The following is a 127,932-nucleotide window of genomic DNA, read 5'->3' on the forward strand; positions in this document are numbered from 1 at the left end:
ACCAAGAACTACAACACCCTTTCATTGAGAAACCAACTACCGAGCCCTCAATTTCATTTAATTCTTACAGTGACATTCACCCAGTGTTGTGCCAGTAAGCCAGGTCAAGGGAAGAGAAAAAGAAAGCATTCTGACTTGTAGTGTTGGCTGATTGCTGTGGTATACATGCTCTCATTATGGCCAAGCACAAACCAGCAACATGATGTCACCAAACAAGGACTGAGAAGAGATGCATGTGATCAATTCAGGAGTCGGAACAAGATGGCTCTGGATGAACGTAATCAGAGGCACAAAAAGATGGGAGGTTGAACTGACCAGCTGCGTGAGAACATCTGTTCCTGCCTTCGTATCTTCCATCTGCAGATATGTGGATCCCCAAAAGGAAACACTTTCAAGTCACTTTTCCTGAGTGGGTGCAGAAAGTCGTATCACTGCCGGTGTGAGGATTTGTTAAGTACATTGAATGCACTGAGCCCATCTTTGTCTAACATAGGAATAAAGCTCCTTAAAAACTAGGTCTATGTGTTATTCAATTCTGTGTGACTCCTATGCCTAGCACAGTACTTTTCCCATGGTCCGTGGATTTCCCTAAAATATCCTTGCTCTGTCCTCTCAATTATTTAGTTCCCTAATCCATTTTCTTGGGTCCTTGAGCCATCATTGTCAATCCACTCTGTATGAGTGAATACTATTCATTTGAGTCATGTTTTTGTTTTGCTGAATCTTGGTGTGTGTGTGTGTGTGTGTGTGTGTGTGTGTGTGTGTGTGTGTTTTCCAAGAGAAGTCAGAGCCTTACTTCCTTCTGGATCCCACTCACCATCTTTTTTTTAAATATATATTTTATTGATTTTTTCCAGAGAGGAAGGGAGAGAGATAGAGAGTTAGAAACATTGATGAGAGAGAAACATTGATCAGCCACCTCCTGCACACCTCCTACTGGGTATGTGCCCACAACCAAGGTACATGCCCTTGACCGGAATTGAACCTGGGACCTTTCAGTTCACAGGCCGACACTCTATCCACTGAGCCAAACCACTCACCATCTTTAAGCAAACACAACCAGGAATCCATTTTTACCATAATGAATTCCAATAGTTCTGCAGTGACAATGGGTCTTTTAAGCTCCGTGATTATTCCCACAGCTCCAATTGATTCTTTCCTATCTTTTACAGGAAAGTCTAGATGACTTCCCCCAGGACATTTTTCTCACTTCTGCGATATGCTCTTACTGTCGTTATTGCTTATTTATAACCTTCTTTTGCTTGCCTAGCAGATGAGCAACAGAATGACTGTGGAAGATCTTCTGGCCATGAAATATCTTAAAACATATTCAAAGGGATCTGAGAATTATGACTTGAAGGAGAGATTATGACAGTTACAGTGAGAAACGAATTGAAGAGGGCAGCCTCACTTACTAAGTTAGGCAAATGTTACTGGACTAATCCCAGTTTAGGAATAATTCTATCCCCATCCCCTAACACCAAATGAGTACTTACTATGGCTGGGCATCCCACTCTGTATTTTATGCGCACTACCTCATTCTAGCCTCACAAAAACTAAATTTAAAAACGTTCATTAATATATCAGTTCTACAAATAAGGAAACTGAAGTTTTAATAGGCAGAATAATTTGCAGTATCACAGAGCTAGTAAATGAAGGATCTAGGATTCAAATCTAGATCAATCTGACTCCAAAACTCAAGCCCAATGCCTTTATGTACCCTCTTTAACCCAAACCCTTTTATAATAATATTCAGGAATCTCATGGAAACCTGTTTAACATTGTAGTTATTAAACTACAAGCCTCTCACTTGTAGAGGAAACAAATTATCTGTCTTTAGTTTATTATGTTCAAGTCTACAAAGCAATTTTAGGGGCCTGGAAATGAATTATAGGCTGCCCTCAGAAGAGAGTGATTGAGTTATGAAATGTGAACGCTCCATTTGATGTGTTGAAACTAATGCAAAGATCTAACAGACGACACTTTAGCAGCATAAGCCAAAAAATTCTTTTCATTACTTTTTTAAATGCCCCTTCCAAAAAAAAACTATAGGTTTGTGATCCAGACCAAAAGAAATGCTATATGAAAAATATCATGAGTTTTTCTCCAGGCAATGTAAAGTCCTAAGGCAAAAACAACAACAACTTTCTGCCAAATACACAATATTTTTTATTCATCTGAGAGAAGGCAAGTTTGGGCCAGGAGGCACTGGTCCCTCCTCCACCAGGAATTCCAAAGGACAAAAAAAGAGGGTAAAGACAGAGTCACAGACAGCATTAAAATCAAAGGTAGGTCACAATCGACCCACTGGGAAATTCTTTGCGTCAAGCTGTCATCAGGGGCATGGAAATGAAGGCACACTAGCAGCTTCGCGCTTATCTTTTCTGTCTCTCTCCAAACCAAAAGTTTCCTTGGAAATGGTAGTAAATGTAGGACAAATGTCTCCTGGCCCACCTTGCAATAAAGTTTCTGCTTTGTAATAAAGTTCCTCAAGTGTTCTTCATGAAAAATTTCCTTTGTTCTGTTGCTTTTATTTTGTCTTCATACTCTCAGTGGTGACATGTTATGAAAGGGCTGGTTGCACTGCTAATAAAAGCATTGCTTCTCCCGTGTTTGAGTGACTGCCGTTGTCTCCAGGCTGCTGGTGGGTTAATGCAGCGCAGTTCCCACACAGCCTTGAAAAATAACAATAATGTGATTTAGGTCTAGTGTCATTAAACTTGATTAGCTGAGTGAGCTCATGAAAAATCCATAATTAACTAGCAAAACAAGAAGACAGATGTTTTTGCCAGGAAATCAAGAGAACCTGGTCTTCTGTTTGACTGCTTTTCTTCCCACCCAAGTCCCTAAGCAAATGCACACCTCTCGCCCTATTCATAGTCAGCTGAAACAATATCCCCAAATAGGACTCATCTCTAATTATCTCCACTTTTAATAAGGAGGTGGGTGAAAAGGGACTATCATTCCTTCAGATATATTGAAGCTCATCAGACAATTTGGTAAATGCCCTAAAATATATTACTATCAGCCCAACCCAGAAAAGCTTGTCACTCCCATTCCGAAGTTCCTGGCACCAGATAGTTCTCAATGGGGGCGGGGGTGGGAGGTGATTTTGACCCATGGGAAACACTTGACAATGTTTGGAGACATTTTGAGTTGTTACAACTGGAGAGTGTGCTACTGGCATCTAGTGGGTAGAGGCCAGGGATGCTGCTTACCATCCTACAATGCCCAGGACAGCTCCCCACCACAAAGAATCTGACCCCAAATGTACACAGTGCTGATGTTGAGAAAGCCCACCTGTGCTCCAGGTAAGCTCAGAGTGGGTACCTCTCTGATGCAGGCTAGCTAAGCCCTCTCACTGGAGATTCAGCTCCTCAAATCCCCGGGTCAGCCCTGAGCTGTGCCTGTTAATAGACAAGAAGCACAAGTAACCAGTCTGCAGTGGCCCAACAGAAGTGCACTCAGACCCTGAAAGGGGCACCATTGTGGGAGAGCCGGTGTAGCTCAAGAAAACATGCCGAACATGAGGACCACTCCTTATACTGCTATTTGTTACAGAGGCTGTGACCTCTCATGTCACACTCTGCTCAACTCCTCCCTTCTCATTTTCAGCTCAGGCCCTTAAAGAGCAGGGCAAGGGCAAGAAAACACAGACTGAGTTATGGGAGACTGGGTTCCACTCGTGGGTTTTCTACAACTTGATGCAAGTAAAATTGAAACCTTGATTTCCCTGGGCACCAAGATGAGGTTGCTTATAATCTTTCTGTCTCACAGGGATGATTCAGAGATGTGAAGAGAGACTTTCCAAAACCTCATATTAATATATTAGGTTGACCACATGGGATGGCCTTGTTTATAGGACAAAATTGGTTGACTAGTGGCATTTTCATTCGGTGCAACCTAGTTATGTCAGTCAGGGTTCTCCAGAACAGATCCTATAGGAGATCGATGGAAAGAGATTTATTATGAGGAATTGGCTCACATGATTATGGAGGCTGAAAAGTCCCAGGAACTGCCTGCCACCAGAGCTAGGGGCCCCAGAAAGTCAGTGATTTAGCTCCAGTCCAAGCACAAAAGCCTGAGGAACAGGTGACCCGATGATGTAATCCCAGTCCTAGTCTAAAGGCTTGAGAATCAGGAACTTGGATGTCCAAGGAGAAGATACATGCCCCAGTTCCAGCAGAGTGAGTGAGCCTGCCCTGCCCCACTTTTTTGTTCTATTCCGACCATCTAAGGATTGGATGGTGCCAGCCCACATCAGTGAGGCTGATAGACCTTTACTCAGTCGACCCATTCGAACGCTCATCTCTACCAGAAATACCCTCACAGACACACCCAGAAATAAGGTTTACCAGCTATGTAAACCCATTAAGTTGACACATAACCATCACATTAATACTACAGATATTTGGGGAAATATAATGGGTCTTCGTATTTCCCTAAACACTCAATTCTATCTCATCTGAATTCCAACTCTCCATGTGAGAGAGATATTAATGTCAATTAATGTTCTTATTTTATAAAATGGGGAAACTGAGGCTGGAGGAGGTTCGATAACTAGTCCAATACAGCCCAGTTAACAGGTAGTAGAACTACAACTCAAACACAGAAGTTAAGACTTCAAATCCTACATGTTTCCCACCAGCTGCTTAGCCCTAAGCAAGTATGACATGCTGCCGTCCACTACTTGATGAGACCATCATACCCTGTGCAAGAAAAAAATTTAACTGTTCCTGGGATTAAAGTCAATAAAGACTTGACTTTACTCTCAGCTAAGAACTCTTGCCAAGAGGAAAGACAGGTCCAGTCCAGGCTCACACAAGAGCTGCGTTAACTCAGACAAAAAGGGAGCCTAGGCCTGTAAGAAAAGACCTCTGTGGATGTCAACAGCATCCTCGCTTCCTTGAGCCCTCAGGCCTAACTCACTCCTGTCTCCGGCCTCTCCAGCCCACAGACACACAAACATGTTCTTAATGAGCTTGGTGTCCCGGGAGTCGGGCTTGGATTCTGATCAATGTGAGCAATATTTAGCCGTCCCCCAGCCCTGCCGGTCGCCCTCACCCACTCAGCAGTTCTGCAGGGTTATTTTTAGTGTGTTAAGTTTAATAGAGATCCCTGGAGTGGTGTGGCGAGAGGAAAGTCACTGGAGGAGCGCTGCTAAATTCCTAACCTGCAGCTACAGGGCCTCACGAAGGAGAGCTTCGGGAACCGTGCCCCACCGGTTCACATCCTCACTGAGGACTCCTGGTGAAGGCTTGTCTGGGTGGGAGGAAGGGAGACCAGCACAATTCCCTTACTGCCTCAGGGATAAAATAAAGAGCATAAACGACAAAATAAAATAAAAATAATGATCGTATTCAGAGAGGAGAACAGGCCAGAAAGTTTAGGTTACATTAACATATATGTTAGGAAATAACAATCACTCACTCTTAACTGATGTCAAACTTTGTTTCATATTTAAATAACCTCTACTCTAACATTCCCTGTGAAAAGCTGTCGGTGTAATTAGAGCTGTAACAAAGGACATCCAGACTTACCCAGGGAAGAAAATTATGACAAGCTTGAGCAAAATTACCCTATAAATATCACTTCGCTGTTTTAACTACCACGGTGTCACGCTAGGGCCGTGAAAGTGAGTCAGATGCTACCAAAACCAGGCCGAGAGCTGAAATTTGATCCATTTCTTTTATGGCAGCTCCCAGCTCCTGTACAGATGAGCTCACTAAAAGACCACCCTGTGATTAATGTATGCAAGGGCCCTAGCGGGCATGGTCCATACTAGTAAATGGGAAAGTGAAACTAACAGGAAGCCAGAGGAAATAAAAATAGAAATCAAGAACTTTTTCTCCACCTCCCACCTCTAACCCATGCGCAACCAAGGTGAGGTTTCCCCAGCCAAAGGGATAACAAAGAATGGAATAACTCTTTTTTAAAAAAAATATTTTTATTGCTTTCAGAGAGGAAGGAAGAGGGAGAGAGAGATAGAAACAATGATGAGAGCAAATCATTGATTGGCTGCCTCCTGCATGCCCCACACTGGGGATCCAGCCCGCAACCCGGTCATATGCCCTGACCAGGAATCGAACTGTGACCTCCTGGTTCATAGGTCGATGCTCAACCACAGAGCCACACCAGCCGGGCATGGAATAACTCTTGAATGAGGGAAGTGTAACCGGCACAACCATCCTACTGCTCAACCTTGTACTTCATTCTGGCTTTTTATTCTGTGAAAATTTTAGAAGGTAACGGGAGTTCACCAAATTTGGATCCTACACCAAGAAACACAAAGGCAATGTTGGAGGGAGAAAAAGGGAGAGAGAGAAGAAACTTAGTTGCCCCTGTGTTCTTGGAACAATAGGGTAACTAATGAAACTTTTCAAATGATGATGTTTTTCTCCCATATTTTTTTACATTGTTTACTAAACGTCTCTATTGAAGATTGGGGTTACAATGGAAAATGTCTTGTGAAGGGGAGAAAAATGACTTATTTACATCATAAAACAAGATGAAGAAAGCATCCAGGCCATTCACTAGATTGTTTCAAGTAAACATGAACCGTTTCATGTTGTTCCTGAACAAGGACACTGTCATAGATCACTTCCTCTTTAAGTGGGAATCAGAGACCAGGGAACCTGTTCTTTGATGCAGGATTTGATATTGACTAACTTGCCAGAGGAAAACATGAAATTCTTCTTCCTCTGGGTCCAGGGAGGTGGAAATTAGCTAGACTCTCTTTCATAAAGGCCTTTGTTTAAAATGTTAAATATTGATAACTACGTTGAATAAGATGATTATATTAAAAGAACTATTTAGTTTTCAGGATGTCTGGTTCAAAAAATTTGGAACATTCCAAAAGGTCAATCCAGGTAATGTGCTTTGAAACAGTATTTTCCAAATTTGTTTTGATCCTACAGAGACCCACTCACCATCTACTCTATTTTCTTGGAATTGTATAGAATTTGGGAAGCTAGAAGGAACAGGTGAGCAGGAAATGTCCCAGGATGCTTTTTCCAAGTATCTTCAGCCTCATCATCTCGAGGGACGGCTGCTATTCCCAGAGGCTCCTCAGTGTAAGGAGCACTGAGCTGGGGAACCCTCACCTTGGATGCTCATGGGTTAGTGGCAGAAGGCGGAGAACAAGAGGCAGGAAGGGACAAGAGGACATGCAGTGGGGATGGCGTGAGAACACTTCCAGGGGCAAACAGATTGAGTTTGGGCAGTCTCACCCAAACTCCATCAGAGACTACAGGGAGTAGGACTTGCAATCAACAGGCCACCAGCAGCTGGAATCACCTTCATCATCATTGGACATCCAGCTATTTTCCAAGAGTAATCAGGACAGCTGTTGACTGGTCCTACTGAGGAATTACTGGTTTTGCCCCCAGACTGTCTATGTTTCCATCATAAACTGCATTTTGGTTTAATATCTAATGAAAACCAAACATGAATTTTTTAAAAGCAGCCATTATCTCATGAATGTCTCATCAGAAGCCATGTCATAAGCCCTACATCTAATGAGCACTCTTTTTGACAGGAAAAAAAAAGTTGGAGATTATTATTACCCCTGAGGACCCAGTGGAGGTTTTTGTCCCCCCTTCCTCTGTCCCCCCCCCCCCCCTACAAAGCCACCCGAAAAGAGAATAAGACTGAGAACTGTCGTAGGCTCTTTCCAGCTTCTTGACCTCCACTATCTCAGCATGGCAGTGGACTAACCTATTCTAAAAATCCACCAGCATAAGTTTCAAACCTTCTGGGTTCCATTCATATAATGGGAAGGTCCTTTTGAACAGATGGCTTGAATTCCCCTGACTACAATTTAAACGTATTCCCTCCTGTCCTCACAAAACTGGCAAGTACAACCTGAGCTGGCCCAACTATTATCTGACCTTCGGCATTTCATTTTCCCATTTCTGTCGGAATCTCAAACCTAACGGAGGGTGGGGGGAAGCAAGCATTAGATTAATAAGATTCGCAGGGAAATAATGATTACCTAATTTAGCAGCGAAAGAGAGAATAGGAACAACCTTCAAATGTCATCATCGGAGGCAGTGTTGAAATGCCTCCTTTTTCTGACACAATTCTGTCAATTAGCTGAGCAGAGCAATTACCATCCTTTTCTCTTTCTTATTTGCAGAGAATCAAAACTTTCTAAGGATGATAAATGACTCCCTGGAAAATTCAATGCTGGCTGTGCTAAATTTGCACTTTCCATATTGTAAGGGTTTGGGTGGACTTTTTTCCCCAGTTATTTCTCATAATCAATGAGGTGAGCAGCTAAAACACACACACACACACACACACACACACACACACTCACACACCACCTTGTGTAGAATTCAGAGATGGGGGCCTTCCAGGAAATCAGACACACTCACATCTGTGCAAATGACCAGCAAATGAATACATATCTCAGTATAATTAGTACAGTCGAGGATGTTGTTAGCCAAATGATGAAGTAAATTTCATTTTAATTGTTTTGAATCCTATCCCCACTCCCCTAAAAAAAGAGAAAAAGGAAATGTATTCAGATTATGACCTTTGAGAATTCTGGACTCATTAGCATTTCATATAACACAGCACAGAATTAAAATGGGAAATGGATCCGCAATGTTCCCCTAACTACAGCATGTACATCATTAATGGCACATAATTAAGGAGGTGTCAGTGTTGGTCCCAGGTCTGGGTTGACAATGGCTCACAAACAGCATTTTCAGCCCAATATAATAGCCAGCTTACAGTGGCTAAACCTGTTCATTAAAAAGAGACAAAGGAGACCTAATTTTGCTCCAGTGCTAGGATAGGAGACAAAGAAATAGAGGGTGGGCACTGATGCATATTCTGAACCAGGCTTCAGAAGTTTCTGTAGCCTTGAGGGCTCCCCACAGCTATGAAGAGGAAGAAGCGGGAAGCAAGGAAAACCAGGCATAGATACAGGCCATGGAAGGGATGGTAGAGGGGAAAATGGGACAGAAGAGAGACAAGGAGAAAGAAGGCCACCTTATCAGTCATTGCTCTCTAGTCCTGCCTGCATCCCCGAGACACACTGCCCTCGACAAGGCCATAACTGAAATCAAAGTAAAGGGAGAGGTGACAAAAGAAACCTTGTAGGCAGAGGGGGCTAACAGATGTCTGTTTTGGAGACTCTACCCAGAAGAACCCAACAATAGTGCAATTCCCTCGTTGTGAGCTGTCTGAAAGGATCTATTTCAATTAATGAGTGCTGCATCACAAACCACCCAACACCAAAGGTTTAAAACAACACTCTAGCCCTAGCTGGTTTGACTCAGAGGATAGAGTGTGGCCTGGGGACTGAAGGGTCCCAGGTTTGATTCCAGTCAAGGGCACATGCCTGGGTTGCGGGCTTGATCCCCAATAAGGGGCATGCAGGAGGCAGCCAATCAATGATTCTCTCTCTCATCATTGGCGTTTTTATCTCTTTCTTCCTCTCCCTTCCTCTCTGAAATCAATAAAAATATATTTTTAAAATAAATAAAACAACACTCTGTTCTTCCTCATGGTTCTGAGGCTGGACTGGGCTCTGCTCCGTGTGGTGTAGCTGTGGTCACTCGAGAGGCTGCATTCAGGTGAGAGCTCCACGGGGGCTGGAACCTCCAAGATGGTCACTCATCGCACAGTGTCTCATCACTCGGTGTTCTGCCTGAGCCTCTGGACAGCATTGCAGCAGCTTCCCAGAAAGGCTTCCCAGAGGACAAGCCCTGAAGTGCAAGCCCTTATCTAGCCTCTGCTTGCTTCATATTTGCCAGTATCCCATTGGCCAGGTCCAATTCCAGGGCCAGTGTGGGAGGGGCTGCACAAGGGCATGCATTCCAAGACTCACAGTTCATTGGACAACACCAATCTACCACAAGGGCACAGGCCTTCTCAGAACCAAAGCTCTTTCAGAGGCTTCATTTTCATTTGCACTAAAGCTGCTGGAAGGCACCTAACACAGCAATGCTGCAGAAATTTCCATGGACACAAGATTTTCTCCACACACACACACACCCCCTCCAGCATTCCTTTACTCTGTGAATGGTACCATAATTCATTCCAATGTGCATGTCAGAAACCTGAGATTCCCCCCTTGCTATAACCCTCTCCTCCTCACACACTAACCAGAACTCATTACCAAATCCTCTCCATTTTGTATCCTGAATAGCTCTTTAATGTGGCCACTTACCCCCGTATCTAGACAGCCCTCCAGTCAACTACAGCAATCTCCTCATTGGTCATCCCCAAGGCATTCACTGTGCTGTAGCCAGAATGAATTTTGCAAAACATAAATCCGGTCATATTACGCCCTCCCGCCTCTCTCCAGTCTTTACGCCTCCAAAGTCTTCCCATCACGCAAGACAAGGACCAGAGTCCTTTCAAGACCTATAGGGCCCTGGATGTTCTGGCTTCTCTGCCCCTCATTCACTCTCCCCTCACTCTCCCCCACACCAGCCTTCTCACTCTCTCAAACACACCCCTACTCCCTACAACCAGACGACCTTTGCCCCCTCCCTGCCTCCAATTCTACAGTCAAATCTCAAGCATCCCTTGCTCAGGAAATCCTTCCTGGCCTCCCAAACCAGGTAAAATCCCACTTACATGTACTCGCCTTCCCTTAAGCCCAGATGTTCTTTATGTCTCTGTATGTCAGTTACTAGAATACGAGCCCCGTGAGCACAGGAACTGGATTTGGCTTTGGTTACCTAGCATAGGGTAATATTAACAATAAATATTTATGGAGGACTTACCATTTGCCAATCTCTGTTGACGTACGTAGAAGCAAGTAACAAAGTCCCTGCCCTCAGAGAGCTTACAAATACACATCCATACATTGTGATGTCTACTGCTGAGTGATCCCAACAGAGAGAAAATGAAAGCCGTGTAAGGAGACAGAGAGTGACAGAAGAGAGGCTGTTTTAGATGAGAAATTCAGAGCAGGTCTCTCTGAAGAGGTCACCTTTGAGCAGAGAATGGGGTCAATAGAAGAGCAAGTCCTGGGACTATCTAGGAAGAAAGTTCCAGGCAAAGGGGACAAGTGCAAAGGCCCTGAGAGCCCAGTGTGTTCTACATGTGTGATGAGCAGTCAGTCAGGAGGCCAGAGGAGCGGAGGGGAGAGTGGTGAGGAATGAGGCTGGAGAAAGTGCCAGAAGCCTCCCCAGCCGAGATGAGTGTGATGATGGTTCCCTAGAGCCACCATAACAGAGCACCTCACACTGGGAGGCTTAAAAACATGAGAACTTGATTTTTTTCAGTTTGGGAGGCCAGGAGTCCAAACTTTAGGTTCTGCAGGGTTGACTCCTTCTTGAGGGCCCAGAAGGAGAATCTGTTCCATGGCTCTGCCCTCGCTCCTGGGGGTGGCCAGCATCCCTGGCATTCTCGGGCTTACAGATGCATCACTCCAGCCTCAGCCTCTGTCATCACATGGCTGTCTTTCCTCTGAATGTGTCCCTCTGTGAGTCCCTCCTCTCCTTATAAGAACATCAGTTATACTGGATGAGGGCCCACCCTACCCCAGGATGACCTCATCTTCACTTTACTAATTAGAACTGCAATGACCTTCGTTCCAAATAAGGTCACTTTCTGAGGGTCAGGGAAGGACGCCAATTTGGGAAGGACACTATTGAATCCAGTACAATGAGGACATGGGGTTTAGTCTAAGTGAGTGAACAAATGACCAAATAAACAGACACATGCAGGAGAGGATGGCCACCCCGGTGAAACAAGCAGCCCTCGCTGGCCAAGACCACCAGATGGGCCTTTGTGAGTCACTGCTCTGTGGAGGGGAAAGGCTTTGGCTACCTTGGGTTTCTGGCCTCTCTCTCTCTCTCTGAATGGATAGTCCAAATACAGTGTTTTTCATAACTTTCCAGCAAACATGGAGACACCTCTCAAAGTGAAAAAGCCACAACACCCACAGTCGTGAGCTTCCAGATTCCACGGAGAGGGGTTTTCAAGAGGACACACTATTTCAAACAGGGGACCACCCCTCTTTGTCTCTGGCACCCCCAAACTCAGTTCTCCCAGGCTAGCATTTCTTTGTAATGAGGTCTGAATTTGGGTCCATCCAACATAACGACAAGTGCCCAGAGAGGGCCAGTCTCATTTCCCTGCTCAGCGTCATTGGAAGTCTCAGCTGAGAAGCTGCTGAGGACTGACACTGCACATTTATTTAGAATTGCAAACACCTGTGCACTAGAAAACCAGGCCAGCAGAGAGCCGTGCCTCCTCCCTCCCGCTCCAGCCGCACCGCCCCCACCCCCTACCCCCAGCAGCCTCTATTCTCCAGGGCAGTCTGTCCTCCTGTCCCACTCACAGCTGGAAGCCAGAGGTAAGGGTGATTCATGCACCTAATGAAGGCAACCCTCCCCAACCTGAGCGCCTGGGACGGCCTCATTAAGCGTCCCTGACAGTGCAGTTCCACCCCGTGCAGAGGGGCTGTCCCACCAAGGGTTAATTAAAGAACCCCTGTGGGGCTGGGAGACAAGCTAAATAGCATGAGCCTAAGGAGGAAGCAGATTTCCCGAGCCCAGCTGAGAAATACAATTAAGCTGTAATATTTTGTCAGGACTTTCTCCTCCTCCTTGCTGTTTATCAGTGTTAAGAGACAATTCTCTGGGATGGTGCGTGTACCTCGCAGCAGGCAGGTAAGGTTAAGCTGTCTGTCATGAGGCGCTGGCCTTCCTTCCGTGTTGCTACATACACACAGCTGGGGAGAGGAGAGCCTTGGGCCCTGGGAAATCTGCTGACTTTGAACTCCTACTACTGGGAGCAGGGAGCACATACATCCCTTCCTTACCTTCACTGTTGCTCAGAAACTGGAATCAGGGCCAATAGGAGAAGTCGAGCCCCCCCTTACACACCAGGAGTGGGTAGCCTGTGGTCCCCGTCTTCGACATGGAAGATGAAATATCTTAACTTCACTCCCAGGGGTCTCTGGTTCCCCAACAAATCAAAAGTGGAGTCCATTGGGAGCCCCCCTTCCTGCAGGGAACTCTGTGACTGAGCTGAAGGCACCATGATTAATTTATTTCCTCACACATCCTCATCGGATGAACACATTCAAATGAGATCACGCATCTCAGAGGGGACACATTTAGCCTGTCTCAAAATCCAGGCAGGCTCAGATTTCTCTCCGTCATAAAGGGTTTTATCGCATCAAATAACTGAAAATCTGTTGACTCTCTTTGTCTTCCTATGTCTCATCCATTTTAAAATGAGTTCTTGTAGCCACAAAAAGACTTGTACACGAATGCTCATTGCAGCTTTATTCTAAGTAGCTCAAAACTAGAAACAGCCCAAGTGTCCGCCAACAGGAGAAGGGATCCACAAGCTGTGGCACACTCACACAATGGAATACTGCTTCTCAATAAAGCAGGACAAGCCACTGACGTATGAAACAACGTGGATGACTCTCACAGGCGTTATGTTGAGATTCTGTGTGATACCCTTTCTATGAAGTACAAGGTGGGCAAAACTGAATTTGGTACCAAGGAGGAATTGTGGTTACCTCCAGAAGTGGTTATTGACTGGGAGGGTATTTTCTGGGATGACAGAAATATCCTGGTGAGCACACGGGTGTGTGCACTTGTAAAAAGTCATCAAGCTTGCATTTCAGATTTCACTTTACGGTATATAAGTTAAACCTCAAATCTGTGCCTAGTCAACCACTCACTCTCACCTGATCCCCCAGGTGTCAACACGCGCAGCTGGGGGATGACCAGCCAGAGTTAGGCTGTGTGATCAGAGGATGCACTTAAGTTAATGGGTCCACAAAGTGACAAAACCATAACTTGTTCCATTCATCTGAGTAGAAAGCCATGTTTATAAACTGTGATCAACGGAAAGCACTAACTTGGATAATCCAAAGTTAATCCAAAAATGATTTGTACATTGCTTGAAAATTGTTACTGCTGCCTAATGGTTTAGTTCAAGATTTTCTTATTTGCTAAATGGCTACAATGGGCAGGAAGTACACCAAATTAGCTAAGGAGATGGCCGACTGGGGAAAAAACTTTATAGGCAATTAACATCTGAAAATCTAGTTCCAGAGTAAATGCAGTTAATCTTTGGGTCCCCATTATTGGGAGTATCTTGTTTAGGCTGAACATTGCCCACACCAGGATTCATGTCTCTGCATTGTACCAGATTTCAGAGTCTTTATCCTTTTAACTTCAAATAGATGCAAAGTATTCTTTCCTCAGAGGGACAAGAAAAAATCTTAGCTATAAAATGCATTCTTAATTACTTCACAGAGAGGAAGGGCTCAGGGACCTCAGATCCTAAGGGAAGGTACCAACTGGGAGAGGGCAGTACTGCCTTGCTGGAAGGAGATGTTCTTTTAACCCTTTGGGGTGAAGTTGAAGCAAACCTTTGAGCAGAAACAAAACAGGTTATAGGCATGGACATTTTAAAAGATAAATGTTAAGAAGTGTTGAAGTAATAAGGGTATTTGTTTTTTCAAGATAATTACTGAACCAAATGCGCCACCCATTTGCTGTAAGTACTGGTTCTATGATATTTAGGAGACAGCGAGGCTTTCAAAAATGAAGATGTTCTTTAAGCCAACAGACCATGAAGTTATAATGGATTATGCAGCCTCCAGAACCCTGATCCTGCTGAGCCACTGCCTGGATTTGCAAAGCTACCCTAGGCAGGGTACTATCTGCAAACACACAGGGACTCACAGCCTGCAGGCACTGACATCAGTTAGGTAACTAGCTTTAGCCATGCCCCCTGCCCCAGACAAAAGCAGATGCTCGTATGTACACGTACACACACACACACACACACACACACACCATCACATCACAGGGAACCTGAAAGCGCCCACCTGCAGCAGGTCCCCTAGACCTGGATAGCCCACAGAGAGTTTAGGTAAGGACCTCGGAAGCTTGCACCCCAGAGCTCCAATTTGCAAACCATTTCCCACAAAGCCTCCGGATCTGGAAAAGCCCCGCCTCTGGTTTGTCCTGAGCACACCCTGGAGCTATCAGTGAGAGGGTGGCCTCAAGTGCCATGGGCCTCCCCCACTCCTTGCTGACTTTCACAGCTTCTGAGGAGCACAGCTACAGAATGCCTGCACAGCATGCTCCACACTTGTTTCCTTAAAAAAGTCCCACCTTCCCCCATTCGTCATATTCCCACAGGGGATCTGAGGACGCGATCCACAACGTGTGGCTGATGCAAGCACACTTTTGCCTACACAAGCCGGTGAGATGAAGGGACAGAGCCAAACGGAAATATGGGGCCAGCCACTCTGGTCCGAGAGACTCCAGGAAGAGATGCTCACCTCCAGAATGAACTGAGGAATCGGGGGACCACAGGAGAACTGACCCTGTCCAGAGCAGGGACACAGGAAAGAGAAAATAAAACAGGAGGCCAAGCACACATCATTAGAGTTGACCCTCAGCATTAATCCCAGCTTCCAGCCTATTCTTGGCCCAGCTCAGGGTTCAAACAGGGGTAGTGCCAAGAGCTGCTCCAGATCATGGACCCAGATGCTAGAATCTCAGCTCTGGCACTCACAATGCTGAACTGCTGGGTAACACTTAGGAGATAGCACGGCTCTGGGCCTCAGCTTACCCATCTATAAAGTACCCATTATAATGGTCCCTACAATAGGCTTGTTTTGAGGAATCAATGTCTCTAAGGCCCAGAGCGCCATGCCTAGCCCATGATAAGTACTCAAAAGTACATTACAGATTAACACAATGATAAATAAGAAGTTCAACAGGATCTGGAGGACAGCTCTTAGCCCAGCACCACCACCAATAAGATCACTTCTAGGAGATAAGGTATCTTTCCCATCTATGAGCTCTTTTGTTATCACCTTCTAAGGGCAGCACAAAGACCCTCCTTGGTCTCGGGCTGGCTCAGCAGGTTCCCTGGGTCTTCATTATCAACATCTACCTTTTCCTTCATGTGAGAGGATTAAGAACAGGAAAGAGAGAGAAAAGGAGGTATTGCTGTGACCACAGAACTTTGTGTCTTTACCACATTCTCACTCAGAGATGCCTACCGGCCCATCATTGGGGGCCAAGACTCACTCTCCTTCCCAGGGGAAGCCCCAAGTTCAAGGCCTGCTCTCAGACATTGGGTCAGCTCCCTCAGGGGCATTCCCTGCCCACCCACCAGCACCCACCCATCCTTGGGGTCTCATGCACACACACAGCCTCTGGAAAGTGATGCCTCTGTAGTCGGACACCTGGTGGCTTCCAGGCCCTCAGTCAGCACCTTTGATAAGATCAATTCCATTTTAGTCAAGACAGAGAGCAAGAAGCCAAGGTTCACCTCTTTGTCCAGCACAAGGCCCCAACCTGGGGGTGGGGGAGAGGAACCTTCTTCTCAACCTGAAAAAACATAGTGTTGGAACCTGAAGGTTTAGGGATCTGAGAGATCTGAAGATGGAAAGAGGGAGACAGGAAGCTGAGTCCAGCGTGGGAAGTGGAAGTCTGGATAGTGATAGTAAAGGGAAAGGGAATGGGGGAGGGGGACACAAAATATAAGTCTGGGGGCCCAGGGTAGCCCAAGGAAGGGAGCACAAATGTAAGTAGTAAAATGGGAAAAGCACAGGCCAGACTTCTGAATCTCTACCTCGCATTCCTTGTCTGCAGAATAGGGCGCCGACTTGCCACCCCCGTGCCAATCTTGGAGCGCACTCACCATCATGCCATTCTATGGAGGTGCTTGTTGCAGTACTCACCCCCTTCGCCAGGCCTCCTCCTCACCTCGCTCCTTTCTTCATGAACTGCAGCTAATTACATAAAACAAGGGCGGCATTTTGAGCACTCTCAGTGTTCAAGGAGTGATGGCATGCCTTCGGGATTTCATCCTGAAGGACATGTTTTTGCCAAACATTTGTGAAAGGCAGATAACATAAAAAATGGAAACCGCTGAAGGCAGAGATTAAGAGGGAATAAAAAAGAGAAAGTAGGCGAATTCAACAGCTTCTAAATCAGTGGTTCTCAACCTTCCTAATGCCTCGACCCTTTAATACAGTTCCTCGTGTTGTGGTGACCCCCAACCATAAAATTATTTTCGTTGCTACTTCATAACTGTAATTTTGCTACTGTTATGAATCGTAATGTAAATATCTGATATGCAGGATGTATTTTCATTGTTACAAATTGGACATAATTAAAGCATAGTGATTAATCACAAAAACAATATGTAATTATATATGTGTTTTCCGATGGTCTTAGGCGACCCCTGTGAAAGGGTCGTTTGACCCCCAAAGGGGTCGAGACCCATAGGTTGAGAACCATTGTTCTAAATCCTACTTTCTTCCATTGAGGTTGAGATGCTGGAAACCTCCCCAACATGCCTGGAATGCCTGCTCCTTAGGATGCACATGCTTAACCTCCGTAACTTCCAGGGAGTGACACCTCATGCAGAGGGTGCTGGAAAGTGCTAGAAAGTGCTGGAAGGTAGGGGGGGCTCCTGTTGACTATAAGGTACTGAGCATTCCTGGGGGACCCTCAAGCTTTTCCCTTCTCATCTTCATGATTCCCCTTCCACAACTACCCCACCACACCCCAGCTGTATCCATCTTGCCTGCACCTTTGTCCTCGGAGCCTGTCACTGGGCACGCCCATCCGAGCTCAGAGAAGTCTCAGCACTTTTGTAGAAAACAGGGGTTTAGGGATTCCATCTCACACACACTGATAGGAACGGGCCTGGTTATCTGGTTGACCCAGCTACCTACAGTGCCTCCCTTTGTCATCTCCAACAGCTGAGACAGTGAACAACCAAGGAATCAGGAAAGATAGCAAATAGCGAGCAAAAGATGGGAAAAACCATGACAGTCTGGAGGCATTTGGTGCAAAACTGAGTGTGATTCCTCAAAGGGGCCCCTGAGTGAAGCTACAGGAGGTGATGCTGAACCTCAAACAAGACAGACGCCATCATTTTCATACAACAAATGATGTATTGGGTATACTCAAAATTTCTCATTCATGTCTCAAAATATTTCCCAAAAAAAATGAATATTTTCCCATTTCTTTGCATCAATTACTAATGACTTTATTTTCAAGAGGAGAGAGAGAGAGAGAGGGGCCACAGCAAAATAAAACACTCCCATCATTAAGACATGAAAAGTCCTCAACCTCAGAAACAGCCTGTAAGTGCCCAAGATAAACCCAGGATTCCAATCCAGGTAGGAAAGCCTCACTCAAATCCTATGTGCTCCTACTTAACACAGAATTTCACCTACCTTAGCTATCTCCCTTCCCAGACTAGATTATAGGAAACAAAGAGAGTCCTCCTAAAGCCAAGGATACAGAAATACACGGAAGGGGGGCATGTACCACGTGTACCAACCACACAAATACTGTCACAGTGATGACTTGAGGTCAGCATAAACAGAGTGAATTTAAATAACCTGGGGCACAGGGAAGTGAGGAATACAGATGAAACAAGGTTGATCATGACTTGATCATTGTTGAGGCTGGCTGTGGGGATCACAGGGTTTATTACACGGTTCTCCCATTTTTGTAAATGCTTGAAATTTTCCATAATAAAAAAGATATTTAAGGCTGAATTGATCTTAGGGTATTCTGCTTTCAAAAGGTGGAAATCACATCATACATTTTAAAACCATTTCTTTCAACTAAAATAGAAGGCACTTTTAAGACTATACTCTAAAAAAATACACATTTATCTACAAATAGTTCACTTCTTGGTAGTCATTTCTTTACATGGAGGGAGAGAAGTGTGTGTATGTCAATCCCTCTCTCTCTCTCTCTCTCTCCCAGGACCCAAGTCTGCCAAGTCTGTTCTTTCTGCACTGATAACCTCGCTCTCCATGTCCACCAGGCAGCCCTGAGAAGTGCCGTCCAAGGCACCGGTACCTGTGGCCACGGAAGGTGAAGATGCTGGGCTTCTGCCAGATCCTGCCTATGGAGAGGTGGCCTCCCAGGCTGCCCACGGGTGCCTGGAACCTGGCTTTCTATCTGCTGCTGGCTGTGTAGGTAGCCTGGTGAGGGGCTGACCTGGATTCAGGTGCTGAGATTTGGACTCAAGCACACATGGGTCATCATTGGTCTCTTCCTGGAGCCTGAGGGTTGCACCTCACCCCCTGGGTGTCGGCCATTGGAGAAGATTGGTGCTGTAGGGCAACGTACTCTCTCAGACTAAAAATAAATTAAGTTTTCAGGAAACACAAGCAATCGAGTCAGAAGGGGATCCAATCATTCATTCCAAAGCATGTTAATTTGTTTTTCATTTATTCGCATCAAGGATGTCTCCATGGTTTGAGCTCAACATCCGGAGGCTGGCAACAGCAGCCAGCCTTGGCGCTCCAGGGGTGTCCTTTGGAGGCAGCAAATGACTTCCTGTTCGTGAGCACTTAGAGCTGCCAGCCTTCCCTGTATGTTCCTGTCAAGAACCATTTGAGGTGATTATTCTTGAGGAAACAGTGCATCCAGATCGTTAACGACTTATGGACAGTCACTCTAGGCAGTCGTGGCCACCCACTATTGTTACGCCATCTCACAAAACGATACCACCACCCACCTTCATACCCAAAACAAGCCTGGGAACTAGCCCAGAAAGTACCCTCTCCATCACCCCCACATCCAATACAGTCCATTTTAATTCCTAAATATCTCTCAAATCCATCCAGCATTCCATTTCCACCTCCAACACCCTCATTCATTCTAATTTCCTTGAGCTTATTGACATCTGTGAGAAAGTTGAAATGAGGCCAAGGAAGGGAGGAGGCACCTCTGCACCCCAGGAAGACCGCTCAACCAAAAGGGACAAGCAGCGAGCCCTGAAAGCGGACTGGTGAAAAGCAGGGTGTGTAGCAAGTTTCCAAAGTAAAGTGCGAGTGGGAGTCAGAGCCGTCACCCAGCTGAGGAGCTGCTCTCTGGGGCTAGTTCCTGCGTCAGCCTCCCTCTCAAGGACTGGAACTTGGTCACATCCGGCACATTCTACTGGCCAAAGCAGGTCATAGGCCAAGCCAAGATTCAAGGGATGGAGAAACAGACCCCACCTCCTGATGGGAGAAGCTTCAAGGTCACAGAGCAAAGAGGAATGCTTATCACTGTGGATAGAGGGAGGGAGAGGAACTGTGACCATTATTGTAATCTCTCATTTTATCTCTGCTTTCCTCTAAGGAGGCCTCTGAGAAATCTCCCAGGAGTAACGCATGAACTTTTCCTTATATGCCTTCTTATCCTTTATGGCTTTTAGGCCCTTTTAACACTAAATTAAATGTGTAGTAAGGAAGATGATGAAAATTTTAGCTAAACAAAATGATGCCTATAGGAGTTCAGATGGATAACCACAGTTTGGCAGGGTCTGCATTTCCAACAGTCCAGTTTGTTAACTTTTTTTGTATTTTGGTTCTTTCTAAAATTCTGTCTGTCCTTAACATATGAGGTAGCTGAAGTGTCATTCCAGAGGGGCGGTATCATGTGATAGTACATGTGCTCTGAGGTCACACTTCATGGGTTCAAATCCTAGTTGTGCCATTTCCTGTCCAGAGACTTTCCAGCAACTCATTCATCCTATTTAAGTCCCAGTTTCCTTCCCTGTAAAATGGAGATCATAACATCTATTCTGTAGAATGTGGGTAAGAACCAGAGGAAATACACGCAGAACACCGAGAAAAATATGTAGTCCCTAACAGATGCAACAAATGATGTTATTCAGAAGGTAGAAACTTGTATCCCATTCCCACAAACCATTTCCTACGTTACTTCCAAAATAAAATTTTCAGATCAGATAACTGGCCAGTGCTCCCATAGGAAGCCTTGCTAGGCAACCCTTAAAAAAAGATATGACAATCTTCTTATTGGTTATGATTTTCAAAACCCAGGCTTATTTAAGGTAGACAAGACCAGTGTTAATCACTGTCACTCAGAAAGCAAACCTATCCCTCGGTCAATTAACTACACCATCCCAAGACACTGGGCACTTTTGATACCTAGAGATGAGTCAGGGCTCCAGAAACCCACAGAGAAGTAACCTCTTTCCCAATAAAGTGTGGGGTTTGGAGGAAATGAGAGTGTAATTCGGAATTTCAATGGCTGATAAAAAAACAGTGTGAGGCCGTGTGCTCCAGGAGGTGCTCCTGTAAAGCCCAGAGAAATGAGCCTCGGGTCGACAAGATGCCTCCTAGGATTTGGAAGGATAGCTAGGATGGATCAAGCGGATTATCAAGGCTTTAACTAGGCTGATTGCATCCTTGCCAGCTTAATCACAAAGGCACTTCTCTGGAAGGGTAGGGCTCCACATTGGCTAGGAGCTTAGAAACAAAGCTTCATGGCATCCTACCCATCCTACCGGTGGGGTCAACACTGCCTGGGAAGCTAAAATGTGGCGCAGCTACACACGGGGTGCCTGCCAGAGGCTGAAGACTGAAGACAATTGCTTACCCAAGACGAGCACCAGCTCACACTTGCTCACACTTACAGATTTATTACCCAAACACTGTCTGAGAGGCAAAATTTTATGTCTTTGACAGAGAGAGAGCATTTGGAAGGAGCGATTTACAACGATCAAGAAACAAGAGAAAGATACTGCATCCAAGCAGTGCAGCAGTCCGAGGAATGATTATCACTGCGTTCCTTGAGGGCATTCATCAGAATTACAATGAGAAACTGGAAACTTCCACTGAGCAAGGGCCCCGGCTGGCAGAAGTGCCAAGAGAACCAATGTGTTCCTCTAGATTTCCCCCACTGTCTTCTCCTTAGCCTGGCCAGCACTATACCCTCTCTCTGTCCTCCATCCCACTCCTCCCAAATTCAAAAGTAACCCTAGCCCTGGCCAGTGTTTCCCAGTGGTTACAATGTCGGCCCACACACTGAAGAGTCAAGGGTTTGATTCCCAGTCAAGGGCACATACCCAGGTTGCAGGTTTGATCCCTGCCCCCATCAGGGTGCATGCAGGAGACAATCTATGTGTCTCTCTCACATCATTTTCTCTCCCTCTCTCTCTCTCTCTCTCTCTCTCTCTCACACCTTCCCCTGTCCCTTCCAGTCTCTCTAAAAGCAAAAATCAATGAGAAAAAAATATCCTGAGGTGAGGATTAACAACAAAAACAAAAAAGCTAACCCTAGGCAATGACCTAATAGAGGGCCAGGTAATTTTTTCTGCAAAGGGCCGGGTAGTAAAATTTTAGATTTTATAGGTCATGTCATCTCTGTGGGCAAAGACTCAGTTCTGCCACTGTAGTGTAAAAGTAACCAAAGACAATATGCAAATTAATGAAATAATTGTGTTCCACTAACATGTTTACTTATGGACACACACATTTGGGTTTCATGTCATTTTCATGTGTCATCAAATATTCTTATTTTGAATTTGTCCCCAACTATTTCAAAGTGTGAAAACCATACTTAGCTCACAGGCCACACAAACACAGGTTGGCAGGCAGAATTTGGCCCTGGAGTAGTAGTTTGCTGAGTCTTGACCTAATCAATTCACACACATTGGGTATTAAATGACCCCTACAGTTGAAAGTAGCACCTCTCCCAGGGTGACTTGCATGTCAGGGAGTCAAAGGAATCCATTCTTTCAATACCTAGTTCCTGAGTACCTTCCAAGAGCCAGGCTGGACACTGAAGATATACTGAGTGACATAAAAAAAAGACCTGGTCCCTGAACTGCTGTAGCTGAAGGGTTAGCAGGGAACTTCCTTAACTGCATCATGTGGAGACCTATCTGAGCAGGAGGAGAAGCCATCATAGTATGACAAGGAGGCTCCCAGGATGCCAAACCCACACTCCTGAGCTCCCTGCGAAACTCTGTCTAGCCCAAAGGCTGACCTGGCCACCACCCAGCCCTGCCATGCCACACAGGTGTCTTCTGGCTTTAGGATCCCTGAGGAAGCCACGTCTGCTTTCTCCCTGCAGCACTGTTAGAGCTCAGGACGGCTTTGTCGGTTAGACAATTGGGAAGATGGATCTTTCTGTTTGGAGGTTGGAGTGCAGTACAGAGGTGAGGGGACCAAGACAGGGAAATAATTGAATGACAGTAAAGCTCAAACCACAGACTCATGATGGGATTAACATCTGTTCCCAGGCAAATTTACCCATGATAATTCAGAACTTTACATTTTCTGGGCACCCAGACTCATTTATGCAGAGCATTTGAAAATTCCCTTGTTCCGTCTCCCCAGCCGGCGAAGGGCGCAGAACGCAATCTGCACTTGCTTATTTTGTATCTAAGCAACTGTCAGATTCCATATCTACCAATAAGAAAGGGTATAATTATACCCTGATACTTTAATTAGTAGCAGATGCCTTTGTTTGTGAATAAAATGTAAGGTTTTTGGAGACCTGGAAGCTCAATTACATGCAAACTTCAGGTGCCTGACGTTCAGGCATCTAATTCTTCCTGTTGGTCAGCGAGGACACGGAGGCGCAGACAGTGGCCTTGAACAGATTTGGCTACAGTGAGGAGGGCTAGGGGCCTATTTGCATGAGATTTTAATATCATTGAGAATAATATATGCAGACAGTCTCTAGCACTTTTCCAGTTATGGTTGATAACATCTTTTTTTGTTGTTGTTGATTCTCACCTTAGAATATTTTCCCATTGATTTTTAGAGAGTGGACGGAAAGAAGGGAGGAAGAGAGAAAGAGAGAGAGAGAGAGAGAGAGAGAGAGAGAGACATCAATTGGTTGCCTCCTGCATGCACCCCAACTGGGGCCAGGGATTGAACCTGCAACCCAGGTACATGTCCTTGACTGAGAATTGAACCCTCAATCCTTCAGTGTGAGGGCTGACACTCTGACCACTGAGCAACACCAGCCAGGGAGGTAACATCTTTATTTTTAATTCAGCATTTCTTTATACCATAAAATCTATCAAGTAATATAACCTTAAGAGGAGAGGTGAGAACTTGGAGAAATAGGGCAGCCTACCGTAACCTGTGGTTGGATTCCAGTCTGGACAGCATTGTCCAGAGAATATTTTTGAGTTTAGCTATCACGGAAGGTGTTCCCTGAGGCAACAACAACAACAACAACAAAAAGCCTTTAACTTTACTAGCCTGGTTTCTTTTCCCCTCTCAGAATTCAAGGCAAGTTCCTACAAATGAAAAAAATAAAATTTGCTTCCTCAGGTCTGTCTGAAAGCACATCTTGTATGCGGCCTTTAGGGAAGGACAAAGTGATCAAACGTGTCCTTGGAATTGCTAATATTGCTGCTTACTCAGGTCTACCTGGTAAATATATAGCCCCTAGGGCTTAAAAATCATCAGAATTTAAAAACAGAGGGAAAATAGGAAGAAAAGGAAGGGGGAAACTAATGCCATATTTTAAAAAAGGAAGGAAGGAAGGAAGGAAAAAAAGGGAGGGAGGGAGAGAGGGAGGAAGAAGAAAGCCATCCTTCTGTAGTACCTTATAGGGGAACTCACTTTAGAGATGCAATATGGCTCCCACAGCAAAGGTGTCTGGGAAGTGCTGCGTTCTCTGTGACTCTGCAGCCTCACGCTAAGCTGACGGCCCTGAAAGCTGAAAAGCTGCCCAAAGACAAATGCCAAGCCCCAGGAGAGGGGTTAACGAACATGCAGAGTGCAACAACTGCCTCATGTTATTTTTAAGTTAGGAATGCGTGTTCTTCCTGGTGGTCTGGTCATATGGTGACTATCCTCCATATGGTTTGCTATTAACCCTTTTGAAAAGGAACCTGTCCTGGGAGAGGTGGGGGGTTTTCCCAGCCCACCACCACGGGAAGCAGCTGCTTTGCCCGGGTATGTAAGTTTCTCCTATTAAAGCTCGTATGAATTTGAATAAGGCTACGGATTGATCCTGAATTTGGACCTTTGGAGCTATACACACACACACACATACACACACACACACACACACACACCATACTTGTCTTCACCACTCACCAGCAGGGTGGCCTGGGCTACAGCAGATCCACAAACTGGACGAATAAGCTGAGCACTGATCCCTAAACTGATGGAGCCTGTGGCATGCTCCTGTGTGGCCTCTGCTTCTGGCACAGCGCTGGCACAGAGTGGGCACTCTTTGGTGGTTTGCTACAATAAACCAAATGGCACTCTCTTGGCCTCAGTTTTCCCATCTGAACAAGATAGGAGAGGGACAGGACAATCTCCAACATCCATTCTATAATTCTACAGCCTTCTCACCAAGAGACATGCAGACTATCCAACCAAGCCTACATTTTGGTTAGAGATAGATAATAACTTGAAAAAGTCCACACTCTCAACTTAAACACTGAAATGTCTAAGAATAATATATCTCCATCACCTGACACAACTCCAAGATATTGGCAGATGGCACTCCCAGCAAAGAGTCGGGAAAACATGACTGTTCCTTGAATGGATTCCCAACAAAGTTCTCCAGGTTTGGGGTCCACTGACCAAATGAGAGAGTCCTGTTAGGACCAACCACTATAGGATAAAAGAGACCAGGCTTTCCCAGGTGACCTCATAATCTGGGGGATTTTAGGAAACCTCCCTTTACCTTATTTTTCCTTAGAAGCCCAGATCCTCAAGCCTGTCCAATATCAGTGTTGCAGGGCTCCATCCTAGAGCTTAGACCAGCCATGGGCAAACTACGGCCCGAAGGCCGGATCCAACCCGTTTGAAATGAATAAAACTGAAAAAAAAAAAAAGACTGTACCCTTTTATGTAATGATGTTTACTTTGAATTTATATTAGTTCACACAAACACTCCATCCATGCTTTTGTTCCGGCCCTCCGGTCCAGTTTAAGAACCCATTGTGGCCCTCGAGTCAAAAAGTTTGCCCACCGACCCTAGGAGCCTATGGAGAATGAAGAGAGAACCTTAGGAGCCAAGATAAGTCTGCATTTTCTCTTCCCAGTCTGGATTCAGCCAAATAGCTGGACACAGGAGGGAAGCAGAGCAGTTCTCCGAGCCCAGCTCTGTCCCCTTCAGAGCGGAGTGTCTGGGCATTGTGGGCACATCCTGTGAGCGAGCCCACTGCATGGTGGGAAAGTATACTCCCTCGAGGGCTGGCTGGGACTACCACGTGCTGCAGACTGGCTGCCGCTGACTCCCCTAACCTCCGAGAGCAGAACGAAGTGGATTGGGAACTTTTTACCCACACTTAATTCCCTTCAGCTTCACCATACCCAGCTGCTGACATCCCTCCCTGTGGGAAGATTGTGTGTGTTTAACATAGCTGGAGGCAAAAAAAGAAGCAATTACTCTTGCCCAAATCTCTCATTCCACAAAACAGCCTTCCCAGACTTGCTGGTGAAGTCTCAGTGTCTTTAATATCATCCCAACAATCTCTTTTCACGACCCAACTGTGCTCAGGGCCGCCACCCCCCACCCCCCCACTCCTACGCCTTTATCATTTCAACTTGACCCTTGGCGGTGACAGAGCTGCACATGTTTTCTGCCATGCCTGTCCATCCATTGCCATCTAGCGTTCGCACGCTGTCAGGTCTGCCTGCCTCAGGAGGTGGCTGAGAGCCTTTTCTTGAGCTATTTTTATCATTCCCCTGGAAATAAAGACTAGGAGTGGCTTTGGCTTTGGCCAGCATTTGCAGGGAGATTTCTGACCCTGGGGGCACACTACCATGGAGCGTCTCAGTATCAGGACTGCCCTGGGCATAATTCTGAAGGAAGCCCCCTGAACTCGCTTCCCTGAGCTTTTCATCTGGGAAAGACACCCCTAGAGCAGGGCTTCTCACATGTTCAAGTGCATTCAAATCCCAAGAGGATCTTGTTAAAATGCAGATTCTGGTGCTGTGGTTTGGAGTGGGCCGCGAGACTCTGCATTTCTAATGAGCTCCCAGCCAAGGCAGAGGCTGCTGGCCCAGAGCCCACACTGAGTATCAGGGAGCCAGAGGGGCACTGAGTCTCATCCGTCATTCATCAGCAGGCGGATACTTAGAGGCAGCCTTGGCTCTGGCTCTACCCTGCACACCGGTCCCCCCACACCACAGTCCACAGCAACCCCTGCTTCAGCCTGCTCTGCTCCGAGTGCGAGGGAAGCTGGCCCTGTGGGCAGTGTAGGCAGTGGTTACGTGCTTGAGCTTGGGGCTTCAAATCTGACTCGACCACTTAATAGTGTGGCCCTGGGAAAGATGCTGAGCCACTTTTGTCCCAGTCTTCTTCTCTATAAAATGAGGACAACAGCCTGGCTGGCATGGCTCGGTGGTTGAGCGTTGACCTATGAACTAGGACAGTGATGGCAAACTTATGACACACGTGTCAGAGGTGACACGCGAACTCATTTTTTTGGTTGATTTTTCTTTGTTAAATGGCATTTAAATATATAAAATAAATATCAAAAATATAAGTCTTTGTTTTACTATGGTTGCTAATATCAAAAAATTTCTATATGTGACACGGCACCAGAGTTAAGTTAGGGTTTTTCAAAATGCTGACACGCCGAGCTCAAAAGGTTCGCCATCACTGAATGAGGAGGTCACAGTTCGATTCCCCGTCAGGCACATGCCTGGGTTGCAGGTTCGGTCCCCAGTAGGGGGCATGCAAGAGGTAGGCAATCAATGAGAGCAAGGTTTCTATCTCTATCTCTCTCTCTCTCTCTCTCTCTCTCTCTCTCCCTCTCCCTTCCCCTCTCTCTAAAAACAATAAAAACATTTTTTTTTTAATGAGGACAATAATACCACTGAGGGATAATACATACAAAGCAATAATTAGCCCCACAGGCAGCGCTGAGTGGCTCAATATTGTTCTCATTCATTGTTAGGAAAGCGCCAACTTCCCTCTCCTGCTGCCCCTTAACTGTTACTTTGTCTCTGAGAGATGATGAGTCTTCTACTAGACAGGGGCTTCTGGGGGCCAGAAAAGCAGACCTTAGATTAAGAAAAGCTGGGAGGTGGAGAGGAGGGATGTGCGGAGCAGACAGGTTATAGCTACGGCTGCCTCTGGATTTCGGCTGAAGCCTCAGAACCTGCTTTGTCGGTGGCAAGTGGCTCTCCGAGGGAACCCAACAACGATAGCCCGGCTCAGGGGCTGTCATCAGGCCTTGCACACATAGCCCGCTCCCATCCTTCTATTCCGTGGCGATGGCTTTTACTTCTGCACACCCCTTTTTGCTTCCACCCCACTGGACACGAGGCACAGGGCGAAGCAGGTCGTCAGCCCCGGCCCTGGGAGCTTTGTGCCCTTGAACACCTCGGGTGAACCGCAGCAGGTGGGCACCGTGGGGAGTGGGTGCTGCCAGGACAGAGGTGGGTGATGGGAAAGCCTGCTCAGTTCCCAAGCTGAGGCCCCAAAGAGCTGACAGCGTGAGGAGTCAGGGAGGACAGTGACTATTTTGTTTATTCAAGATGCTCAATTTGACCAGCCTCACCTGCATTAAAATTCCCACATAAAGGAATAAAAATTACAAACATTTTCCCCACAAAGTTTACTTCTAAATTCCCAATCTCATAGCTGGAAAGTGTTTTCTGTCCCTTTAACAAACCCCTTTGTTATCTGGAGCCATAATCAGTCCTGAGAAGCAGCCATAGGCGGGAGCTTTAGAAGTACTGAGAGGTGAATGCATTTGCATTGTTCTAATTCTAATTCTAATTCTAATTCTTCTCAAGGCTCTTTCCATTCTTATTTCTACACTTGCATAGATAAAAAATGATTTTTTTTAATGCAGTAAATCTGTAGAGAGCCAGGAGCATTCTATAATGTCTCCAGGAAAGCCTTGGGACACGTGGCTTCAGGGTTACAGAGGAGACACTGAAGCAAGTCCTTCCCTGCATGGTGTCAGAACTTCTAGCTGAGTGAGCTCAGAGCAGGCATCTTATCCCATGACAAGAAGTGGCCAATAGGTGGTCTCCTACTGATGAGCTTCTGAGATGCCTAGAGCCTCCCCTACCTTTCCTCTGCCTTCTCTCCTGTCACTGAACTTATGCTCTATTCCTACCATGTTCTAATATATCTTCTTCCACCACTCACAGCCTCTGAAGACACTGTACTGGAGGACACTGCCCACTGTCCCACCAAAAGCGGCCCCTTCCTGAGGCTTGAGGAGCAAGAGCCAGCCCAAGCTCTAAGCAATGAAGGGCTAGGTCCCAGGAGCCTACCGCCTTCCTCTCAGCCCTTCTGCTGAGAGGGAAAGAAAAGGAGTCGCAGAGTTAGACCCTTTCCCACGTGGAGGAGGCCAGTGTGGCTGGTGTGGAGAGAACAGGGTGGGTAGTGAGGAGAGATGAGGTCATAGAAACCAGATCATCCAGGTCCTGGTAGGCCAGAGCAGGGACAATTGAACAGGCCAGGCACACCCCTGCCTTGGGCCTTTCTGCTCTGAAAGTTCTTTCCTCAAATATCCATAAGGCTTACTCCTTCACTTTTTTGGTCTCACTCAAAGTCTTCTTCTCAATGAGGCCTTCCCTGACCACCACCAACCGTTTTAGCTACCTTTCCTTCTTTATTGTTCCTTCTTAGCATTTATCATTACCTACTGTACTATATGTTTTACTGATTTGCCTTGTTTTTGTCTGTCTCCCCTACTTAAATATGATCTCCATAAGGACAGGGATTGTTGGATCCAAGTCCTAGAACAGTGCCCAGCACATAGCAGATGCTCAATAAATCTGTGTGGAATGAATGAATGAATGAATGAATGAATCAGTGAGCCTGGGCTCATGATGGAACCTAAACCCTCTGATCATATCAAGTAGTCATGGAGCCTTCACTGTCAGCAAAGTCCTGTGTTGGGTGCTACGAGGAATTCAATGAGTAGTAACGCATCATCCCTGTTTCAAAATGCATTACAATCCTATTTGGAAGACAAGTCAAAAATTTCCAGAAATTTAAATAAAGGGTTTCATCCTCTATGACATATTGGGATTTTTTGGTCTCTCTAAGACAAAATCCTTATGGTCTTGGATGCTGAACTTCTAGTTTAACGAAATTAGTGATCCCTTACTCGCTGAAGAGTCCTCTATGCTCACCAAATGTCGAAAGCCTCTTAGTACACATCTGAGGCAGCCTCATAGATATGATAGGACTAGTGCATCAGTCAAGCTACCAAAACAGCAAAAGGAAGCTGCACAGAAGTTCGATGCAGTATGAGTTTAATAAGAATTTTAAATCATCATGAAAAGTATACCACAAGCAGGTATGTTTAAAGTGACCCTGTGAACTCTAGAAAAGATTATTCCCAAGAGTCAAGGGCAGCAGGGCAGGTTGGGGGGAAATATATTTGAGCCAGAGTCTCGGTTTATCAAGCCCAGTTGAATACTGCCTATGGGGAGAGCTGGGCTCCCTCAGAAGAAATGGAGAGGGATTTTCCAGAAATGAAAGGAACCCTCTGACCCCTTAGGGACATCACTAAACCCCAGAACATGATGCTCGGGAAGACCCTTCTCTCTCAAGAGTGTCCCGCTGACGCATTCTGAGAATTTCAATCCACTTGGAACACCTACGCCAGGGTTGGTTTCAGGATATCAGCCTTCACTTCCCAGATTTCCCTCTAGTCCAGCGGTTCTCAACCTGTGGGTCGCAACCCCTTTGGGGGTCAAACGACCCTTTCACAGGGGTCGCCTAAGACCATCGGAAAACACATATATAATTACATATTGTTTTTGTGATTAATCACTATGCTTTAATTATGTTCAATTTGTAACAATGCAAATACATCCTGCATATCAGATATTTACATGACGATTCATAACAGTAGCAAAATTATAGTTATGAAGTAGCAACGAAAATAATTTTATGGTTGGGGGTCACCACTGCTCTAGTCCTAGTGTCGAAGAAAAGTTGAGCCCTGGATGGCTTTTAGGACTAACTTACAGCTCATTCCTGGTGGAGCAGGCCCATCTTTTCACCCACTGCTTCACTTACCACTTTTCATTCATAAGTAACTCGCACCCGCATTTCTAGGCTCAATGAGTCGCTACTTGGCAAGGCTCTGTTGTGTTGGAAATCTCCAGATTTGGGCAGGTGTCATGCTCAGGGGGGAGGGAGAAGATAATTATCTACTACAGTATACAGCTACCAAAATAGCACAGTGGTGAGTCACCAAAAAGTGCCATGAGGATTGTGACAGTGATATCACAAAAGGAGGAGGACTTAAAAACATATTCTCAAAGTCATCTTCTTAAAAGAGTTGGAATATGAAACGGGGGTGAGAGAGCAAGAAATTGCTCTCAGAAATGAAGGTTATTCAGTAAAACATGACAGCCTTTCAGCACACCCTTCTGGGGAAAAGGGGTCCTTGCTTCCCTCGAGGAAATTCTTGAGATGATTCATCTGGCAGCCATTTTCTGCGCACCTATTATGTGCCCAACACTTTGCAAGGTATACAAGTCTGACTTCAAAATTTCTACTCAGAATCTCATCTCTTGACCATTTTTATCTGAAACCTGACTGAGAAAGAGCTGCCATCTAAAAATCAATTCTACTCAACTTAGTTTCCAAAGAGAACAGCCTCATTCACCCCTTGGAAAAATCTATTACATGGCAACACAGAACTGTGAGATGAAGAGAATTCCTTAAAATCCAACAACACAAAAGCTGTGCACTGTGGCAGGTCTTCGCATTCTGGGGAGGTAGAGATTCCACCTCCATCTAGGTGCCTTCTCCTCAGGGGGTCAAGACAGCAAAAGACAAAAGCTGTGGCCACACTGTGGGGCCTAGTAGAGCCAAGGAGGGTCCTTTCTGAGGAAGAGTTCGACTTCAAGGTCACCAGCCCCTCTGCGGAACAGCCTTAACATCCTGTTGATTCCCTCATTAATGAGTTAAATAAATATTTGACACAAATCCATTTTATATTTGTATGAGTGGTGTTTTTAGCGTTTTGAAAATTATATGTTGACAAATCCAATAACATTAGATGGCATGTAAGTTCCACTTTGGGTTGGGACCCATTTGTTTGAAGGTTTGGGAACGTTTTGTGGGGGAGCGTGCAGTGGTGATGCAGCTGAAATGTTTGGTTGGGGGTAAAGGTAACCTGATAGTAGCAACTACTCATTATGGTTTGAGATTCATGCTCAGGTCCTGACGAGCTCCTTGTGTTTACATTCCTTCCCTTTATTTCTTCCTACTCTGCAAACATTACAATTCATTCTCTCTCACAAGGAGAACTTACTGGAAGGTCTTGCCCTCTTTTCACTGAGGAGAAAGAAAAAATAATAGTCTTTCCTGTTTGGAGATTTATCAGGAAATCCCAGGAGACAAAATTAAATCTGAGATCAATCAAAACCTTGAACAAAGAACCAGATTTCTTTGTTAAGAAATCTGGAGAGAGCCCTAACCAGTTTGGCTCAGTGGATAGAGCATCGGCCTGCAGACTCAAGAGTCCCAGGTTCAATTCCGGCCAAGGGCATGTACCTTGGTTGCGGGCATATCCCCAGTAGGGGGTGTGCAGGAGGCAGCTGATCAATGTTTCTCTCTCATCGATGTTTCTAACTCTCTATCCCTCTCCCTTCCTCTCTGTAAAAAAAAAAAAACCAATAAAATATATATTTTTTAAAAAAGAGAAATCTGGAGAGAGCCCTGCCACCCTTCTTCAGAAAAGGGACATTAGGCAGAGGGCACCCCAAAGGTCAGGAAGTCCCACCAGGTGACCTCATCCCTGGCCCTAAAAGGGGTACCCTATGCTGCCCTTTCTGTCCCAGGACCTTCTCTTCATAATAATGTTAATACTCTTAAACTTGCTCTGATTCATGGCTCCTGATGGGTTTTCCTGGTCTCCTCTCACCCCCTGTCCCTGGGCATTGATGTCAGTGAGGAGAAGTGAGGAGTTAAGAATGCGTTTACTTTCAATAAGCTGAGGCTATCTTCATGGGTTGTCCAAGAACGGCAATTAGCAGCGAAGTGTTGTGTCCTTCCTCTGTTATTTTCCTTAACCCAGTAACAAATAAGTTAGATTGATTTGGGATTTTCTTTTTTCATTTTTAATTGCAAATAGCTGAAGCCTAAAATGTCACAGATACAAAAATAACATCTCTTTCCATTTTGCAGCTCAAAGGCATTTCACAGGGCGAGCTATAAGTTCTGCTTCTCTACATTTGCTTAGCTTACATCATTCTTTCCCTTTCCTTGTTCTGCTGATAAAGGGACTTCTTTCCTGTCCCTCTGGTTTTGCTGGCTCTCTGCTCTTCTGCAGGACTCTTCATCTCTCACCGTCCCTCCCTCCTCCAGGTTCTAAACCTATCCAGCAGCCCTGTCTCCAGCACAGCCTTTAGCCCAAGAATACCCACCACCTTGTACACAGGAGCCAGTTTCCTTAGATCATGGCACCTTTCTTCCTGCTCTGAGACGTCTCTCTGAGCTAATGCCTGGTGGTACAGTGGTTAGAGCTAGGGCTCAGGTGACTAAAGACCTGAGGCCAGCTCCAATGCCATCCTTTATCAATTAGGTGATAGGAACAAATATATATATATATAATTGATTTCAAATATATATATATATATGTATAATCTTTTTATTGATTTCAGAGAGGAAGGTAGAGGGAGAGAGAGATAGAAACATCAATAATGAGAGAGAATCATTGATCAGCTGCCTCCTGCATGACCCACACTGGGGATTGGGTCTGCAACCTGGGCATGTGCTCTGACCGGGAATAGAAGCGTGACCTCCTGGTTCATAGGTCGATGCTCAACCACTGAGCCACGCCGGCCAGGCCAAACCAATGTCTTTGATTCTCTCGCCTTGTCCATGCAATATGAGTGATGATAGCAACAACATCTCAGGGGTACAGTGGAGACCAATAAGATGATAGATGAGAAGCCACAGCAAAGGGTCTGAAAAACACTTAACAAGTGCTAACTCTGTTTTCTTTGACCGGATGCCTGACCGTGATTTCTCACTCAGAGATTTTCTGCAAGGTTTTCCAAAGACAATCCAACAGGACAGCTGCCCCAGAATCAGGAGGACAACTCTGGCTGAGCTAGAGAACTTGAGTCCTGGCCTCTTAGCAGCTGTGTGGCCTAGAGCAAGGGTTTCAGTCCCCCAGGGCCTCCGCTTTTCTCATCCATGAAGTAGGGTGACAAACACCTGCCCAGCCTTTCTCCCAAATTATCAGGAGGATCAAATGGACCCTTTTTTGTAATCATATATCTTATAAAAATAAAAGGCATTATTTCCTAATTTGAAGAAGGGAGAACAGTGCTTGGCTTCTGTTCAAATTTTTCCCACGACCTCCTGTCACTTTTTCCAGGACAATTTGACTCTCAGAAGATTTCTCCTAAGAAATCTCATTCCTTCATCCACTCATTTAATCCATCAGCAAGAATTTCCTAGGCGCCTGCAATGTGACAAGACCCTCTGCCAGGTACTGGGCATCGAAGTTGAATAAGACAGAGTCCCTGCTATCAAGACAGTCACAGACTAGTGGGAGAAAAAAGCACCCGTGAGATGGGCTGCGCTGGAGTGGGACAGAAGCTGCAGAAACACAGAGGAAGGAGGGCGGTCAACTCCGTCAGGAGATGAGAGAAGTCTGTCCCCACTTCATTGGCTGCCAGAGGCATGGCCACTCACCTTCCTGCTCTGGGCCTCACAGGGCCCCTCACACGAAAAATGAGGAGCTCAAAGTAGACAAGCCCTGAGGCTCATAAATGAGTCTACCATGTCCTGCTACCCAAAATCCTAATACTCACAGAAAAAAATATTGAAGATGTTTAAAAGGATTCTAAGCCTTAGGAGGCCTACATGCTCAAATCAAATTGAGATACCACACAGAAATATCTCTCTCTTCTCTCTCTCTCTCTCTCTCTTTCTCTCTCTCTCTCTCTCTCTCTCTCTCTCTCTCTCTCTGTCACACACACACACACACACACACACACACACACACACAGCCCCTTCACCACTCGCTCCAAGGGGATCTGGCTCACAATTCCTAACCAGTCAGCATTCCATCTATTTCCCTCGACTCTTTGGTCATGGCTGAAAGGTATTGAAGGGGTTCTCTGGATGCCACTGGAATACGTTCCAGCTGTATCCAAGCCCAGCACAAAGCCACTAAAGTTAATCTGGATGATATCACAGCTTCGGGAGATGGTTCAGGACTTTGAGCTATTTATAGACTTCTCAATATGCAGAGCTACTGCTCTGCAATTTCCGTTAACCCCTCAGAGGTTTTAGCCATCAGATTAATTTCCCAGTTCCCCCAGCAATGCTGGCCTTTATTAACCCCATTGGACCATTTCCTTTTGGGTTTCATTTCCCTGGACGTGTAAAACGCTTGACATCTTCATAGGCCTGCTCAATTTACCTTGTACTTCTTAAACCAGAAAAGTGAAACGAGTCTTTGAATTCTAAGGATCTTGAGCACCCTTCTCCAGGAACCATTCAGAGCAAACAAACTCACATACAATTAGAGAAAAGTATCCATGATCCATGTATAAGTATGGCTATATGTATATATTTGCTTAATCAAACTATTTTTAAAAGTACATATATATGTCGAGTTCTATATACAGCTTTCTATCTCTTTAGCCTCTTCCGTAAACTAAAGAAAGTGGACTAAATCAATGATTTTTAAAATTTTGATCCCCATAATTCTTGCTTCAAATGATATTGTAGAGGTACTTGATATATAAAAGAAATGCTCCAATATGTAATGGAAATGCCCCCAGTTGTCCCTCTGGGTCCCAAGTCCCACTTGATTGGCCCCTCTCATGCCCGTCATGGAGTCCCCAGGGCATCTCATGAAAGCCTTTGAGATCCCTGGATCCCAGGTTGAAACCCCATGAACTGAGTGAGTTTTGAGCCCTTGCTAAATTCCAGGCTTTGTTATTCTCATTGCCAAGTCCTTGCCTCTATTAGCCCAGTCATGACCGTAAGCTGTCCTACTATTGTAAGCAGTTCAAACTTATAACAGAGAAACTTTTATGACAAAAACTCAAAATGGTCACTTCACTTGGAGTAACCACACATGATCCAGTTCCCTCGCCCCACAGCCCTAGTGCATGGGCAAGAGACAACCAAGAAAAGAGACCCCACTTCACAGGGGGATGCTGTAGAGTGAGGAGATTGGACAAATGGCTCGGGATCTACCAGGAAGGAACTGAGAAAATTCTAATCCAGATCTCCCAGCATGTAACCGAGCACTTCTCAAGTACATGGGTCCGCCCACCTGCTGCCAGCCCCTGGAAGAGAATGCAAGATCCCCAGGGAAAGTCGCTTCCACTGGAAGATATTCAGGTCTTAAGTATGAGTAAACCAATAGGAAAACCCTACAGCTGGATAGGGAGGGATCGCTTCGACTTCCATCCTACGGGCACAGCACACAAACAAGCACCTCTAAAGCTCTGGGGGTTCATTAATCTTTACAGTCTCTACAGTTTCCACAGCCCTCAGTCAAGAAATCAATTTAAGAAGAGTCTGCAGGCTCCATTGACTGTTCTACCAGGCAATCTCCCACTGGATCTGATGGGGAAAGATAACAATTTGTCCCAGATACTGGATGCTGACCATGTGCCTGAAATGCATCAGAAATTAAGCAATATACAAGACAAATAAGTTCCCTGTAAAATCACTAAATCCAACGAACATTTATCAGCCTTCCTATTGTGGAACTTTGCAGCATTTGACACAACTGACCATCTCTTTCTTGGATCACTTGCTTCCCGTGGTTTTTATGAACAAAACTCTCCTTTTCCTACCTACCTCTCACATTTTTCTTCTGTCCTTTTATCGCCTTATCCTCCTCTGCTGGGTTCAAGACACAATGCTAGAATCCTAAGCATTCTTTTCCTCTCACCCAAGCAAGACTAAGGGTCTCAAACAAGGACCCCCCCAGGCCTTTTGGGGGCCAATAAACTTGGATGTGAAAAAACTGCATCTTTATTTTCACTCACCTCGTACTGAAATTTAGCAATTCCTTCCATTATGAATGCAAGCAACAACCCACACCAGTATTAGCAGGACCTGTAACCTTGTCCCCAATAAAAATACCCGGTATCTGAATCCCACAGGTCTCAAAATCTATGTTTATCACTACTTTGAAATTATAGTCATTATTAGAACTGCCCCTGGGTATTGTTATTCAAAGAGTTAATAAAGAAGCAAAAGCATTGTTATCTTATGCATTTTATTTCACACATTTAAAAACATAGGCATTCCCAAAAACGTTCAAAGCACACACAACAAATGAAGAGCTGCCTCCCTAGTTGGTTTTACCTATGACTGCTGTCACCAGCTCACACATAGGTATCTTCAGCTTAGACACCTGCTCTCAACTCCAAACCTCATATCTAACTGCCTACTCAAGAGCAGCCTTTGAATATCTCAAAAGTTATCTCAAACTTAGTATATTCAAAGACAAATTCATGATAGCCTCCCCCTCAAGCTGCTCCGCCTGACAGAGAATGCGCTGCATGATCTATCCCTAACTCCTCAGCCTCATGCTGTTCATCTCATCACTCTAGGCCTTCCAGCCTCCCCCTTTCAGTCCTTTGTACCCCACATTCTCCCTCCCAACAGGGGGTCTGGTCACAGCTGCCTTGCTCCACCCACTCCACCCTCAGCCTTTGCCTAATTAACATTTGCTCTCCACATCTCAGCTCTCAACCAAGCCTTCCCTGACCCAATTTCTCTGTCAAATCGCCCCACTAGAGAGACTCCCTGGTGAGAATACCTCTGCTGCAATTTTACTTTTGTTTTGGTCACGATTTCTTAATGTCGGTGTTCCCATCTGATTCTATATCCTCTGAGGAAAGGAACTGGGTCTACGTTTATCACCACCACATCCCCAGCACCTCGGGACAATGCCAAGCACATAACTGGCATTCCATAAACATTTTTTAAATAGATGACTTAATTACTTAAAGTCCATGGAGTCTGCAGACTAGAAGCAGACAGATATTAAACTAATATTCAAAATAATGATTGAATTACAACTGTTATAAGTGCTATTCAAAAAAGAACGATGTGCACTGAGAAGTTACAGCTGGAGAATCTGATCTAGTTCATCTAGATTAGGCAACAAAGATTTCCCCAGAGAAGCAACTTTTATGCTGAGACCTGAAAGATGAGGAGCAATTGTCCAGCTGAATAAGGAACCAGCATTTTAGGAAAATGAATCCGTGTATGTGAAGTCTCCAGTGCAGGAAAAGCTTGGAAGTTTCAAGGGATGGAAAGAAGGCTTTGGGGGCAAGAATGCCAAGAATGCAAGGGCAGGTAGCACAAGATGAGACTGAAGAGGAAGCCAGGAACCAAATCACAAAGAATTTTATAGGCCAGGGTAAGATTTTGAGACTGTGGTAGATTATTCCTCCTACCTGGATCTAGCCCCCTTTGCAATGTGACTTCGAAGCCCCTCCCATCAAGAGATGGAGTCCTGCTGTAACCGGTTTGGCTCAGTGGATAGAGCGTCGGCCTACGGACTGAAAGGTCCCAGGTTCGATTCTGGTCAAGGGCATGTACCTTGGTTGCGGGCACATCCCCAGTAGGGGTGTGCAGGAGGCAGCTGATCGATGTTTCTCTCTCATCAATGTTTCTAACTCTCTATCCCTTCCCTTCCTCTCTGTAAAAAAATCAATAAAATATATTTTTTAAAAAAAAGAGATGGAGTCCATTTCCCCATCTCTTGAATCTGAGCTGAACTTTTTTCTTGCTTGCAAAGGAAGTGAAGTGTCCGTTGTGATCTAGTTACTTGGCAGCCTCTCCTCTCTCTTAGCACCCTTCCCAGATTCTGGAGCATGAGAGACTATGTGGAGCAGAGCCCAGCCAGTCAAGCTCAGTCCCTCCTCATCCAGCCAGTTCCCAGATGACCCCAGACCCATGAGTGAGCCCAGATAAGTCCACAAGAACCACCCAGTTGAGTCCAGACCAAGTGACCAATCATAAGCAGTAAGTGCTTCTTGGTTTAGGCCACTAAGTTTGGTCTGGTTTGTGATGCAGCAAAAACTAACGGATACCATGGCTTTATCCTGAGATGCATGGGAAGCTATTGAAGGGATTTAAACAACAGAGTAACATGCGGAGACCTGTCTTTGTAAAAGTTGCTCTGGCTGCTGTGTGAACGATGTGTGGAGAAGAGACAAGATTAGCTCAGAGACCAGTTAGTGAGTATACCTGTCATGCGGGGGGGAGTGACGGCCACCTGGCCCAGGAGGTGGCTGTGGGTGTGATAAGAAGTGGGTGGACATGGGAGTGCTTCGGGAAGTGACGCCCGAAAAACTTGGTGACCGATTCAGTGCTGGGGGCAAGGAGAAGGAGATGTCAGTAATGACTCCTCAGTTTCTACTTGAGCAACTGAGAGGATGATTGTATTAGTCGGGGTTCTCCAGAAAAACCGAACCAACTGGATGTGAAGAGATTTAGAAGGAATTCGCTCACATGATTATTGAGGCTGGCGAGTTCAAATCTACAGTGTGGGCTACAGGCTCTAGACCCAGACAGCTGACACTGCATGTGAAGTCCAAAGACGTCTGCTAGAGAATTGTGTACTTGGGGCAGGGTCCATCATTTTAGTCTTGTCAGACCTTCAGCTGGTTGGATGAGGCCCATCCACAATCCACATTATGGAGGGCAATCTGCTTTACGCTACCAATTAAGATGTTAATCTCATCCAAAAACACCCTTGCAGAAACTCCCAGGATAATGTTTGACCAAATATCTGGGCACCGAATGGCCCAGTCAAGTTGGCACATAAAATTAACCATCACGCCCTAGCTGGTTTGGCTCAATGGATAAAGCGTCAGCCTGTGGACTGAAGGGTCCCAGGTTCGATTCTGGCCAAGGGCACATGCCTGGGTTGTGGGCTCAATCCCCAGTAGGGGGTGGGCAGGAGATAGCCAATGATTCTCTTTCATCATTGATGTTTCTATCTCTCTCTCCCTCTCCCTTCCTCTCTAAAAATCAATAAAATATATATTTTTTTAAAAATCAACCATCACAATGGTGCTGCCAGTTACTGAAATTGGGAGGCAGGCTTGTGGGCAAGGTGATGAGCTGAGAGAAGCACAAGGCTCAGTGGATAGAGGGTGCTATGGCCATGCCCTAGGCATCCCCGGGAATCCTGAGCAGTGAGGGCTGGTTCTTCCATCCTAGCAGTCATTCCATCACCAGCTCATGTGTAAGCCTAACACCAGGGCAGCCACTGATGGGACCCAGGAGAAGCAGATGGATGGCACAGCCCCCACCTCAATAGACCATGAGAGTTTCATTAGAGAAGAATGGAATTCAAGGGAAAAGGACCCCACTGGACCCATGAAGGAGACCCTGGAACTGCCCCTTCAAAGCAGCCTCCCACTGTGGCAGCCACAGGAGCTTTGCAGTGGGAGGCCAACCCCAAGACTGGCCGGCGAAATAGCCCCTGGACCTGTGTGCCACATACAAGGCCCTTCAGGATCTGCTTGCCTCTCCAGAGTCACCTTCTCTTACTCCACCTTCTAGGAAAGGACAGCAGGATAAGGAAAATGGTTAAGAGCCTGGGCTGTGTCATAGGCTGCCTGGGAGCAAATCTTTGCCCTACCAGTTATGAGCCTCTCTCCCTGGCTAAGTCACTTCACCATTCCCCAGCCCTCTCATCTGTGACGTGGGGGTGATCAAACAAGACAGACTTACGTGTGGTGAGAATTAACTGAAACAAAGCTTCCTACAGTGCCTGGTGAGTATGCAGCTAAGTGATAACGACTATTATGAAATTATTGCTATTACTTTTATCCTGACTATAGGCTTTAATGTCCAGCAAACCTTGTCCATGCCTTAATGACTACTTAAGTTCTACGAATTAATCTTCCCTCCACCTTCTCTCTTCCCTCCAGCCCAGCAGTTCTCAACCTGTGGGTCGCGACCATCGGAAAACACATATAGCATATCAGATATTTACATTACAATTCATAACAGTAGCAAAATTACAGTTATGAAGTAACAACGAAAATAATTTTATGGTTGGGGGTCACCACAGCATGAGGAACTGTATTAGGAAGGTTGAGAACCACTGCTCCAGCCTCTCCTGTCGCCCTCCCCAAGAGAGCATGAATGAGGAAGTGAGAGGGCCTTCTGGCGAGGCAATGCCTTTGGGACCTCTCTCCTGCTAAGTGGCCTTGTTTGCAGGTTTCCTGAGGCTCCGGCCCAATCCTTAATGAGTTGGCAAGAAAAGGTTTCTCAGCTCAGTTTGCTGCTCTTGCCAGAGTCCAAAAAAAAAAAAATGCTAAGCGGCATCTCCCTGCTCCAAAGGAAGGAGGGTCACGCTGGGCCTGCCGTGTTAGATAACACCCAGCAGGCTGGGACCCGGGTGGACCTGAGCGCACCTTCCTGCCACCTGCACTGCTGGTAATTGGTCAGGTCTCTCCAAGCAGGCCCTGTTCCCGGTGCTAATGGCCCCACTGCCTGGCACTGCCAACGGCTCTGTGCCCTTCACCCGGTGCTGTCTGCAAGGCTCCCAGAGCTCCCCTCCATCATTTATTCAAAGTTCCTCACGTCCACAGACCCCAGGAGGTAGGCTGGAAGCGTCAGGCTGCACGCCAGAAGCCACCCACCTGCCCTGTTAACTGTCTGGTCTTATCAGAACTGCTGCATGCGGGAGGGAGGGATGGGCTTGGTGGGGGAGGGCAGAAAGTGGGTCACTATTTTCCTCACACGAAATGGGAGCTGCTCATTCATTCCTCTATTCTTTAGAAGTTTACCGAGCGCCCACTAGATACCGAGTTCTGCATTACTGGCAGACTCACAGCTGAGAGCAAGAGAGACAGGGTTTCCGTGCTGGTAGTGGGGCCAGATTTGAATCCAGGAATCACATACTAGTAAGTGAAAGCTTTATTATGCTCTGCAATCGCTGACACAAAATTCAGAGTGACAGCGTATGTCCCACACTATAAGACAAGAGGCCCAGACTGAGTCAGAGGCTGGGATTGGCCTCTTCAGGATTCCTGGGGAGTCCTTCTGCACATTCAACAATGGAATGCACTTCATGCAGACACAAAAAGTAACAACTGGCAAAATGGGAGGGTACCGAGAAGGGGAGGGTTGGGAGCATTTTACAGGAAACAGCATAAGCAAAGGCCCTGTGTCGCAGACATCATGAGTGCCCAAGGAGGACAGTGGTAGACTCAAGCTGAGCCTGGAAAGGTAGATGGAGTCCCAGAGTCCCAGGGGAGCAGCAGCTCTCAGTGCATGAGGACAACAACAAACATAAAGATGAGCGTAGGACGCAGCTCACTGCCATCACTGTCGTGACACCCTGCGCTCTATCTAGCATGAGCCTTTGACACTGTCACACAAAGGCTGAGGGATGTGGTGGTTTCAGGCAGGGATGCAGGGTCCCCACAGGCCATGCTCTAGGGGTCAGGAACCTTTCCCGGTACCCCTGAGCATAACCGTGTACACACGTGTGAATGCATGTGTGCATGCATGCCAGTCTCCACCTTCATAGACCTAAGTCAGCTGAAAGGGAAGCTGAGAACTCTGAGGCTGGTTGTAGGCCAACCCCCTGAGAAAGGAGCTAGTGGCAAGGCCAGTCAGGCTCTGAGCAGTCACCCCTTCTATGGGACCTGCCATTGTGTCCGATAAGTTTAAGGAACAGGCCTTGCGAATGTAGAAAGGGCTCACAAGAATGTGCCTGATGACAACTCCGGGAAAGCCCGGGCCCTGAGAGGCAGGATTCTAATCAGGCTGAGCCAGCAGAGGACCCCAGAAAAACTCAAGTCTCCTGAAAGAGCTGGGTGCCATAAAGAGTGACATCTCCATCAATTTCACCTCTGCAAGTGGCAATGGTACAAATAATAGTCACAGAAAATGTTTCCTTCAAAACAACAGCCATGGATATGGATAAAGTCCCAGTGACAAAAGCTTCTTTCAAAGGGGATCGGTAGAGATTTCATTCATTCCTTCAGCTCGTCTTTATTAGGTGTTTATAATATCGAGGTCACTAGCATTGTATTCGCATTTCAGAGTCCACATTAGATCATACAGCAATATAAACGTGCAAACTGGAGAAAATAAAACAACATGGTTGACTTTCACAGACAGCATGAGTGAAAAAGACAGACACAAAAGAAAACACACTGTATGAGTCTATTTATAGGAAACTCAAGAACAAGCAAAACGAGTCCAATGTGATGGGAGTTAAAACAGTGCGGGGAAGGGCAGGAGAGACTTCCGGGAGCTGGAAATGATCTACATCTTGACATGGGTGGTGATGGCACTGGGTATAAAGTTCACCTGAGCTGTACATGTAAGATTGTTGCACTGTACACACTTTATGTATATTGCACCACAATAAAAAAAGAAAAATATAAGTTAAATCAGACTCCGGTTCAGACTTCAAATCTGATCATATCTTTTTTTTTTTTTGTAATTGATTTCAGAGAGAAAGCGAGAGGGGGCGGGGGGTGGGGGGAAAAAGAGAGAGAGAGAGAGAGATCAATGATAAGAGAGATTCACTGATCGGCGGCCTCCTGCCCACCCCCGACTGGGGATCAAGGCCACAACCTAGACATGTTCTCTGACTGGGAATTGAACTGTGACCTTCTGGTTCATAGATCGATGCTCAACCACTGAGCCATGCCAGCCAGGCTGGTCATATCTTAAAGAGAGACATCTGGTCACTCCTTGCAGTCCTCAGGCTGGAACCTACACTCTACACCCGAAGTCTCTAGCTTTTCAGCTTCATTCCCCTCCATCCCACTCTCTGTGTTCCAACCACACAGAAGACCTCACTGTGCCCTGAACATCGGGCCCTTCATCCATTTCTTCTCACATCCTGCTCCTTCTCCGCCTTGTCTACCTAGCAAATGTCTTCAGTTAGTCACTTAACAAATTATTTGTTGAGCACTGAATGGCTATCTGCCAGGCACTGTACTAGCCTCACTCCCCGAACCTGCTTCAAGCTTCAACTTTATTCATAAACACCTCAGAGAAGCATCTCCAAGGCCCCTGAGCCCCAACACTTTGTGGATTCCTTCATGACACCCATTCTCATGTTATCACACACATCTGTAACCATGGAGACCCTCTCCCCCTCCATACTAGGAATGGCACTGGGCTCTTCCCTCCCTGTATCTCTAGTTTCTGGCACTGAAGGAGTGGTCACGCTGGGTATAATGAAGAAATGACTGGACACATGAAGACTACAGCCTATCACAAGTAGAGAAGAAAAGACAGACATGAGGCTAACACAAGGCTGAAGGTGACAGACTCCACAAGAGGTGCCAATGGAGGTGAAGCATTAGGAAAAATTCCAAGTTTTGGTGGGCATTCGCTACCTTTTTATTTTCTTTCACTCAGTATTACAAGAGAGAGGAACTCAGTTGGGGCCAGCCAGCCACAAAGGGAGATGGAAGGGGAGATCATTCTGCTGGGAGCGGTATTTTCTGTCCATGGCCAACAATCTAACTTGACTGGGAGTCTGATACTTTTATGGCCTTGGAGATAAAAGACAAGGAGGAAAGTTCCCACAGGCAGAGCTGGGACTCCAGCGGACAATGCACACAGGCATTGTCCCCAGACAGTAAAAGCCGGGATCCGAATGCACTAAGCATGGAATGTGTCCTACAGCAGGAAAAGGGAATGTTTGCCACCCCAGCCCAGTGTGACCTCTCTCGTGGACCAGAGTCCACCGCATTTTCCATTTTCTCTTTTCAGCATGGATTTCCTGCTGGGATTATCCTGTGTCCACAGAGCCACTATGTTGCAATTAGATCACTTTACTTTTAGTCTAAAGACCATCAGATCAAGGGAAGCCTATCTTGATCTGATGGACAGAACTGCGCATCACCAGAGACCCTGGTCTCTGACCCAGATGCAGGACCCAGTGGGACTCTGTGCCCTTGCGGGGAGGGATGCGTGTGCTGTACGGAGGGGAAAGGCACACACAGCTGTTTGGCTCGCCAAAGGAGTTAGCGATAGCAGAGGTTGCCAATAATGGATGCTTCCCTAATGTGATAAGTATATTGATTTCAATTTTTTTAACCTGCCTCAGAGTTAACAGGAAAACACAAGAAGCACTGCCATTAGAGTCTGGAACAAAACAAGAATATCTACCATCACCTTGTTTATTGAACGTGGTCCTGAAAATAACTAGCCAACGCAATCAACAATAAACAGAAATATATATATAGTACAAAAAAAATAAAAGTGGAGGTAAAGTGTTCTGTGTTTGTAGTTGGTGAGATTAAAAACCAAGAAAAGTCCAAGAGAACTCAATGAAACTCCATTGCAAACAATAAAAAATACTGTAGGTTGAATGGAAACAAAATTAATATAAAGAATTTAACAGTAAGTTAGAAGGTATCACGGAAGAAAATAACTCATTTGTAATAACAAAAAAAGGATAAAACATATAACATGCAAAATCTACACAAAGAAAATTCAAATTGCCCCTGATGCACACAAAAAGGCTTTACAGTGATGGGAAAGTATACAATATTCTTAAGTAGGAAATCCCTCATATGGAAAAAAACAGCAAGCAAAAATTTTTTTTAAAAAAATATTGTTTTAAAGCAATGTGAGAGGACTGCCAGATAATAAGATATTACAATATTATAGTAATTAAAATAATATGGTACTGGCACAGGAAAGGGCAAAAAGATCAGAGGAACAAAATTTAAAGCCCCAAAAAAAGATCTATGAGTAAATGTGAGTGTATATAAATAGATACACATGTATCATAGTATCATATGATAAAAATGATAGTTTGAATAAGTAAAATATTTTTTTCAACAAAATAATATTGGAAAAACTAAATAACCAGATAGACAGGCCTGCCAATTCCATTTTTTTTTTTCTAATTTGTTGTGACAGTTTTGTTTTGTTTTTTACTTTACATATGATGGTGTGTGTGTGTGTGTTGCAATGCAGGTGTTTTTTATTTCTGTTTTTGTTTTATGTAGTCAAATATATTGATCTCTTGTACTATGACTTCTGAGTTTGTGTCATTCTTAGAAGTCTTGCCCATCTTGAGATTAAAACAATTCTCGCATTTTCTCCTGATACTTTATAACTTTACTTTTTTCAGACTTAAACCTTTGATCCATCTGGACCTTATTTCGGTGAAAGATGTGGGGGAAGGCCAAGTTGATTTCTACCATCGTGATTTTACATAGAACCGAGGGGTGTTCAGACAAGAAAAGTGATTCTTCCTTTAGTTCTAGAACAAGGTCCTGCTCCCAACTGCAGAGAATCAAGCAGCCTGCACTGGTCAAAGCCTTGCTCTTCAGGACCAATAAAACATGCAGGCCCCGCATGGCCTCCACAGTGAAGGTCAAAGGCAGGCTAAAGGTATGTAGGACCCTGCTGTGCTTTTCACCCCAATCTCCCTCTGGCTTGTTCCCTTCTCAGAGCACGCTCATGATCTGGGATGAAATACCTGTGCTACCTGGGATTCACCCTTTACCACGTTCATTGCCTGGCTAACGCACTTTTCAAATTACCCCTGGGCTGCCTTGCCTTACACAATACACACACACACACACACACACACACACACACACACATTCCCCACCCACATCCCTCCCTCTGGGCCACCGTACATGTCCTCAGACCCCTCCACACAACCACTGCCGAAGCAGAAACCACATTCCCCATTGTGCTGTTCGCTGGTGTGTATCTTCCCTGCTGGACTCCAAGCAAATGTGCCTGCTGCTGCTGCGACCCCCCACCTAGAGCAGAAGGATGCTGACAGAAATGACCCCCCACTGCGTGGAGGTCTTCCAACCCGCTCCATTAGTATTTTTCTAAGGCCAAGAATGGGGAAATCATCAAGAATTGTTCCTATCAGCAGTATACGTCCAAAGAAAATGCAAATTACTGATGCTTAATTACTAACAGAGCGGATCATTTTAGCCAGCCATTCTGGCAGACATTAACATGGTAGTCTTTTGCAAAAATGGTCCAAATTATTCTCATCTCTACATTCGTACTCTTTTCGATATGATTTTGCAGTACCTCCCATCCTTGTCCCTGAGTCTGACCTTGAGACTTGCTTCAGCCAAGTGTAGCAGAAGAGATATTGATCCTGTCCCAAGGTCAGGTCTTAAGGGTCCTTACATGTTTTTTGCTTGTTTTCTCGGAATTACATCCACCCATGTGAAAAGCCTGGGCTGGCTTTCCGGAGGATGACAGATACACAGTCAAGTCACCCCCATCATGCCAGGTAGCTTTCCTCTTTGGCTTTGATGGCAATATATGGTGTGGAAGAGAGAAGAGTGTATAAGGAAAAGGAAGTCCATCCCAAGTCAACAAACATCTGTGGCTCAGATGCTCTAAGTTGAGCACTCCGCTGAAGATGGCCAAGGGATATAGTCTGTGCTCCTTGGCCAGACCCATGAGCCCTCCTTGTCTGGCCCTGTCTGAGTCCCTGGCCTTTTCCCCCTTTATTCCCCCTACCCACTCTCACTTCTGGCATCTTGAGCTACTCACGGTGTCCTCGGCCTCTAGTCATCTTCGATGCCTCCCTCTCTCCACGCCAGCTAGCCCTTCATCCCGTCAGGGATGCCTTCCCTTTTAGATCCGGAAAACTCCTACTCAGCCTTCAGTGCCCAAACCAAGCATTTTGAGAAAACAAAAGCATCCCTGAGGACTTTCAGCTAAGAGTTGGCCTGGTTGCTACCAGCGAGGCATTGATGTTCCCCTGATGAAAGAAACAATTTCAGTGGAGAACTCCAACGAGACAACAGCACCACTCCAAAGCCATCCCTGCACAGAGATACACACAGAGACACTGCGCAGCCACAGGAATGACCAAGCATGCAGTCCCTCGGCTCAAATGAGTCTCTGTGGCTTCTTTCCTAATGACATCTCCAACCCCACGCCATCCCTCCCACCTCCTAAACTAACAGCATTCAGAGACCCAGTTACCCAAGTGCCCCACTTTCCAACAACACTGATCCAGAAGAGACCCCCACTGCCTTGTACTCAAACCATGAAACAGCCCGCATCCTCCATGAAGCCCTCAGAAGTGCCTCTCACCCGGACCATCCGAGCATTCCCCTTTCCTGCAGCAAGTTGCAAACCCAAGTGTAACGACCTGCACGTTCCTGGTGGCCTTGGGCGGGTGGTCCTTGGAGGTTTCTTTCGCTCTGACGTTCTCCAATCCAGCAGAGCAAAACTTCTCTCTCGCATGTTTCCACGTTCCCTGGGCAACCGTCCAGCCTCCTTGAATCCCATTGGGAACAACACTCTGGGGCCACCCTGCTTCCTCTCTATTGTCCCTCTCCATAAAACGGCCCCCTCCGTCTCCCCATAAGACCGTTTATTCCCTGGTGGCAGGGCTCATGCCATCCCCAGCAGCAAGTCCGGCCCTAGGGTGTCTGTGGAATGAATACCCCAAAGGCCACACCACCAAGCAGCCAGCTAGGCCTCCGAGCGGCTCCATAGCAAGCACCACTCCCCCCGCCCTCGCAGCCCAGGCCTCGCGGGGCCACAGGAAGAGACTATTAGAAAGTGGCTTTTCATCAGCACTTCCCACACCACTCCTCCTTGTTGCCTGATGAGCTGTTCGGAAACCGGCTCGGTTGCCATCACTGCGGATCATCCAGGAGGCCTCCTCGGTGGCACTGGTGTCCTGACAGTGCTCAGCCACTTGATGGAGCGGATGCCTGCACCTGCAGGCAAATAACGGGGCACCAGGTAATGAGTTGATAACATCGGAACCCTCCACCGCAGGGGTGGGGGTGGGGGAGTCCTCAGGCCTCAATCGCCTCCATAAAACACCTGCGAGCAGGAGCTGAGCGGGTTCCTGTTTCACCTGCGCTGGGAGCAGCTTTGGGAGCAGCCCCGATGGAGACAAGCGGCCTGCAGGGTCCCCTCTGTTCCTGGTCCAGGTTAGAGGCATCGGCATCCGCTGGCATCCACTCCGCCAGGACGGGCCCCAGCAGCCCAGCCTCAAAGGGTCTGGAAGAACCTGCGGGGCTCCAACCCGGGAACGTGTGGTTTCTCGCAGCCTCGCTGAACGTGGAGCGCATCGTTTTCTAAGAGGTTGGTTTTCCCCCCTCTCTCTAAAATGGCTCCCTGGATGACAAGGGCGGTGCACATACCATTCACTCACCAGTTTGAAATGCAAACTTCCCCCTGGCCGGGTAGCTCCGTGGGTTAGAGCATCGTCGTGATACACCAAGGTGATGGGTTCGATACCCGGTCACTGAGCGTATAAGCAACCAATGAATGAATGCCTAAGTGAAACAATAAATCTCTCTCTCTCTCATCAATAAAAAGTGTTTAAAAATACAAACTGCACCTTCTACTCCCGTCCCCTGGCTCACTCCTGCAGCACCGGCCCCACCCAGCACCTGGCTCCCCTCAGAGAGGAATTAGGGCCACAGACAACCCACAGGAGACAGCGCCCCGCCCGGCCCCCTGAAAGGAGAAGACAGAGCTTTCCTTGCCGTCTCTTTTTCCATAGTTGAGGCTGAGGTTGAAATATAACAAAATGGCCCCTCTTTTCATCAAAAATTATTTCTGCCAGCCACAGGGAGGGTTTCAAGCCAGACGCCGCCTCTCAATAGTTTAAGAAACATGTGACCCGAAGCATCACCTCAATGTTGTCGCCCAGAACTCGGGGTGCTTTTATCTGACCCCAACATCAAAGGGACGGTATGAGAGACATTCGTACCATATCTTTAAGGTACTTGTGGTTTCTCGGGGGGGGGGGGGGCGGGGGAATGTCCTGTGAGGGGAGATTCTATAGGAAGTGTCCGCATGTCCAGAAATGAATGAGACCAGTTCCCAGACCACAGGCTGAAGCCAACCTTGCAGCGTCAGTCCCAGGACCGGCCCGGCTGCAGGGCGCAGTCAGGAGTCCTGCCGAGCTCTGCGCCCCGACCCACCCCGCACTCGGGGGCACACCTCATCCTGAAGCTGGTCCCCGCACGGTGGCCTCCCAGGCGTCAGAGAGGAGGGCCAGTCCTCCTGCCCCACCCACTGCCGCCGCCTCCCTGGGTCCATCATCATCTCCAACGACTCCATCGCCATTCCTGCACCCAGACTGCCAGCAACTACCCGCCATCACTCCACCAGCACCCATCGCCATCTCCAACGACCCCTTCCATCCCCCCCGTCACAACCCCACCACCCCCTCCGACCCATGCTGGTTGGAAAACTGGGCCCATACACGGAGGTCAGGGAGCGGCCACTCCAGGTTGGCAGGTGGCAGGTCTCACCAGCAAGGGAACCTACTCAAGAGGGTTGTCCGGGGCCGTCACAAGGTGAGTGGATCCACACTGTCCACCAGGATCTTAAAGCTCAGATAGAGGCTTGAACCGGGCCTGGTCACGTATTCCGCACAGAGGTCTCACCAGCACGGGACTCCCTCAAGGCTGCATCCTTGAACCTGACTCCCACTGTGGGCACGGTGGGCAGAAAGTACATTCGAGCACAAGGTGGGGGAAGGGGGGAGGAGCCTACAGCTGCCAGGCCCAGCTCCTCGAGGACTAACCAGCAGGCACATGCTCTCAGTGACCTCCCCCAGCACCCCATCACCACCACTGCCCCCCATCCCACCACTGCCCCCCGTCACCACACTGCCCCCCATCCCTTTCTCACCACGGCATGCTGAGGGGACAGGGTCCAGGGACATGAGCCCGCTGGTCCAGCCGGACTAGCACACTTAGGTTTGTCATCAGAGAACACTTCACAAGCTGCCTCGGGCAATCACAACAGCCATCCAAGCTCAGCCTTTTGAGAGCTTCCTCTGTGCCGGGGGCCATGCTAAATGCACTTCCTGTGTTAACTCATAACCTTCTGCAGAAAGTGCCATCCTGCACCTTTTTCAAATACGGGGACAGGGACGCTGAAGCACAGAGGGGCCGAGTAATTAGCTGCAGGTCTTGTGGTCATTAGGTGTCAGATCTGGGACTTCGCCCAGGCCATCCCGACTTTGTCACACCATCACCTCACGAAATAAATCTGCGGCACTTTAATGAAGAGCATGAAGTTCACCGGGGTATCGGGGGTGCTTGGCTGCTGATAACTGCCTGCCCCGTGGACACCACAGGCCCAAGGAGCAAAGCAAGGACCCTCAACAGCAATAGCCAGGAATGGTGCTGACTGTACACGCTTTGCTTTCTGAATCCCCACAGTAATTTCATGAGGTAGGGAGTATGACGCCCATTTTATAGATGAGGAAACTGGGACTCAACTTGCTTGATCAACAACCTGCCTGATGCTCATGCAGTAGACATACCCCAAAAGACCCTATGCAGAGTAGTCATGTTTATCCAACATGTGCCAAGCGTTCTGTGAGGCATTCATACATGAGTGAAGGAATGAGTGAATGAAAGAAAGAGAGGCAGGGAGGGCGGGAGGGAGGGAGGGAAGAAAAGAAAAAAGAAAGGACAGTGTTACTCATAATTAAAATTGCAGAAACAACAGCAACGATTATTAAAGGTCAGAGAAGCAGACAGGGTAACAGATGTTAATTTGAGAGTCAGTGGGTGGGGCTGCACCCAGCACTGGATACCAGCACCCAGCAGTGGAAGTGACCCCTCCCACACAGCATTTCCCTGCCCCTCCTTCCGCCTGACCTACTTCAGGGCGAGCAGCAAGGTTTGCAGATCTGGGCCTGGGTTGGATGCTGACTTGTTAAAATGGCTGCTGCCTTTAGCAATTAGACACTCTAAGACCTCTATTCTGAGTCCTTAAATATATACAGTGACCTGTGTGCTGATGTGGCCAAAGGACAAGGAACGTGTGAAATTGTTCCCATTAAAATCAGCCCTGGGGGCAAACACTGCAGAACCAAGTGCAGGCCTGGCTGGGTCCTGGGTTTTTATTATAGGATCACATCCTTTCTCTGCCTGTAAAGTTCTACTCTCCCGCCCTCCTCCCCTCTCCCACTCCCAAACACACCTTCTTCTAACCGCCTTTAGTTAAGGGAAAACCTTCAGCTAGGTTTCCACCCTAAAGGAGGGTCTGTTCCTATCAGAATATCAAATCGAGTGTACTCTCTGCTTCACAAGGTATGCTTTTGTTTGGGGGTTTGGGGGGACAGGAAATGCGCTGTGGGCCCTAAGAGTTCTCTCGCGCCTGGGAGACTCACTGTTTTGTTTCACAGCTTCCTCGATTCACAATGCAAAGATGCTTCAGCTCTTGGCAGGGAAGCAGATACAGAGCCCCTTCACAGGGCCCCCATGACATTGCTAAAGGTAAAAAAGAAAACTTGAACCAATTTTAGAACAAGAGTTGAGAGGGAATAAGAAAAAGTCCTGCTGTGACCTTGGAAAACATTCGTTGGGAAATAGTGCCCTCTTGTGGTCTAACTGGAAATTGCCACTCTTCCCCAGAAAGTTTTCATGAATAAAACTGGAGGTTAATAAAACTTTTTGTGCCGTGAACCACATTGGCGGTCAGGTAGAGCCTGTGTATTTTACGGAGAGCCAATTCTATTCGTGTTTAAGCACCCAGAGGGGCCAGTCCTTCAGGCAGTGCCCCATCCTGAGGAAGGATTGTTACCTGTTTCACCAACGAGGATATGGAGGTGGACAGCGGGCATGTCTTGCTCAGAATCACACAGCTGCTGGGGGACGAGGCCAGAACTGGGGCCCAGGTCAGGCTGCCTCTAACAACCCACTAAAGATGAGTAGGTCTCGGCACCGCTTGCCAGAATCTGAAAAGTTTATGCCGAGGCCTTAACGTGGTTCTGTCACGATTCCGGTCCAGAGAGTCTCAACACCTACTTTTTAAGGTTCCGACCTTGAAACTGGTTCCTAGTGAGAATGGTGGGCCGCGAGACATTCCAAGGACAGGAGAGTGGGAGTAGAAGTGGGTGTGGAAGTGGGGGGGGGGGGGGGCTCCAATTCCCTGGATGGAGTCCCTGGTGTGTAAGTGGTCAGGTCCTCTCACTGCCCTTCCTCCAGCAGGCCATCCCTTGTGAGTGGCTCTTACGATCTCAGCCCCCGTCTTCCACAACATGCACTAAAACATTACTCAGCAAGAGGTTTCATTTGCAGGAAGGCAGATACCACAGAACTACAGGCACATGGAAGAGAAGGCACAGATTAAAGGAACATGAATGCAGCGCTGCCATCAGACCACGCGTGCAGATGTGCACAGCATGAACATTGCGCTATCCCAGACAGCCCAGTGCAGCAGGTGGCTGCAAATTGAAGCTGGCCAACCCACGCACACAAGCAATATCCATTTCTTTACTTATTGAGGTCATTTGTTTCTGACGCTAAAGCCCATCCCACGCAGGGTGATAAAAAAAACTCAGACTCGCCTGGCCGGAGTGGTTGATTCCCAGGTCAGAGCACATGCCCAGGCTTCAGGCTCGATCCCCAGTGGGGACATGCAGGAGGCAGCCAATCAATGGATCTCTCATCACTGATGTTTCTCTCGCTCTCCCTCTCTCAAATCAATAGAAATATATTTTAAAAAAAAAAAAAACCTCAAGACTCACACATTGCTGGCTCCCCAAGCCAGGTCCTGAGTCAGTTTCATGCTGCCCACCTAGTGGTCCCTTCAGCTATGGAAGCCCCGCCTTGCTGGGAGCGTGCCACCATCCCTCTATACCGAATAGCTATCCCCTCCGAGATTTTGTCAGTCCTTCAAACCCTGGCCCCAGACTCCAGCTTCTGCTCCCCAACCTAGCACCACCACCTGAGGCAGGAACAAGCAAAGGGTCTCGAGCCGGAGCTGAAAAAGGGAGAAAAACATGGAGAACTCCCTGCCACAAATCCACATCTTAATATACTATCACCTTCAAACCAACTGTCAGTTCAATTGTTTTCTTTCCTGGAATATAAATCCTTGAGAGCGCATGTGGGGGCAGGTTGGAGGGGGGGTGACAGCTGGGAGCAACTAATCAATGTTGCTCTCTCACACCAATGTTTCTCTCTCTCTCTCTCTCCCTCTCTCTAATCAGTAAAAACATATTCTTGGGTGAGGATTTTTTTTTTAATGGTTTAACTATGCCCAACTTTTCTATATTTAAAATATACATAAGAATTCGGACTTCATTCTTGGAGTTAGCTTATTCACCCTGAACTATTGAAAGGGATACAAAATCAACAATTTAGGACAAATTGTGCATTCTGAGCTACATAATAAAACAGTTGCAGCTGACCTTAGCACATGGGAGAACGAGGAAGAAAATGTTTTAAAAGATAAACTCGTTTCACCATCCCCTCCACTGCTCAATTAACATAAACTTGTCAAACATTTTCAAAAAATCAACCCAGAAAATGACACTTGAAATTAGTCATCTGTAAAAACTGAGGGAAAATCATAATGAAAAACATGGTCCATCCATGATAAATCATAGGGTGGACAGCTATTAGGAAAACATTTAAACATTGTCTGCATTTTATAGTCTCATGCATTTAGTCAAAGTGGCTATTATTTTTTTATTCCCAACCCACCATTTGTTAAAGAAATTACAGAAACTATAGAGCTGAAGAATAAGGACTTTAAATAAGAATTCATACTCCAAAGAAATAAGAATCTTTCAACTTTTATTTCCAGGATACATTCATCTGGAACCTCTTTGTTTCTTTACAATTTTCCCCCTAAGAGAAATGAATACAATAAAAATATAATCCAACTACCAGCAATGTTTGTAACCAGAAAAGAATCTAAAATCTCTGGTGTGATAATATAGGATTTTTTAAAAATATAAACTTCATACCAGAAATAAAGCCTGAATATTCTCTTTTTCTTTAAAAATAGAATTTTTCCTTCTTTGCTCTTCCATGTAAATCTTATAATCACCATTTAGTTTTAAAGTCTACATTTAAACTAGTAATAACAATACTATAGCAGTTTTTTCCTACTTTGTATCCTGTTCCGTGAATCAACTAAGAATTGCAGTTGTTTAAAAAAAAAAAAAAAAAAAGATGCCACTAGGTTAATAGCAAGATTCTTCAAGATATACTGATTAAAAAAAAAAAATTCCCACTAGCAAACTAAAACCTACTTAACAAGTTGCATTGTACAAAGCACTTTTGCAAACTGTAAAGCTCTCATGGAAAACTTTTTACAAAATGTGTTGGACTAGAAAGGCTAGTTCAACACTGGGAGAGAAGGTCAGGGACAGAAGGCTGTGAAATCTTGGTCTTGTTCTGTAACGTTTAGATTTGGGGAGGGGACATTAAACATTGCAAAGCTAGGGGTACGGGTACATGGTTATATCACAAGGACTGAATGGTCTGCAGTGATGTATGAGCATTTTTCTTAACTGAGAATAGAGAGCAAGGGGCAGAGTAACAGCCCGGTACTTTACACGAGACTGAGAGATCAGACCAGCCGTCTGCGACCAAGAAAAAGAAATGTTAGTGTTTAGTGGCTCTCTATCCAGAGCTCCATCACTGGAAGGATAATCCATTCTGAAAGTGTTCCAAAGTCGAACCTAAATGGACTGGGAATGGTTTTCCAAAAGGTCATCAAAAAGTCTAATTATAAACACAGGTATTAACATACCTGAACTAGAGAGACACTCTATCGCCAAAACAGCATTATCCGGGACACCTTTTTCAGGAATTTTGTAGGATATTGGAAGCTAAGCAAAGGACAAAAAAGTTTGATAAAAATGAGCCCAGTGAAGGCTTCATTCTTGTTTGCTAGAATGCAATGGACTTCAGAGAAACGTCTTTCAATGAGCCATCAGGATGACAGCAAACAGGCCTATAGACAGACCTGCCGATGGAGGCCTGCTGACCCTTGGTCATCGGCACCTAGACAGAGATGGCCAAAAGCAGCATCCTCTATTACCTAAGGGGTAAGCGAGCGGACAGGAGAAATGGTGCTAGGCTGCCGAGCGGCTCGGGCATGCTGGAAGAGGCTGGCACCAGCGCTGGGCCCCCTCTCCTAGAATGTTTTCACCATCTTCCCGTGGTGCTCTGGGAGCAGGCCTAGCTTAGCACGGGAAATGGGCTAAAGGCCTGATAACTTCTCTTTTGGCCTTTGGATGCACTTACTCTTTCTTCAGCACCATCTTTCCCCAAGAGAATATTCAGGCCAACTTTTTGTTTTTTTCTGCATTAGCAAGAGTTATAAACTAGCAATTTGGAATACCTCCCTCATGGAGTATCTTATGTTAGTATATGACACCTTGAGTAATAAGAATGTATAACTTAAATGTCATTTACACAAGAGTCAAACAAGCCATGTCACACTTGATGATTCCACATTAATAAAACTTAGCTTTGATATGTAAAAACCTATCTTTTGCCAAGGTTTTAACTATTGGACTTTAAACCAACTGTAATATTCCATGTAAAGGTAATTTATATTGCAGTAACATGCCTTCATGTTTTCTACATACAACAAAGTAAGATTTTGAAATATACAAATATTTTAAAACCAATTCACTCTCTTTTACAATCACACCTTCAGTCCAACATTTAAAATATAAACCCAAACTGCCAATGAAAACCACAGTGTCCCAAGTGACAGTACCATTTAAATGAAACAGTAAGGCAAGAAAATGTAGGCATTAAAACTTAAAAAATAAGCATAAACTAATCCATTGGAAAACTGCTCATATGCCTGATGTGTTCAGAAATGAATCTCACACAGAACAGATCCCACTGTGATATCAAACAACTCATTCCTTTCTCATTTTCTCATTCCATGAAGCATGGCTCACTACTTTTACTGAGGTTTATACAGTGATTAGTTATCTTTAACAGCAGAGATTAATATTAAATACACAGCCTATTCCAGAATTGGCATATGCTCCCAACAACTGTTTTGTGTGCTCCCTGAATTATAAAATAGTCCAATCTTTAGGAGCATAAAAATGAAAGGGCTTAAATCTACTCACATACATTGTGCATTAAATGTTACCAAGTTAAGACAGCAAGGTGGAAAAAAGAAGGGTACAGTAAGTTTTCTTTAAACAATCCCATTTATATTAGACAGTATTGTAAATAATGTATTTTAACCAGGTTATAAAAAAAATAATTACCAGAATTTGTACCAATTTCTTGGAGAAATTAATAAAACATTAAATATACATATTTATTTGTATATTTATTTGGAGAATCTTTGGTACCAATTGTGTTCCTTCCACATTATAGGACTTTTCAAAATAAATTTCAAAATTAATATATTAATCAGCACATGAAAGATAAACTATGATACTTTTCATTTTCCCATAAAATGTACTTGAACCTATTAACCTGCACTAATCATGCACTTAAACACAGTATCTGTTTAACTCATGTACATATAAAATGAGACTAATACTACAAAGAAATTAGACAGTAATGAGAATCAATGACAAAACATAACAATAAAAACTGTTCTTAAGTAATTTATTTTTAAATTATAAGATTACAATGCTTTGATTATGCAAAATAGCATAATGGAAATTAAACCAAATCAATAAACCAAAAGAGAAAGAAAACTTGGTTTTCTTGAATATCAGTATTTAAACCATCACTGTAAGTATCTGGTAACCCAATCACAGCTTCTGTAGACATAAGTATATTTATTTCAAAGGTTTCTCTTGTGGGTTTAATTTCTTATTTTCAACTTTTATGAACTGTAATATAATTTATTTCAAATCCTAGTATACCTAGTGTTTATACTGCAACAGCAGCAAATCTCACATGTGCAATCAAATGTGGAACTGGGGCACAGCTTTCAGTTTGTAGCCGCAGACAAATTATACACTGCATTCAGAGTAGAGTGCATTATATTAACCAGAGCATGGAGTTTAGTAACTTATTGCAGATTAGTATTCTTTCCCTTTGAACTGAACCAGCTGAGCTTCTGAGCAGACATATTACTGCTGTGGATAGTAAGGCTGCTGTGGGGGCTGAGGGAAGGGGTATGAAGGCTGCTGGGGTCCTGGGAACGGAGCCTGTCCAGGGTTCTGATGATACACTGGCGGATATGGCATATTGTACTGGCCGTACGCATAAGGGTTATAGCCCATGGGCATGGGCATTTGGCAATACCTGATGGGAAGAAGAAAAGAATTGGATTGATAAATCAAATACGAAAAAAACAAAACATACTATAATTATTCTAATACCAGTTTTTCCAAGAAAGCCATTTGTCTCCATTTCTCAGTCTATTAGAGAACAGTGGAGAGAAGAAAACAGCTGTTTCACGGTACCTGTTAGAGAAAAGTGTTCCTAATCCTGTTATTAATTGAAATGAAAGAATATCAAGTTCACTGTAATGCATATAAATTTACTATTTGTAAAAATTATTAATAGTGGAAAGACAGAATGGACTTAAAGTTTGAAGCACACTTAAAAAATAGTCAAATGTCTTGATTTTTAACTAATTATCACAAAGAAAGCAGATCTTTAAGAAAATACATTCCATAATTCTATAAATTTCTGCTCAACAGTTTATCAATATGCAAAAATTTCAAAGTACAGGAATATAAATAAGGCCGTATCAGTCTAGCTCACGCTAAGCTCAGAAAAGGCACTTGTTTATCACCTAAATAAATATGATCAAGGAAACATATTCTGAATTCCATACAGAAGAGATCTGATATAAACCCAGTATGTAAAAACTAAAAACATATATATGCTTGGAAATGGCTATCCCAACTACTCAAATAAGTGACTATAACATTACTTTTACTTCTGCATGAGCTGACAATGCCGATTATTTATTTATGACACATCCATTCAGAGAAGTGACAAGCCTGTTTTTAACAGGTTAACCAGAACAGAAGATCTGTTGATTCACTGGGATAAACACAGTTTCCGCCTTACCCGGGATATCCTGGATAGGTGGGGTAGGGGGGCCCCTGGGCCTGTGGAAGGGGAGCTGAGCCAGGAGTCTGGGATGCAGCAGGTGCAGGAGTCCCAGTCACTGCGGGAGCTGAGGCAGCAGCAGCAGGTGCTCGATTTGCTGGAAACGTAGGAGGTGGAGGCCGGGCTGGGGGCTGAGGCTTACTAGGCTGTGAGGAAAAGTCAGCATTAACTACAAAATGTTTCATGTTTCTTTCAAATTGCTATCAATTAAAATAAATGAGGGGGCATGAGAGAAACTCTACAGATTCCAACTAGATATACTTCTAATTCCCATTCTTAAATGTTGGCTTATGCCGAAACCGGTTTGGCTCAGTGGATAGAGCATTGGCCTGCAGACTGAAAGATCCCAGGTTCGATTCCGGTCAAGGGCGTGTACCTGGGTTGCGGGCACATCCCCAGTGGGAGATGTGCAGGAGGCAGCTGATTGATGTTTCTCTCTCACTGATGTTTCTAACTCTCTATCTCTCTCCCTTCCTCTTTGTAAAAAATCAATAAAATATATTTTTTAAAAATGTTGGCTTATTACTCTAGAAATGTATCATAGTTGAGGAATAATTCTCCAATTTGTTGTTTGTTTAATCCTCACCTGAGGATATTTTTCCATTGTTTTTGTTTTTTTTTTTTTAGAGAGAGGGAAAGACAGAAATATCGATGTGAGAGAAACACACCGACTGCCTCCTGCAGAAGCCCCAACCAGGGCCCGGGCCGGGGAGGAGCCTGCAACCCAGGTACATGCCCTTGACCAGAATCAAACCTGGGACCCTTCTGTCTGCAGGCTGACGCTCTATCCACTGAGCTAAACAGGCTAGGGCTAATTCTCCAATTTGTGAATCCTCGGTAGCCACTGCTCTTTTCCTGATGCCCAATATTTAATCATTTACTGCTCACTGCTTCTCCCAATGATTAGACAACTGAGGTGGAAGGAAGGAGCAGGTTAGGTACAGTTTATTATTGTAATCTCATCCTGATCCCAACATATTATGAAATTTTTTAAAGACCAGAACACTTAAAAGAACAGTATAATACACATGTAAGTTCTAATATTCTCCTATATAATCATAGGACCACTTCACCCTAAGAAAATTAACTCTTACTCCCTAATATCATCAAGTATCCACTCCACATTTAAGTTTTCCTACTTATCACCAAAAGAAGCTCTTACATGTATTTTTATGGATCCAATCAAGATTCATGTATTGCACTTGGTTATTATGAATCTTTCCACTCTTTCAACCTAAAACAAGCCTTCTGCCTATTCTTTTTCTTTCTATGACATCCCCTTTTAGAAAAGATCAAGCCAGGTATCTCACAAAATGTCCCAGTTCTAGATTTGTCCAATTGTTTTCTACTGGCACAATTTAACCTCTTGTTTCATCACCCCATTTGCTATAAACTGAAAGTTGGTTCTAAAGACTTGATTAGATTCAAGTTAAAGATTTTTTGGCAAGAATTCTTCACACTGCAAAACATCACGTGGGTCACCTGATCAAAATGGTGACAACAGATTTATCCAACATGAAGTCTGTTCCATCCTTTACAGCAAGCAAGCTGTCACTAATGTAAACTTCCATGTACAAATGTTTGCTTACTGACCGCAATGGTTCTTGGCGCTGGAGTTGGAGGAGTGGGGGCAGGTCCTCCTGCTGGAGAGGACTGATAGGCAGGTGTAGGAATTGAAGGAGCACTAGGTTCTCTGGCAATGCTTTGCTGCAAGTCCCTTATTAAAGACAAGTGTTAGAAATTAACACAATAAAAGAAAACCCAACACACATAAATTATCAGGTGCTTTTCTTTTCTTCATACATGAAACACAGGAAATAGATTCAAAACAATGATGCTATTTTAAAACATGCTCCGTTTATGTTCTTGACTAGAACTACCTTAAATCTTCTTTCTCCCTCCTATTTAATAAAATGAAATTAGTTCTTATGCTCCTTCTGAAGCCTAGGAAAAAAGGAAAACTCTCAGAGATCACAGCTACAGCTAGAGTAAGGAAGATGTCCAACTGGGCAAGTGGACCTAAACGGCCGCCCTCTCATTTCTTTTAATATATTTTTATTAATATCAGATAGGAAGGGAGAGGGAGAGATAGAAACATTAATAATGAGAGGGAATCACTGATCAGCTGCCTCCTGCACACCGCCAACTGGGGATCAAGCCTGAGACTCGGGCATGTGTCCTTGATCAGAATCGAACCCAGGACCCTTCAGTCCGCAGGCTGATGCTCTATCCACTGAGGCAAACCAGCTAGAGCTTCTGCCCAGTCTTAATAAAAGGTCATCCTCTAGATGAGAAACTCCTAACATAACAACCAGAAAATTACAGCAGTTCATAGTCGCCTCATAGTCATCTCACTAATATTTTAATCACTATTTACAGAAACCATAACAACAGGTGAGAAAGCTAATCTATTCAAACCATTTTATAAATTTCTTAATAAATACTTTCTAAAGATATTCAAAAAAAGTATGGCACTGAGCTATTTCATGTTGAAAGAGATCTCAAAATATATTACTAAGGTAAATTCATAAAAGAGATAGTTGAAAAGACCATTAAAATACAGTATTAAAAAACAGAAAAACATTTTTAAATCCCCTCTACCACGATAAATTGAAATCCATCCCAAAATCTCACTTAAATAAAACAGATGTGCTATAAGTGTAAATTACATGCCAGATTTCTAAGATTTAGTGTGGGGGAGAGAGGAATAAACTATCTCCTTCATAATTTTTGCATTGATTATATTTTGAAATGATGCTACTTTGGACATACTGGGTTAAACAAAATGTATTACTGAATTTTATTTTGCCTGTTTCTTTTAGCTTTTTTAATGTGGCTACCAGGGATTTTAAATTTTAAGTTGTACATGTGACTGCATAGTATCACCATACAGACGTACCTTTATTTAATTTACCAGCTCTAGACATCTGATTTGTTTCTATTCTTTTACGGCTAACTGTAATATTGGACAGTGTGTTTTAGAACCTTCATGCCCACACTATTTACAATAGCCCAAAACTAAAAACTACTCAAATACTCAAAAATAGTACTGATAAATAAGACTGTAGTATATTCATACAATGAAATACATACAGGAACATCATACAGATGAATCTCACTAATATAATGTTGAGTAAAAGCCAGTCACAGAAAAGTACACATGATTCCATTTATACACAGTGCAGCAAACACAGGAGAAACTAGTCTACACTCTCAGTCAAGGCAGTGATTGCTATGGGAGAGGAGATAATGACTAGGTGGATGCATTAGCTATGCTTCTGGGGCGCTTAAAAGTGCTCAGTACAGGGGTGTACTCAGTTTATGAAAATTCAACAAGATATACATCTATATATACTTTTCTTGTTTTTATTTGACATTCAATAAGAATATTTAAAGAATTTAGGCCCTGAGCATAACAGTGATTTTAACAAAGGTCTCGCTATAAGCCCTGCACCCTGCTTGGATCTGAGCAAGATCCATTTTTATCTATTTTACAAACTGAGATTCTCTGTAAGACGGAGTTTGAGCAAAAGGTTCTACAGCTCAAAAAATAAAAAGTGGAGGGGGTGGATGAACACAATCCAAAAAGTTAAAATCAGAATACTTGGTTTTGACTATAAGAACATGAAATCCCATTATTTAGATTAATGTAATTATCTGAAAAGATTATGTATTCTTTCACATGACTCAAAACTTTAAAAAGTGAAAGACCCCTGCCTGCCAGTTCCCACTCCACCATTCACTCCCCAGACAGATACCCACTATTCTTTCTCAGGAGCCCATCCTGAGTTTCCTTATGCATAAATAAAACAATTCAAATGCCTATATCCTCTCCCTTTTCACACACACAAAAAAACATACTTTACAAACTGTTCTGTGCCTAACCTTTTCTGTACATTAACTATCTTAGCAAACCTTCCATATCAGCAAACAGAAAACACTCTCTTTTTGTAAATAGCTGCCTAGTATTTCAGTGTACAGCTGCAGCTTCATTCATTTCACCAGTCCTGGATGTTTGATTTGTTTCTATTCTTTTACCACTACAAGCAATGCAGAAACGAATTAGCTCATAAATGTCATTTCTAGCATATGCTAATGTATCCTCAGAATAAATACTCAAAAACAGAATAAAGGATCTATGGATTTGTAATCCTGACCTTGGTAGCTAAAGTGCTCCACACAAGGACTGCACCAATGTGCACTCTCACAGCAATGCACGTGTGCTAATAAAGCATGTTAAACAACTTCCAGATTTTTGCCAATCTGAAAAGTGTTATTTCTGAGTAATTTCAATGTGTGCATTTTCTTTTGAATGTGGTTCTTATGCTTAAGAACCACTTATATTTGTTTGCATCCTTTGCTCACTTTTCCATTGAGTTTTTCCTCCTCTTGACTATAGGAGCTCTTTATAAATTAGGTAATAAGCCTTTTGATATAATAATTCAATCTTGGTTTTTCTTTGCCCATCTCTAATTCTCTCTTTACTTTGGTTTCATTTTCTTTTGACTTCCTCATTTCTACTCTGTGTTCCTGTTTTCTTCACTGTCTATATTCTTCTTTTGTGCTCCTTCCCATTTCACCTTAGATCTGTGATGGTTTGTTTTTCTCTTCTCTCTCATGAATTCTGACACGTTTTATCACCTGTTTACTCACCATCTCGAGTTCTGGCATTTGTTTTCGATGTGCCTTAGAAAGACTGTTTCCTAACCCTTTGTTTCCCCATAGTAAAATGTTAGCTCAGAATTTTCACCTGTCCTGTGACAATATTATTTTGGTGAATGTTCTTCATCTATAGCAGTGGTTCTCAACCTTCCTAATGCCGCAACCCTTTAATACAGTTCCTCATGTTGTGGTGACCCCCAACCATAAAATTATTTTCGTTGCTACTTCATAACTGTAATTTTGCTACTGTTATGAATCGTAATGTAAATATCTGATATGCAGGATGTATTTTCATTGTTACAAATTGAACATAATTAAAGCATAGTGATTAATCACAAAAACAATATGTAATTATATATGTGTTTTCCGATGGTCTTAGGCGACCCCTGTAAAAGGGTCATTGGACCCCCAAAGGAGTGGCAACCCACAGGGTGAGAACCGCTGATCTATAGGTTTTGTTACATTTTGTCCATTTTTTCACCTTGATAAATATAGTCTCTTCATATCAATGCTGTGTCAACTCTCTACTGACTACTAAGCATGGAATGAGTCCTGTTACTGGCCCAGCTTTCTCAGTAGTCTCCTTCAGAAAGTGATTTCACCATCTTCCCCAGGTTCTGTACCTCTAGTTTATGTAAGGAACCTATCTGCCACCACAAAGTAAACTATTTACGTTTATCAGCATTTCCTGAGATCTGCCACCCTGAGCTGCTTTATTATCATTTCAGTGACATCACTGTAATTCCTACATCTAGAGTTTCTGCTCTTTTCTATCTTTTTGTTTCCGGACCATGCAGATTTTTGCTTATTTGTTTTATAAAATACCCAGAAGCAAAGGAAAGAAATTGCTATCTCATACTGTCAAGTTTACCCCAAAAGTCTCCACAAGGTTGGTTTTTTAAACAAAAATATTTTAAGTACAATTTAATACAGAAAACAAACTTACTTTAAGAGTTCATCTCTTTCTGTTTTCCGTGCAAACACTATATCACTGCACTTGTTCTGGAACCGGACTAGGATTTCAGTCAGCTCGTTGTAAAACTATAAGCAAAGAACAAATACAAGTAAAAAAACAGAACAATTTTTAATCTGAGGAACACAACCTAAAGCTCAATTGTCAATAACAGTTAAAAGTGAAAAACTAAAATTTTCTACATTAGACACAGTCATACTACTTAAGTCTAACTTAATATTAAATATGAGCTAAGACTCCTAAAGAAAATAAAAATAAAATCGCTTTTAGAGAACAAAGTCACTAAAAATTAAATTGTAACAAGTTAAAAGTTTCAGACCATGTTTTGTACATTTTCCCAATTCCTCACACACCAGCCCTATTTCACTGGAAGGACTAGATCTGCACATTCACTTCAAAAACGCAGCATCATTTCAGAAGCCCTTAGAAGAATTTCCACTTGTCTATTTCAACAAAGCATTTTATTAAACGAAATTAAAATATTTTACTATCCTCTCTATTTTGAAAGGCTCTGCAGTATTTCTACCCACTCTTTAGAGCATTTTACATGATTATCTACTGTATTTACATCTAGATAACTTTATCCAATGATCATAATGGAATTAAAGTACCAAAGGAGTGATGTGCCAGAAAACTTAAAAATCACTTGTTCCCTCATAAGGAAAGTAACTGTTAAAAATACAAGCATTTCCTTAAACTCTTTAAAGAATAGGCAATAAAATACTTAAAACATATTTAGTAAGCACTCAGAGACTCAGACAGATCACAAGTCTATCATCATCCAATATAAAGCACAGAATATAAAAGCCATACCCACCCACCCACCTTCCCCACCACAGAACAGCTGTTTCCTCATAGGTCATTCAAATTGGTCAGCTTTCCACCCCCACATCCCTCTCCTAAAAAGGTGTCATTGGCTTTTGATATTTCTGGGCTAATTCCTGTTACATCAAATCTTAAACCACGTTCTGCCTTGTGAAATACACAATTCATCAAAGTTCCCATGAAACGGTGCCACCTTCGTTAAGATCTTATAACAAACTTCTCAGAGGCAAAAGTCATTAAAGCTAACAAATTCAAGGCAAAAAAAATTTTTTTTTGATCAAACTGGAAAAAAAAACAATTAACTTCCCAAATTACATATTCACATCTATACTAGAGAGCTACTGTTTCTTTAGTACACCATACCTTTGTGCCTTCTTTCAAATTAGCTACAAGTTCAACAAAGTTGTCATATGCAGCAGCTAAATTCTTCAAAACTTCTTCTCTTAAGTTAGCTTCATTGTTAGATTGTTTCATTTTCGAAAATTCCTGGTGTGAAACCTTGTTAATAGAAAAATTTATGTTTTTACATTTATTTATCAAACGCAGCTCCTAACATTTTTATTGATACTTTTCCAACTATGAAAATCATATATTACATGCAGAAATTACTAGAAATTTAACAAATACTTATTTTGGAGTAGCACTGTGCTTTAAATCTTTCCTTACGTAAAAACATCACAAATTCAGTGTGTGATAAAACAATCAATAATGATTACAGATTTCTATTAATATGTACACTTGCAAAAAAAGATAATCCTAAATGAACATAGATTTAGAACAGGCTTATCCTTTAATTTTTTTAAAACATAAATTTTATTAACGTATATGAAGTACACCTGAATATTCTTAAGAAGTCCTTCCTGCTTCTTTAGAGATTCTTGAACTTTAGTCGTAAGACCTCCATAGATTCGATCCAGCTCAGTAACAGAAAGAGCTTCTTCATTTATCACACCATCTTGAGCCAAAGCAGTCAAAAATCTGCTTGTCATGTCAAAATTCATTGATTTCAGGTCATTCTCTAGACCCTCTCTTTCCTTCTTTACTTCATCAAGATTTGTCAATAAGGATTTTAATACATTTACAACCTTAAAAGAAAAATAAAGAAAAAGAAACCTTAGTTTAATTGCAAAAGAAACCAGAAGCCTGGGTTATGGGCTCAAGTGTGGGGCGTGCAGGAGGTAGCCGCACAATGAGTCTCTCTCGTCATTAACGTTTCTATCTCTCTTTCACTCTCCTTTCCTCTCCAAAATCAATAAAAATATATGGAAAAAAAAAGAGAAAGAAAATGAGGGTGTAGGCAGTAGAAAGAAATGACTCCTGAGGTCCAAGAAGCATCAAATCATAGATACACTAAAGGAAGGAGAGAATGTGTCATACCTGGACACATTCTGTCAAGTCTGTTTAAGAGATCTAGTGGAATCAGATGTTAGACAATGTGGATAAAAATCTTACTTCCAAATGACTCCCATGACATATTGTTAAATGGAGAAAAAAGGTGCAGAAGTGTGTGTGTGTGTGTGTGTGTGTGTGTGTGTGTGTATGATGCTGCATTTTGAGAAAGAGAGGAGAAATCTGAATATAAAGATATACATACACAAAATATATTATGTACATACATATGCATATGTATTTTCTGCAAAAAGAAAAGCACTAAGGACAAACCAGAAACTAGTGAATATGATAACTCATAGAAAGTGGATGGGAACAAGGTGGGGAAAAAAGGACTGAGATTTCTCTTTTGAATCATAAACACTTTTTCACATGCAAAATTAAAATTAAATCAAAATTTGAATACAGAAACAAATGAATGAACTGTCCACCTAAGTAAAACATTAATTCCATAGAAAAATATTTCAACTCTTACTCCCTTAGTGGATATAATAAACTTAATCACTATGTAACCAAGGTCAGTTTACTGCCTGGAAAATTCAATTTCCTCACCTGCAAAAAGAGAATAATAATAGTACCTATCTCAGGACTGTTGTGAAGACTGAACTTATCTACATAAAGTAAGTGCACAAGGTAATTTCTAACAAAGGGTAAGTGTTCAATCGTGTAAGAAATTACTATTAACTGGTAGTTAAGTTTTATGGTTTAACTCTATACTTTGGGCACATTACTGACTAAAGAAGCTTAGGCATGCACATTCAGACAGGGATAGAGGAAAAGATTAAGAATTAAAGCATCCTTTATTTTGTTGAAGTATAACTATTTATGTAATTATGTGACACAGTTTGTTTGGGGAGGGAGTAATAGAATACATATTTTAAAGGTTGCAACTATTATCTGTTGGTGCATTTAAACCGATAATGGAACCTGAACCATGACTCTGAAGCGTTTACCCTATAGTCTGTTTAGCTAATAGAAAAATAAGAGATGTCATTTTACTCTCTCTGTAAGTTATGTCCAACAAAAACTAGAAAAAGGAATATGCAGAACTGATTTTAAAAATAGCCTCAGGTGAGAGTCAGGAACACTCTAATGTATTATTTTGAAACAGACTCCATGTCCTGATATAGTACAGAAACTAAAGTCTCATCAAATAGTGGACCAAAACTGTGGCGAAAATACCCCCAAGTTAGCTAGAAGTATTGTCAGAGGACAGGCATGATTCACATGGATACAACTTCCTCTTCAGAGGGCAATCATCCCTTTGTCCAGCGTATCCACATTGTACATGCTACCTGCCTGCTGTCATTTAGTAGCAGGCTGCTGTGGTATTACTGCCTTTGTTCAAATAACTTATTTTACTTAATAGTGACCTCAAAGCCAAGAAGAATGATGCTGGCAATTTGGATATACCAAAAGAAGCCAAAAAGTGCTCCTCTTAAGTGAAAAGTACATTAAGATATTTTAAGAGAGATCACATTCACATAACTTTTATTACAATATATTATTATAATTGTTTTCCTTTATTATTGTTGTTAATGTATTACTGTACCTAATTTATAAATTAAACTTTATCACTGGTATAGATGTAGAGGGGAAAACATAGCATATATATTTTCAGGCCTCATTATCCCCCTTGGATAAGGAGGACTATTGTAATTCGTATTCTTTGTTCCATTAGGTCCCCTGACCCCCTTTAGAGATCCAGGTTCTGTACACATTCAACTATGCAGTCTTCTCTTTGGGGGCTGGTTTCCACTGAACCTCTAGTAGCTCCTCTGACCAAAACTACTCACTCAATCCTTGGATCCAATATGGGTTCACTTTTTCTGCCTTTTTACTCTGTTCTCATAATGTGCCAACTTCTTAAGAAGTCTCTAAAGAGAGGAGCTCCAGCCCTAGCCAGTATTCCTGAGCGGTTAGAGCGTTGTCCTGTGGACTGAAGGGTCGCAGGTTCAATTCTGGTCAAGGGCACCAACCTCAGTTGCAGGCTCGATCCCCAGCCCCAGTTGGGATGCGTGCAAGAGGCAACCAATCAATGTGTCTCTCTCACATCACTTGTTCTTTCTCCCTGTCTCTCCCCCTTCCTTCCACTCTCTCTCAAAATCAATGGGGGAAAGTCCTCAGATGAGGATTAACAACAACAAAGAGAGAGAGAAGCTCCAAAATGCTGGAATTTAAGTACTGTGTCATCTAAATCCCCACAGCATATTTCTGTGACTATGACACTTAAGTTTTTACCCCAGATTGCACCCCGTATTATTGCATCCTTGTGTATGTCTAATCTTTAACTGTAAATGGAGGGTAAAGGCTTTGTTTGATTCATTTGTTAATTTTTCAAAGCACCTAGCACAGTGCCTTACATAGATTAGATATCTAATAAGTCTTGGTTGAGTAAAAACATGAAATGTTCTGTGGAAAGACAAATAAGGAACAACACTGATAACTTTTAAGATCTATGGTCTCAGAAATTCATCTTTTTCAAGTTTTCAGCAGTATTTGTTGCACTTTGGCTTATTTTCCTGGGTAATTCAGGGCCTCTATCTCAGCCTACATTACCCCATAAGACATCACACTTGCACTTTCTCCTCTTTTGGGACTTTCTGAGTCCAATGCCCCATTATTAATTTTCTCCTTCCTGTCACCAATAGAAAGGCCATAATGATGTTACCCATTTATTAACATGTCAGTTTTCCTTTCAGAGGTAGGCCCAGTGGAATATGGTGGAAGGGTGGAAGGCAATACAGAATAATGTATGCAGCAAGGAATCTGTGGTCAGAGAGTATCTAGCCAAATCCAGTCCTTCCACTTCGGGACATTTTCTCCCTTTTATAAAACTTTAATTAAATACGAACATATGGAGTATCTAGAATAGAGTACCCAGCTCACAGGAAGCATCAATAAATGAAAATTATTATTACAGAATTGTAATGTTATTACTATAATTACCTATTACTCAGTGTACATATCATGCTACTTTAAATATAACAGCCACAATTAACATCTGCATTTTTAGAAAGATGCCAATAAGAAAGAAATCAGCAATTTGTTGTTTATAATAGCTTGAACATCGTTTTCATAAACAGATGACCAGCCACATCAAAATGCTTCTTCTTGCCCTAACTGGCTTGGCTCAGGGGATAGAGTGTCGGCCTGAGGATTGAAGGGTCCCAGGTTTGATTCCGGTCAAGGGCATGTACCTTAGTTGGGGGCACATCCCCAGTAGGGGTTGTGCAAGAGGCAGCTGATCGATGTTTCTCTCATCGGTGTTTCTAACTCTCTATCCCTCTCCCTTCCTCTCTGTAAAAAATCAATTAAAAAAATTTTTTTTAAATGCTTCTTACCTCGCTGCCCTGCATGGTCTTTGCTGGGTTAGCAGAAGGGATGGCAGCATTCAGCTCAGGCTCTGGCTTACACAAAAGAGCAATGGAGTCACGGTGCGACAGATACCGTTCTTTCACTTTCCCATCCGCTTGCAAAGCTTTATCCAAAACTGCTCTGAAGTTGGCCCCCTCTGTGGGAAAAAGAATGTTATCATAATGATCTCAATAGTAATGTTTATGGGTTGGTTGTACTTATAGTTCTGTTCTCCTTCTACAGGCCCCAATTCTTTGTACTTAAATTTCAGCATTTTGGAGCTTCTCTCTTAGGATTATTACTTTTTCACCCTTTTACAGGCGCCGATTCACTCAATAACAAAAACTCAGTTCCTGTCGAGTGTTAGCATTTTTTTTGAAAAACCAACTATAAAGCAAAAGCATAGTTGTACCTTAAAACACATTTGTGATCACTGTCCACCAAATAAAAAGCTATTTGACTAATTTTTTCCCACAACTCATGAATATAGAAAGAAATCATTCATCCCCAAAATTGTTACAACTTATTTAAAAAATATTCTCTTTCAAAGGATCACTGCTTCAACTTGACTTAAATAATAGCAGATATATTTTTAGAGAAATCTCAATAGCAGTAATTCATTTTACAGAGATAAATAAAACAATTCTCTAGCTACCATGAAGACATCCTTTATCTTAACAATAAGTTTTCAAAATAACTAAAGTTTTCAAAATAATAACTTGGCTTCAAATTAACTGTTAAAAATCACCTTTTACCATCCAGGATTCAAGTAAAGTGAAATTATAAAATAATACATAAAATATGATCTCATTTATGTTAATAAAATATGCACATGGCTGGAATAGAAAAGGTTATGGGAACATTTTAATTTTCATTTTATACCCTTATTAAGAATCTGAACTTCTTATAACGAATATGGATTATCTTTGTTATATTTTTTATCACTGAACTGAAGAAAAACACCTGGGCTACAATAGCAACAGTTGCAGTAAAAACAGGCTTACAATTGAACCTAATTTAATCAAGCAAAAATGTGGATCCAAATTGAGACTTTATTAATTTGAAGGTCATTTATGCACATTTTTACCTGCTCTTAAAGGCTTATAGAGTTCATTGGATGCTGTCCTTTGCCAGCGTTCCTTGAATTTTGCTCTTAAGTCATTGTCAGTTGCTTCTTCTTCATCCAACAATCTTAATGACTTTAAAAAAGAAAGCAAAGCAACAATGGATGTCATTTCTGGTGTAAAAAGTTAAATATTTTTAAATGATCATACTCTAAATACATGAAAATTAGTGAAATGGGACTATTCTTACATTACTGGTTAGAATATAAATTGACACAACAATCTTTGTTGCAGAAATTCATGTTACAATGTACTTAATTAAAAAATCTTGTAAAAGGGCTAGGTGAGCCATTACTTTACTCAGTAAAATTAAAAAGAATAAGTAAGAGTTTATGTACCTCTATATACCAAGACTACTTTAAACAAAGACTGTTTTTAAGATAAAAATAAATAGAAAGCTTTTGGACCTTAGAAGCCATAAACAAAACAAAGAGAAAATTGATTACCTATATGAAATAAGATTTAGACTTCTATCCCAATACCACACTGAATAGTAACATGTAAAAAATGCCTTTTTAATGCATAACTGAGAAGATAAGACAGAAACACAAGAAAATACTAATTTACCAGTGGAAACAAGTGTTAGAGCCAATGGTATCTGCTAATCCCTGACAGCTTAGAGCGGAGGTCTGCAAACTCTTCTGTCAAACACTATAGTATTTTAGGCTTTGGGGGCCACAGTCTCTGTCCCATATTCTTCTTTTTCTTTTTTTTGCAACCCTCTTAAAATGGTAAAAATCATCCCTCATCAGTGAACCATACAAAACATACCACAAGCCAGAATTAGCCACTATCCTTAGTTTGCCAATTACATAGTTCACTACTGGCTTAGAGTGTGAATTTAACAGAACATGACACAAGAAACATCAGTGAAGACCCAGCCTGGCTCAGTGGTTGAGCATCAACCTATGAACCAGGAGGTCAGGGTCTAATTCCTAGTCAGAGCATATGCCCAAGGTGTGAGCTTGATCCCGTCTGGGGTATGCAGGAGGCAGCTGGTCAATCTCTCTCATCAATGATATTTCTCTCTCTCCCTCTTCCTTTCCTTGTTCAATATCAGTTATATCATATCACTTATATTATCATCACCATAGTAATATAATAGTAGAAATAGCTATAATTTATTAAGCACATATATACTGTGTGCCCCATCCAGGGGTGGGCAAACTTTTTGACTCGAGGGCCACGATGGGTTCTTAAACTGGACCAGAGGGCCGGAACAAAAGCATGGATGGAGTGTTTGTGTGAACTAATATAAATTCAAAGTAAACATCATTACATAAAAGGGTAAGGTCTTTTTTTTTTTTAGTTTTATTCATTTCAAACGGGCCGGATCCGGCCCGTGGGCCGTAGTTTGCCCACGGCTGGGCTAGGCATTTCACTGTTTTAGTTTAGTTCATCTTTTAAATAAGCCTAGGAGTTCAATATTCTCATCCCCAAGGTTCACACCATCATAAGTACTTAAGTACTTTGGCCCTGCCCTAAAGAACTTGGAAATGATGAAAATACAAAATCCCCTGAAAGTTAACTGAAAAATCAGAACATCAGGGATGAAAGCATTGATAACAAAAGTCATGTAAGAGAGATGTGACTCCTAAACTAGCAAAAGCCAATATAACCAGCTTGAATATAATTATAGCTGAAGAAAGAAATTTTATCAATTAGAGTAAAGAGTTAAAGCACAATAAAGGGAGAATAACATTAGCAAACTGTTGTCTTTAGGCAAAAAACTTTAGTGTTCCATTCCTATTGATAAAAGCCTTCCCTACTTGAAAATGGATACAGTGGACTTATAAAACATTTGATGGCCTAACTTCCTTTGTTTGACTCCATGTTCACTAAGAAACCCAATCTATATATATATATAAAAGGCTAATATGCAAAGTGTCCAGGAGACCAGGCGTTCTATTGCTCGCTATGACGTGCGCTGACCACCAGGGGATGGCGCAGAACGAAGGGAGGCCCTAGCCGGCAGCCAGAATGCCCCGATCAGCCCTGATCACTGGCCAGGCCTAGGAACCCTACCCATGCATGAATTTCGTGCACTGGGCCTCGTCTTTCATATTAAAAAATCATTAATTATGAAGACTTCGAACTATTTGTGTGACAGTAACTTCTCATAGTATACTAATATTACACAATGGTCATATGTTTCATTAATGTCCATTTACATACCCTTATAGACATGAATGAACCTATTCTCACTCAAATGAAATTCTTTTTGAGGCTGAAGGTCAAGCTCTGGCCCACATTAAATTCACCACGATGATGAGCACCTCCCTGTGAAACCAAACAGTAGAAAGCCTCCAGTACTAATCCTTACTGGACACCAAGGAGTCAAACTATTTTATTTGAAAGGCAAATCTCAAAACATACCTCATCTAGGATTTCTCTATTTCTTTGTAGTAGTTCAGGTAGCTCTTTGATCAACTGATCTACAGTCTGGATGCCTCCCTGTTCAATCACAGATGTGGACTTTGTCAATATAGACTGAGGTACAGTATCTCCAGATACATCTTCAATTGCTGCTGGAAGATTAAGAGATGCTAACACCCTGAAAAAATGAAATACTATGTTACATAGAGGTCTAAACTACCTTAAAACATTAATCTCCTATACCCGAGTCAACAGCAATGGAGTTATCATACCAAAAGTAGATAAGCCTTATCAACAGAAAAATAAAGGAAAAGAAAAAAATAGGTGATTGAGAAAATTAAAACAAAATCATTAAAGAATTAAATTATTTAAATTCACAGAAATTAAAAGACAAAAAGTAAGAAATATACATTAAAATATACTAAATACCTTTGGCTGACAGTTCTAACTTAGCTTCTTTCAGTCTAAGTAATTATAAGTCAAAAAGTCTATCTTAAAAACTGTAATCTTTTTATTATACTCCTGATTGTTATACTGTCACTGACAAATCAGAATACATAAGTTATAATTTCATATCACCTATGTAAAGAGAACATACTTGATCTAAGTATTAATTATAGAATCTTCATCTGTTCTCAGTTTGTAGCACAGTAACAATTACTCTGTTATTTCATGTATATAATAAAGGGAATGTTAAACTTACGTTTAAAAGAAAAATGAGGTCAAATCTATACATTCATCAAAATTAAAAACATGAAAAAGCAAACCAAACTAGGAGAGAATATTCTCAATTACATACATCTGACAAAGGACTTGCCTCTAAAATATGTAGAGCTCATCAAAGATTAGCAAGAAGAAAAACTCAAGTCTTAAAAATTAGCAAAAGATGGCAACGGACACTTCACAAAAGATATATGAATGGCTAATAAACACATAAAAAGTTGCTCAACATCTTTATTAATCAGGAGAATGCAAATAAAAAAAAAGAAGACTGACAATACCAAGTGCTGATGAGGATACAGAGCAACTACATTTCTCAAACAGTTCAGGTGAGAATATAAAATGGAACAACCACTTTGGAAAACAATCGATCCATTTCATATGAAGTTAAACATACACTAACCATACAACTAATCTATTGTAATCCTAGTTATTTACCCAAGAGAAATAAAAGATGTCAACACAAAGATCTGTACATGAATGTTCACCGCATCAACAATCTGAAATGTCCATCAACAGGTGAAAGAATAAACAGACTGACATTTGACCACAAAATGAAATACTGTTCAGAAATAAAAAGGATCAAAGTGATACCACAACATATATGAATCTCAAAAACATTATGCTAAGTGCAAGATACCCAACACACATTTTGAGTATATACTATAGGTGCTTATCTATACCGTAGGTATTACATACGTAACAATACTGTACTATACTATGTACTATAATATAAATATTCCACATGTTATAATGATTACATTGACATCAAATTGTATAAAAAGAAAAATTATAGTGACAGGAAGTACTATAGAGATAGTGGCTAGGGGTCAGGGAAAGAGAAACTGAAGGGAAAGAAAGAGGCATGAGGGTGCATTTTAGGGTGACGGAAATGTTCTCTGTCTTGATCGTGGTGGTTATAAGAGTATTCACATTTATCCATAGAAATGACCTATACATTTAAAATGGATGTACTTTACTGAAGGAAAATTATACTTAAGATTTTTCTAAAACCAATGAATCTACCAGAAACAAAACAGATTCAGAATACTGAATATACCATGTATCTTAACTTAAAAAGTTCATTTCTACTTCTCATTTCCCTCAAATAAATACAAATTAGCGGTCAAACATTTTCACTTTGTTTCAGTAATTAAATTTCTTCCAACTGTATTTGGTAGGGCTTAATAAATATAGTGTCCCCAAGAAATGTGTGTTTATGTGTGTTATGTGCTTATTTGCTATTTCACTTATCTTTGACATTCAGTTCCAAGGTCAGAAAGTAAAATGTTCATAAATATTTAGTTAAAGAACAATCAAACAGAAAACATTAGAACTTTACATATAAATTTATGAAAGATAAGCTCTACCTACCCATTTGCCAAATTGGTGGCTTCTCTCATTTGAGCAATTGATCTGTTAACTAAGTCAGCTTTCCTCTGGTTATAGGCAGCCAAAGCCTGCTGCACTGACACGGGAACCATCTTCTCAAACAGATCTACAATTAAAAATGGAAATGTCAACAAAATTTTGAGACAAAACTCAAATTATATAGTGACTGTTCATATTTCCTTTCCAATACTGATATAAAAAGTCTACAAATACTTAAAGGTAAAACTAAATCACTAACTGAAAGGTCCCGGGTTCGATTCCGGTCAAGGGCATGTACCTGGTTTGCGGGCACATCCCCAGTAGGGGATGTGCAGGAGGCAGCTGATCGATGTTTCTCTCTCATCGATGTTTCTAACTCTCTATCTCTCTCCCTTCCTCTCTGTAAAAAATTAATAAAATATATAAAAAATAAAATAAAATAAAAAAAAAAAACTAAATCACTACTGAAAGTACAATGATGGACAATGACAATGAAAGCTTTTTCTCTGAACTTAAATCTCTTACCTTTTAGATGTGTCTGTTATTGAATTTAAGAACTCTTTGGTGAAGAAGAGCTAATCATAAAAAACACTTCACTTGTTTTGGGCTACTGTGCCATGGTTCAATTTCCACTCTACCACTTTCTAACTATGCAACCTTGGACAAGTAAATTACTTAATCACTGTGCATCAGTATCCTCATCAGTCATGTGGGGATAATAAATGAGCTAATATTTGTTAAGTGCTTAAAAGAGTTCCTTGGCACATGGTAAACACTTTGTGTTTGTTAGATAAAAATAAGTAAAATAATCAGCCTTTCCCAACAACTTAGAATATTAATATTAATTATCCTTAGGATCTCAGCTACAGACTACCAAACATTGCATATACCTACAATACCCAAGCATATTGTAATGTATTTATCTGATACAATCATGACTCCAGAATTTGATAGATTTGAAGTTATATTTATGAATGTTTATTTTTAATGGCAGAATCTTCAATAATATAACAAATGTTAACAAAATGACAACTGCTTATTTAAAGTTTTTTTATCATTACTCAAATACAGTTTCAAGTTTTCTGACTGTTGTATACTTGACATATCCTTTATGGACATCTTTTCCATTTAAAAATTTCACTGTAGATATAATAATTTTTATTCTCATATTCATTTTGAACAATATGAATGCAAAGTATATTCAGAGCATACAATAGCAACTTTGTGATTTTGGGCTACTAAAAAAAAACAGATTAAACTGGAGAAAAGATGAGTAAGATTAAACTACAACTGAATACTTGACATACCAGTGAATTTCTGGCTAATGGGTACATTGACTGGGGTAGATTTCACAAGTGTGGCTTTGCCAATAGAGTCTAGATCTTTAAGGTCTGGAACTCGATCATGATATATGAAGTCATTATCCTTCTTTGCTGCAGTAAGGGCACGGTTGATTTTGTCTGAAAAATCCTTCACGTTGACATATTCATCATAGCGAGATGCCACTGTTTTAATCAATTCTGCTGCATGCTAAAAGGAAAATGTTAAAAATAATAATAATGTTTCTTTTTCTCAACAAAGCATTGGTTTCTTTTTTAAATAAAAATAAAAAAAAAAAAACCTAATTTGAGATTTTGCATTTTCAGCAATGTGGTCAACAGATTAACCTAGAAATTCTCTCATCACAAATTACCCCAAAATTTAAGAATAATACATAGCAGACATCCCTTTAAACATGTGTGAATTACCAAGAAAATAAAGGAAACCCATGGGCCAGTAAGTATAAACTGGCATTGAGGAAGACTGGATGTCCAGTGTTTCAATAACCCAAAGGACTATCAATTAAAATGATTTAAAAACCCTCATGGAAACCTGAGACAGGGTCTTGAAACTACAAAAAGACAGAGAACTGAGCAACATCCCCTTCACTACCTTACATGAAGGCAGGAACTTCAAAGGACTACACCCACAATGAAAGAGTGAATCAGAAAAATATCCAGCAACATATTAAATCAACAAAGAAACAAGATATCTCAGCATCAATATAAAATTTGCTTTAAAAGAAGGTTTGCGCCCTGGCCAGTGTTGGGTGTCGTCCAATGCACCAAGAGGTTGCTGGTTCGATTCCTGGGCAGGGCACATGCCCGGGTTTCGCGCTCCATCCCCTATAGGGGGTGTGCAGGAGGCAGCCGATCTATGTTGTGCTCTCACATCAATGTTTCTCTCTCTCTCTCTCTCTGTCTCTCTCTCTCTCTCTCTCTCTCTGTCTCTCTCTCTCTCTCCCTCCCTCCCTCTCCCTTCCTCTCTCTCCAAAAACCAATAAAAATATTTTTTAAAAAACGGTTTGCCATTAGAATTCATAAGATGAGCATATGCCTCATATAAACCAAGAGTCCACATTTTCTTACTTAGATGGTATTAGAAATAGTAACATCAGATAAAATAGGCAATAAAGTCAAAAGCATTATTCAATAATTCAATACATAATGTTTATTTAACATTCGCCAATTTGCCAGAAAGATATAATACTTCTTAAATTTTGCATTTAATAGTTTCTACCTATATAAATTGAGAAGCTGATACATCTACCAATAATCAGAATGGAAGATTTTAACACCTCTGTCTCTGTGATGAATGGACCAAGGAAATAAAATTTTTAGGATTAGAATTTTATTCACCAGACATGGAAAACCCTGAACTCCACTATTAGAGAATACATAATATTCTCAGGCATTTAGAGAATATCTATATGAAGTGATCACATCAGGAGACAAAGCAAATCTAAAACACCAAAATTACAGAAATACAAAAATGGTTTTAATATTAGAAAATCTACTTATCTAATTCTTCAACCTTAATAGATTTTTTAAAAAATCCAATTATCTCCACTGATATCAAAAAGCATTTGATAAAATTCAATATTCATTCTTGATTTTTTAAAAATTTTTACTCGTATAACAGAAATAAATACCCAGTTCCTTTACTTTTAAAGATTTTTTTATTGACTTTAGAGAGGGAAAAAGAGAAACATCAATTGGCTACCTCCTGCACTGGGGATCCAAGCCAAAACCCAGTCATGTGCCTTGATGGGAATCAAGCAGGCAATCTCTGGGTGTTTATGTTCTATGTTAACTTTTGACCTATGAATAATAAAGCTATAAAACTAAAGCTACAAATTGTGTGTCTATAATTGAAAAAAGTTCTCACTTTTTACTGTGAGGCTAAAGTAGTTTCCTTTCTCCAGAGTGGATTTTTAAAACTGCATTAAAATTTCAAAAGGAGCTCTTCTGTGACTGGTTTACAGAGACTAAATAACAGCCTGCTTGAATCTAATAGTCCCAGAATTCCCAGAAAATAAACTGAACTTCTAATACTTTAAATATGCTAGCCTAAAAAAAATCTCTCCCACAGAAACCCCTTTCATATAAGAATCTAAGTTATTGTGATCAAAGTGAATTCCTAGACAAATGAGATATGTTAATCTGGGTTTTGTAAAAAAGTATGCTTTTCTCTGATTATGTCACTGTGGGGTATAATACCAGTATACATTTTATTTTTTATAAGCCTGGGTTTCTTTTTTTTTTATGAAAAGACTAATTTGTATGAACTTCCTAAATGATACTCACATAGTACCTTCTAATATCCAGGCCATATTAAAATTTCCTTAACAGTTATCTTCCTACCCTCTGCTTACCAATACTCAAAAATACAAACAACTAATAAACAGCACTTATTCCTGCTGAAAAGTTGCCCCAGATGCCACAGCAAGTTTCTGACAACCCCAATGCCTACCATATAGATACAACTGCATAGAAAGTACTCTGCTGTTTACAGATGTACTTATATTACCACTGTCCTTCTGAAGCTAAACTTATATGCTCCAATTTAGACCAAGGCTAGGCACTCTGCAATCCTTTCTGGAGTCTGTAATTAATTTAGAATATTTTATATTAAAATAAATATGGGTAAATAAAAAAGAACAACTTAAATTTTGCATGAAATTTTTGGGGGGTTATTTTTTGTTGTCGTTGTTTTGTTTTTGCATGAATTTAAATAAAATATGAGATTTCAAAAAGCATGCAGCAGGTAAAGCCTATAAAAGCACTTGTCTCCATTGATGGGGCAATGAGTAGGAATGGTTTTCATGAGCAAACTTGGGAATCTCATTAAGAAAGAAAAATGGAGATCCAAGTTATTTAATAGTTATTTCTAAGAGACTCACCTGTAACCTTGCAATCTCTTCCCCAAATTTCTTTTGCTGTTTTGCCAGGATAGACTGATGGTACTCAGCATTGGCCTGCATGATACAGTGCTTGGCAGCCAGGACAGGGAACACCTCCTGGAAATAAAAATACTGACCAGGGAAGAGTCCAACCACACAAACCACCACAGACAACATGGGATGCAGGAAGAAAAAGGAAAAGGAGACAGAAATTAGAATTACCCCATTAATCGTTTAGAGAAAGGTTAGTCATTAGGTGTAAACAGAGAAGACCACATGATTTTGCATGGGTTGAATTCAATCATTTCAATTTTTTTCTTCCAATCAGAATGAAGGGGTGTTTTTATTTTCTTTTAAGTGAAGCCAATTAAAATTTTTACAATTCTCTTTAATCGAGCCATGAAGTCAACATTTTGTTTACAAAGAAGAAAGGAAAGCATGCATTAGAAAGAGAAGTAGAATGGACAGCCAGAGGAATAGCAAGCACAAGGCTTTAGAAGCTTTCTTATGAGCCCTTTTCCAGCCCTTAGAGTCAACTAAAACCATTACTCACATACACTAATGAAATTGCTCTATAGCTGACTGTTTCATCATGTTTAAGAGACAAAAGACAGGACAAGTAAGTTCCCACTTATACTCATATCCTAAGACTTTTTAATAAAGATGATTTTTAGCTACATAAAAATTTAGTATCGTGTAACAACTAACATTTCAGTATCATATACTCAAAAACACATAGCCAACAGACAAATGAACTAAGTTAATAACTAATATGATTTAGTGTTATTCTGCCCTAATCTGTCTTAAAAAAAGTGCATTCAAAATTAATTGTAAAAGATCCAAAACATGAACCAGGGAAGCTGTTATATGGGTACCAGCTCTTCTAAAATGTCAAATCCTAGCCTGCAACCTTATTGCTTTTAGGCAGTACATGTCATATAAGATCCAATAAATATACTAGACAATCACTGTGCAATCAATCAATCAATCAATAAATAAGACATTCAAAAACTGAATTACTACCTATTTCCTTTCCTGTCTCCCAATGAATAATATCCTAGCTTCCTGGATCATTATTTGTAGAAATTTCAGTTGTACAATTAAAATATGAAATATCTTATGAGCTTTATTAGCAAAAAAGGCAAAAATAAAGGACACCTAAATCTCAAACTGCACTCATGCCAGTTCTCAAGGTAAGGCTGGAGCAACTTGGTACTTAAACAGGAGAGCTTCGAGGAATACCAGGAATGCTGCAAAGTCGTTTCCAAGTCTTTGTAGGTGACATTCTTCTCTCCATGACAAGACTGAACTAACGGCCCAACAGGATGTAACGGTACACTGTGCAGCTGAACATGAGGTCTTTCCAATGAAAAAGAGGTGAGACGGGATCCCAAGTCTTTTTTTCAGAGTAATATTATTAATACCCAAGAGTCCTGGGCAACTTTCAACTGATATCTTGGTGTATTTTAAATTTCCAGGAATCTTCACATTGTACATTTTCTGACTAAACTAACAATGTTCTATTGATGAAACTTACATGCTTTTTTTTTACTCCACCGCAAAACTATCTGCAACTTCATAATTTTTAAAAATTCCTGAATGATCTATTAATCAATAAACTTCGCTACGAGATCATGTGACAAATACCATGTGCTATCACACAGATGAAACTAATTCCTTGAACATTTCTGAAAGAGTAACTGAATCATACCACATTTCACTCAATCTCAGTTTCCCTTTCTAACCACTCTAAATTTACTTGTTAGTCTAATAATCTGCTTTGTCCTTCCAAATGATCATCACTGACTCGTCATTTCAAATGCCATTTCAGAAAAATTTACATTAAAATAATACTTCCTGCAATAAATATGTGGTTTAAGGATGGTTGTTTTCCTTAACTGTTCAACAGCAGCCCAATTTTTCTATTCCTATTGACAAAACTTAATTCTAATAAAAGTATTGGCTGAATTTGTTTCCTTTTCCTTTTTCTTTATGTCTTTAAGAAAACAGGACAATAATTAAAAGTGTGAACAATCAACATGCTCAAGTATTCATGCTTGTTGTACCAAATCACCAATGAATCAGAAGTACACAATACCCTTATTTGATAAAATTATTGAGACAGATATTTAAAAATTTCCAGGAAGAGATTTAGCTTGGAAAAACAAGTTAAGTGAAGAGCAGAGGCAAAGGCATCCCCTCAATATGAAATAAATTTTCATGCATCTTAAATAAAAAAATATTTCTACAAATACATTCTTTAAATGCCTCTCCTAAAATTTCAAATCTTTATAAAATGTAATTTTCAACTTGCTTCTTGTACACAGTATCCAAATATTTTTACATGCAAACAGCCAAGCGTGTATAAAAATGATAACTGACCTTAGGGAGAGTGTCTTTATACTGACACTGCTTGAAAGCATCACCAAAATAATCTGCAGCCTGATTCGCCAATTTGGCTATAATGGCATCTTTCATTTTATCTGGAATAAAATATGAAATTGACCATTATAATTAAAATAAAGTAATCTGATATATCATGATTGTACATGTCTTTAAAAATCCTTATTGACGAAATCAATTCAACTGCATGAAATTTAATTATTCCTCGGGCAAATACAAAGAGTCAGAAAATAATTTAGTGGTTGCCAGGAGCTAGGGGAAAGAGGGAATAGAGTGTGACTGCCAGTGGGTAGGAGGTTTCTTTTGGGGATAATGATAATGTCTTAAAATAAGACTGGTTATGGTCACAAAACTCTGACTATACTAAAAACCAATGAAGTATGTATTTTAAAAGGATGGATTTTACTGTATAGGAATTCTATGTCATATGGATTCCACATGACTGCACCCTTAGTTTTAATTTCTCTGTACTTACATATTCAGCCCATATTCCAATCTGTTATAATAAATTACATGCCTTATAAGAATTAATCTTATTCCCTCATTCAGAGCTAGGAATTCTGCGAGGCTCAATCTTGTCAGTTAGATCTCGATGAAATGAGATCTCCTTACTTCACTAATGAATCTAAAATTAGCATGACTGCCCCTCCATCCTTACCCCACAGCCAGACCAGACCACCAGCCATTATCCCACAATCCACCTTATTCTCTTTAAAGACATTATCTCTCTTTACCTGAGCCACTTAATTTCTTATTATCTCCCCAACACTCAACTATAAGCTTCCTGAAATAAGGAATCTTGCTTGTCTTCTAACTCTATTTACCTAGAGCTTGGAGCAGGGACTAGAACACAGAAAGTACTCAATAAATATTTGCTAAATGAATACATGTTTGACATATTACAAACCTATATAAACATTATTTCAGAGTTCAATGTTTTAAGACAATAGCTAACTATCCATTTTATAAAATATTGCAAATATAACTTACATTCTTAAATGTGCATTATACCACCTTAAGTTCAGAAAAGGAAAGCTGAAAATTTTCAATAACGCATGTTTCAAGTTCATGCTCTACACTGAACATGTTATATTTTAATCATCTTCTAATTTTAAAAAACTATCACTTATTTTCACATGCAACAAAATGACAAATTGGAATTACCTCTTGTGGCCTTTAAAAAAAAGACTTCTTGGGCCTGTGCCAGCATAATAAGACTGAGGGTCCCAACAGTATCTGGAGATATGTCCACAGTAGGTTCCCGATTTAAGGCAGATAAAACCGTCTCTTTAATATGTAAAAAGGCACCACTAGCAAACTAGAGGGGAGTAAAAAAGAATTTCTTTAAAAATTTATAGGAACTCAGCAAGACTTAATTTTCTACTGTTAGACACACAATTATTCCAAATGTTAACTCAGTTGAATAGCTATTTAAATTTTATATTGTGCAAAATAGCTCTAAAACATCTGACCTACAGACAATAAGGGTATTTTTTCTAAAATACTATAGAGTAACAAGAAATTTAACAAAGATAAAAAGTCAATTGTAACAAAGAAAGTATATTAACAGGACAAATTGAGTAAACTTATTTTTAGATATATTTCCTCAAAACTAATATGAGAATAAAGGCAGGGATAAAATATTAAAATGTTTTTAGTACTGAATGCACTTGGTTTGGTCCCAAACAAATTCATTTCTCAAACAATTAAACATATATGCTTAAGGAAGCCTCAAACACTACAGATACCTACTCCTCTGAGGAACAGCATTACCACCCAATGCTAATGATTTCTATTTGACTCTCAGAGCTCCTTGGTGAAACATTAACCATCAGATTTGCCTTCCCAATTATATTTTTCTAACATTAACACTAAAATCACTTTGCTTTCATGAAACAAATGATACTAGTAAAAAGAAAGAAGTCAGTCTGGGATTAAAAGGTGTTGTGGGTTACACAGATAAGCTATGCAGAGATAACAAAAAGTTAACTGTTTCATGTGAAAATGATGCTTTCTGCAGTCATGAAGTATCATAAAACCAGAGTATCTGCAGAGAGTGATCAGCTGACCCTGCTTACTAAACTAACAGAATCACAGACTAGAACAGCAAAGAAACCAGTCTCGCATTCACAGATACGGAACTGGAGGCCTACAGCAGTTAAAGAAGTTAGACAGGACATGCAGCTCTTGGTGGCAAACAGCCTAGACAAGAATCTAGGTCTTGTACTACCATTAGTTATCTTTCTATCACTAGGTGTCCTGCTGTGAATCACAGAGGTGACTCACAGAATGGAATGTGTCCTCACTAATTCAGAATGCCCTTCCTCTAAGATCTCACATGCCAGTTAACAATTACAACTAGTAGAAAACTAAATAAAAATTTACTTCATTATTGCATTTTAAAACATTTGCCATTTATGGCCTCAAAAAGAAATGGTATATATGCATCATACTTATCATCTGACTGTATGGTAAGCAACAATATGGAGTATATTATTTGCTTAAAGTATGTTTTCCTCTCACTTTTCTAAAACAGCACTCCTCACCTCTCCCCTAAACTTCACCAATGGGAAAAATCAGACTCCACCTCTGAGACAATCAAATTCCAGAGCCATGGGAGACCTTGGAAGGACCATTTGGAATTCCATTAAATTCGGTTGGAATCAGGACACCTGAAACCCCAATGCACCACTTTATTAGCACTTCTGCCCTTAGTCTTCCTGTTTGTAAAATGAGAATGACATTATATAACATGCTTCACGTGGTTTACCTGAGAGTCAAATAATGTATATGAAAAAACTCAGAAAATTATAAGGTAACATAAAACATGAAAACAAAATTATAGATATTACCACTTAACAATAATCACTTATTGTTCTTTAAATTGAAACAAAAAATGGAAGCTGAATAAATAATAAACAATTGCCACAAAAATCATATGCCTTATTAGTAAATATAGCATAACATTACATATCTGACCACATTTAAATATGACCTCTCCACAAGTGTCAAAGTTAAACTTTTCTTGCTAAGAGGTCTTAAGTTTTGTGACTTGTGTGAAGCTTTACAAGTGTCTCGCTGTAAAAAAAAAAAAATTAAAATAAAATAATGCACAAAATCTTTAAATGAGGTTATTTCATACATTTTATAATTTGAACCTAATTTATTGAGCCATTATGTGCCAGGCACTGTGCTAGGTGCTGGGTATACAATGGTGAGGAAAATGAGAGCTGGTTTATAGTATGTAGTTTATCTAAGACCCTCAAAAATATAAATCAATTCATTAGAAAATATACTACTTTTCAAGAAAATATCTGTGTAAAGAAATATCTGTAAACCTAAATGCAAATTATTTTCAATTTAATTCAACCTAGTGTTGATCATTATGTAGTAACTACTGTTCTGCATACCTGGTAATGCTTAGCAGCGATTTTCAATCCTTCATCATTATCCAGGTTCTGTTCTGCTGCAATTTGGCTAGCTAAGGCTGCACAATTGAACAACACACAGCTCTTTTCATATCCTAAGCTTGCAAGAGCTGTAAAAAATTGAGAAGGAAAATTTATCAGATTATTTTTTCTGAAGAAAATTAATATTTCAAAGAGAAATAATATAACCTCTATCCCATTGCCTCTCACAAAAACAAGTTGCCAGCCCTGTTTTCTACCCATCATAGGCTCCCAAATTGATAGCTGCCCTGCCAGGCATTTATTTTCATAACAATATTCCCATCATCTAAAATTCAACAGATCAATATATTATTCTTTCCTTCCCTTTAAGTCCACACTGTTATTAGTCAGGTTCAAAATGAAAAGTCATTTTCACATCATTTCTCACTTAAATTCAAATACATTATTTCTATTTTCCCATCACTTCTCTAAAAAGTATACCTTCCCACCACATTTAAACCAATTCCTCACTACTACAAACCTAAGCAAATGCCAGAACCAGAACCTCCTAGCTGTCTCCCATGCCTCATTCCGTTATGCCAATACATCTCTCAGAAGACTAACAAATTATTTGCTTAAAATACAACTTTGATCAAGAATCTATACGCCTCACATCCATTTAGAAAGCTAACATTAAAAAAAATGTTTTTTAATTTAAAAAAAACAGGCAGGCTGGCGTGGGTCAGTGGTTGTGGGACAACCTATGAACCAGGAAGTCATGGTTCAATTCCCAGTCAGGGCACATGCCCGGGTTGAGGGCTCCATTCCCAGTGGGGGGCGTGCAGGAGGCAGCCAATCAATGATTCTCTCTCACCACTGATGTTTCTATCTCTCTCTCCCTCTCCCTTCCTCTCTGAAATAAATAAAAATAAAATATTAAAATTAAAACTAAAAAAAGATTGAGAGCTTAGAAAAATCTCCAGAATATGATAAAAGCACAGAAAATGTATGGTGGTGGAGCAACTTCAAAACACACATGCATATAAACAAACAGGGCAATACAGGAAAGCCATGGCTAAATATAAAGCAACTGGTCCCACTACAAAACAAAAAGTCAATGAACCTCAGGATGAATGGAATATATTCCAAGCAACAGATATGGGTAATCTTTTATATACAAGATATATGTATATATCTCAGTCTATTATATTTTCCATAAACATTATCATCCCAAGCTGTAGTCTATCTTTTATTTTGACATTTCTTATGTATAAAATACTTTTTGAAAACTTTTTTCTTATAATTAAATCTTATCTTTTTTCCTTTATGATCTCTCCTATCAGACCTAAACACAAATCAGGTGTTTTGTGTGTTTTTTAAAGAAATATTCAATTCTCCTTTCTTCAAATAGCTCTTTTTCTTAATATTCAACTCCTCCCCATTTTAACCTGTGCTCTTCTTTTATATATATAAAAGAAAGAGAGCCAAAACTGGTTTGGCTCAGTGGATAGAGCGTTGGCCTGCGAACTGAAGGGTCCCGGGTTCGATTCCGGTCAGGGGCATGTACCTTGGTTGTGGGCACATCCCCAGTGGGGGTTGTGCAGGAGGCAGCTGCAGCTGATCGATGTTTCTCTCTCATCGATGTTTCTGACTCTCTATCTCTCTCCCTTCCTCTCTGTAAAGAATCAATAAAATATATTTTTTTTTTAAGAGAGAGAGAGAGAGAATCATTGATCAGCTGCCTCCTGCACGCCCCCTATTGGGGATTGAGCCCACAACCCGGGCATGTGCCTTGACTGGGAATCTAACCGTGACCTCCTGGTTCAGAGGTCGATGCTTAACCACTGTGCCATGCCGGCCGAGCTGTGTTCTCTTCACACAAAGCCTTTCAAAATGAAAATAGCTTGATTATATAGTTTTTTTTAAACTTAAAATAGTTTTAAAAAACTACAAAAGAAAATAAAAATCACCAAATATGTTACACCTCCGAGTTACCCACTGTTAATAAAAATGCAGCAGCTCTGCCCTGTAATAGGCCGTTTATTCAATATTCCATGTAGATAGCTTTAAATGTCAAATATATATTTACATTATCATTCTTAGAATATAAAATTACACAATATTCTAATGAATGAGTAGCCCATGCTTTATTTAATCAAGACGTTACTAAAGGACATTTAATTCCAATATTTACTACTAGAAATACCTTCATGAACTACTTCCTGCTTTATTTAAGCTTTTTTTTTTTTTTTTTTTTGCCTCCCACTTCTTCCAGGAACTTGGTTCATCATTTAACCTATTTTACTTAATTATCATTTAGTTCTCTTACCATCTGCTCCTTATTCTCAACCTACTAATTTGCTTGTCGCAATATCACTAAAAATCCTTTTCTTGACCTTGCCTCTCTCTCAGCATAATGCTCCCTTTACTCCCAAATCTTTACCCCAAGTTTTCCGAAATAAACAACCCATAGTTGCTGTTTCCATTTCATTACTTCTGATTCAGCTCGCAACCTGATGCAATCTGGCTCCTGAGTCATGCCCCTAGTGAAACTTCTTTCGTTGCCAAATCCAGTGACTTCTCCAACCTTACATGACTTGACCCCTACTATAATGACTGTCAATAATGTTCCAACCTGGAAGAACATCAAAGTCACCTGGAGATATTTTCAAAGATACTGATTCCATTTCCTCACCTTGAAATGTCTTCCTATCACACCTGGCATTCTGTAACTTTACCTTTAAAGATATACTGTATCTTTAATATTTCCCCCAGGTAATTCTAATGTGCAACCAGGTTCAGGAGCCACTGGACTACATGGTCGATGAAATTCTTCTGGCATTCAGGTCAATGTCTCTATTCTTCTGTTTCCCCTGAGATCTGAAAGCTTTTTCTCAGTCTCATTCTCAGGAATCTCTTCCACTATTTCCCCTGAATGTCGTATTCTCTAGCTCTGGTTTTCACACTTTTCCCAATCTATATTCTACCAGAGGGGATAAATTTATTACCATTTAGTGGTAACTGTTTCCAAATCTACCTCTTTTGAGCTTTAAATCCATTATTTCAAATGCCAAAGAAAAGTTTCTACCTAGACATAACACAGAAAACTCAAACTCAACCTAATGAAAGGAGTAAGTCAACAGATCAAACCAAGTTATAAATCTTAATTAGCATCCACCCTTAATTCCTACTCTTCCCTCTAGTAGTAGATCCAGTCAGTTTCACCTCTGAAATGTCTCTCAATCCCACCCCTTCTCTTCTGACCCACATGCACTTCTTGTCTAATTTCATCCATAATGACTCTCACAAGACTCCTAACTCGTCAGTTTCTCCCTAGTCTCTGGAGTTAGGCTTTCTGGACTCATATCTGGCTTCATTAAATCCCTGCCATATAACCTTAGAAAGTCATTTAATCTTTCTAAATCAGTTTGCTCAACTGTTAATAACAGTGCCTTTCCTCATTAGGCTCCTGGGGAATTCAGTGCCTGGATGGAATATGTACTCTATAAATGTTAGCTATTAATATGTAAGAAGAAAGAGTATAAAACTCATGAGTATACTATTTACAACTCTTCACAATCTACTTTCCAATGTCTTCTCCCTCCATAACCCTCAATTCAACCTATGGTTTCAAGCCTTAACAATATTTAGTATTATACTAACATGTATTGTATGTAATTTATAGTGATTAATATTGTTATGTAACAGTACATAGCATATATTCTATAATACATATGTAGTATATATAATACATATATATGGTTATATGTAATATTAATATTATTCATTGCAGCTCATATTTACTGAGCACTGTTCTAAGGACTTTACATGAATTCAGTCATTTAATCCACACCAGAACCACTGAGATAAAGAGTACTTCACAGTACTATTCCCTACTTCACACAGATGGGAAAATTAAGGCACAGAGAGGTCATACGCTGAGCTAGCAGTTAAAAAAGCCTCACTCTTCTGACCTTTGATTAAAATGTTCTACCTATAATGTTATTTTCTATCTGGAAAAACCAAATTCATCCTTCAAAGCCTAACTCAAACACTGCTTACTTTCAATAGGCAGAATTAACTTCCTCATCCATGCTCCCCTTTGTTCATAGGCTGCTCAACTTTCTCCCCAATCAGTCTGAATACAACTGTCTTATTCACTTTTATAACTAGGACAGTGCCTGGCAAGGCATAGGCTCTCTACAAAATTTTTTTAATTGCATTAAAAGTTGATGTTGAAAAGAAAGGAAAATGTAAAAATGTTTATTATTTAAAAAGAATCATTACAAGAGCAATTTTAAAAACCTAAAACAAAGTGTTTAGACTAAGTTTCCCATCATTTATTATTAAAAAATTACATACCCAACTTTACAGACCCTCCAAAAAGTGAACCTTTATCAAAAGCATCCTTCCAGGTAAATGTCAAGCAGATCTTGATAAAGAGAAAACAGAAAATGATGTTACCTTCTTGAACCTCATTAAATATTAAGTCTCTTTCAGAGAAAAATTCATAATGAGGAAAAAGACAAAAGCTTCAACCTATCTAAAGCATTATCTTCTCTAACCAACCAAGTCCTTTTCCTTTCTTGGCTATAAATTATTTTTTTAAGTAAAATACTGGCACTAAGTTATTTCAATTGGTCACTCTGCTTCAGTAATTGTACACATATTGTCTTCTCCAAAATACACGATCTTATTCATCTTTGTAAACACACAATGGATTGAACAGAATAGGAACTTAATTGTCAAATAAGCCAAGAGAAGCACAGGCAATAAAGTACTACAGGTTTCCCAGAAGATAAAATAAAAACTATTCCATGGTGACAAAAGTAAGAGAATGTTTATCTTTGGTGGATTGCATAAGATCATTTACTTCTTGATTTGGGTAGTGGTTATACATGTATATTCACTTTATGAAGATTCAAGCTATCTACATATTTTCTTTCACTTTTCTGAATGCATGTTATACATGAATAAAGAGTTTACATCATAAATTTTTTTAAAACTGCATCTCACACTTCTAAAATATTCTGCATACAATGATTTAAAAGAAGCTAGTCTCTTTTAAATTATGTGTTTCAACTTAACTTTTTAACTCTAGGTTAGAGTATTTTCAATATACACAAACTAGAGAGAATAACATAACAAACCCCCAATATACCTATCACCAGTTTTTAGCCTTTTGTCTTTCTTGGTTCATCTACCACCCCTCCACCCCCGCCTTTTCCCTGTCCACCCACCTCCCACCCCAAACACACACATACTTTTTTGAAGTACATAAACTAAAACTAATACTTCCTGAATTACAGTTTCTCTCTTAATTCTGTAAAAGCCAAAGGGAAGAACACTATAGATTAATCAGTCAATAGTGGTTATAAAAAGCAGTTAAAATATATATACAGAAGTTACTGAGGAATGAAATGAATAGAATTCTAGGAAACATTCTTCAAAAAGACATAAATTCGTATCAGATGGGCCTAAGCTAATTTGTATTAAAGTCTCATAAAAACCTAAAGATAGTGAAAAGGCACCATTTATTTTAATAAAATGATACCATGAGTGGGAGAAAATGGGTGACTTGCCATTATCATATAACTTTACAAATTAAACAAATGACTTACCTGATTTTCAGAAAATGGGAACTTAGGTTCAATGGAACAAATCTGATCATAATATCTAAAGCACAGAGCAAAAGTTAAAATTAGCAAAGTTAAATATTATGCACATTTATGTAAATACAACTGGTTAAAGAGTATACTAACATCATTCACGTTTACCTTGAGTGGCCCACAAATTAATCAGCCATTTTGAAGTTTCTGAACATAATCTTTTAATGTGTAAACCAAGAGCTAAATGCATGCAATGAAAAAACTGTGAACAAAAACTCATCCTCCCTCCAAAGAAAAATAGTTATAAACTATTATTGCCTATAGGCAAATAACTAAACAGAAAAACCAAAATATTTCTTAAGATACTATTTCTTATTAGCATAACTGGTTATATCCATTGAGCAAATTAATATCTCTGGTAAACTGCTCAGTAAGAACAGGTTTGCCAACTTTTAAATATGTTCTGGGCCCTAGCTGGTTTGGCTCAGTGGATAGAGCATCAACCTATGGACTGAAGGGTCCCAGGTTCGATTCCGGTCAAGGGCACATGTCCAGGTTACGAGCTCAATCCCCAGGGTGAGGTGTGCAGGAGGCAGCCAATCAATGATTCTCTCTCCTCACTGATGTTTCTCTCTCTCTCTACCTCTCCCTTCCTCTCTGAAATCAATAAAAACATATTAAAAATATATATATACATTTTCCCCCTCATCAGTATGACCTTTGAGCTAGCAAAAGGAATGAGGAGGTATCCAAAGCCAAGCGTTCTAACTGGCCTCTAATATTTCCTCCTTCCCTTACCATCTCCAACCCCCCAACCCTTCACGAGGGCTATCTTTCCAATGGTTATTTCTGAGGTCAAGTTTTTTGGAGGAAGGGCAACATGTCTGAGATCAAGTTATTGGCTGGCACGGCCATAAGTTTGGCTACAAACAGGAAGAATTGAACAGTTAAGTAAATACACTGAAGATAATAGGAGCCAGGTTTGTAAATATCAGAGAAAGGAGTTTCTGTTAAGGGGAGAATAAATTCTGTGGCTTTGGACTGGAATTAGAAGTATCAATGTGAACTTATTTTTTAATATAGTAGAAAAATACAAAAAACAGGTATAGGGGGTGTATGTGTGTATATTTCCTCAATGTGTATGTTGAGGGGGTCCAGAAGCAGTAACACTTAGGTAGCAATAAGTAAACCTAATGCCCAAATAATGCTCTCCATTAAAAGGAGCCAGTGTTCCTTAGAGATGTGAGTGACTCCATGGCTGAGACTGAGAAAATTGAAGATTCAAACTTAAAACATCTTGCTATGCCAGAAAGTTAAGAAAGTATTTAAAATATTATGAGAACATGTCAAAAGGACACAGGAACTAGCTTTAAGGGGCTCCCACTAGCCAAATCTAGAAAAATTTAAATAAAATAACAAATCATAACCTATTCAGGAAAATAAGAACATCATTCTGACGTATATAATATAAACAAATGAACAGGAAAAGCTCTACCCTACTGTACAATGCCAACTAATAAATGTAGAAGAAATAATGGAGTTAGGAAAATCATCATTTGACAGCTTTCAGAATATAATGCCTGATTCAGGTAAGATTCATCAATGGATACTAAAACAAACGTTTGATGGAAATAGGATATTGCATAGTCTCAAAGTATCTTCCCATAAAACACTAATTAGTACAAAACACTTATTAATTGTAAGGTTAAGAAACCTGGGAAATACCATCTTAATCAAGTGATGAAAGTTAACATTACCAGCAACAGGACAAATCAACTAGTGTTCTTCCTAATATGCACTAAAAAGAACACAGCATCACTTTGGTTGGTACTACTGCCCCAAAATGCATGAATCAGGAGAAAATATGAGACAAATCCCTATTGAGCAGCATTCTACAAAGTAACTACCCTGTACTCTTCAAAAATGTCAAAGCTTCAAAAGACAAGGAAAAATTGAGGAACTGTTCCAGATTAGAGAACTAACTAGAGAGATAACAATTAAAAGCAACACAGGATCCTGAACTTATAAACATTACTGGGAGAATCAACAAAATTTTAATGAATTCTATGGATTAAATTGTAATATTCAATCAATGTTAATTTCCTGATTTTGAAAGTTGTACTGTGGTTATTATATAGGAGAATATTCTTGTACTTAGGAAACAAACACTGAAGTATTAAGTGCTCAAACCTATAATGAAGTCCTATTATTTTTAAAACTACATCCAAAAATGTGACAAGGTCTGGCATTACCTGGCCAATCATTCAACACTCTCCAAGCCTCATCTCAGAATATTCACTATGCATTCTAGTCACTAAAGTCTGTGCTCTCTCTTGGCCCTAAGCTTTCACACGTTTTTTTCCTTTTTTTTTTTTTCCTCTGTAGCTGGAAACTTTTCCCAGCACAATTTCCCACCTTTTTTGTCTAGGCTGACATGTCATCAAAGAAGGCTTTCCTCATTCATCCATCCAACAAATATACGCCAAGAGCTTACTATGCAACAAACACAGTTTTAGGAAATTAGAATGTCCTAAAACCTTTGGGGGTGAGGGTGGGAGACAAACATAAGTTAAAATATAGGAGAGTAGGTAGTGATAAGTACTATGGAGAAAAACAAAGACGTAAGAGGGATAAGGTGTGTGTCTATCTGCATCCTCCACATTATTTGATTAACACACTAACATCATTAGTGCTAACATTATCTCAGCATCTTCACCCCCAAACCAACAATCAGAATGTAAGCAAAATGAAACTGCAATGTTTTCTTTCCTGATCTATAAAACACTAGTGCTTGAAAAAAACTCCAGAAATCATGAGCCTAGTTCCACCAACTTTATTTTTCAAATGAAAAAGTTACTTCCATAATGCAACAAAACCAAATTTTAAACCACAAAAGGATGACAGTCAAATCTACTTAGAAATTTACAAAATCTATATAAGTGGCTCAAGTTAATGAAAACAGAACTAAAATTACAAATTATTAAAAACATCAATGAGAATATTGTATGTCAAAACCAGTTGGATGCAGCCAAAAGCAGACTCAGAAAAAAAAACATACAGTCCTAAAATAAAACTAGACTTAGTGTTTAAAAAGAGATCGCTCAGTGGTTGAGCATCGACCTATGAACCAGGAGGTCGCGGTTTGATACCCCGTCAGGGCACATGCCTAGGTTGTGGGGGTTTGCAAGGGGCAGCCAATCAATGATTTTGTCTCATCAATGTTTCTATCTCTCTCTCCCTCTCACTTCCTCTCTGAAATCAATAAAAATATGTTTTTTAAAAAAGAGGTGGCTACAAACCTTTAACAAATCTGATCAAGGGGCAAAATATATATATAACACATTCACAACATTAGGAACAAGAAAAAAAATGTAAAAGCAGATTATAAGAAGAATAAAACATTTTGCAAGAACTTCTGTGCAACAAAAGGCAACATAAATACAATTAAGAGTTAAGAAACAGATTTAAAGATATTTGCAATATACATAAGGGGAAGGGATAGCCAAAAAAGGTAAATAACTCCTAAAAATCAGTAAGGAAAAAACTAGCAACCTAGAAAATGAGCAGAGAAAAAAACAAAAAACAGGCAATTCACAGAAAAAGAAACTAAAGTGACCAGTAAATGTAAGATGCTGGACCTCTGAGAAATCAGGGCACTGCGACCTAAAACAAGGTACTATCTCTCATCCACCAGTATAGCAAAAAAACAATTAATTTGAATTATTAATCAGTGAGTATTAGGATGGACGTGGAAGAATAAAAAACTCACATATACCTGCTACTGGAAATGGACATTGATGCAACCACTGTGGAGAGCTGAAAATGCAGATACCCTATTCACTTAAAACAAAAACACCCTTTTCTGCTCCCTCCCAAAATGCCACTAAATTTTTTCTTTTTAGTGTTGTGGTTCCTTTTTTAAAATATATTTTATTGATTACAGAGAGGAAGGGAAAGGGAGAGAGAGACAGAAATATCAATGATGAGAGAGAATCATTGATAAGCTGCCTCCTACATGCCCTACACTGGGGATCGAGCCAGCAACCTGGGCATGTGCCCTTGACCAGAATTGAACCCGGGACCCTTCAGTCCACAGGCCGACATTCTATCCACTGAGCCAAACTGGCTAGGGTTAAAAAATTAATTAAAATTAAAAAGATGTAAATGCACAAAGATAAGAAGAATGGGAAAGGGCACAGCAGCATACAAGAGGTTTCAGTGAAATTTTGTAAAAGGTGAAAAGTGAATGAAGCAGAAAAAGCTGAAAATCTAACTGCCTGGAGGGCAGGGAGCTAACAAAATATACCAAGTCAAGTCATGTCAGAGAAGCCAACAAGAATCTGAATTAAGAAACATGAGATACCACTGAAGACAGGATTTAAAGATGAGGCTGGGAAGAGAAAACTGCAGTGAAAAAATCTCTGAAACCTTTGACTATCAGATCCTCTGTTCGGAGAGCAGACTTACAGGAAATGTTAAGGATATCAAGCACAGCTAAGTGGGGAGGACGGGGATTGAGAAGCTTTGGTTAGGAGTGCTGTCAACATCATCTCTCTCCTTCCTTACTAACAAAATCCAGATTTTAGCTGGGTATGCAGCTGCCTTTAATAAAAATTCCTTTTCTTATGCTACCCTTCTATGAGATGTAGACATACATAATGGTCAATTACATATGCACAGGGTATTGTGGGGCAGTTTCCACACTATCTCCTTTCTCCCCTCCTGCTATCTTAAACTTGGGTATGACTGCTATCTGGACCCTGAGAAAAAGGGTTGTACGAAGTGGAAAGCTGGACAGAGCCTGAGCCTGATGAACTTCACAGAACCACTATACCAGCCATGGACTATCAGAACTACCTCTCTACCAACTGTTCACACAGGAATAAAATCATAATTTAACTCCCTGACGACTTGAGATCTACCACATGCAGCTGAATCCAAAGCTGATACAGGTGCCAGACTAGAAATAGATGGTATAAAAGACTGCATACATGATTGTTGAGATCCCCAACATCCAATTCCCCAGTAAAATTTCAGAAAGTTGACAACCAAACTTTTTCATGGAAAGAGACCCCAAGCTTTCTCTCTAAAAATACTAATCACCACAAAAGACATGAACACTGGAGCTTCCTCTCCCCCTCCCCTCCCACACACACACAAATTATGATACAGGATTCCCGTCTGATCACCCTAAAGTTCACCATTTATCAAGGCTCTTCTAATCAATTTTTAGTTAAAGCCACTTTATACAGATGACACTCATTCTCAACCAAATACACATGTGTATTTTAGGAAATTTTACTGGGACATCTCCATGATAGTAACAATAAAAAGGCAGCTCCATCACTGGACCTATTTATAGAGCATTGTACCAGTACTGATCAAGCTTTAGGGCATGGTCCTAGACCACCTGTCTTTAGGAATTATTTTAACCCCTCCTTTTTGCAAATTGTTATTTAAAAGTTCATTAATTTAAAAATATGTAAATTAATGTTATTTACACAATTATCCAACATAATTATTAAACAACGTTTTGTTTGATTGGAACCCATATCTCACAAATGTTTGATTTTTACAGATATATACCCAAAAAACTTTTGTACAGACCTCCATTATAAAATGTAATAGACTGTAGTATACCTATCAACTTATCCTAACCCCACTAGAAGAGTAAGAAGTGAGGGGGGGAAAAAAGTAGTTGATGATAAATGAGCTAAGAGAGGATCATATAAAGGAGACTAAAGAAATATGGTTAGTTTCAAAGAGGCTATCTGTGCAACAGCCCTATACCTAGGAACAGTTTCACATTTATGCCTGGGAAAAGAATAAAGGGATAAACAAATGAATGAAGGTTTAAAGTTCACACCAGAACCCTATCAGTACCACAATCCACTATTCATTCTTTCTTGTCTGTTAGCCTTAAATCCATGCATCAATTGTCACCGAAAACTCCAAGCTCCTTAAGGGTTGGTACCAAAACAAACACTCTATTCAATAAGATTGTTATCACAGTGTTCACTATACCCATGTTTTTTAATATTAATGGAAAACCCTCACTGAATGCTATTCATACCTACATGAAAATTGCTTTGGAAATTTCTGTTAAAGTTTGTTAATTCTAGAGAATGCCTAAGTATTCCTAGGTTAACTTTTTTTTTAAAAAAATGCTCATACTAAATATCAAATAAATGATCTTTACAGCCCAACAGTCTTATCTTTAAAACTGACACCACAAGATCATCATCTCTCTCTCTCTCTCAGCGATCTATTCAGTAGCTTCCCTTAGAGGGAACCAGGTCTTCCTCCTTCTCTACTGCTCTGATCCATGGCGGAGGAGACGTTAAACCAGCTGACTGGCAATGAAATTAGCGCCTTTAACCACCATCACACATGGGCACACGCCAACCCAAACAGAGGCTTCCCATGGCTTCCACCAGAGCCAAGGAGAAACAGCCCTCTCGGATGTAAGATCCTGAGTGTAATGACGCTGTACTTGCAGTAGACCCACCGGTGGCCATCTCTCCCAACACAGGAACAAAGCTCAGCTGCGAAGGCATCCATCCACATGGAGGCAAGATGCTATCCGGCGGATGATCCCTAAAGCTAAGGAAGCAGCATCACGGAACTTCTCAGTTACCAGCACAAACACGCTGGTGTAACCTGGGCTTCTACGGACAACCCAGCACAGCTGTGTCTGCCCTGTTAATCAAGGGGAAGATGTTCCACGCAGAAAATGAGATGAGGCGAAAGAAATAGTCTTAACTGTAAAGTGCCCTAGACATGTTCTGTTATTCGAACTGCAAAGTACCAGGAAAAAAGAGCTCTCGTGAAAGACAGCACGAGCTCCATAAGCCTTCGCAAAACAACCAATTTACTCCGGGACGCGCATACCTGTTGGTGGACAAAGTGACTTTAGGCTATTTCTCTTGAACCTTCTATTATGTCCCTCACACGTGTAACCTCAAAGAATGGCAGCTCCTAACCCTTGGAATTTTCCACCTGTCATCCGATTATGATGAACTTGGGAAGATGGCTCATTTCAAGTGGACAATGTAGTTAAGTAACAGACGTTTGTCCACAGTGTCCCGATTCTCCTACAGCCCTCAAGCAACCTCTATTTTGAAATTGAAATCTGGCCAAGAAATACAAAAAAAAAAAAAAAAGGTGGGGGGAGGAGAGTCTAAATTAAATACATTCCCTCCCCCACCACAAAAAGGGGAGGGGGAGAGAAAACTAGTTCTGAGTAAATGTGGCAAGTGAGATCGATCAGTACGTGGCAGACCGTTCCTCCGGGGTATCGGACCCCCCGAGCCGGGAGGACCGAGGGCTGCGGCGAACCGGCAGCACCGATGCCCGGAGCCCGGGCAGGGCCAGCGGCAGCCGGCGGGGCGGCTCCTGCTCACCAGGAAGGAATGCAGACCACACCTACGCGCCCCAACAGGCCAGCGGGGCGGCCGGGTCTGGACCCCCGGGTGCGAGGGAGGGAAGGAGGGAAGCAGGAAGAAGGGAGGGGGCGGCAGGCGGCCCGAGCCCGGCCCCAGGCCCACCTCAGCAGCGTCTCCAGCGCGCCCTCGTGCTTGTCCAGCGGGCGGCCGAGCGCGGCGCGGCGCAGCTTGCTGAGCTCCTCGGCCGCGCGGCAGTACTGGGCCTGCTCCTCCCCGCCGCTCGGGTACGTCTGCTGGATGAACTTCACCAGCGGCTTGGCCAGGTCCACCTCCGAGGTCTTCTTCAGCTGCACCGAGATGAACGTCGCCATGGCGAGCTCCTCCGTCGCCGTGCCGGCCAAAGAAACTGCGGGACGACAGCGACGAGGCCGAGGAGCGCCGGGGAGCGGGCTGGCGGACTGGCGGACCCACCGGGGGACGGACGGGCGCTCCGCTGGCGCTTCGGTCCGGCCACTTCCGGGAGCTCGCGCGCAGGCGCCGTCCGCGCGCCGCCCGGATCACGTGGGGGAGTCGGGGCGGTGGCTCCGGCTCACCTGGGCCCAAGCGGGCCCGGGCTGCGCGAGGAAGGCTTGGCTTTCGTCTGGGGTGGGAGCCTGGGCTTCCGTGCCGCCGCGACGGGTGGACAGACGCTTTCATGCCAAAGTAACCATTCATTCCTTCACTCGGACAACTCGGGGGGTCCTGTGACTGCCACCCGCGAGAGTGTGCGGCGACCTGTGCAAGACCTATGGCACTGCATTCCCGGCTGCTGTGCACTAGTATTGAGTGCTCGGTAAGCCTCGGAAGCAAGGTCCCTACCGTTCACACTTCAGGTAAGGAATCAAATGCTAAAGTGACAAAAAAAAAAAAAAAAAGTTTCATGGAACAAAAATCAGGGTTCTTGGGATGTGGGATATGAGGATCCCTTGGAAGAACCTAACTTACACAAGATAAATTAGAGAAGGTTTTCCTGAGAAGGCGAAGGTAAAATGACCAGTTTGAGAAGATGCCTGACGTTGGAAGAAGGGGGAAATGGCGAGGAGAGTGGTGGCAAGGGAGAGCTTCCCAGAGCGAGTGCAGAGGCCCTCGGAGGCAGCACTTCCCAGCTGCAGGGAGGTGAAGCCAACACTGTGGGGAACACTTAAAAAGCAAGGAAAGAATGGAATGAAATAAAGTTGGAAGGGTAAGCTGTTAGGTCTGATCAAATAATCAAATCGATACCCCCTCCCTCTGGGAAACGAACTTTTAGATCATTTTGCAACCGACATTTCCTTTAGCTTAGACCACATTCATTTGCTAAGACCAGTAATTTTCCTCTCGGACTTGCCCAAGATCTGGACCCGCCCAGAGAATTCCCAGCCAAAGAAGCCCACTCAGAGTCCTTTGAAATCTCTGCCTCCCCATCCCTGTAGGCTGGTGCCATTTTTGGGCTCAGCCCATCTGGTTTTCCAGATGACCTAATCCTATGTAATAAAAGGCTCATATGCAAATCGACTGAATGGCCAAACGATGAGTCGCTATGATGTGCACTGACCACCAGGGGGCAGACACTCAACACAGGAGCTGCGGCCTGGTGGTCAGTGCACTCTCATAGAGGGAGAGCTGCTCAGCCAGAAGCCCTAAGCTGGGGTCACCGCTGGCAAGCTTTGGTGGCGGGAGCCTCTCCCGCCTCCACTGCAGTGCTAAGGATGTCCGACTGACAGCTTAGGCCCACTCTCCACAGGCCTAAGCCATCAGTCGGACATCCCCCGAAGGCTCCTGGACTGCGAGAGGGTGCAGGCCAGGCTGAGGGCGCCCCCTCCCCAGTGCACGAATTTCATGCACCAGGCCTCTAGTAAATTTATAATTCTTAACCACTTTTGGCCTCATGTGTTCCTTCAGGGACCCTTACATTTGGTGCTGAAACCCAGATGGTTCCTGGCTTCAGTCACACTGAGTCTGCTACTCTGAAAGCTGTAGGCAGTGACAGCTCATCCTGGGCTTACCTCAGCAAACTCCACTCAGCATCCTAATCAAACACTGCTGTAATTAATTATTTTGGCAGGTGTTAGGGGTTTTTTTTCTACATCCCTTTCTAACAGGAGACCACATTCCACTCAAAATAGGGACGATCAACTGGACAGGAACCTGTACTAGTCTCTCTCTCACCCAATATTCAATCTTTACCTGTCCCTGTAACCCATCATATCTAACATAAAAGGGCAGTCTAGATAATCTCTCTCCTCATAACCCTCAGTGTCTCAGCAGGTGTCGGGATTGGCATAGGGGATTTAACCACTGCTCTATCATCTTTTGAATTTCTGTCTCAGGACCTACAGGAAAGCCTAGATGACATTGCCAAAAGTGTAGTTCAAATTCAGGATTAGTTAAACTCACTAACGACTGTCCCCCTCCAAAATCAGAGAGGACTACACCTCCTAACTGCAGAGAAAGTGAGTCTATGCCTCTTTCTGGAAGATGTCAATCAGTCTGGCCTAGTTAGGGATGCCACCCAAAAATTAACAGAAAGGGCTGCAAAGACTAGAGAACGTCAATCAACTTCATGGGACAACTGGCTAAAAAATATAAATTGGTATACCTGGCTACTTTCCTTCATAGGACCATTAACACTCCTATTCCTCATCCTCATTTTTGGCTCATGTCTTCTGCGTCATTTTTCAACTTCAGGACCGCTCTCAAGCCTTCACCAAACCAGTCTGGGGAAATCATGCTGCTGCCACCCCTTACTCCAACCAGGAGGAATCTATGCAGGGTTTCAGCCAACTACAATTAAATTCCATCACCTTATGATCTTGATATCTCCTCTCAGATGGAAGAAATGACCTCCATCCTTATTCCATAAAGCAAAAAGGCTGAGTCAGACCTAACAGAAGCAAGCATTAAATCCTTCAGAACCTTGTATGCCAAGTTAAAGAATTTGTATTGTAGCATAAAGCAAAGAAAGCAATACATGGCATTTAAGCAACAGTGACATTATACAGTTATTTTAAAAGGCCATCCTATGCATCGATCTGATATTGTATCTCTTGGTGAGATGTAGTATGAAGTACACAATATCATCTATTGGAGCAAAGTAAATGACACCATAGGAAGTAACCAAACAAATCCAGAAGGTGAAACATTCTGCAGGATAACTGGCCCCATCTCTTCAATAATTTATTGTTTTGAATAAAGCCACTACTCTACTCTATGAAAAGAATTTTAAGGGACATAAGAGTCTGGATTAAATTCTAGTTTGAGCAGGCCACCTATAAAATGCATTTTTCAGGACAATTGAGGAAATTTTAATGTAAATGGACTGAGTGTACGCTGAAAATGTATTGCCGTGGAAGGTGAAGATCATTAACTGGGAAGAGCAAGCCACAGAACAGTTGTAATACAAATAAATAATACAAGAATAAATTTGCCCATACAACTGTAGACCTACTTTAGCCCACCCCTTTCTATGTTATGATATCTCATTTTGATTACAAAATGCATTGCTTTTAGGTGCTATGAAAAAAAATATATTTAGCATTATACCCTAAGGTGTTAGCAGGTATAATCTTTGAAAGTGGAAATGTATATTTTATTTTTGCCTATCTTTTTATGTAACTTTTACAGCATTCATACAACTTCTGCTATAAACATTTATTTTTACCACAATTTTAAAATTTTTATTTTAATTAAAATATTCTAGGTTAAAATATAATAGCTACTGTGTAGCGAATGCATTAAGAGGAAGACAAGATGGAACCTGGAAGGCAAATCATGAGACCATTTCAAAAATCCAGGTAGGAGATCATGAAAGCTAACATTAGCAGGAGTGAACCACGTTGATATATTTTTGAGTTAAGCATTGAAGAATTTACTGATAAACAGGATAGGAAAATAAAGAAAAGGGTTCAATCATTTGTTAATATTTAACTCAACCATTGTTTATTTCCTTCATAAACTTATCCTAACTCAAAAGTATGTTGTTTGTTGATTTACTTTTTCGCTGACTTTCCTACTAGAATATAAGCTCCATGGGGGCAAAAAATTGTGTTTGTTTAATATACTGTTTATGTCCAGTACTTGGCACATTCTAAGCCCTCGGTAAATATATTTTAATGAGTAATTATTTTATTATTTGTAAAAAAAAAATAGATTTCTTCTAGCAAAACACCTCACCTTCCCTAATCACAGTTACCTTCATTAATTAGGAAATAGGCCAGTGGCCGAAAGAGGATGTTATATTGAAATAGTCTAGCTTGTGCTCTGGTAATAAACAATTGCAAAATTGCAGTGTCATAACATAATAAACAGTTGTTTCTTACTCACGCAAAGTAGAGGCAACTGTCCAGGGTAACTGTACTCCAAGCAGTATCTCTATAAACCAGACTAATTGATCTTTTAGCTCAGCCATCTCAACATGAGACTCCATATTCAAAGGAAGAAGGAACTCTGTAGCACCACTCAGCAGCTTTTCACTGCCTCGGCCCTCTCCCATCCACTCACGTTTCACTGGCTAGACCTCTCACCTGGCCCCATCAAACCGCAGCAGGACCAGGAAGTCTAGTCTTCTATATGCCCAGGAGGGAAGGGAGAACTGGATATTGGGGAGCACCAGTGATACATTCCAAAAATGAGTTTCGTGCTTCCAAAGTTGCTTATGGTAACATTGCTTTTCCATCTGTGTACTCAAACTTCATACATTATGTTCTCAGAATGTATTCTCAGTGTAATATTTAGGGGGGGCTATTAAATTCAAAGATTTTCCTCCCTGATAATCTCTTGTTCTGGTAGGCCCATCCTTACCCCCACTGATTGAACCAATAGAAATAATTGCCTCTTTGGAAGAACAGAACCCTGCCGGAAACAGTTTTCAGTTTCAAAATAGAGTTTTGCTACTGGCATCTAGTGGGTAGAGGCCAGGAATGCTACCTACAATGCATAAGGCAGTCCTCCACAACAAAAACTTATTCGGTCTAAAATGTCAGTAGTACTGAGGGTGGTATTCACTCATGGGAAGCATTCTGTTCAGAACGGTCTCCAAAATTTGAGGAATATACTGCTGGGAGTACAGTACAATCCATCCTGAAGGAGTGGGTTGTTCCAAAGAATGAATGAAGGCTTCCTTTGAGAGATGAGAAGGAAGCATTGTTGCAGAGAGATTGGTATCTAAGAATAGGGGAGAAAAATTAAGAACTGGAATATAACAGCAAGGGTTGAATTTCTTGAGGACTTTTCCATTACACTAAGGAGAAAGTCATATAGTACATCTTGTGTACTGTGTGTTTGTATCCTTCCATGTAGGCTAAGGGAGAGTCCAGAGGACCAATCCTGTGTATAGCTGGCTTTAAGAATAAAAGATGGCCCTAGCTGGTTTGGCCCAGTGGATAGAGCCGTTGGCCTGTGGACTGAAAGGTCCCAGGTTCGATTCTGGTCAAGGGCATGTACCTCGGTTGCAGTTTCCCCGACCCTGGTCGGAGGGTGTGCAAGAGGCAACCAATCGATGTGTGTCTCTCATATGGATGTTTCTCTCTGTCTCTCCCTCTCTCTTCCACTCTCTAAAAATCAACGGAAAAATATCCTTGGCTGAGGATTAACAACAACAAAAAAGAATAAAAGATGGATGAATTCAGTACAGCTGCAAAACCAATTTATGAAAATCTGTTGGATTTCTATGAATTATCAAACAACTATCAAAGAGAAAATAAGAAAACAATGCTATATACAATAGCATCAAAAACAATAAAATACTTAGAAATAAATTTAACCAATTAGGTGAAAGATCTGTATACTAAAAACTATAAAACACTGATGAAAGAAATTGAACAAGATACAGAGATTGGAAGAGTTAGTGTTGTTAAAATGTCCATTCTAGGCCCTGGCTGTGTAATTCAGTTGGTTAGAGCGTTGTCCCGATATGCCAAAGTTGCGGGTTTGATCCCTGGTCAGGGCACATATAAGAATTAACCAATGAATGCATAAATAAGTGGAACAACAAATCAATGTTTCTCTAAAATCAATAATGTTCATACTACTCAGAGCCATCTATAAATTCAATGCAATCCCTATCAAAATTCCAATAATATTTTCACAGAAATAGAAAAACAATCCTGATATTTGTATGCAACCACCAAAGACCCCAAACAGAAAAAAAAATCTAGAGAAAAAAAAAAAGCTGGAGGTATGACTCTTTCTCATTATATCACAAAACTATAGTAATCAAAACAGTGTGGTATAAAGACAGATACATAGATAATGGAACAAAATGGTTTCTGTTCCATTATCTATGTCATGGTGCTGTGAAAACAGGATAGTATCTTCAGTAAGTGGTGCTGGGAAAGTGAATATCCACATGCAGGGGGGGAAAAAGAAAGAAAACTGGGCTCCTATCTTATACTGTATACAAACATCAACTCAAAATGGTTCAAGACTGTAAGACCTGAAACCATAAAACTCCTAGAAGAAAACATAGGGGTTAACTCCTTCACATTGATCTTTGCAGTGATTTTTTTGGATTTGACACCAAGAGCAAAGGCAACAAAAGCAAAAATAAACCAGTGGTCTACATCAAACCAAAGAACTTCAACACAGCAAAAGAAACCATCAATAAAATGAAAAGGCAACCGCCCTAGCTGGTTTGGCTCAGTGGATAGAGCGGTAGCCTGCAGCCTGAAGGGTCCGGTTCAAGGGACCCTTCAATTCCGGTCAAGGGCACATGCCTGGGTTTTGGGCTCCATCCCCAGTAGGAGGTGTGCAGAAGGCAGCCAATCAATGATTCTTTCTCATCGTTGATGTTTCTCTCTCTCTCCCTCTCCCTTCCTCTCTGAAATCAATAAAATATATTTTTTAAATAAAAAGGCAACCTATAGAATGGGAGAAAATACTTGCAAACCACATATCCAATAAGGGATTAATATCCAAAAGCTATAAGAAGTTCATACATCTCAATAGCCCACTCCAAAGAAAACATTAAAAAATGGGGGAAACATCTGAATAAACATTTTTCCAAAGAAGACATACAAATGGCCAACAGGTATATGAAAAGGTGCTCACTTATCATCAGAGAAGTACAAATCAAAACAATGAGATATTGTTCCACCCCTGTTAGAATGGCTATTATCAAAAAGACAAGAGATTTCAAATGCTAGTGAGGATATGGAACAAAACCATTGTGCACTGTTGGTGGGAATGTAAACTAGTATAGCCACTTTGGAAAACACTATGGAGGTCCCTCAAGAAGTTAAAAATAGACCTACTATATGATTCAGCAATCCTATATTCTGAGTATATATCTAAAGTAATGAAATCATTATCTCAAAGAGATCTGTACCTGCATGTTCATTGCAGGATTATTCACAATAGCCAAGATATGAGGACAACTAAGTGTCTGTTGATGAATGAATGTAATATATATCCACATCTACATAGATATAAAATGGAATATTATCCTATATAATAAGAGATGGATATGCTAATTAGTCATGACTGTTATGCAAATTGACCATCACTCCAACACACAAGATAGCCACCCCCATGTGGTCAAAGATGGCCACCACAAGATGGCTGGCAGGGCAGGGGAGGGCAGTTGGGGGGACCAGGCCCGCAGGGGAGGGATGTTGTGGGGGACCAGGCCGGCAGGGGAGGGCAGTTGGTGGCAATCGGGCACAAGGGGAGGGCAGTTGGGGGCAATCAGGCCGGCAGGGGAACAGTTAGGCATCGATCAGGCTGGCAGGGGAGTGGTTAGGGAGTGATCAGGCTGACAGGCAGAAGCAGTTAGGGGCAATCAGGTAGGCAGGCAGTCGAGCGGTTGGGAGCCAGCAGTCCTGGATTGTGCGAGGGATCCCAGATTGGAGAGGGTACAGGCTGGGCTGAGGGACACCTCCCCCCCGCCCCCCCAATGCACGAATTTCATGCACCGGGCCTCTAGTACATTCATAAAAAGGTAACCCTGCCCTGGTGGGTGTTGCTAAGTGGTTAGAGTGCTGGCTCAAGGCACAGAGGGTCTCGAGTTTGATTTCTGGTCAAAGTTGCAGGTTTGATACCCACCCAGGTTGATGAGCATGCAGAAGGCAACTAATCGATGTGTATCTCTCACATCTCTCTCTCCCTCTCCCCCTCTTTTCCCCATTCCGCACACTCTAAAAATCAATGGAAAAAATATCCTCAGGTGAGGATTAACAACAACAACAAAGAAGGCAATCCTGCCATTTCCAACAACATGGATGAATCTGGAGAACATTATCCTAAAGTTATAAAAACCAAACAGAGAAAGACAAATACTGCATAGTATCACTTATGTGTGGAATAAAGAAAAAAGTCTGACTCATGTAAGCAGAGAGCAGAATGGTGATTTCCAGGGGTTTAAGGGTAGGGAAATTAGAGAGAAGTTGGTAAACGATTACAAACTTTCAGTTTTAAGATGAGTAAGGTCTGAGGATCTAATAATAGCGTGGTGACTATAGTTCAAGTACTGTATTGTATAACTGAAAATTTATGAGAGAGTAGAATTTTAGTTCTCACAAAACAAAATGATGGCTGGACTAACTCAATAGTGGGAATCTAACTGTATACCTATATCAAATATCACATTGCACACTTAAAATAAACTACAATTTACTTGTCAATTTTACACACACATACACACACACACACACACGTAGGAATATATATCTGAAAAAATGAAAGATGGAAAACTGCTATAGCCCTCACAGACCCTAGTCTCTCCTACCTCTGCCCCACAAGATGTCACTGTTGAAACACAGAAGATCTGCTATAGCAAAGACTGTTCACAAGATGGAGCTATTAAAACTTAAATGCTCGGCTAATCTGCAATTCCAATGTTTATAAAAAATGCCAAGGCCTCTTTTATCTGGGACACACCTGTGATGCTAGAGTAAAACGTGTGTTCCCTGCGCTTGTCCTCCCAGTCAGCAATGTTAAGCCCAGTCCAGCAGACCAGGCTTCTCTCTCCCTCATGGTGAATTTCTCCTGGGTAAGCCCCTGGTATCTTTTGCTGCCCTCCCAGTGTTACTTCAGGGAATCAGAGGTGATGTAGTAACACTGGCCCTTCCTGCAGAAAGTGCTCAAGGCTTCAGTGACTTCCTTCTCAGAGGGATCCTTAGTCTTTGGGAAAATTGGCTGACTTTCTTCCGGCAAACTTCCAACTCCTTGTACCAAAGAGCATGATGAAAAAAGCAGCATTGACAACTCCCAGAGTGTCTGGCTACACCCTTCCCCTACCTGCCTCCCATCTGCCCAATTAAAAAGAACCCCCTTCCAGAACCAAGGGGATCTCCACTATAGAGATGCAGCTGTCAGTTTTAAATGGTAGTAAATCTCATTTCCGTTACCCAGGCATCAACTTCTTACCAATAGTGATCACATTTTATACTATAAATTTATAACTATACTAGAGGCTCAGGGCACGAAATTCGTGCATGGGAAGGGTCTCTCGGCCTGGCTGGCGATCAGGGCCGATTGGGGCCTTCCGGCTGCTGACCAGGGTCTTCCTTCCAGCTGCTGGCCGGGGCCTCCCTTCCCCAGTTGCCAGCTGCTGGCCAGAACCTTCCTTTGTTCTGTGCGGCCCCCTGGTGGTCAGTGCGTATCCTAGCGAGTGATAGAACTCCCGGTCAAACTCCCACAAGGACACTTTGCATATTAGCCTTTTATAGATACAGATTCTGCTAAAACATTCTATTGTCATAGGAGTGATTTTCACTAGTTTTGTTAGTATGCAAACTGTTTTCACTTTCTTAACATGGATGCTCTGCTGGAAATTACATTTGTGTATATAGCAATATAAGTATTGATTTGACCAAATCTTATAATAAACTATATTTGGAAGATGAAGGATAATAGGAAAGGGAATGGCACTATAAGAGAATAAATTCTCATCTACCATAATATGAAGTCTATAGGCAATATCTAAAGGTAGCATGTGCATATTATTGACAAAAAAGTAGAGGGTACAAAAAGCCAGAGCAGACAGGTAAAAGAGTAAAAATCAGATGCCTCTGGAGAGGAGTAAAGAAAGTAAGGAGGGGTAGGAAAGGGAAATGCTCTATTTTGTCACAGCCTTTTTAGTACTAAAAGAGGAAACTCGGGGGTTCTTTTTTTCCTTCCAATGTAGGGGGGAAATCCAGTTCTTCTCTACTATTTCTTTATTCCCTATGTGTCTCCTTTGCCTTCACAGAGAACACTTCCTTTCCGACACCTGTAGTCACCAAATATGTGAAGGCTTTTTTCCCCACAACAACAAGCAAGTCTCTACACCAGCTCAGTGTCCTACAATTTAACTCAAGTCTAACACTATCAACCTGGAAGATAGTGCCAGATCCCACAAGTTGAGATATCGGTCCCATAAGACTGCCCCCTGCCTCCAACCTCAGACGCCAGTCCCAAACCCACCTGTGCTTCTGACCGATGGGCTCTACATTGGAGGTTCCAGTGACCTTTCCTTGGGTTCAATTAATATGCTAGAGTGGCTCACAGAACTCAGGGAAACCTCTACTTACATTTGCCAGTATATTAGAAGATATGATAAAGGATACAGATGGACAGCCAGTTGAAAAGATACAGATGGCAAGATCTGGGCAGGTCCCAAGCGCAGGAGTTTCTGTCCCCGTGGAGTTCTGATGTCATCTTCCTGGTGCAGATGTGTCTGACAACCCAGAAGCTCTTTGAACCCTGCACCATTGGCATTTTTATGGAGGCTTTCTCCTATGGGCATCAATTCTGAACTCTGTTTTTAGCCCCCTCCCCTCTCTGGAGGATGACGGGTGGGACTGAAAATTCCAAGCTTCTAGTCATGGCTCCATCTTTCTGGTTACCAGTCCCCCTCCAGGAGCCACCACTCAGAGTCATCTCAAGGGGCAAACGATGCTCCTAGGGCTCTTAACACTCAGGAAATGACAAGCGTGTTAGGATCTCTGTGCCAGGAACCGGGGATATAGGCCAAAGGCCAATATACATATATGTTTCTATTATCTCACAAGTACTATTTGACTTTTTAGAATGTGTATATATTACTTTAATAAAATAAAAATCAAAGGGGGGAAATAGGAGATATCTGTAATTATATCAACAAAGAAAAAATTAAATTAAAAAGCCAGGACTGGCTGAGATCATGAGATAGACAGAGAAAAAAAGAACTCTAGTATCTGAGTCCAGGGTCCCTCCACTGTTCAGAGGTCAGGCAGATGAAGAGGAGCCGGCAAAGGAGACAGAAGGAGCAGCCAGAACTGTAAGAGGAGAACCATAAGGGAGTAGCGTCTTGGAAGCTAAGTGGAGAAACCATTTCCAAAAGGACAATGATAAAGCGTGCCAAGTGCTGTTAGTTAAAATGAAAATTGATCATTAAATTTGATAAGAGCCATCTTGGTGGAGTGAAAGCCTGATCTAAGTGGGTTCTAGAGAGTATGCGAGGATGAGAAGTAAAAATGGCAAGAACAGCAATTCTCCGTAGGAACAGGTTGGGCATTGGTGTTTCAAGAGGGAGTTTTGTGCGTATAAGTGTGAGCCTCTCTGTATAATTTTAAATGAAAATATTTGAATGTCGATGAAAATGACCTTCTTTGTTATAGGCCAGGGTATATGATTTATAGCCATGTTCCCTAAAATAAACTCTTTTGAGTCAGACAACATTAATCTTTTAATATGATCCTGGCTTCAATCTGCTAAATTTTAAGATTGTTGCGTCCATGTATAGTATAGGTGTGGAAAACTAACTTAGTTTTACCAAGAAACTTGGAAAACTATTTCTTATTTTCTATGTCCAAAAGACACACAAAGGAAATTCTCATCCCTTAAAATTCTCATTAAATTGTCTGGATTAAGTGAGAAAACATGCTTAAGAGGATCAAACAAACTTGGGTTCTACTCCGGTTCTTTCCCAATAAGTGAAATAAAAAAAGCTATATAACCCAAGGCAACTTACTGTACTTCCTTTTTTTCAATATATATTTGTATTGATTTTAGAGAGGAAAGGAGAGAGAGAGAGAGATAAAAACATCAATGATGAGAGAGAATCATTGATCTCTGGCCTCCTGCACACCCCGCACTGGGGACCCAGTCTACAACTGGATATGTGCCCTGCCCAGGAATCGAACCATGACCTCCAGGTTGATAGGTCGATGCTCAACCACTGAGCTACGCTGGCCGGGCAACTTACTTTATTTCTTTAAACCTAATTTCCTTCTCTGTAAAATGGTGATAGTAATAATAATACCTATCTCATATTATTGTTGAAGATTTAATAAGATAAACTTATAAAGTGTTTAGGATGGCACTTAAATATAGCTAGATGTTTAGCAAGGCTAATACATATAGTTATTATCATTAATAATTATTTTTAAATATTTTTTCCCTAATTCTTTTGTTAGTTACTGACCTACCGTTTTCTGTTGCTTCTTGGGTTAATTTTTGCAGAAAGGTCATTGGTTTTATCAGGTTAGGATAATTTGATTTTGTTATCAGGTTGGGAATTTTAGCTCAGTTATAAAAAGCAGGCTACAGCTAGCAGACAGGAAGAAAATGAGGCCAAAGGCATAAAAGGGGAAATCTGATGAACCAGAGTCCGCAGAGAGATGGGAGAGGGGAGGCCAAGTACACAGATTGATGCGTTGAACAAAAAGGAACAACAGCTGCTGAGGCCGGCAGTAAGGGATGGATTGGTGTTAAATATGGAGAGAGGGAGGAAAGAAAGAGGAGGAGTTTTGTGTGATATGTACACTTTAATTATTTAACAAAAAGACTTAAATTACATTTTATCGTCTCAAACACTGTGAAAAAAATTTCTCTACACTACATTAACATCACACCATAGAATTGTATTTTAAAGTATTCAGTTGTGACTGATATAAAAAAACTGAAATGTGAGCCCTTCCTAGAAGAAGTAATGTGGAAAAATATACAGAAGACTGTAGAACACATTGAGAGAAAATAAAAACCAAATTCATGAGCATGAACCAAAGCATTTCAGCAAAGCACATCATCTCCTGGGTGTTTTTATGATATAGACAGAAGTTCTATAGAATCACAAAATAGCTCCCCTCAACATGGTCAGATTATATTTATTAAATAAATCATTTTACTCACAAAAATGCTTACCGAATAGACATGGGGGGGGGGTTAATTATAAACGAGTACAAAAAAAATTTAAAAGCAAGAGAAAACATATTAATTCATAACAGTATGTCCTGGATAAGATGGCCAAATCTAAGATTTTCTTGTGCTTAGATTACCAAGCATTGAAGGATCATATCTGCTATTTTTTTAAAAGGCATATAACAAGAATATATCAGCTAAATAAGAGCTGGAGAATAATTTCTTGTTATGTATAAGTGATGGTATAGTTCATATGTTATATATGTTATATAATAAGAGTATCTTTACTAAATGTTAACTAGGGAATAATTGCTCTTTATGTAAGGTTAAGTTCTTTATTTTAATGTTTTTATTGATTTTTAGAGAGAGACATCAATGTGAGAGTATAACATTCATTGGTTGCCACCTGTATGCCCCTGGCCCAGGATCAAGCCCAACCAACTCAGCCACACAGGGCAGGGCTGTATGTAAGTTTTTATTAGTTTTATCATTGTCTGTGATAAGCAAGAAGATGAGCAGTTAACCAGTGAAATAAATGGATAAAAGATGGAGAAATTTTGTATAATTTAGAAAGCCAACCCTTTCCCTTTCACTTAAGAGTAGGACTTTTAAAACCCAAATTATAAGTATTTGTTAAGTCTACTTATTTTCCATGTGTAGGGTAGTCTAAATGACAGTCAACACACATCAAACCTTAAAAGTAATTTTAGAAAAATGTCCTGTATAGTGGAAAAGGTATAGGATAAGAAGACAGGCAGCCTGCCTGACGTTGCTCAGTGGTTGAGTATCAACCTATGAACCACGAAGTCACGGTTTAATTCCTGGTCAGGGCACATGCCTGGTTTGTGAGTTTAATCCCCAGTGGGGGGCATGCAGGGGGCAGCTGATCAATAATTCTCTCTCATCACTGTTGTCTCTCTCTCTCTCTCTCCCTCACCTCTCCCTCCCTCCTTCCCACTGTTTCTGAAAAGCAAGGGGGGCAGGGGGAGTAAATACTCTGAAGAGATGCCTTTAACAGTGAAGCTGCTTATAAAGACAGAGTGTTTATGCATACATAAAGGTGCTCAACAATTTATTGAATGAGTAATGATTTATTCTTTTTGTTTGTTTGTTTGTTTGTTTTAAATATTTTATTGATTTCTTACAGAGAGGAAGGGAGAGGGATAGAGAGTTAGAAACATCGATGAGAGAGAAACATCGATCAGCTGCCTCTTGCACACTCCCTACTGGGGATGTGCCCGCAACCAAGGTACATGCCCTTGACTGGAATCGAACCTGGGACCTTTCAGTCCACAGGCCAACGCTCTATCCACTGAGCCAAACCGGTCAGGGCTGAGTAATGATTTATTCTTACAACCCAAAAAGGAAAACAAACAAATGAATTCACCACCTTCTTTTTTCTGAGCTTGGACATTGGTTGGTTATCTTTCACCGTGCAGCCATCTGTGTCTTTTACAGATGATGGTCAGCAGAAGTAAGGAAGATGGTCATACACCTGGGCACCTAGGACAGGGGTGAGACAATTGATGACTACAGGTTTCCATGCTGAAGGGAGACAAAAGGAGGATATGGCAGACGTCTCCAAAGTACCTGGGAACGTGGGTCTTGGGATACAGTAATCAAGGGAAAGGGGTCTTTGGAGGATACAAGGAACATCACAGCCAAGAGATAATACCTGAAAATATACAGCCAGCCTATCATTTCCTCCTTATTAATGCGATAGATGTAAGGTCAGGATATCTTAGGATTTCAGCAGAAGCACCCCATTTTTCATCTCTACAACTCCAATCCTCATTTGCAGGAAGATGTGGGGACCTATCCCCAATCTCAGACCCATGGAGATTATAGTTATTGCACAGAGCATCTCCAGCTAAAGTCAGTCAGCCTGTAGAGGCACTAGAAATGGAATGACCAGTCTCCCAAAAAGCCTCCGTCTTGGGAATGATGCCGATAGTTCTCATCCATCCACAGATGGTGCTTAACATATACTTTCAGAGGAATCAATAAGAGAATGAATGTAAGTGTCCACAAGTGAATTGAAGCTTTGAAAATATTTGGTGAGAGATTGAATCAACCAGTAATATGTAATATGGATTTATTCAGTGTATCAGCATAATGCTATCCCATTTAGACCTTGCTGCTGTGCCCTGCTCTGTAATGGAGATGGACACCTTGGGGAAAGGCAAAAAGTTTCCCTGGGAAGTTTACAGACTGGCACAATGTTCTTTCTATGGAATTCTAGCCCCAAAACAAGGAAGTTCGTTAATGGTTTAGAAGACACCATTCCCTAGTCAGTAGACAAATCAACAAATCAACAAATAAACAAATGAATTCACCAGCTTTTTCTTTTCTGAGCGTGGGAATGGTGTCTTCTGACTAGGGAATGGTGTCTTCTAAACAATTTAGTGTCTATCAACTCCAGCAGCCATAAAGAATAATTGCTGAACCCCTAAAGAAAGGGCTATCTTGTTTGTCTCATTCCCTGGTAACACATAGAGACACTCAGCAAACATTTTTTTTAATGAATAAATGTTATGACAACTACATTATCTGCTCTGCCAGTGCAAGCTCCATAACCAGTGAACCAGAATTTAAACTGGACTATAAAGCTCTTAAACGAGATACATGGTAGCTTATGTGAAAAGGAGGTAAAAACATGAACCAAACTAGGAATATATATTTGACAGTAAACTGTTTTAAGAATTGTTAGCTAATGACAAACCAAGTTGCAATAATGAATGAAGTTTATTGCCCAAGACATTACCAAGTTAGGACAGAGAAGATGTGGTTCAACCAGTTACAGGAGCTTTGAAGTAAACCACTTCATCCTGGCCCCAGGTAAAATTGTGAAACTGGCTTGATCTGTCTGCATGGCCCCTAGACTTCCCTCTCTCCTTCAACCCTTTTTGTAGGCTAACAATGCCCTCAAGTTTTCTTCACTGTCCCCTTAACCTTTTTTTATATTACAAGGAAAATACAATGGTAGTAGGTTAAAATGATCTCCAAAGATACCCCTAATCCATGTATTTCAGTGGCCTCAGGGAAACTTTCCCAAGCTCTAGACAATGAGTGGCACCACAATGAGAAAACAGGAGGCATGGGAGAGACTAGCTTAGTAGAGAGCGAAGTTGGGGAATGGAGAGAGTTCCCAAGGCTGAGGGAAGCTTATGGTTTGGTGAGGTCAGTGGTATGACCTATGCTTAGCTCTTCAGAATTCCTGGGAGAGGTGTCATACAAGCTTAACTGTAAAGCATTGTGGCAACTCTCTACCTAAAAACCCTGAATGTGGCAACTGGCTAAAGACCCTGGAATTGGCCGTCATTGTCCTTCTCTGGTATGACCTTTGGCCTCACCTCTCTTAAGCTTTTATGAACCAGGGAGAAATCTACATTGCCTTCCTTGTAGGATAGTGCAGTGCGGAAGCTCAAAGAAGTCCCAGGATATGAATGCAGTCTAGTAGTTAAAGAGGATAAGACAGAGAGGGTTAACCACTCATTATTGGAGACCAAGGCATCTTTTTCTTCAAGATGGAACTAGTTTTACTGATTTTTATGATTGTACAGATAACACATGCTGATTGCAAAAATTCAGGAAATAGAGAAAAGTATAACCTAATCTCTTTATATCATTTTAATAGCACTAATCAATAACCACCTCCTATGAGCTGACTGATTATATAGGGATAAGGTCGAAAGGCTGCATGCAAGGGGGAAGAGGAGAGATGGCCTCAGGGTCTGTGGTTGTGTCTCTCCTTCCAAGATCTTGAAGTCCAATAAGAAGGTAGTTAATTTTCAATGGTGTTAAAACTGGAGAAGGGATCCGCATTCCTGAGGCAAACTTCCAAAGGCACAGCAATCAAATCAAAGTGCATCCTGTCCTTTGTCCTCAAAATGCATTTTCTTTTCTGAGCAATGGGTCCATCCATGTTCTGAGATGTCTCATATCTTTTTAGAGCTCTGTTTTTCTTTTTGCAGCACATCCTCCAGTTTCCCAGGGTCTGTAAGAAAACCTCTTATCCATAGTTAGTAAGGTGAATAATCATTAAACATCTGTGGTCCTATTTTTATTGTATGACCTTCCCTCCTATCATTTTGAGATAACTTTTGTATGTGATGTGAGGTAGGGATCCAACTTTATTTTTTTGCCTATGGATGGCCAACTGTCCCAGCACCAGTTGTTGAAAACTATTGCTTCCCCATTGAATGGTCTTGGCATTCTTGTTAAATTGTAATTGACCAAAGATATATAGGATTACTTCTGGAATCTCAATCCTATCCATTAGTCTATATTTCTATTCTTATGCCAGAACCATACTATCATGATTGCTGTTGCTTTGTAGTAAGTTTTTAAATTGAGAATTGTGAATTCTGCAACTTTGTTCTTCTTTCTAGAGATTGTTTTGTCTGTCCTGGGCCCCTTGAAATTTCAATGAATTTTAAAACGAGTGTGTCCATTTCTTAAGAAAAAAACACAATTAGAATTTTGATAGGATTGCATTGAGTTTGTTGATCAATTTGAGAAGTAGAAAAACAAACTTTCAGACAAATTTTATTCTAGTTTAATAGGTTGTGGTAGACTGTTTGCAAAGGTGGCCATAATTATTCTTTTCTCCATATCTCTGGATAGATGCTATGTTTGTTGAGCTCCTCCAATGAAATGGTGGAGTCTATTTCCCATCCCTTGAATTGAGGTTGGCCTTGTGACTTACTCTGACCAAAATGACTGAGGCAAGAGTGATATTGTGCTAGTTCCAAGACTAGGCTTAAAGATGCCTTGCACAATTCTCATTCTACTCCATGTAAACAAGCTCAGGCTAACCTGCTGGAAAATGAGAGACCACATGGAGCAGAGACAAGCCACCTAAGCTGAGCCAACCTAGAAGGAAGCATAGATATGACAGACAATCCAGCTGAGGTCGCTGAAGCCTGCCCCAAATCAACAGAACTGCCAAGGATATCCAAAGACTCAAGAGCAATTTTTTAAAGAAGGTTGTTATTTTAATACACTTAGTTATGGAGTGCCTTTTATATAGCAATAAATAACTATTACGTAGGCAAACTAAAAAGTCCACAAAATGTCCTCTTAATGGATGAACAAAATGTGGTATGTATGTACAATGGAATGTTATTCAGCCTTAATACGAAATGAAATTCTGATACATGACAATGAACCTTGGAAACATTATGTTTGGTGAGATAAGCCCGACACCAAAGAACAAAGGTTGTATGATTCCTGTTGTATGAGTTACCTAGAATAGGCAAATCCACAAAGAGACAAAGTATAATAGGGGTTACCAGGAGCTGGGGAGTTATTGTTTAATGATTAGATTATTTGTATTTGGGAAGATGAAAATGTTCTTGAAATAGATAGTGGTGATAGTTCCACAACGTTGTGAATGCACTTAATGCCGCTGAGTTGTACACTTTTTTTTTTTTAAATATATCTTTATTGATTTCAGAGAGGAAGGGAGAGGGAGAGAGAGATAGAAACATCAATGATGAGAGAGAATCATTGATTGGCTGCCTCTGGCATGCCCCCCACTAGGGACTGAGCCCGCAACCCGGGCATGTGCCCTTGACTGGAATCGAACCTGGGACCCTTCAGTCTGCAGGCTGACGCTCTATCCATTGAGCCAAACCAGCTAGAGCGAGTTGTACACTTTTAAGTGGTTAAAACTATAAATGTTATGTATAATTTACCACAATTTAAAAAATATGTTCTCTTTGAATTTTAAATATGTCTAGTCAACTCATTTATCTGGATGGACTTTCCAGAGTGTATGGGAAATAAAAACCCACTTTCACACATTAGCCGTCAGAGCAGCTCTGTGAATTCTCTTCATTGGTCCCATGCCTGGCCCTAGCTGTTTGCCCTATTACAGTGCCAATTAGCTCTGTAATAGGGCTACTACTTTCACACCTTGCAGTTGATAACAGGATTCCACTTCTTGGGTTTGGCCTTTGGTATTTCCCAGCACAGGACTCAGACTCTGGCTACCATCTTTTGCATTTCTGGCCCTATTGGAAAACACCTTGCTTCCCCTGCCTGCTTCCTACAACCCAAACCGATAGGCTTTTCAGATAAAATACTTGCACTATTTGAGATCTACTTATACTAAAATGTTTTTATCTGAAGTTCAAGTTTAACTAGATAGTCTGTATTTTAACTTGTTAAATTTGGCAACCTTGGCCCCATGGGCTCTGCCAATGGGATTTTTGAGGGAAATGCACCTGGAAAAATATATGACTAATTTTTATTTTTATTCTTTTTACTGGTGAAGCCATTTTTCAAAGTACTGCCTATGGCAGTATGTCAAGTACTTCAGCAGCCAGGCTAATAGTCATAAGCCAGATTTAAATACATACAACCCTGCCTTCAAGAGAGAAGATGATGCACAATGATTCTGGTAGCATTTCCACTAGGATTTATGTCATCCAATGTATTATTTTATAGCAAGCTACTCTGTGTGTGTATTTAACACATAAATTTACACTGTTAGTTTACACTGAAAATGCATATTTTCTCGAATTATTTAAAAGGCATGATTCTCATATGAATAGTGAGCATGTCCAAGTTTTAACTCATCAGTGAAGGAACCAGAGGACAGAAAAAAAGAGTTTTATAAGGATAAGAGAACCTTATAACAGGAGAGAACTGGGACATAAGTATCAGTAGGAAAAGGAATGCTGAAATCAGATTGTTGAGTTAGATGTGGAAGTGGTTTATACCCTAGAAGGCATAAACCATAACCTTTAGGTTATCTTCTTTACAGAGGGGGTGGGGAGGATCATACCTTACCAGTTTCTATAAGCTAACATCTAATTTGGTAGAGTTGTGAGAATCTATTGCTAATCAATTGCTAGCAAAACAAGTTACATTTCTGAGAGAGAATGACCCTCAGATGAGTCTATTAGAAAATGCTCTAAGCCTGGCCGGTATGGTTCAGTGGTTGAGCATTGACCTATGAACTAGGAGGTTATGGTTCAATACCTGGTCAGGGCACATGCCTGGGTTGCAGGCTCAATCCCTAGTGTGGGGCTTGCAGGAGGCAACTGATCAATGATTTTTCTCAACATCACTGATGTGTGTGTGTCTCTCTCTCACTCCATTCTTCTCTGAAATCAATTGTGTGTGTGTGTGTGTGTGTGTGTGTGTTCTAATATATTAAAAGGTCACTTAAAATCATCTTTTGCCTTTTGTCCAATTTTTGATAATTTTTTTGTACAACATATACGACATTCATAACTACATTTGGTAGGAAAAATAAAGAATAGAGACTAAATAATATGGTTGGTCACCCTAACATTCTGTTCGGGGATGAGTCTGGGATGAGAGACAAAAAAAACTGCTGTTACATTTGTATCCTGGAGACTCTCATCAATGATTATGAGTCCCGTGTTTAAAGTTGTGGATTTTTCGAACAGAAGGTCACCTACATGCAAGCCAACTATTTCATGTGGCGCTCGTCCAGAAAAACACAATGTGTTCCAATACTGGTGGAAAAATTGACTAACATGATTTCAAGTTGGAGTCTTGCTAAGGATTTCTAAGGCTTTCTGCTTAAATTTTGGTGTTCATGCTGATTTTAGAATCTAGACAAACCACAAAAAGAGGTCCCTATTGGGTCCAGATCCCTCTTTCTAACTGATTACTAATTCCTTAGAGCTGATACCTTTTCTAGAAATTTGCTTTTGGCCATTAGGAGCCACCTCTCCTGAGAAGATACTCCCTCCTGCTGCCCACAGCTCACAGCCAGTTGCTGACTGATAAGGATACAAAGGCCTGAATCTTTGTCTCATGGAATGACCAACATTATGGTGAAATTCACGTTCCAGAGCTCCTCAAGGTATCAGGCAGAAGCCAGATCCAGCCAAGATACATTCTTGCTTGGTTTTTAATCCCCACCCTAACCTTCTTACCTCATTCCTCTTTTCCTAAAAGCACACACTCGAGAATCCCTGTCTCAGGCTCTGAGTCTTGGGAACCTGACACTAAAACAGAAGTATGAAAAATAAGCTTCCTTCCTGCATCTTTCCTTCAGGTTACCAGTTCACTCATGAAAGATAACCAAAATTGCCAGGGTCTTGGGTAAACTTAGAAAAAATTTTTTTAAAGTTTATGTGTGTATGTGTGTGTGTGTGTGTATTTATATATGTATATATATATATATAATATCCTATATAATAAAAAGCTAATATGCAAATTGACCAAGCGGTGGAACGACTGGTCACTATGATGCACACTGACCACCAGGGGGCAGATGCTCAACGCAGGAGCTGCCCCCTTGTGGTCAGTGCATTCCCACTGGGGGAGTGTCGCTCAGTCAGAAGCCCTGAGTCAGGCTCACGGCTAGCAAGCACAGCGGCAGTGGCAGGAGCCTCTCCCGCCTCTGCTGCAGTGCGGGGAGCAGACCTAAGCCAGCAGTCGGATAACCCCTGAGGGCTCCCGGACTGCGAGAGGGCACAGGCTAGGCTGACGGACCACACCCCCCCCCCCCCCCCAGTGCATGAATTTAGTGCACCGGGCCTCTAGTGTAAATATAAAAATCACTATATTAAATAAGTGTTTCTGTAGGTTTACTTTTGTGTTATATAAATAAATGGTATTCTACACTATCACTGTTTTGCTTTTTGCCTTATTTGATAATGGATCTTGGAGATGGTTCTTAACCAATGCATACAGTGCTGCTTCTTTTGTAAAAGCTCTTGAGTATTCTGTTGTAAATATCTACTGTCATTAGAATATTGGTCCCCTAATTATGGCTATGTACATTGTTTCCAATGTTTAAATATTAAATAAACAAACATAGCGATGCTATAGTGAATCTTTGTTTGTATGAAATATCATAAATTATGAATATGTTTGTAGGATAATTTCCTATTAGTGGAAATCCTGGGTCAAAGGGTACATGCATTTGTATTTTGGGCAGATATTGCTAATGTGCTTCCCACAGACATTGAATCAATTTTCACTACCACTGAAAATATATGGTAGTGGCTGTTTCTCCAACCCTCACCAATATGATGCCATATGTTTTTGTTTTTGTTTTTGTGTTTTTTTAGCCACTTGTTTTATGTTTGCCAATCTGATGTGTAAAAAAGGTTATAATGAATGAGATTATGCATGTATTTATATGTTTAAAAGTCTCTTTCATTTTCTTTTTCTGTGTACTATTTAAGTTCTTTGTCACTTTTACATTGGATTTTGGCTGTTTATTATTAACTTATATATACTCTATAGATAACTCTGTGATATGTTATAAATATTTTTTCAAGTTTGTCATTATCTTTTTGTTTATGGAGTTTCAGGGCTACGAAGAATTCTTCCTTTTCTTTAGGTAGTTAACTATATAAGCCTATTGTTTATGGTTTCTCGATTGTTTTATGGTACTGAAGCAAGTTCTTCCCTGGTCCAAGATTATTTAGGAAACTAGAGGCCTGATGCATGAAATTCATGCAAAAGTAGGCCTTCCTTCCCCTGGCTGCCAGCACCAGCTTCCCTCTGGCACCCAAGACCTGAGCTTCTCTCACAGCCCTGGCTTTTGTCCAGAAGGCCGTCCAGAAGGTCATCTGGTCTAATTAGCGTGTTATGCTTTTATTATTATAGATTCTCCCATATTTTCTTCTGATACTTATATGAGTTTATTTCTCCTCCTCCCTCCGCTTAATCTAATGCATCTGTAATTTGTTTTGGTGTAAAAGGAGAAGCAGTAATCCAGCTCCCTTTTTTTATAGATGGCTAGCCAGTTATCTCAATAGAAATGTATTGAATAATCCACCTTATTATTTTTATTTTATTAATAGCTATTATATAAAATGGATGTTAGATTTCATCAAATTCTTTTCAGCACTTGTGGAGATGATTATATGATTATCTTACTTTTTCTCTAGTAAATGGTGAATTATTGAACAATCCTGGCATTCTTGAAGTAAATACCACTTAGTAAAGTTGTGTTATCATTTCAATGTATGCCTCAATTCTGTTGGCAAATATGCTATCTGGCATTTTAATGTAAATATTCATAAGTGATATTGTGTATAGTTTAATTTTTTGGCATTATCTTTGTTGTTGCATTCACTCATAAAAAGCTTAGAAGTCTTTTCCCTTCATGCTTTAGAACATAGAAGCACACACAAAGGCTTTATTTCTTAAGGATTTGGTAGAAGTTTTCAGTGAAAATGATTGTGCTAAGATATGTTTGAGGAAGTTGCTCTTTAATATTTTACCACATATTTGTATGTTTTCTATGTACTTGGAGGTCAGTTTTGGTAACTCCTCATTTGAACAAGGTTCCCAAATTTATCATGATATACATGGCAGTCTCTCCTGAATCTTTTAATTTCTCCTGTATCTAAATTTAACTCCCTCATATAAATTCTTATTTTGTGTATTTATGATTTTACTCTTTTAAGCTCAGTTAAATTAAACAACAGTTTATCTTGTTTTATTTCTTTAAGATTTAGGTTTTGAATTTGTTTCTCAGATCTGCCACTCTTCAAAGTTTTTAATTTCTGATTTTATCTTTTTAATTCACTAATTTCCTAACACTATGCTTTTTCTTGTGAATTTTTCTAATTTTTTGATTTGAGCATTTAATTTTTTTACTGTCAGTCTTGTTTTTTTAATTAGTATAAGTATTAGGACTTTATTTTCTTCTTTTTATATATTTTATTGATTTTTTTACAGAGAGGAAGGGAGAGGGATAGAGAGTTAGAAACATCGATGAGAGAGAAACATCAATCAGCTGCCTCCTGCACACCCCCCACTGGGGACGTGCCTGCAACCAAGGTACATGCCCTTGATCGGAATAGAACCTGGGAGCCTTCAGTCCGCAGGCTGACGCTCCATCCACTGAGCCAAACAGGTCAGGGCAGGACTTTATTTTCCTCCAAGCACTGCTTTGTATGTATTTCAAATGTGTTACTATGTGTTTTCACATCTCAGCTTCAATTTCCTCCTCTTTGATCCAAATATGTTTCTGATTTGTTGGTATTGTTTTGTTACTAATTTCTTATTTAATTGCATTAGGTACAAAACTACTCTTGCCTACATTTTTCCTTTTTTTAATTTATTAACTTTTTAAAAATCACATTTTGTGAATATTTCTTGGACACAACAAGATGTATCTTTATTTAGAAAATATAGACTTATGTAAATTAGAGATATCTATTTAACTATGCCTTAAGTTGTTTGACTTCTTGGATGAAATACACAGAAAATATTATATTATTTAAAGTTGGTTTTAACACTCCTTTGTTGTAAAGTACAAAGTGCTGTAGGAAACTTTTGAACAATAATAGATACAGAGGCAGAGCTGCCTCAAACTGATTGTCGGACTGCAGTGGGAAGACCAGGGAGGGTTGGGGGACTGGAGGGAGGGGAGTAAGAGATCAACCGAAGGACTTGTATGCATCCATATAACCATAACTAATGGACATAAGACACTGGGGGATAAGGGAGGGCAGGGGCTTGTTAAGGGCGGGGGGGAAAAAAGGACACTTATGTAATACCCTTTGTAATACTTTTAGCGAAAAATAAAAATAAAAATAAAAATAAATAAAAAAAACAAAGTGCTGTAGGAATACTGTTTCTAGTGTTATAAGGACAAGAGAAAATACTGTTTTAAAAATTATAGCTGTAATTTTTTTTGTCTTTTGCTTTGTAAGTTATAAGAGCTGTATGGTTTGAACAAACATTTTCAAGAGCCTTCAGTTGACACAAACAAAATAACCAAGATTTTGTAGTATGGATCATTTAAGAGTAGTGATGATAGATACACAGTTTTAAAGTTCCATTTTCTCTATACTAATACTCTTCTTTAAATATGTTTTTATTGATTTCAGAGAGGGAAGGAGAGGGAGAGAGAGATAGAAACATCAATGATGAGAGAGAATCATTGATTGGCTGCCTCCTGCATGCCCTGCACTGGGGATCAAGCCCACAATCTGGGCATATGCCCTGACTGGAAATCGAACTGTCACCTCCAACATGACCTCCTTTTTCCTTCCACTAAGTACAACTATAAGTCCTGGATGTTTTGTATGTATGTATGTATGTATGTGTGTGTGTATGTATGTATATATGTATATATAGATATAAAGACTCTGAAAGGTAGAGCAAAGAAAACAGAATGGCTAGGGTCCTTATGACCCAAGGAATGACATGCATTGAGTTATGAGCTTAATGGCTTTTCTTTTTCCTTGAAATGCTCCACTGGATGCTGGAGAAGCTAATAACACAGAGATGCTAACAGATATAAACAACCCCCCCCCCCCCCAAAAAAAAAGAAGAAAGAAAAGAAAAGGCTCAAGAAATGCTGGTTCTTTCTAGCCAAAGGATAGAAAAGGAACAGTCCAGTAGGACTATAAATTTTTAGACAATAATGGCTCTACTGCAGCCAAACACCACAGGAAAAACTGAGGTCCCACCCCAACCCCTGTCAACAGAGTCTGTGTCAGGAGCCTAGACATCCGCCCTCATCCAGCTGGAATAGGGATTCTCCTCCCAGCCCTTCCCCACACTGGGGTGATGTCAGAGAAGGCCAAGTGAGGAGCCAGGACTTTTGTCCTAATTAAGCAGCAACAAACCTCTCCATCCTCCGGAGTTTCAGTGGAGACCATGTGAAGACTTTAGGCTTCCACTCCCAACTGGCAGTGACAAGGCAGCATCACCCTTTCCCCAGCGGTGTGATGTCAGAGGAAACCTGCTAAAACTGAAGATTTAAATAAAAGCCGGAGTCTTATAATAACCAGAATGTCTGGAACTAATTTTGAAAATGTCATTTTCCCCAAGAATTAGGAAAAAACCTCAACTAGGATGAGAAAAGACAATCAACAGATGGCAAGACCAAGATGACACAGACATTGGAACTATCTGACAAGGACTGTAAAAATCCCATTATAAAAATGCTTCAAAGGGAAAATTTTAATACGCTTTAAACACATGAAAAAATAGAAAGTTTCAGCAAAGAAATAAAAACTATAAACAAGAGCCAAAAGAACACCATAAAACATAAAAACTCACTGGAAGAGCTCAAAAGCAGCCTGAAGAGGGTATAAGAATAAATCAGTGAGTTTAACGTTAGATCAATAAAACTTACCGATTTGAACTACGAAAAGAAAATAGACTGAAGAAAAGAATGAACAGAACCTCAGGGACCTGTGGGACCAAAGCAAGTCTTTCCAAAGAGGAGAAACAGAATGAGACTGAAAAAGTGTTCAACAAAATAATAGCTGAAACTTTTCAAAATTTGGCATAACACATTGGCCCACAGATTCAAGAAGCTCTTGAACCCCAAACAGAATAAACCCCTCAAAATACATGCCGAGACCCATCATAATCAAACTCCTAAAAACTAAAGACAGAAGAAATCTTGAAAGCATATTTTGTTTTCATTTGAGTTGGAAGAGAGCCAACCTTCATAATTATTTTAAAAATCTATTTTAAAGGGTTTCATTAAATCATTATGATTGTATTAGTTGGAATTCAAACCAATAAAGGTTATGGCTACTTTCAGCCACAGCTGGATTTAGAGGGGCTCAAACACAGTCTTCAGGGCCTCATCTTCTCTCCTACAATCAGAGGCTATGTCTATTTCTCAGAAAAGTCATTCTGACAAGCAAGAGAAGCCTTGGGGAGAACTATAATAGGCTCATCTTAGTTCATATGCCTATTTCTGGACCAATCTTTGTTCCCAGGGAAATTAATGGCCAGGCCTGGTCACCTGTGAGTGAACATTGAAAGTCTCACCTGATCCACATGCAATGACTCCTCCACAGGAAAGAGGTGGCCTAGTATCAGAGTAAGAGGAAAGGAATGTGAATCACACCCCGAATTTTAAATGTCCAACAGATGTCTACCTATTTTGCTTGGCAATATGAATACAGAGGTAATAAAACATGACCATTACTCTCAAGGGACTCATGTCCCCCAGCTTTCTTCATTTTTCTAACTTTTTAAAAATTTTTAAAAATTGCTCTACCTCATGTGTAAGGTGCTATTCTAGACTGGAACCTTCTGATTTCTATTTTAAAGGTCTTTCAAATCTGGGAGTTTCTGTTTCTGAATTATACTAAAGAAAAATTCCTGATCATTTTGGGACTCTCCCATTCACCGTGAGAACAAAAACATTTTAAACTAAAACAATTATTTGCCTACTGGGATTGTGAGCAAAATATAACTGGTAAAACCAGAGGCTCCTTTTATTAAAAGAACTAATGCATGATTAAAACAGTTCTGAGAAAAGGAATTCCAATCTAGATCCACCAATCATGGTATAGGTGTGCCTCCTGATATGCCCATGCATGTCCTGGGCAAGCCTTACGTGTGTGCATCATTCAGACTCACCCCACCCATCCAGGAACCTGTAGAGTCAAGGTCTTTATCACATATTAGAAAGACTTGGATAAGGGTTGGACTAAGGGGAAAAGAAGGAAAGGACATATACGTAACTGCAAATGCCAAGATCCACTATCTAATTTACTTGCCTGCTTCATTTTTAAGAACAACCACTTAGGACTACTTAATAAATGTATTGAAAAGAAAATAATCTGAAAGATTGCTTAGTCTATTCTTACTTCAGGGACAGATCTGTACCTGATTGAACTAAGGAATTAATCCTCAGGCAATAAAATTCCAGGCACATTTGGTAATTCATTCAATTGAGGCCCATCCCTAGTACCCAGCCCAGTACTTTGTTGGGTTGGAACAAGATGAGATATAAATGAATGGGAGTATTAATGAGTGATAGAGAGAAATAGAGCAAGCAAAAGATTTTGTAAAGTTTTTGAAATGAGAACAGGATTGTTTAAAAAGCAAAGTGGCCCAGCTGGCATGGCTCAGTGGTTGAGCATCAACCTATGAACCAGGAGGTCACGGTTCAATTCTGGGTCAGGGCACATACCCGGATTGCAGGCTCAAAGTGGGGCATGCAGGAGGCAGCCCATCAGTGATTCTCTCTCATCATCCATGTTTCTATCTCTCTTTCCCTCTCCCTTCCACTCTGAAATCAATAAAAATATATATTAAAAATAAAGAAATAAAAATTAAGTCGTACAGCATGTAATCTTTTATGTCTGGCTTCTTTTACTCAGCATAAATATTTTGAGATTTCTCATGTTGTAGGATGTACCAATAGTTCATTCCTTTTTATTGAATATCGATTCATTTTATAGATATATAACACTCTGTTTATCCATTATTTGTTGACAGACATTTGCATTATCTTCAGTTTTTTACTATTATATGAAATTTCTATGTATACTTGTATACAAGTCTTTGTATGGATATATGCTTTCATTTCCCTTGGGTAAATGTCTAGCACTGGAATAGCACAATCATATGGTAGGTATAACTGTGGCTGTCTCAGAAAGATGGTTATATATATATTTTTTTAATCATTACAGTCTTAAAGATGGCTTTTTTTAAAATTTTTTTAATTGATTTTGGAGAGGAAGGGAGAGGGAGAGAGAGATAGGAACATCAATGATGAGAGAGAGTCATTGATCAGTTGCCTCCAGCACGCCCCACACTGGAGATTGAGCCCACCACCTGGACATGTGCCCTGACCAGGAATCGAACTGTGATCTTCTGGTTCATAGGTTGTCCCTCAACCACTGAACCACACTGACCAGGCTTAAAGATGGCTTTTATTTTATTTTTTTTATTTTTATTTTTTAAAATATATTTTATTGATTTTTTTACAGAGAGGAAGGGAGAGAGATAGATAGTTAGAAACATCGATGGGAGAGAAACATCGATCAGCTGCCTCCTGCACATCTCCCACTGGGGACGTGCCTGAAACCCAGGTACATGCCCTTGACCGGAATCGAACCTGGGACCTTTCAGTCTGCAGGCCGACGCTCTATCCACTGAGCCAAACCGGTTTCGGCTTAAAGATGGCTTTTAAATTGTTCTTAAAGAACAACTCATTTTGGCTAAAGTTCCATTAAATTAACATTACATATATGAAATATACTTAATCCAATTCAATTAAACAGTTTATCTCAGCCACATTGATTTTGAGTTATTTATATGTGATTGTTTACTTTTGTTAAACTTGATATTTTTTATGGTGTCTGCAGTGTTGTTCTATTTTCCCAAATCATCTATTATATCAATCATTCAGACATGGTTCTTGGAAGTTTAACATTACTAACAAAAATAGTAACCTAAATACTACCACTTAGAATAACTTAGCTGTTCTAGGCACTTGACAACATCACTTGTCTGGGCTTTTAAGCTTTTAAAAATGAGCAGTAAGTGGAAATTTCAAAGCACCAAGGGACCAATAAACTAGTCAGTTCTTCTGCTACTTATTTTTTTCCACAGCAGTGCCTCTCAACCTTGTCTGCGCATTAGAATCACAAGAGGCGCTTTTAAAATTCCAAACCCCAGGCCGCACCTCAAACCAAGTACAGTAAACCAGAATCTCTGGAGGTGGGTCCCAGGCATTGGTATTGTTAAAACTGCTGAGGTCATTCCAGTG

At 41.3% G+C, this 127,932-nt stretch overlaps 1 protein-coding gene across 1 annotated transcript; it reads right to left on the reverse strand.

Annotated features, from left to right (window-relative positions):
- Positions 1 to 54,239: 54,239 nt before the first annotated feature.
- On the reverse strand, positions 54,240 to 98,818 carry PDCD6IP (programmed cell death 6 interacting protein). Its single transcript, XM_070391759.1, has 18 exons — positions 98,493 to 98,818; positions 90,958 to 91,012; positions 89,699 to 89,768; positions 85,358 to 85,485; positions 83,112 to 83,265; positions 81,927 to 82,027; positions 79,545 to 79,661; positions 76,630 to 76,852; positions 75,326 to 75,449; positions 73,232 to 73,409; positions 70,819 to 70,930; positions 69,719 to 69,888; positions 65,822 to 66,070; positions 65,349 to 65,483; positions 64,134 to 64,228; positions 60,119 to 60,242; positions 58,484 to 58,671; positions 54,240 to 57,706 (listed from the first exon to the last, which is right to left on the reverse strand). Exons 1-18 carry the CDS (start codon positions 98,699 to 98,701, stop codon positions 57,532 to 57,534), a joined length of 2,607 nt encoding a protein of 868 aa, XP_070247860.1. The 5' UTR covers positions 98,702 to 98,818; the 3' UTR covers positions 54,240 to 57,531.
- Positions 98,819 to 127,932: the final 29,114 nt, after the last annotated feature.

Source organism: Myotis yumanensis, unplaced genomic scaffold, assembly GCF_028538775.1.
Source record: "Myotis yumanensis isolate MYYU_CA2020_CCGP unplaced genomic scaffold, mMyoYum1.0.hap1 SCAF_14, whole genome shotgun sequence".
In the NCBI taxonomy this organism is placed as follows: domain Eukaryota; kingdom Metazoa; phylum Chordata; class Mammalia; order Chiroptera; family Vespertilionidae; genus Myotis; species Myotis yumanensis.

What these genes read in the sequence shown, in the direction of transcription:
- PDCD6IP (XM_070391759.1), bottom strand. Translation starts at nt 98,701, where the DNA reads ATGGCGACGTTCATCTCGGTGCAGCTGAAGAAGACCTCGGAGGTGGAC. An exon ending in TTTTTTAAAGGCCACAAGAG is followed by an intron (nt 82,028 to 83,111) that starts GTAATTCCAATT and finishes ATTTTATTCCAG; the next exon opens with ATAAAATGAAAGATGCCATT. An exon ending in ATTTGAAAGAAGGCACAAAG is followed by an intron (nt 64,229 to 65,348) that starts GTATGGTGTACT and finishes CTTTGCTTATAG; the next exon opens with TTTTACAACGAGCTGACTGA.